Source organism: Corylus avellana, chromosome 9, assembly GCF_965113065.1.
Source record: "Corylus avellana chromosome 9, dhCorAvel1.hap1.2, whole genome shotgun sequence".
Taxonomy (NCBI): domain Eukaryota; kingdom Viridiplantae; phylum Streptophyta; class Magnoliopsida; order Fagales; family Betulaceae; genus Corylus; species Corylus avellana.
In genome coordinates, this window is record NC_142498.1 from 6,692,574 (window position 1) to 6,835,227 (window position 142,654).

At 36.7% G+C, this 142,654-nt stretch overlaps 11 protein-coding genes and 1 pseudogene across 15 annotated transcripts in view; 6 read left to right on the top strand and 6 right to left on the bottom strand.

Moving 5' to 3' along the window:
- Window positions 1-1,228: 1,228 nt before the first annotated feature.
- On the top strand, window positions 1,229-24,038 carry LOC132190087 (DNA topoisomerase, type IA, core). Of its 2 annotated transcripts, none has more exons than XM_059604967.2 (22): window positions 1,229-1,485; window positions 1,900-2,619; window positions 2,704-3,125; window positions 3,388-4,042; window positions 4,827-4,913; window positions 7,541-7,587; window positions 8,114-8,223; window positions 8,374-8,474; window positions 8,666-8,758; window positions 10,045-10,128; window positions 10,378-10,461; window positions 13,433-13,501; window positions 14,357-14,416; window positions 18,984-19,055; window positions 19,325-19,432; window positions 19,545-19,621; window positions 20,073-20,156; window positions 20,322-20,430; window positions 20,546-20,635; window positions 21,532-21,597; window positions 21,678-21,773; window positions 23,542-24,038. In XM_059604967.2, exons 1-22 carry the CDS (start codon window positions 1,351-1,353, stop codon window positions 23,662-23,664), a joined length of 3,492 nt encoding a protein of 1,163 aa, XP_059460950.2. In that variant the 5' UTR covers window positions 1,229-1,350; the 3' UTR covers window positions 23,665-24,038. The 2 variants fall into 2 exon arrangements, with proteins under 2 accessions (XP_059460950.2, XP_059460951.2); XM_059604968.2 differs by having other exon boundaries at window positions 2,707-3,125.
- Window positions 24,039-24,876: 838 nt separating this feature from the next.
- Window positions 24,877-41,006, top strand: LOC132189138 (oligouridylate-binding protein 1). Of its 2 annotated transcripts, XM_088510403.1 has the most exons (14): window positions 24,877-25,047; window positions 25,250-25,386; window positions 26,172-26,233; window positions 26,508-26,610; window positions 27,818-27,894; window positions 34,373-34,434; window positions 34,541-34,628; window positions 34,903-34,978; window positions 35,368-35,398; window positions 35,498-35,617; window positions 35,743-35,811; window positions 36,594-36,682; window positions 39,522-39,695; window positions 40,442-41,006. In XM_088510403.1, exons 2-14 carry the CDS (start codon window positions 25,270-25,272, stop codon window positions 40,754-40,756), a joined length of 1,383 nt encoding a protein of 460 aa, XP_088366529.1. In that variant the 5' UTR covers window positions 24,877-25,047; window positions 25,250-25,269; the 3' UTR covers window positions 40,757-41,006. The 2 variants fall into 2 exon arrangements, with proteins under 2 accessions (XP_088366529.1, XP_059459666.1); XM_059603683.2 differs by lacking the exon at window positions 35,743-35,811.
- A 2,212-nt stretch (window positions 41,007-43,218) lies between these two features.
- Window positions 43,219-48,368, bottom strand: LOC132190140 (U-box domain-containing protein 35). Its single transcript, XM_059605038.2, has 10 exons — window positions 48,170-48,368; window positions 47,967-48,079; window positions 47,767-47,888; window positions 46,816-47,018; window positions 46,671-46,728; window positions 46,148-46,451; window positions 45,457-45,558; window positions 44,589-45,017; window positions 43,410-44,168; window positions 43,219-43,293 (listed from the first exon to the last, which is right to left on the bottom strand). Exons 1-10 carry the CDS (start codon window positions 48,366-48,368, stop codon window positions 43,228-43,230), a joined length of 2,355 nt encoding a protein of 784 aa, XP_059461021.2. The 3' UTR covers window positions 43,219-43,227.
- Window positions 48,369-50,525: 2,157 nt separating this feature from the next.
- On the bottom strand, window positions 50,526-56,122 carry LOC132188995 (ribonuclease H2 subunit B). Of its 3 annotated transcripts, none has more exons than XM_059603458.2 (11): window positions 56,016-56,122; window positions 55,563-55,646; window positions 54,496-54,555; window positions 54,051-54,152; window positions 53,283-53,359; window positions 52,590-52,713; window positions 52,053-52,117; window positions 51,737-51,806; window positions 51,231-51,306; window positions 50,974-51,067; window positions 50,526-50,783 (listed from the first exon to the last, which is right to left on the bottom strand). In XM_059603458.2, exons 2-11 carry the CDS (start codon window positions 55,609-55,611, stop codon window positions 50,664-50,666), a joined length of 837 nt encoding a protein of 278 aa, XP_059459441.2. In that variant the 5' UTR covers window positions 55,612-55,646; window positions 56,016-56,122; the 3' UTR covers window positions 50,526-50,663. The 3 variants fall into 3 exon arrangements, with proteins under 3 accessions (XP_059459441.2, XP_059459442.2, XP_059459443.2); XM_059603459.2 differs by lacking the exon at window positions 56,016-56,122 and adding an exon at window positions 55,916-56,005; XM_059603460.2 differs by lacking the exon at window positions 54,051-54,152.
- Window positions 56,123-57,307: 1,185 nt separating this feature from the next.
- LOC148583646 (small ribosomal subunit protein eS28) lies at window positions 57,308-57,828 on the top strand. Its single transcript, XM_088510566.1, has one exon. The coding sequence runs from the start codon at window positions 57,394-57,396 to the stop codon at window positions 57,589-57,591; it is 198 nt and encodes a 65-aa protein (XP_088366692.1). The 5' UTR covers window positions 57,308-57,393; the 3' UTR covers window positions 57,592-57,828.
- Window positions 57,829-62,683: 4,855 nt separating this feature from the next.
- On the bottom strand, window positions 62,684-65,916 carry LOC148583647 (small ribosomal subunit protein eS28). The gene is made up of 2 exons (XM_088510555.1): window positions 65,810-65,916; window positions 62,684-63,088 (listed from the first exon to the last, which is right to left on the bottom strand). The coding sequence occupies exon 2, from the start codon at window positions 63,085-63,087 to the stop codon at window positions 62,890-62,892; it is 198 nt and encodes a 65-aa protein (XP_088366681.1). The 5' UTR covers window position 63,088; window positions 65,810-65,916; the 3' UTR covers window positions 62,684-62,889.
- Window positions 65,917-84,944: 19,028 nt separating this feature from the next.
- On the bottom strand, window positions 84,945-91,128 carry LOC132189294 (eukaryotic translation initiation factor 3 subunit C). Its single transcript, XM_059603964.2, has 4 exons — window positions 91,024-91,128; window positions 89,421-89,490; window positions 87,410-89,203; window positions 84,945-86,595 (listed from the first exon to the last, which is right to left on the bottom strand). Exons 2-4 carry the CDS (start codon window positions 89,445-89,447, stop codon window positions 85,591-85,593), a joined length of 2,826 nt encoding a protein of 941 aa, XP_059459947.1. The 5' UTR covers window positions 89,448-89,490; window positions 91,024-91,128; the 3' UTR covers window positions 84,945-85,590.
- A 1,536-nt stretch (window positions 91,129-92,664) lies between these two features.
- On the bottom strand, window positions 92,665-95,354 carry YLMG1-2 (YGGT family protein). The gene is made up of 2 exons (XM_059604240.2): window positions 94,496-95,354; window positions 92,665-93,021 (listed from the first exon to the last, which is right to left on the bottom strand). The coding sequence occupies exon 1, from the start codon at window positions 95,230-95,232 to the stop codon at window positions 94,537-94,539; it is 696 nt and encodes a 231-aa protein (XP_059460223.2). The 5' UTR covers window positions 95,233-95,354; the 3' UTR covers window positions 92,665-93,021; window positions 94,496-94,536.
- Window positions 95,355-99,569: 4,215 nt separating this feature from the next.
- Window positions 99,570-101,240, top strand: LOC132165083 (protein FAR1-RELATED SEQUENCE 5-like; annotated as a pseudogene).
- An 11,557-nt stretch (window positions 101,241-112,797) lies between these two features.
- Window positions 112,798-113,943, top strand: LOC148583648 (uncharacterized). The gene has a single exon (XM_088510728.1). The coding sequence runs from the start codon at window positions 112,798-112,800 to the stop codon at window positions 113,941-113,943; it is 1,146 nt and encodes a 381-aa protein (XP_088366854.1).
- Window positions 113,944-125,489: 11,546 nt separating this feature from the next.
- On the bottom strand, window positions 125,490-129,952 carry LOC132190845 (Leucine-rich repeat protein kinase family protein). Its single transcript, XM_059605879.2, has 3 exons — window positions 129,295-129,952; window positions 127,110-127,688; window positions 125,490-126,167 (listed from the first exon to the last, which is right to left on the bottom strand). The coding sequence occupies exons 1-3, from the start codon at window positions 129,950-129,952 to the stop codon at window positions 125,497-125,499; spliced, it is 1,908 nt and encodes a 635-aa protein (XP_059461862.2). The 3' UTR covers window positions 125,490-125,496.
- Window positions 129,953-139,807: 9,855 nt separating this feature from the next.
- Window positions 139,808-142,654, top strand: part of LOC132190846 (Ras guanine nucleotide exchange factor K) — a 4,789-nt gene continuing 1,942 nt past the window's right edge. Inside the window, exons 1-2 of the mRNA XM_059605880.2 lie at window positions 139,808-140,217; window positions 141,231-141,768. Of these exons, the coding sequence (XP_059461863.2) occupies window positions 139,808-140,217; window positions 141,231-141,768 (948 nt within the window). The remainder of the gene's footprint in view (window positions 140,218-141,230; window positions 141,769-142,654) is intronic.

Below are 142,654 nucleotides of genomic sequence, written 5' to 3' on the forward strand. Positions count from 1 at the left end.
ACATCTTCCCCAACCTGCCCCATCACCTGCAATATCCACGTCTTCTAGTACTCCCAAAGATTCTCCAATCTTGACTCCCACAGCCTTGGTCATGCACAGCAGTGGCATATCATGCACCTGTATCCTGATGGGAGACTGATCAAACTTCATCTGGGATGGCAGAGTTTTCCCATCAAACTCATTGAGAACCATCATGTGATGGTCAAAGGACCAAGGTCGTCCCTCCATAACTCTTTTTTTGTCCTCCCCGTCCGAAAATTCAAACAGCCATAGGTTTTCTTGTAACTCCTTGAAAACCACCCTTCCCACCGTATGTCAAATCCTAAAGAGGATAGATTTGAACGCCTCCTTATTGACTGATTTCTCCATCCAGATCTTGCCTATCAAACACTTTGCTCCTTTTTCCTTGGCATCTTCAACCTCTCCATCAAATATGTTGATCCTAGTTTTTCCCTCGTTTGTAAGGGATATTTTGCTACAAAGTCTTTCTAGCTCCTTCGCCATCTCCCATTGTAGAGTTGCTGGAAGACCTCTCCCACGCCTCCTTACCCACCAAGCATTAAGAGATTAAGAGCCTGTTTGAGATTGCGTTTGAGAAATAGAACTTTTAAGTCAAAAAGAGCTTTTGGGCAAAAGCTTCATTTTTAAGTTTTTGCCAAAAGTGCGTTTTGGCTATTTTTAGGCTTTTTAGACACTTAGAAGCGCTTTTAATTTTTTTACCAAATGAGTATTTTTTCTTCAAACGGGCTTTTTGAGTGTTAAAAGTACTTTTAGGACTTTCAAACGCAATCCCAAACAGACTCTAAACCCTCACCACAAAGTTTTCCGTAGAGCGTAAAACCATAGAGAGGACTGGTTTTGCTAAAACCATTAGTTAAATGCGTTTATTCCCAAAATTAGGAATGTAAAACCATAATAAATGGGTGAAATTGAAGAAAATTAAAAGATTGATATAATAAATTGAGAGTTTTTTTTTTAGGTGTAATTGCAAAACCGATGATAATTAAGGAGGCTTCACTTTTATTTTATTTATTGATGGTTGTTAATTACTCGATGATAATAGAAAATTACGAATCTTGGATTTAAGTGCCAATTAATTAATTAATTAATATTTTTTTATCCAATTAATTGGAAAAATATACAAGTAAAATTGATTAAAAAATCTGATATTGCATTAAGCATAGGAAATTACTATCTGCCCAACATTAGCACAAGCCCAAAACCCTCGCCCATAAACCCTCATCCAAAATCCCTCGCCCTATACCAGTCTTTCTGTTTCTCTTTCGTTCTCTCTCACACACACAATCGAAGCAAAAGCAACGCGGATAGAAGAGCGAACATGGTAAGCGAATGAAAGCGTTATTGGCGATGATTCAACTACGAAGAAGCTCGCTATTGCTCAGCAGTGCGAATACTGTCTCTTGCTCCATTTTCTCAAAACCTTCAACTTCTTCATCTCTTCGGCTCAACTCCTTCATGTCCAAGGTCGCCCTCTCTCTCCCTTCGCTCTTTGTATTACCATTTCCATTTGGTTTCTGAGAAACTGAAAGAAAAAAGAAAATTGAAAAAGAACAGCCTGGATAGTAAAAGATTATGTTTCTTGTTTGATTGTATGTAACGAATATGTGTTCTATTAGAAGGATATGGAATTCAATATTTATTCTGTTTAATTTTTTAGAAAAAAAATGGTTCATTTCATTTCTGGGAAATTTCTGGGAAATGAAGGAAAAGAACAAGTTTTGCAAATTTTCTCGAGTTTTGTCGAGTTTCTAGTATTGCTTATCGGAAACCAAAGGCTGCTTGAATTTATGTACGGATTTTCCCTGATTTTTATGTGTAAATGCAATGCCGTTATGTCTGATGCTGCAAATAGTTATTGCTGCGTGGTTTGTTTTACAGTTGCAGTACAGGGGGCTTCAGGAGAACCCAAGTGTGCATTTGCCATGTTCTCCATTTGGCATTGGTAATGGGAATAGATACAGAAAATGTTATCAGCTTAAGTTTGATAACCATGGGAAGGCTGGAAAAGATTCTCATATTTTGAGAAGCCCTCTTGGTTCTCGGCGTGCTTTCCACTTAAGACTTGGGTGCCTTAACGATATGGCACCTGCGAATACTGTAATTTATGGATCTCTAAACAGTGGTATTAGAAGGAGTTCAGCTAATAGGAGGTTTTTTTCTCAAGACTTGAGTTTAACAAATAGACATGAAAATGTTGGTCTTAGAGGCAAAGAAGGTGGTGGACGTGCCTTGGGCTTCCAAGCGTTTAATAAGGCAAAAACATTGGCTGCTCACAGCAAAAACAGAGCTGCAAATTCTGATTTTTCAGCCTCTAAAGATGTTGACACGCTGACGACCAGGGAACAACTTGCTGGAGATGGGAAGGAGGATGTGAAGCTGGGATCATCAATTTCAACTTCTCCTGTTAAAAATGATAATCAAAACTCTAAAATTCATAGACAACAGAAGCAGCAGTCAGGAAGCAAGAAAAGCAAGATACGGCAATCTGCTGGTAGTGCTTCAGAAGAAGCGGTTGTAGCAAAAGGGCCTGAAAGCTCTTCTCAGGCAAAGAGGTCCAGTTCTAGCAAAAAGGGCACGGAGTTCTCACAGGCTTCAGAGGTTAGCAACTACTAATTTGTAGAACCATCAAGGTTAAGTCCTTTATTTTATTGCAATATTTTAAGTAACTCTTCCATTTTCCAGAAGAATTCAGTTGGGAACACAAGTGTGGAAGTGCTTGATAGTTCTGCTTCAACAAAACCCCAGTCCAATAAGAAAAGTGGGAACCCTGGTAGAAAGGGGAAATCTTCCAAAGCGGCTAATGAGTCACCAACGCAACAGAATCCACAAAATATAGGCAAAATGATGCGTCAGGGGCAAAGGATGCTGAAACAGCTATATCCGCCCAGTGGGAAGTCTGTTGTGGTGGTGGAGTCAGTTACAAAAGCTAAGGTTATTCAGGGCTACCTTGGTGATATGTATGAAGTCTTGCCTAGCTATGGTCATGTAAGAGACTTGGCTGCAAGATCAGGATCTGTGCGACCTGATGATGATTTTAGCATGGTGTGGGAGGTTCCATCTGCTGCATGGACTCATCTGCAGAGCATCAAAGTTGCTCTAAGTGGGTATGGTTTCACTATCCCCTTCAATCACTTCAAACTAACCTAGAGCAGCAAGTGTTTATGAGACTATAGAAATACACTGGAATATTTATCTATTGTTATACATCATCTTAAGGTTTAATTCTTAAATTTGTGGAGAAGTGTTTTTTGGTGGTCATTTTCATAATAGGTGCCTTTTATTTTGGCTCTTTCTGTTATATATATATATATATAGTCTCATTTTTCTGTTTCTGAATTTTCTTAAACTTGCTGTCTTGTTCCTCAGAGCAGAAAATCTTATCCTTGCATCAGATCCCGATCGTGAAGGAGAGGCTATTGCCTGGCACATCATTGAGATGTTGCAGCAACAGGATTCTTTACGTGAAGATATTGGCATAGCAAGGGTGGTCTTTCATGAAATAACCGAAGCATCCATTAAAAGTGCTCTTCAATCTCCAAGAGAAATTGATGCAAACTTGGTTCATGCTTATCTTGCACGGCGTGCTCTTGATTATTTGATTGGATTTAACATTTCACCGTTATTATGGAGGAAGCTGCCAGGTTGCCAGTCAGCTGGGCGGGTTCAGTCTGCTGCACTCTCTCTTATATGTGACAGGGAAATGGAAATTGATGAATTTAAACCTCAAGAGTATTGGAGTATTGAGCTGCAGATGAACAAAAATGGACCTGGTTCTTTAGTGAATGACTTTTCTTTCCCAGCACACTTGAGCCATTATGATTACAAAAAGTTAAGTCAGTTATCAATCAGTTCTTTTAAAGAGGCAAAGGATATTGAAGAGAGGATTAATTCTGCAAAATTTCAAGTGGTCTCCTCTAAAAGATACAAAATGCGGAAAAACCCTCCTACACCATATATAACATCCACACTTCAGCAGGATGCTGCAAATAAATTACATTTTACTGCAGCATATATAATGAAGGTTTGGGAAAATTCAGTATATCTTTTCCATTTCCATATTACATATTTGTATATAAAATGTTCACTATTATATTTTTCAAATTATTATACTTGGATTACTAATTATTTGTGTTTTAATTCTTTTAATTTTTATAATGGAATATAATCTAATTTCCATATGATAAGGTTATAGAGGAGAGAATATGTTAAGAAAATATTGCATTCATGCATTAAAGTAATGGGTTAAAGTGGACTACCTTAGATTTCTTCATAAACTCCCATCCATAGAAGTATAGATCTAGTATGTGCCAACTAAACTACTGGTTATTTTGTACTTCCATAATCGAATCAGTTACATACTGGTTAAAGCAACTCAGAGGAATCCTGGGGTAAACGCCTTCGTTTAAAATGCTACTTCAAAAGCATTGAGCTAATTGGAGGACATGATTAGCTGTGGATTCTTACTTCGAACATTTTATATCAATTATATAGGAATGAAGATGCTCTGGTTTCAAGGCTTCTAACATAGTTTGTTTTGTGCCACTAGAACCCTTATTTTATGCCAAAATGATATGGTAAAATATTAGTAGAACAAAAAGCTAAAACAAGCAGTTTAAAGCTTATAGTTGCAAGTTAATAAGTTACTATAAGGTAGTAAGGTTAAGCTAGTAGCTAAATTAGAAGAATAGTAGTGAACATATGAGGACAATATTGCTCGAGTGTTCACATCTGTTGGTGATAAGTAACAATATTTCATGAGAAGGCGTATTACTGATCCTCTGACTTACTTTATCATATGAATGCAGCTTGCACAGAAACTTTATGAGGGGGTTCAATTATCTGATGGTAAGGCAGCAGGTCTAATAACATACACCAGAACAGATGGACTACACGTAGGTATCACTTTGGCTGCATGGATGTTTGTGTATTGTCTGGTTACTTAGTTTAGTGTTTCATTACTTGCCAATGCCCATTGGTGGCTGAATTCGCAAATCTTTATTAATTTTGATTTTGATTTTGTTTTGTTTTGGGTTTTGTTTTGTTTTGTTTTTTTTTTTTTGTTTTGTTTTTTTGTTTTATTTTATTTGAAGCTTCTGTAACTGCAGCCCTATATATGTATATATGTAAATATATATTTTGTAGGGTTGCGCCTCTCTGCGCTCTTTGATATGCATTACATTACTTATCAAATTTTTTTTTTTTTTGTGATGGTCAATGGTTTTTTTTTTTTCAATGCAAGTTAACATGTACTGCCATAGTGTGAGTAAGAAAGAGGTTTTAATTTAAAACTAGTATTATTAGCAACTTTCTTAAGGATTTGTGGAATGTGGCTTTGGTTTTGGCTTAATTTAATGGATTGGAGTCGTGAGGCAAATTTTCCGGCGAAAAAAGCAGGAAAGACAGCAAAACTTTGTGGAGGCCATCTCTATCCACCTTGATTTTTCCTTAGAGGGTGCTTGTTGTGCCTTCTCTTTTTCCTTGGAATATCTCTGTTAGTTCTTTTAAGAACTGCTTGCCTCCCTGTTTATATATACTCTCTTTCTTTTTGTAGAGCCCTTTCTTTTATTTTCTACAAAACAAAGGTACTTTGAAAATCACAAATCTATTGATGGTAGTGGGTGTTGTAAATTTAGATGGTTGAGGAGGGGGGTCTATGCGAACCTACTTTAGAAAATGTATGTGAGACAATTGATTCTTTATCTTTTTCCCCTATGAAAGTAATGAGGACTTAAATGTTTTTAAGTGATTGACTAATTGTTCTAAAACGAAATTGCAAAATCATTTACTTCTGTTCTGATAGTAGAAGAAAGTTACCACTTTGACTAGTGATGTAGATATGAGAATTGGCTTTACATCTATTTCCTCATTAATTATGACTGCTTTATTATTCTATATAATATTTGAATTGATATTAGTTTCTTAATATGGTCGTGTCGACTTGATGCGCTACACTATTTATTTTTTAAGGAAAAGTACACATAACTTCTTCAAACTATCCCATTGCCATGTTCTCCTCAAACTACTAATTGTGTCAATGTTCTCTCGTTAAACTACCAAAACAATGTCAATGTTCCCCAAGGCCAACAAAAGACAAAAATGACTATATCAAAATTTTAATAAGACAAAAATATTCTTATAAATTCGAAAAAAACGAAAGATTATGAAGAAGATTTTTTTTTTTGAAAAACCAAAATTAATTGTTTAAAAAAAATCAAAGGGCAAACTTCACTCGCCCCTTTTGCAATGTTCCCCCCTAAAGTTTAAAACCTCTTAATTTAGTGTGTTGAACTTTTAATTTTTTTCAATGTCCTCCCTCCATTAGGATTTTCCGTTAAATCCCAATAAATTTCAAGATACCCCTTTTTTTTTAGAAAAAATATTTAATTTTTTTTGCAAAGATTGAGGCATGGGTATTTTTGCAAATACTTAATCTTTGCAAAATTTTATTTTTTTTCTCGGAGAGTGAAGAAGAATATAGGTAAGCAGCTGAATAAGAATAAGAAGATGCTGGCCAAGGTTGTGGCGGACACTCTGGTGGTGGGGTTGGAGGGATATTCTGAGGGGGTGCTCGACGCGATGGAATGCACTCCCACTTTGGGATTGACTTTTGAGGGTGACGAGAAAAGACTTTTGAATCTTTTTTCAGTCATTGAAGAGGATCGGTATCGTGTAGAGGGGGTTTATGTTTCAAATTCTAAGGGGAAGAGGGAGCTCAAAAATTTGGAATGCTCCATTAATTTTGAGGCTAATAGATGTGGCTCTAGTAGGGTCAAAGGTAGGGTGGTTTAGGCTTGCCTTGGGAGATTAGGGCTGTTATGGGTGTTGGGTTTCAGGGCTTTTTTAGGTTTCTTTTGGGGTCTAGGGTTCTTTTTTGGCTTTGGTTTTTTGTGGGTTAATGCGGGTTTTCCTTTGTATACTCTTTGTGTACCTAGAGGCACATTGTGCTTTTTTGATATATATATAACATTACTTATCAAAAAAGAATTTTTTTTTCCCCTAAAACAAATGGGAGTATTTTGGGAAAAGTTAACGGAGGGGTAATGTTGCATACAATTGAAAGATAGATATACTAAATTGAGAGAAATTGAATTTTATGGGGGACATTGCAAAGTGATGACAATTCAGGAGAGCTAAGTGAAGTTCAAAAAAAAAAAAAAAAATTGAAATGATCCCCTTGGTTTTTCATTTTTTGTTTTTGTTTTTTAATTTTAGTTTTTTGTTATAATTTTTTTTTTTTTTTTTTTTTTTTTTACGAATGGTATTTTTGTCATTGTGGGGACATTGACATTGTTTTGATAGTTTAAAGGGGATATTGACATAATTAGTAGTTTGGGGGGGGGGGGGGGGGGGACATTGACAATAAAGTGGTAGTTTGAGGGGGGTATGTATACTTTTCCCTATTTTTTATATGGCTGCATGTGCTCAATAGAGCTCCATGTTTGGCTAATATTGTCAAATTCTGTTGTGAAGATGATCCTTTTGTGATATCTAACAAGATGCCTTTTATTTTCTCTATCAGTTGTCTAATGAAGCTGTTAGGGACATACGCTCAATGGTCGCTGAAAGGTGACTTATATAGTTCCCCCCATTTACATCTTTTTTTTTTTTTGGGATATTTTTCATTTTAGTTTATATGCTGCATAGGCTTGTTGATGCACATGTGCAACTGAAAATATTTACTTGTTCTATAATGGTACAATTATACTATGCTATGGATGTCGTTAATCTGGATGTTTTACACGTTTATGGCTTACAAAATTACATTGTCATGGTCTGGAACTGGTGGGAAATGTTTACTATTATTGAAAGGCCATGCTGGTTTACAATCATTGAAAAGCCAAGCTTGCTAATGATGGTACGTGATGGCAGTGCAGTTAAATGTTGCTTATTGTTGGGAAGAAATAAACTTTGTGGAAAGAATGGCAATTTCATTTTTATCAAGGCACAAAAATGTCATCTTATTAATATTGGCTTGACCTACTCCCCTTCCCTTTTCCTCTTATGCTGCTATTTTATGCTGAAATTGTTTTTCCTTATGCAGTGAAATCTCTTGTTTTTCCTTCATTTAATATGAAAAACATACTTTATGTAGGTACGGAGAACAGTATGCATCAGGAAATGTACGCAAATATTTTAAGAAGGTGAAGAATGCTCAAGAGGCCCATGAAGCAATTAGACCTACTGATATTCGGAGGTTACCATGTAAATAAATAGATATTCAGGCTTTATGTTAAGTTTATCTTATTGGTTTTTAATCTGAATCATATAATGAAAATTTAATGTTTTTAATGTTACTTTCTGATGGACTTCTACAGCCACTTAACTGTAGAATTTTCTCTCATTGGCTTTCAGCAATGCTTGTTGGAGTACTTGATGAAGATTCCTTGAAGTTATACACTCTTATTTGGTCTCGGACAGTGGCATGCCAAATGGAACCTCTTACCATAGAGCAGGTTAGAATGTAGATTTCTTTTTGAAGTATACACATTCTTTCCCTCATTAAAGTGAGTTAAGCTAGATTTTCTTGAATTGCATTATCTCTGACTGGCCTTGTTTGTTTTCAATTATGTCTTGTTTATCCTTTTCTAATTATTATGCAGTTACAATCATCTGCTGCCTAACATTTCTCTTTTAATCAAACCAGATGCAACTAGATGCTGCAAATGCTGATGAGTCCATTGTTTTGCGATCTGCATCCTCAAGAGTTGATTTTCTTGGATATCAAGCAGTTTTTGAGGTATGGGCTATAGTACCATCTTGAGGATGGTCTGCATGGTAATATTCCTACAATGGTGTAAATGTGTATTGGTATAATCTATCATATTATGTCCTACTAGTTGATTCCATTAAAGTGATTTGCCCTTTCTGGTTACTTTTTGACAGTTGCACATTAGTGGGTCATAGTACCTGTGTAGAAACATTTTATTCTTTTTTCTCTTTGTTTTATGAATGGACCTTGTAAGATTTGTCCATTTTGTATTGCTGTCTATATTATGAAATTAATATTTCTTTTTATAATTAAGAAATGACAAATAACGTTAAGAAGATTAAGAAACAGAAGGAAGGACAAGGAAAATGACCGGCTACACTTTATATTCTGAAGTTTATCAATTAAGGTTATAACTCTTGTTTGTGCAGATAATTCATATGATGCATCTAGCATTGAATGTTGCATTAATTATCTGCAGTAATCGCTTTTTATATTTTCATGTTTTCCCAGTAGGTGAAATTAGGATGATGAAATCCTAGAATTGAGATTTATTTCTGCATGACTTGGGCTAGTGGACACAAATGAATACTACATATATATTTGCGCACAAGTGTCTGTGAGTGCTAATTGACAAAAAAATGTACAACTGAAGCGATATTTCATGTTGATTATAACTCAAAGGAGCTCATCCTGAAACGGAAAAGGAAAGGATCTGTTTGAAGATTATGAGGGACTTCCTAACAGATAATGTCCTGCAATATCCCTGTTCCTACTCAGATCCAGTTGGCCTAGGTTTGAAGACTAGTCTTCAGCTGCCACTGTGTTTCTCTATTGGTCCTAACAATGGATTGTTTACTTTTGAGTCTTTTGTTGGAGTCCACCTGCGCTGCCATGCCACTCTTCCATTTGATATAATTATGTGTAATTCATACAATTGGAAATTCTTGGCAATTCAAGACTGATTGTGCTCATTGTTCTTAAGTTGTAATTTTAAATTCTGTTATTGTGAGAATTGTTTCTTTCCCCATCTTTTCCAGTGGTGTATGCCTTTGATTGGGACTTTGACACGTCTGAGGGTATGTATGTATGCATGAGTTTTTATTGGCTAATCCTGATTAATCTGTATAATAAGAGGCTGATATTAACTTTTTATTGCTATCTTGTCTCTTTTAGCTGTCATTTCTTCTTCTTATGTTTTCTTCTTCTTGATCTGAAAGTTGCATCACCTTTCTGTCTTATTTGGTTCACTTGCATGTGATTTAGTAATGCTTCATTTTTAAATTGGCACTTTGTCTATTCTTTTATTTTTGTAGGATGTGGAAACTGAAGCAATCCGGAGTAAAGAAAATAAACAGGATGATCGCAAAGAGGCTTTTGGGATTCTTGAATTATTGAAGGTAGTTATTCTCATATAATATTTCTTGTTTACTTGAAAGAAAACATCTTTCTCTATAGGAAAGAATCTTCTTGTAATTAAACATTTTATAGCTTTTGATGAGGCACGCCACAAATTTTGTTGGATCACCTGGCCATTGTTTGACTTTTCTATGGTTTTGTATCAAAGTCTGTCTTGAATTTATTCAGATGTTAATAGTTATATATACATGTTCTCTGGGGTGTGCTTTATTAACTTATTTATTTTGTAGCGAGGAGATCCATTGTATCTTGGTAAAGTGGAACTCAAGCAGCATTATACCCAGCCTTCAGCGCGCTACTCTGAGGGAGCATTGGTACATTATCAGTACCATTATTTATAGCAACAACATTTTATTACAATATTTTTTTTTACCCTATGAATGTAACATTCCCTTCCCATAGCAAGGCGATATTATGCATGCTTAAATAAGAAACACGAGGATATAAGAATTCTATAAACTGAAAAATCAAAGCGAAGCAAACATCTCATAACAAATAAAAGCTTGAACCATTTTACTACTGATGTTAAAACTCATTCCATAAAACTTAACCTCTAAACCGTTGATCAACATGGAAATCATGTTGGAACAAAGACAAACTAATGTGTTACATGCACTTATTCAAATCCTCTTCTAGAGGAAGGCTTCTGACTTTAATTTTCCTTGGCCTGTAGAACGATCCATGACATCATCTGGGTTGTTTTAAAATATAAAAACAAAGGCCGAGTTGAATACTTAGTAAAACGATACATCATACAGTAAAGGGAGTTGGAAACAATTTTCTTTTTCAAAACATCCAAAAAGTTATTGAAGAGGAGCAGACTCTGGCTATTTTGACAACTATTGAAGAGGAACATTGTCTCAAGGAATTGGCTTCTCTCTCTAATCTTGGTTTTAGAGGCAATAGGGAGCTAAGAAATTTGGAGTGCTCCATCAATTATGATGTCAGAGGCGAGTGTTCAGGTCGTGGTAAAGGCAAGGGTCATATCTTTTAGTATTGTGTGCAGTTTTTTGGGGGTGTCTTCTTGTGGGGCTTCAATGTTTATGTGGGACGTTAGGGTGGTGGAGCAGTGAGCCGTTTGTGCGGGTGAATTGTTCTTGCCTTGGTGTTTTGGGGGGGGGGGGGTTTGCTCTTTCTAGTTAGGTGTTTCCTTCTATATACTTCTTGTGTAGTTAGGGGCGCCTTATGCTTTTAATAAAATTGTTTGATTACTTATAAAACAAAAATCCAAAAAGTTTTTTGATAAGTATTTTTCAAAACATCCAAAAAGTACAAGTAAACACATTCACACATATCATAAATATTATTTTTCCCTTAGTTTCTTGAATGGCCAACACACAATTACGCCATGTGTGTAAGGGATGGCGATTACAAGGATCCCGACTCAGCTCCCATGGCCATAGGTGGAGCCGCGTTTAGGATATGAACATTATATGATAAATGATGGTGCACTCAAGTGAGCCATTCCCGGCAGACCATACAAGATGGCTGCCCTGCTCATTAGCTCCAGTACCATTGCACATCATTTGACATGGCCAAGGAAACAATTTAAACCTTTTCTTGCAGCATTGTTTTCCCCTTATTTTTTATTTTTTATTATTATTATTTTTTTTTCATTTAGTTTCATCAAGCATCACAACATAATTGTAACATCTTTGCATGGCAGAAGCACGCACATAAAATCATTTACATTTAAAACCCTTATCAAACACATTAGATACATAAAAGGGGCTACCAAATAAAGACTAACATTATAGCCTATACCTTGAAAACAATTGTAAGAAAAGGTATGATTATATCTACTTACCTCGTTCCTTAGCTTCAAGAATTCAACACACTTCACTTAGCAACCTAAGCAAACTATGTTTTACTTTGATCTAGTTTGTAGTTTGTAGATCTAGTTTGTAGGGGCAAACTAGATCTATTTTGTACTTTGATCTGTAGCCTACACAGAAGATATAATTTTTATTTAGGTTTTACTTTGGTGTTATGTTTTTATTTAATTTTTATGAATTGATTCATATTATAATTCAATAAAAGGAATGTGTCTTAAGTTATGTTAGGTAAGTTAATACAGTTATGTTTTTTTTTCTTGATAAGTAATGAAACAATCTCATAAAAGGCGTAAGGTACACTGGGAGTATACAAAAGGAGCCACCTAGCTAGAAGGGGCAAAACGAACAAGGAAATCACTAAAACTAATTGATAGAGGAGACACAAACGGTGTCTTTTGATTAAATGGGCGTTGCTTTTTCTTCAATGTTTACAAAAGTTCTGTATCATGTCTTTGCTTTTTTATTATCTTTTTGTTTTTTTTTTAACCCATCTACCCTGGTGATTACAGTTTTATGGGCGTCTCTATCTTGTTGAATCTTGATCCTGTCCGACTTCCAATGTATTTGAGCTGCTCACAATATGACATGTCATTTCATTCACGTTTTCATTGCAATTTTTGGCTGCTCAAAACTGGGGCTGCAGGGGCTCCTTTAAACTTGTTCATAACTGTGATGAGGGTAGCTTGAGCACAGTTTTAGTGCCGTTTTCTTAAATGAGCTGAGCATGAGCAATACTAAGCTTCTTGAAAACTTTCACTTTGATTGGTTTTTGACGATTAACTGGTTTGTGTCTTCAGAAAGGACACGGTTTTAAAAAAAAAAACAATTTTACTAACATGCATCAATGGTTACCCATTTTGTACACGATGATGTCAATTTCGTGATTTTCTGCAATAGGCCTTTCTGTACTTGTTACAGTTGGTTTTAACTTTAAAATCTATTCCATGGAATCATCTAAACCGTAAGTGGCTTGTATCATATTGGGTCTGCGATAGAACTGAAGCCAGATGGATAATCTCAAGTTCAAGCCAGGCTTGAATGAAGATACATTCTTACTGAGCCAGCCTCAAAACAACTTTTAACTTTCATGGCTTTGAGTCATTTGCAGCCTTATGCAAACTCACCCTTGGAAACAGTGATGGTCTTGTCTATGTAATAGATCTATTTGTATTTTTTGAAATATTTGAAAGACATTTCATGTATAATTAAGTTTCACAACAGACTTATTGTTGGTTTTGCTGATTTACGCTGCCAAAAGGTGTACTTATGAAATGTGATGATTTATTAGCTTGAATGCAAACTGGCCCACTGATACACACAGCTTTTTCTGTGTGTTGAAGTAACAAGGTGGGTGGGTGGGTGGGTGGGTGTTTGGGGTGGGGGGGGGGGGGAGTGGGTAGGGTTGGCTTTCATCTTTGCTCTCTAACCTTTGCTATCTTGAAATTTGTAGGTTAAGAAGCTAGAGGAGCTTGGCATTGGAAGACCTTCGACATATGCAAGCATCCTGAAAGTATTAAAGGTAAGTAGTTTCGTGCAAATGGTCAGATTTTTAAATTTATTCTTCTTACAAGTGTATAATGTAGTTGAAGTGTCAAATCGGTATGTATTTGCATATGTTCTTGGGTTGTGTACCGTTATTGTGCCCTTCTATATTGGGCTCTAGTGGGTGACACTCCTTTCCAAGGGGATAGAAATTTGCTACAAACTGGTTTGTAGTTAATTCATACAAACCCATCTAATAAAGTGACATATGTCCCATAACTATTAAAAAAATATGTGAGAAGTACATGTTATTAAAAAAACATGTACTTCTCACATGTTAAGGGACACATGTCACTTTATTAGATGAGTTTGTATGAATTAGCTACAAATTAGTTTGTAGCAAATTTTTGTCATTTCCAAGGGGCTCCTGACCTTTTTATTTTCCTTTTCATTTTTCACGAAGTTTTTTTTTTTTTTTTTTTTTTGTTAATATTTTTTCTATTAACTAGAAATGCATCATTTGAATTTATACTTTACAAAATATGCTTATGAAATACTGCGTACGATTATTTCAATATTCAGGGAGGAATCTTTATTTGCTCCACTTTTCACTTCTTCACCATTTTGTGAGTGAAAGGGTCATTTGCAAGTACAAGATAGTAGTCATTCTTTCAAAATGTGCGCAAAGCTATTGCGTAATGAATATATTTCTAGTATTTATCGTATTATGCTTTCATTAACTGTTGACATTTTTGTAAGGCTGCAAATTTATGAACATGTGCTTGTTGTCTGCAATTTGTGGAAAACTTACCAGTCTCATTTGTAATTTTTCTCATTTTTTTGTTGTCTTTTGACTTACAATATCTCTATTTCTAATTTATCTGTGTCACAGGATAGAAACTACGTGACTATGAAAAGTCGTGTATTGCATCCAGAATTTCGTGGTCGCATGGTATGGTCTGGACTTGTCACTGAATGCCTTTATTATGTTATTCTTTCAACCATCTGATGGAGATTAAAATGCTAAACCTTAGCTTTTATCACTAGAACAGTTTAATACTAGTGTCATTTGTCTAAAAAGACTAATTTTACCTGGGATGCATCGAATTGAGAAATACTATATCTAAATGATTTGAGTTTGTCAGTGGTGTCATAGATGCAGGTCTGATGTCAGTTCATATCTACCTATCCAAAAAAGTTCTATTGAGGCTGTTCTTATCATTATACTTTGATAGTCATGGTAATCTCAGGATTCTAAATATTCAAATTTCGAGATTCCTTGATTTTATATTTTCCTTTTCTTTAGTGAATTGGAATAGTTGTAAACCTTAGTTTATGAGATTGCTAAAAAGAAGTTGACAAAGTAACTTATATGGGATGAAAGTGATCTTCCGGTTTTTTCAGACTTAAACTCTCCACTTCGGGTACAAATTCAAAAGAGAGGAAAGAAGTTGTTGGGTTTGGTGTTTCAGAAAGTTAATAACAACATTCTTCTAGAAGCAGTTTCCCCTAAAAAGACGAGGTGCTGCCTAAAGTATGGAAGCTGTCCTTATCAGCAAACAGGACAATCTGATTCCTCTTATGAAAAACTTGAAGCTTTGTTGGTCTGGTCCAATTGAACTGTTGAGATAAATTATATGGATCATTCACACTTTAGAGAGGACAACTGGTTGGGTGAGGGATAGGTCTCTGTTTGGTTTAGGGCTGCTCTTTGCGTCAATATTGCCAAACAGGGAGATCTTAGCAATAGCATAACAAAAAATAGCTTTGATCTACTACTTCTTGGTATTGCTCAACACGACTTGTTACTTCTTATAAGTGTGTATATGGAGATTTGTAGGCGCGTGTAGTTAAACACCAACTTCTTCAAATCGGGCAAGCCATTGTCATGGTTGTCAAAACTTCGAGCATTCCGCTATTGCCAAATACACCACATCACACACAATGGAACCATCTGCCATATGTGCAATGCAAGACGGTTGCCCAATTGTCACTTATCAAAAAAAAGACGGTTGCCCAATTGTCTCCACCAACATCCCAAACACTCACTCACCCTTTGAGGCATAACCCAATCAACACCAAAAGGTTGTAGAAGTGGACTCCATATCTCTGTTGCAACCTCACAATGTAGGAATAAATAGTCGATCGATTCTCCACAATGCTTACACATACAGCACCACTCAAACTGGCTATTACTTATCAAAAAAAAAATATTTTCCCTAGAGCCGCTGCCCACACAAAGAAAGCCACTCTCGGGGTAGCCTTAACTTTCCAAATACTCTTCCATGGGCAAGTAGACAATACTTGATAGTAAGACTTCACTGCAAATGTCTTCCTTTTTCGATGGAACCCAATAAATTGTATCCTCACATCCATACCTAACTTTTTGGGCGTATAATAACTCAAAGAATTGAGAGACCACGCCCACTTCCCAATCATGCACAGGGCGAATAAACGACACATTCGAATGAAATAATACCATTTTGAAACTGCATATTCTCTGCCACCCACTCATCCTTACCACCAGCAATAGTGAACAACACTGGAAAAAGGATCTTCAATGGTAGTTCCTCACACCACACATCATGCCAAAACAAAACTTTAGAACCATCACCTACCTCATAATGACATGATGCGCAAAATCATCCCACCCCTTCCTAATACATTTCCGCACTCCCACTCCATAGGGTCCCCCTACCTCCTTGGAACACCTTGTGAGTCTTGTGAGTGGGGTTTATAAGATTATTGCCTAAATTCTTGCCAATAGGTTGGGAAGGGTTGTGGAGAAGATTATTTCGAAATATTAGGATGCTTTGTTTGAGGAAGGCAAATCCTTGATTCCTTTCTCATTGCAAACGAATGTTTGGATAGTATAATCATATATGGTGAGCTAGGGGTACTTTGCAAACTAGACATTCAGAAGGGATATGATCATGTCAATTGAGATTTCCTACTTGTTGAGGAGGTGCAGTTTTGGGGAGAAATGACACTCTTGGATAGCACATTATATTTCTTCAGTGCGTTTTTCCATTTTGGTGGACTCAATTTCTTTAGTAGCTCCCATGGTTTGAGACAATGTGATCCTTTATCGCTATTTCTCTTTGTTATTGTAATGGAGGCTTTAAATAGAATGCTTTCTGCCAATCTTAATGGGGGCCTTCTCTTAGGATTTTTCGTGGGGTCTAGGCACTCTGGTGTGGTTAACATCTCACATCTTTTGTTTGTGGATGACCCTTTTGTTTTTTGTGGGGCTAAGCTTGATCATCTTTGCTTTCTGCGTGCTTTATTTTTATGCTTTGAAGATAAATCTTGCTAAGTCGGAATTGGTTCTAGGGGTAATGTGAAGAATGTGGATGGGTTGGGGGGAATTTTGGGCAGTGATGTTTCTTCTTTTCATTTGAAGTAGCTTGGTCTTATGTTGGAGGCCTCCTATAATGCCAAGTATATTTGGGATGGGATTATTGAAAAGATAGAGTATCGGTTGACTAGTTGGAAAAAAATGTACTTGCCTTAGGTGGTAGGATTTCCCTCATTAAGAGCACACTTTTCAATTTACCAACGTATTTCTTGTCCCTCTTTCCTCTCCTTGTGGGTGTTGCTAATGACGTAGAAAAGCTTTGTCGAGATTTCTTATGGAGCGAGATCGGAGAAAAGTTCAAATTTCACTTAGTAAGTTGGTCCAAGGTTTGTTCGGGTTTGGAACTTGCTGATGTTTAATTGTACCCTTTTAGGGAAATGGTTTTGGTGTTGTGCATGAGAGAGAGGCATGGTGGAGAGTTGTAGTTAGCTCTAAATTTGGCAGTTTGTATGGTGGGTGGTGTTCTAATGAACCACTTGGGTCGTATGGGGTGGGGTTATAGAAAAATATCAGGCAAAGTTGGGGTCGTTTGCAAGTCACACCAGATTTGAGGTAGGAGATGGTGCCAAGATTAGTTTTTGGCATGATTTGTGTTGTGGGAACAAGGCCCTTGGGGAGGCTTTACCATATTTATTTGGTATTACTTGCGTTAAGATGCTTCCGTAGAGGCTCACTTGGAGCTTTCTAGCGGTTCCAATTTGTAGAATATAGGCTTTGCTAGAGCGGCTCATCATTGGGAGGTGGATGTCTTTGCCTCTTTTTTTAATTTTTTATGCTCGGTTAGACTAAGATGGGGAAGGTGAAGACAAGTTATGGTGGACCCCCTCTTTTTATTGTTGTTCATTGTTAGGTCCTTCTACAATGTCCTTCAGTGACATTCCTTTTCCTTGGAAGAGTATTTGGCAAACCTAGGTTTCATTGAGAATGCCTTTTTTTGCTTGGTAGGTGGCCATAGGAAAGATTTTTACCATGGACAATCTTAGGAAGATGCATGTCATTGTGGTTGATTGGTGTTGTATTTGAAACTTTTATTCTCTTTTTACTTAGTCAGTTGCGTTTTAGCTCTCTTGGTGATTAATTTTAATGATTTTGTATACTTCTTTCTACTCTCATTTAGGCGTTTCTCTTATATACTTCCTGTATACCTGGGTTGCACTTTTAATGATATTTTGAATACCTGTATATAGAAAAAGTAGTGGGGAGCATGTGGACCATCTTTTTCTCCATTGTGAGGTACCTTGTGCATTATTGAGCGTGTTTTTCAGTCATTTTGGGCTTTCTTGGTTTATGCCTAAAAGAGTAGCTGATTTGTATGTTTGTTGGTGGACTGGTGGTAGCATTCAGAGTGTTGCTGTGTGGAAAATAATGTCTTGTGGTATTTTTGGAGGGAACGCAATGATAGATATTTTTAGGACTGCGAGAGGACGTTGGCGGAGCTTATGTCCTTATTTTTTAATACTTTGTATACTTGTTCTCTTTTCTTCTTATGACCGAGGGCTTTGTATACTTGTTTTTAGGACCGAGAGCTTACGTTTTTATGGTTTCCTTATTCTCTTTTCTTCTTCTAGTTATGTGTTTTTCTTGTATACTTTCTGAGTACCTGGGTTGCGCCTTTCACTTTTAATAATATTTTGATTACTTATTAAAAAAAATGTTGTTACTTCTTTTCAACTACTCCTGGCCTAATCCCTAAGTGTTTAGGCTTTTTTCCAATGACTGGCATCTACTCATGATCTGTTCAATAACTTCCCACACCTGTCTCTTGGGGGAGGTCTGGTTTGTGCCCACAAAATCCCAAACCATATCAATCCCTAGTTAGTTTAATGGGGCTTGAAGCACATGATGTAGATTCCCAAGTGCTTCCGGCTATCTTGCTGCCGTGAAAACTTTATGTAGTCCCTTTCATACTTCCATACTTGCATCTCATTTGTCATTATTGAAAGACAATCATTAGTCTACATATCCACAAGAAATTAAGAAGTGTATCTTGCTTTTTATTCTTTTGGAGCACCTGTTCTGGATTTGTTTCTTTTGTTGCCATCTTGATCAACAGTTCCTATTTATAGTAACCCTTACTAATTACTGTCTTCTTGAATTACTATTGGAAGATTTTTGATTTCCTCTCCTTGTCAATAATCTGTTTTCGTTTGATTATATCTAGGTGTCGGCATTTCTTTGTCACCATTTTTCTGAGGTCACAGATTACAGTTTTACTGCTGATATGGAGACTGAGGTAGTTCAATTTAACTTTTTGGTTGCATATATTGTTTTTGGTCATTACCTTCTTTAGTTTGGTTATTTAGCTGATGTTGCTACGTGAATTTTCCAACATACTAGTCTCCTTTGCAAAGTGATATTATGTATGTGCAATCATTAGTTATTTGATGCACTTGCCTTATACCTTATCCTGTATCACATAAACTTATTCAGAATTGAATAACTTGTCAACCATGATCCACTTTTCTGTTCTTTTGGTATTGATTTCTTTAACAATTGCTTCAGCTTGATAATGTTTCTGCTGGATTAACCGAATGGAAAGGCCTTCTCAAAGATTATTGGACACGATTCAGCTCATACTGTGAGCGTGCTACTAGTGTCCATATTCATCAGGTACAAATTGCTTTCTTTAGTGTAAGGATATGAGTGCTTTGTCCTCATGATAGTTATAAGTTTGCCTAAAGTTCCGGAGCTTTCAATGACTAAAGTTCTATGATATTTGCAGGTGGAGAAAATGTTAGAGAAAAAATTTGGGGATTTCTTATTTGATTCTCTTCCTGACAAAAGCAGGACATGTCCAAGGTATGTATCTGGCTGCATGCTTCCTTTTCTATGTTGTAATTGCAAATTGAAATGTACAGTAATTGAATGGAGAAGTGACTTCTATCTGAAGTGAGTAATCCTTTATTGTCTTTTTTAGGCAAATACAACTCACAAACTCATGTCAGATTGAATCTCTGACCTCACTCTCCACCCTTTGTTTATGGGGGGAGGAGATGTCATTTGTCCAAAGACAACAAAGGATTATACAACTTGATACATGGATGCAACAGTTGGAATTTTTTTCCATGCTGATGTTATAGTTCACTAATACGATTTCATAAACTTTTTGCTGTTATGGTTGTTATTGCAGTTCATCTTGAATCTAATATGATGCTTTAATAGTTTGTTTTATAATCTGCTTACAGATATTTGTTTTTAATATCTTCAACCGTTATTGCCTTACTGTAATCTTCATCTGGACATGTTTCAGTTGTATGGAGGGCACTTTGATTTTCAAAGTAAGTAGGTTTGGTTCTGGCTATTTTATAGGATGTGATCAACACCCAAAGTGCAAGTGAGTATGAAACAGCATGGTGAAAGTTCTTTGTGTTTTATGCATAAAGGTTCTGCTTGATATATATTCTTCGCTGAAATCCATGCTGGTGTTAAAGGGTGTCTTAGTAGTGACTGCCAAGTTTCCTTATTGATTAACTATCTTTCATTTGGTTGCTATGAGCAGGTATATTGCCAAGACATTATATGGTGACGATGATGAAGAAGTCAACTCTCAAAGCAACAGTGTAGAGGAGCCAAAACTGCTGGGCATTAATCCAGGTTCCACTGAAAAGGTTTGCATTAAATATTGGTCTTGGACTTGTTGAATGTGATCAGTGGACGTTTAATTTTGTTTTGGTGAATTGTTTCGGTTCTCCTTTAAATTGACTATAAGTTCTCTTCTTTCAGGTTCTTTTAAAGAATGGTCCTTATGGAATCTATGTACAGCTTGGTGAAGACAGGAAGGGATACTTGCCTAAAAGAGCCTCTGCTTCCCATGTATGTAACATCATCTTTTGTCAACATGTCAGGACCAAAATTCCTCTTTTTTTTTTTATTATTTATTTATTTTTTACAATATTTTGCGTTGATATTGATCCTAGAGATGTTATCATTGCATCTTTCATGTTTAAAGCAATTATCATTATCCCCTTCAGTTATGGGTACCACGTGTTCCTCTTGTCATGTCGTGTGACAAATATCATATATCTTGTTAATAAATGCTTATTGTATTTATTATGGCTGCTCTTTGTTTGCTATTGTAATCTGAATAATTACTAGGGGGAATACAATTACTGCAACTTGTCATTCCCTCCTGGGATGATTTGCATGCTGTTTAATAGGCATTGCCTTCCTGGTCCATCCACATCGAATTTTTGGTGGTCCATTGCCCTTGTTCAACTAATTTTCCCTCTTAAAGCCACATTTTTCCTTTTATTCATCTTCGTCTCCCCTTTCTTTCCACTTCTACCCATATTCATATGGTCGTTACTTTTTTTTTTTTTTTTTTTTCAGAATCCTTTACATTCTGGAGAATTCCATTAGGCATAAATATATATACACACAGCACACACACGTAAGGATTCAATGTCAGCTTCACCGTAGTTGTATACATTCAATGCCCGCTTCAGTGACCTTGCTGTCTTTGCCTGATTTTGTCAGTAGGTTCTTTTCTATGAATCTGTTGTTCAGCTCCCAACTTTAATTAAATGGTCTCAACCATGGTAAAACTGAGTGTTAATGGTCCTCTTAATTAGCTGTTTTTGGTATCCAATACCACTGCTTTTGTCCTTTTTGTTTCCCCAGTTTTCCCTGTGCAGTACACGTAATCCAAACTTTTAAATGGATTTTATAAACTTTAAAGCTCGAAAAAGGCTAAAAGTTGTTCTTTTCAGATAAAGGATGTGGACTCTATTACCCTTGAAGATGCTCTTGAGTTACTGCGCTACCCTTTGCCGTTGGTATACTTTTCATTCTCTAAGTTGAGTTTTGTTTCATTTATTTCTTATTGCCGGTCTAATTCGTTTCAACTTCTTCTCAGGGAAACCATCCTAAGGATGGCCAACCGGTGATATTAAAGCTTGCAAAGCTTGGATTTTCGATTAAACATCGCCGTACAAATGCTCCAGTTCCCAAGGTATACTTATATTTGTTTAGCATTTTGCTGTTATGTCTTAGGGATTAGGCAAAACTGTTTAATAAGTTTAGTATCTCCTTCTCAATTTCTGTCTCCATGTAGTTAAAAGGATTGTTACTAGTTTATGTTATGGTTATTGGAGATGACATGATCTAAGGTTCCAATGTATATATCTGAATTGTGAAAGGTGGATCTAGCATTGAAAAAATCATACCCTGCATAAAATTATGTCAAGGCATTTGGCAAATTTGGTAAAGATGAGAAACAAAAGTTTACATCTTGGATCTGGATAATTTAGAAATCAGATAAAAGCTTGACAAAGTGAGCAAAATTTTGTTAACTTACAAGTGAGACATTATCTATTGAATCTATTTTTGTTTAGCTTACAATTGCATCACTTTATTCAAAAACTTGTTACTTACGATATGGTTGGTCTATTTGTGTTTGAATGTCATGGTTATACTTAGTAACGTAGTAAACTTTACATGGCTGTTTATATGCATTAGAGTCCAGTCATATCGGTGGATGGAACTCTTTAGTTGACCAGATACATGGAAAATTACCTAGAACGAAAGAAAAAAGTTCTAGAACTTGTTGCAGAAAGGAGTCCATCATATGGCTTACTATGAGCCTTCCCGTTGATATACATGTCTATGGTGTGGATTCAATAAATTTCTTAGTTAATTTATGAGAGGACATATGAGCCTTAATAACAAAATGTACGGTCCGTACTCTTTAGAAGTGGTTAGACATGCTTTTCAAAATACTCTCTCTCGAGAATGTTGATCTATTATCTTTTTGGTGCATTTTCTACTTCAACCTTGATATTCTGGTGACAGGCCCGCATTTGGTGCCTTGGAATAATGCTTAAAAAATATTAGGACAACTTCTAGCATTGCTCCTTGCTGTAACTAATTCGACAGATTGGTACGAGTTATGCTCAAATGATTATGAAACAACAGGGGCGCCCCATTCTCCCTTTATCCTCCTTTGTGCCCACATTTGTGGGCATAGATCCTTTTAATGTAGGCCAAGTTATGTGGATAACGAGAGGAGCAGCAGCAACAGGATAGATAGATGGCATCTATATAGAAAAACATTTTGTTATAGCAGGTACATGTATAACATATACAAATAAAACAATTATAGAGATGACTTTTTGGTAGAAAGACCCTACTTTGTAATATGCACTGGACTAGATATTAGGTGTATCGGGGCCAATGTAGCCACCAACAGGGTCAGATGACAATGTGTACTGGGAGAAGGAACTGATGCACCCAAGCTGGGGAATAATTTGCTGAATCTTTCATGTATATGAACACCGTTTGCACAATTTGCTTGGCAGCAAAATGTTATAGTGTTGTAACAGACGTAGTGAAATTGCAAGCTATGTTTAATAGTAAGTGAATTTTACTGCTATTTAATTTGTCGATTCTGCTCAAGTTAGGTTGATATTGCATTGTAGCTTGTTAGATGGGTTGTTTCTATTTATAAGCTCAATTAATGTTCATCTGCTCTGCTCTCTCTCTCTCTCTCTCTCTCTCTCTTCCTAATTGCACCGAGTAAAATGAGTTAATTACATATTTAGCTTGCTGACAGAAACAGGGGTACCATGTACTGAGGGTGTTTTTTTTCCTCATGTACAGAGTGTCTTTTTGTTTGTTTATATCTTCTTATTATGAGCTTAAAACTGAAAACTTTAGGTCAAGGCTTACACAACTTGATTTCCATTTTCAATATAATGGATTGTGTTCGAAAATGTTTGCAGAATCTGAAGCCAAATGACATCACCCTTGAGAAAGCATTGGAGCTCTTGTCAGGTAAAGATGTAAAAAGATGTGGCCGACCTAAGAACAAACCGAAGCTTGAAGAAGCTATTGAAGCCATGTAGCCTTGGTAAATAGTAGTAGAGAGTGCAAGTTCTTTGATGGCTAACTACTTTATATGAATGCTAAATGGTGGCAACTTATCCCTTTCATCACAAGACTTGATCAAAGGAAGAGCATCAATTTCCGGCATCTGGAGATTCTTTCGCGCATCAAGAGCGGCATACGCATACGCATATGCATACGCGACAGTAGTCAATTTTGTTGTAGATTATGTCATTTATTGTACATCTTTTTGGTGCCATTTCTCAGTTATGCAAGGCCAATTTTTGATAAGTCATATAATGCTTATTATATAATGGCTATATAAAAGTTATATGAGGCCTGCGATTGTTAAATTTTATGAACAATTGACTTTAATAGAATTCTTCTCATGATATTTGTGTGTGTGTGTCTTTTTTAACTAGTTAGAATTGGTCTGTGTTTATTGATATACGTACAACTTGTGAAATTATAGAGATGATTGAGAATATGCAACTGTCATTTATTTGGAATATGGGAAAATCATCAGATCCAGATCCAGGAGCCATGATGTGCTTCATCTATTTGTTTTTCTCTTTAATAGCATCTTTTCTCTGATCCTGAAATTTTGTATGGAACACATTTATCATAGGTCTTTGTCTTTAACATGTTCCTATGCAATAATACAAACAAGAATTGAGGGGTTTTTTCGACTTTTAGACGTAATCCGAAATTGATTTTAAAAACCATTTTAAGCAAAAAAGCAATTAAATAGGTCTAAAAACATTTAGGAAACCCAAACATTAACATGATGAAATTATCTTATGCTTTGAAAAAGTATTAATTAGACAAATATATAATCTTTTTCTTCTTGCATTAGTTTTACATGGGAAAGGCTTTGAGCAATACATCTTTTACTACAATATGATAAAATAATTATTTTATATCTTGAAAAAAAAATTAATTTGAAAAATATAATATTTTTCTTCTTAAATAATTTATATGTAGAAAATGCTTATAATAAAAGTTGTAGTAAACTCCTTGAAACAGTTACACTAGGAAATATATAAATTCTGAAATCAATACTGTAATTAAGCAATCGTTTCTTTAGAAAATTGGCTCCCAATTTTTTATTTTTTTGGAAGGTTTAACCCAATAAAAAAGAAACCGATGAAGTTTAATTTTAATTTTATAATTACAAACAAAATGATAAAAGCAACTCAAAACATGAAGTAAAAGAACAAAGGGAAAAAAGAACCTTAAACTATCCGAAGAGAAATCAGCATCATTTTCCACTCTTAAGTTGCTCCGAGACACGATATCAGAAATCCGGAGCCCCGGCTAGAACCGAACAACGATAAAGTCCGACACAGAGACAGAGAGAGACAGAGAGAGAGACGCAGAATTCTCGTCGATCAGCTTCCCAGGTTCTCTTCCTGTCTTAGACTCGCACTGAATTATGTAATTTGTATTTTCCGAATAGGACTGGTTGTTGAGATTGTGAAATTCCGAGCATCGTAATTCTTGGTCGAACACTTTCTTGCGTTTTCTTGGGAACCAAACAGAGGGAGTGATTATTGTCTTAAAGTTGTTATCGATCTAACCGTTTGTTGGGACCAAAATATTCAGGGAGAGAGCGAGAGAGGAATATGCAACAGAGGCTGAAGCTTCAGCAACAACAACAACAGCAAGCCCTGATGCAACAAGCCCTTCTTCAGCAGCCCCACATGTACCACCCCGGTGTCCTCGCGGCTGCCATGTCTCAGGTATGTATATACGCATACGTCTATTCTTGTATATATGAATCATTGGTGTGTATGTATTTTATCTCATTTTGGTTCTATATCTGTGGCGTTTTATTGTATTTTTTGGGTGCGTGTCATTTTGTTCTTTTGCGTAGGTTGCTATTGATGTCGAATTCAATGTTACTTTCAGTTCCTTTTAGAATTTGGAACCCTGCGTAATTAATCGCCCATTTTCTTATGGACAATTACAGTGCATTCTTGTTTGTAATGCGACTTAGAATATCAAGAAAACCTGGCATTTCGCGTCTGAAATTGAATGAATCTGAGGGCAAAACTGGCTAGCATAATCCATTTTCTTCTGTTTATTTTGCATACTCATAAGGTTGGCATAATTATTAGGGTATCAACAATTTAAATAATGTGGTTGCTTCTTGAACCTGTTGTGATGTCTAATCTTCTTTGTGTCTGTTTTTTTCCCTTTATGCTTAAAGTAGCAGAATTGTAGTCCTTGATTACTCTCCCTTTTTCCTTCTTAGGCGATTTCCTGATGGTTATATGTGCCACCCTCTGCGTCTATAAATAAAATGGTTTATTTCATTTTAGTTTCTTCAGTTTTATTTACGAAAGTAGGAATTTACATGTATTAGATTTGTTTTTATTGTTAAGTTTATAGTCTGGGCTATTAGAGTTCTGTTAGCTGCTTATTCTGTTTTCGTGGGGATATTTTTTGGTTTTGTTGAGGAAGTGAACTTGGAGTTGCTAGGATATATTTTTTTTTTCATTTCTTTTACTTTTATATTTTGCAGATGGAGCCTATCCCAAGTGGGAATCTGCCTCCTGGCTTTGACTCAGCTTCATGCCGCAGTGTGTGAGTGCTATGTAACAGTTTTTTTTTGTTACCCACCCCCCTTCTTTCTCGCATTCGTTCTTTTAGCTATATAATTGAATTGCTAAAAACTTGTAAATGCAACGGGCAGGATTTGCTTGTTAGATGGTATTCCTTTTTATTGTGTTGCTTTTTAAGAAATCAAATTTGTTGTGGCATAAGTGTGAGTTGGTATTATGTATATTGGCTTACCTAAGATGTTATTTTTCTGTTTTTATCTTTCATGATTACCAATCTGATTTCTTGATGATTTCAGCTATGTAGGAAATATTCATGTAAATGTCACTGAGAAGCTTCTTGCTGAAGTTTTTCAGACTGCTGGTCCTCTTGCAGGATGCAAGCTCATCAGGAAAGATAAGGTTGAATTTAGTACTCAAGTTTTTTTGGCATCATCACGTAGTCATTATCTTGTCATTCTACTTGCTTTATTGTAACATCCACCAACGCTAGTTAATTTCTTTAGTTCCTTTTAATCATTTAAATGTGTTGTCAATGATTGTTCATGTAAATGTCTTATCCATGATACTCTATAATTAAGATTATCAATTTAGTAAAGACATCAATACTTGCTAGCATGACATGCACTGAGCAATTAGTCAAAGATTAAGTTGATGATGCAATCTTTTGGCAACTGTATGCATTGGCCATTGAAAACTTCATTTTATTTAATATAAAACTATTTGTTCTCTTAAAAATTTCTCAAAATGTGAAGGGTAAGCTAAATTCTCTCTCAGTTTCTGATCCTCTTTTTGCTGTGGTGATTGATAAGCTTTTAAGCTAAAGATGAGGACATATTTAACCTGGACCATTTCTGTTGAAAACTGAGAGTGAGGGTGTGGTGGCAGGCAACTCCAGGTCCTGCTTTTTGTATGATACCTGAAGCTGATGCTGTTCATTTCTGGAGTTGAAATAATCAACGCATTAAAAATTTGATCAACTGTATATTCCTAATAAATGAGCAACCTGAATAGACTATGGTGCTATAAACCAACTTGAGTTGGATGGAATAGGAAATAAAATTGGTTGCCCTTAAGTAAAACTTTTCTTCCTCCCCTAACCCCGCCCCCCCAACCCCACCCCCCCCCCCCCCCCCCCCTAAAGACCCACATGAGAACCAACTATCAAAACCTAGGGGATCAACAAAATGTGACCATTTTCATGTACGTTTTGTTCTTCACCATCATGTGTGCTGTTGCCATAATCACGGTGTGTGTTCAGTCTTGTTATAATTAGCAAGTAAATGGCTCTAATATTATATCATTGTGGTGACTATGGTTTATTCTTGTTGTGACTAGCATGTAACTGGGCCTGACTTTTTATTAGAAATATAACAAGTAACTTACCTGTTTAAAATGATCTGCACCTGAATAAAAACATTGTAGGTTTTTTTTATTTTTTGGTGGGGGGGTGTGTTGGGCATGTTGTGGCACCTTGCAATTGTGTTCAGTGGGTATCACATTAACACAATCAGTTGATGGAATTCATTTGCTGATATTATTCATTGTGTGTGCACTGTGCATTCCATTCTTGTTTTTGCGCTGATGTTTCGGTTCTCTATCATTGCAGTCATCATATGGTTTTGTGGACTTCCATGACCGGACATCTGCAGCCCTTGCAATAATGAATTTGCATGGGCGCCAACTGTAAGCATTCTCTTCTTTTATATCAACTGTGGTCATTTTGATGCCTTCTTTGGCGAATTTGATCTGGGTATCATGTTAGGCATTAACTATGAGGGGGAGGGTTTACTTTTATTTTTGAAACCTTTTTCAAGAATCTATTTAAATTAGTAGATTTCTCATCAGTTGGCAATTTAAACATTATTGTATTAAGCGTCCATGCAAGTATAAGTGGACTTTTCCATTTAATACTTCTCTTGCCAATTTACTAGTTTTAGTTTTCAATTGAGCATATTTCCTCAAGTTTGATAGTTTGAGAACCCTAGTAGTTTTATGATTAAAAATCTTAATGCCTTTTAGGTAGGATTGTGTATCCTCTTAGGATTAGGAGTCCTATTCTTCCTCTATTATGAATCCTAGTTTCCTTGGGGGAGGATTATTTTTGCCAATAAATAAAGCCCACGTCAATAGGCTTATACACACATTATAGCACAGGGGGAGTTTGGTGCTCTAAGGAGGTAGTGGGGCCCTATGGAGTGGGAGTGTGGAAATATATGAGGGGGTGGGGAGTGTTTTCGAGTTTTATTAGATACGAGGTGGGAGATGGGCCTAAGATCAGGTTTTGGTATGATTTGTGGTATAGGGACCATCCCTTGAAGGTAGCTTTTCTGGAATTGTTTAGTATTGCACATTGTAATGAGGCATGGGTGGCAGATTATATGTAGTTCTTTAATGAAAATCTTCAGTGGAATATATCTTTTACTAGACCCATTCATGATTGGGAGGTGGACTTGGTCACTTCTTTCTTTGATCTTTTATACTCTATCAGATTGAGACAGGGCGCTGGGGATTAAATATGTTAGGATCCCCTCCAAAAGGCGGAAGTTTGAAGTAAGGTCCTTTTATCATGTGTTGTCCATTCCTGCTGGTTCCCAATTTCCTTGGAAGAGTATTTGGGGAGTTACGGCTCCTTCGAAAGTGCCGTTTTTTGTATGGACGGTGACACTAGGGAAGATGTTGACTTTGGATAACTTGAGGAAGTGAACGTCATAGTGGTGGATTGACATTGTTGTGAAGAGGAGTGTTATAGATCATCTTCTTCTTCACAGTGAAGTGGCAAGATAGTTAGGAGTTTCAATTTTTTGTCTTTTTGGTGTAGAATGGGTCATGCCTAGAAGCGTTATAGAGTTGTTGGCAAGTTGGAGAGGTCAGTTGGGAAGTTGTCACATTTTAGAAGTTTGGAGGATATCTATGTGCTTAATGTGGTGCATTTGGAGAGAGCAAAACGCAAGGAGCTTTGAAGATTGTGAGATTTCGGTGGTAGAGCTAAAGAACGTTATGTTCATGTCCCTTTTAACGTGGGTAGCGGCGTACAATAGTTTGCCTTTTTCTAGTTTTTCTAAATTTTTGGACTTCTGCTCTTTTTCTCCCTAATAGGGGGTCTTTCTTGTGCTTACTATGTATTATGGTTGCACCCCGCAACGCTTTCTAATGATATTGAATTACATATCAAAAAAAGAGATTTCATAAGAAGAGAGACGGAAAGAGGTTCATTGTATTTCTCCTTGATATTAGTGAAGAGGAAACACAGTTGTTGCTGCTTGTGGATATAGGTATTCTTGTTGAACCACATTAAATTCTTGTGTCTTGATTCTTGCCCTTTTTTTTTTTTTTTCTTTTTCTTGATGAAAACAAGTGTGAAATAATTGGAATTGGTGATGTCAAACAAAATTACTTTGTTTGGTGTTAATTGTATCATTATGAGTGTTTAGTGCTTCTTTGTGAAAAAGCTTTTTGTCGTTTGGAAAATTTGATGAGGATGGTTACAAATTTTCTGGAGAAAACAACAAATTAAAATTTGTTAAAAGAGCATTGATTGTAGTAAGAGGAGAATTGCTTGGTGGTCAGTACCGGTTGATTGGAGACTCCGTAGTTGGTGATGCTATTGTGGCTAATGCTGTGACAGAGTCCGTTATGAAATGACACATGCGTTTTGGACATATGAGCAAGCAAAACTAAAGGTATTTCTGAATCTTAATTTACTTCTAGGCTTAAAATCCGTTTATTTGGATTTTTGTAAAGACTACATGTTTGGTAAGCACCATAAAGCTTTCTTTTGTTTGATTACAATCAAAAGTAAGAATGTTTTAGATTTAGTTCATTCTGATACTTGGGAGTCTAATGTTGAATTATGCAATTCCCGATACACCCAACAAAATGCTGTGGAGGAACATATGAATTGTACTTTGTTGGATCGTTCTAGTAGTATGTTAAGTGTTGAAGGTTAAAGCATAAATTTTGGGCCTTGCTTCATTGTCAATAACTCATCCACTACTGCATTTAATGGTAAAATTCCTGAAGAAGTATGGTCTGGGAAGCCTTTGAATCAGTCTGTTTTTCGAATATTTGATTGTCAGAACATTAAATCAGATGCGAGATCTAAAAAGTGAATTTTTCTTGGCTACTAGATGGAAGAAAGGGATACAAATTATAGGATCCTACTGACCACAAAATTATTATTAGCTGAGATGTTGTGTTTAAAGAATATTCATTGCAGAAAGAGAAGCACAACCAAATCTAATTAACAAAAGTTTTGAAGTTGAGTCTATTAAGAAGGTTCAAAATGTGCTAACGAGTGGAGATAGTGAGTCAATTGAAGCTGCTGGGTGATGCCAAGCCTGGAGACATTTTTGAAGCTGAAACTCAGAGTGATCAAAGTCGTTTAAGGGAGCATATAGGCCATATGCTTGGCTTCAGGATTATGAAATGTCTTATGCTTGTATCACAAAACGAGGTGAGTCGTCTTCATATCAAGAAGCTTGTCAATCCATGCATTCTAGTCATTGGATAGTTGCTATGGAAGGGGAGATGGAAGCTCTGCATAAAACCAAAGCTTGGGAGTTAGTTGAACTTTCTTAAGGAATGAAGGCTACTAGTTGTAGAAGAGATGCAAATGACAATATTAAGCTTGTTTTTTAGTGAAAAGTTACGCTAAAAAATTAGACATTGACTTATCAAAAAAAAAATTAGACATTGACTATCAAAAGAAATTAGACATTGGCTTCAATGAAATATTTTATCCTGTTGTTCGCTTGAGTACTATCCATACCGTGTTGGGGTTGGCAGCAGTACTTGATTTAGAGTTAGAGTAGTTAGATGTCAAAATTGTGTTTCTGCATGGGAATCTTGAAGAAGAAATTTGTATTCTCAACCTGAAGAAGGCCCTTATTGATGAAAAGAAGAAGCATCTTGTTTGTCGGCTAGCCAAATTTCTTTATGGTTTAACATAGGCACCTAGACGGTGGGTATAAGTGATTTGATTCCTTCATTGTGAGCTTGGGTTTCAACTTATGTGAAACGGATCATTGGGCCTATTTTCAAAATCTGGGTAATGGTGGTTTCATTATTTTACTATCACATGTGGATGGCATGATTGTTGCGGGTACTAGCAAACAAAGTGTTGCAACATTAAAAGCTCAGTTAGCATGAGAGTTTGATATGAAAGATCTGGGGGGCAATTAATTAGATATGTGGGATGACAATATATAGAGGCGGAATGAACATGAGCATCTGAATAACTCAAAAAAGTTATGTGGAAAGAGTTTTATGCCACTTCAATATGCAAAACTCAAAGCTAGTTAGTTGCCTTCTTGTTGTTGGTAGTGAATTGTCTTATGGTCAATCTCCAACAACTGAAACAGAGAAGGCAAATATGTCTCATGTACAGCCCTATGTTTTCTATGGTGTGCAGTAAGCCAAACATTGCACAAACAGTTGGAGCACTTAGTACATGGTGAATTTGGGTAGAGATTATTGGGTTTCTGTGAAGTGGATTTTTTGCTACTTGAAGGGTGCCACTAATACTGCTATTTGTTATTGTGGTCAGAATATGAACTTGGGTGGTTATGTGGATGCAAATTTTGCAGGAGATCATGATAAGAGGTATGTTTTCAACTTGGCTGGCAGTGCAATTAGTTGGAGGTCAAATTGCAATTTGTGGTGCCTTTGTCAACTACAAAGGTGGAGTACATGTCAGCTACACATGCTTGTAAGGAAAATATTTGGTTGAAAAGATTATTTGGTGGATTGGGTGTCAAACAAAATAGAGTGATTGTTCATTGTGACATTCAGAGTGCATTGCATTTGGTGAAGAGCCCTAGGTTTCATGCACGAACTAAATACATTGATGTTCAATGTCACTTCGTTCGCGAGACAGTAAAGAATGGGTTGATCGTGCTGTAGAAGATCCACACTACCAAGAATATTGTAGATATTTTGAGAAACTTGTAGCAAGAGAGAAGTTTCTTTGGACTAGAGCTACTCTCGCGCTTTTTGTCAGTTGATAAATGGTGATAGAGGCAGCATGTACGTTGTGGTTGTTAGAAGAGTTATTAGGGTTGTGGGTATTTTGGTCATTGTTATGTTGCTTAAAACCTATAAATAGATGTGTTAGGTAGGCTATGTGACAAATGAGCCTCCACCTTATCTCTAAACCTTTCATGCAAACTACAACATGGTATCAAAGTGTTTTTAGGATTTTAGTCTAAACCCCTCGTTTGTAATCTTGGTTTTTCTTCTTTGTGGTTGACGTTTGATATCTTGGTGTTGGTGTTTATAGACCTAGTTTTAGCACCGCCCGTTTGGGTTAGTCCACACGAGCAGTGCCTTGATAGAGCTCTAAAAGAGTTGTTCATGGTGATCGTGTCGTCTCCAATGGAAAAGGAAAAAAATCTCATTTATCGTGTAGTTTCACGATGGTTGGTTGATGTGCAATAGTCTCGACGTTGTTTGTGGCGTTGGTGGTTTTTGATTGGCTCTCTGGTGGTCGTAGTTGGTGTCACCGGCGAGTTCTGATCGTTTCTGAAGAGGTTAGCCTGTATCTAGCGAGTTTGCAGCGGCTTTTGTGGTGTTTCCCGGTGGTTTTGTGTTCTCCGCTGACGTATGTGGTTTTCTATGGCTTTTGTAGTGTTTATCGGTGATCTCCATTCTCCAGTGATGTTGTTGTGGCTGCTGTCACTGTTGCCGCCAGAAGCGGTGATCGGCGGCATCTCCATAAGGAAGATGATCATTGTTTGGTTGTGGTAGTTGGCTTTTCCTTATCCAGAATATGGATAATTTTACTCGGCCCAAGTTGTTTGGATTTCCAGCTGGTTTAGTGGGTTTTTGTCCGGTTCAATACCTTTTTTGATCGGTTCAGTGATGTTTTATCGAGTTCACTTTGTTTCTAGGTCGGTTCACTGGTGTTTTGTCCAATCCTATGCGGTTCTAGCCCAGTTTGTGTTGGTTAGGTGGTTTATCACTCGATTGAGCTACATGGAGCTACTATCGGTTTTGTTGCTCAGGGGGAGTGCTAGAGTCATTGTTGTGGTTGACCGTTGGTGGTATTGATCGCTGAAATTGTGATCATCATAGTTGATTGTCAAGATCCGACCAGCCTTGGTGTTTTGTGCTGCGTTCCGGCCGGTTGTTGGTTCTTTTCAATGAGATCCGACCGGCCTTGGTATTTTACGGCTAGATCCAATCGACTCTTAGTGTTTTGCGGCGAGATCCGACTGGCCTTGGTGTGTTGTGGTGGGTTTCGACCGATTATTATTGTTTTCCAGTGAGATTTGACCACCCGTTGTAGTCTTCTAGCGAGTTTTCGACCGGTGTTGAAGTTTTGGCGATTTTTGTTTGGTGTTGGCTTTTTGTGGACTTTCAGCTTCTTTATGTTTGGTTTAGCAGATTTTCTTGGTCATGTTTTTTTTATGTTTGTCTTTGTATTGTGTGCTCCAAGCCGATCCAGCTTGAGGGGGAGTATTAGACTATTTTTTTAATTTGTTTTTCGTTTGCTTGTTTCTTCCAAGCTGGGCTTATATGATATGATATGTATACTTCAGCTTGAGAGGGAGTGTTAGAAGAGTTATTAGGGTTGTGGGTATTTTGGTCATTGTTATATTTCACAAAACCTATATAATAAGATGTGTGAGGTGGGCTATGCAATAGAAACGAGCCTTTACCTTTTCTCTAAACCGTTGATGCAAACTGCAATAGTGATAATGTTGAAACTAGTCTTCAGAATCATAATACCTTTTTGGTAGGATTGTCTCTCTTAGAATTATGAGTCCTATTCCTTCTCTATTGTGAATACTAGTTTCCTTACGAGAGGATTATTTTTGCTTATAAATAAAGCTCATATCAATAGGCTTTATATACACATTATTTCCTAGAGGTAGTTTGAGGTTTCATAGGAAGAGAGAGGTTCATTGTATTTTTATACTAGTGAAGAAGAAACATCGTTGTTACTGCTTGTGGACGTAGGAAATCTTGCTGAACCACTTTAAATTCTTGTGACTTGATTCTAGCTTCTTCTTTTTCTTTGTTAATATTTTTCTGGTGCATGTGCTGCGAATTCTGACAGACATTTATCTTGATGTGTTACAATTTCAGTTATTTTATTCAATGGTCTTTTGTTTATCTAATGGACTTTTTTTTTTTTTTTTGTGCTTTATTACAATTTCAGTTATGGTCAGGCACTTAAGGTGAATTGGGCATATACCAGTAACCAGCGGGAGGATACTTCAGGTACTTTAGTTTTCCATTCTTTAGTTGTTAGTTTTATTTTGTTCCTTGTTGAGTGCCGTATATAAACATTTCATGTCTCTCTTTAATGTGCTTTTAAAATCATCAGGACACTTCAATGTATTTGTTGGTGATTTGAGTCCAGAGGTTACTGATGCAACTTTATTTGCGTGCTTCTCCGTCTATCCTAGTTGTTCGTGAGTTCCTCGTTGCTTTTAATATATATTTGTAATATCATATTTGTCACAAGTATGTAGCAGACAAGGGTGGCATGTTCTATATTTATTGATGACTGTAATCAATATTCATGTTTGAGCAACACCCTGACCAATTGTTGATGGGGAAATTAAAAGCATTATCATTAAGCTGCTTGAATTTTGTATTCCCCTTTGAGCATGGTGTGAACCACTCGAATTTATGTTGTGTTGAGAATATTTGGCTTATGATTTATCTTTTCTTTGTCATTTGCAGTGATGCAAGGGTCATGTGGGATCACAAAACTGGCCGCTCAAAAGGATATGGATTTGTTTCTTTCCGTAATCAGCTGGTATTGCTTATTAAGTAACAGATTTTACACCTCCCCCCACCCCCCGCGCCCCCAAAAAAAAAGAAGTTAAAAAGAATCATTTTGAAGCATATAGTACAAAAAAAAGGCTGTCTAAATTCTTTATCTGCTTTGGTTGACTACAGAACATGAAGAAATATATTCTTTCATCAAAAACTGTTGGATATCTTATTCCAAATCAAAATTGAGCCAAATTTAGCCTCTACTTATACTAAGAAAAAAAAAAAGAAGGCCCAATCACTCCACCTAGAGTTGTGGGAACTAACATTACAACTTACAAGAATTCTTTGAGTTGAGAGCATGGAAAACATTATTTTAACAATATTCAGAGTCAATGAACTGATAAAATGCCTTACGGAATTGTTTTGCAGGAGGCACAAAGTGCTATAAATGAATTGACTGGTTAGGCATCTTGTGGGCCTCTTTTGCTTAGTTTTATCTTCAATTGTCTGGTTTTGAATCCTTTAATGTGTGATCTCTTTTTGCCTCCATCTTTTGCAGGTAAATGGCTTGGAAATAGGCAAATAAGATGCAACTGGGCAACCAAAGGTGCTGGTGCTAATGAAGATAAGCAGATCAATGACAACCAAAATGCAGTTGTACTTACTAATGGATCTTCAGGTAGCATGAAACCTTCTACTTGATTCAGTCCACTATGTAGAGTCCCGGCGAATTAGGACAGAGGGTGCCTCCTTAGGGCCTATGTTGACCAAGGTTCTGGTCACCACGTTCACTGGAATATGCAGATGCATGCAATGTGGAATCACAGCATACAGCACAACATATTGTCCGACACTCGATAGCCAAAAGCTGGGGTATATCAGTAATTTAATTATGATTAGCTTTTACGGAAAAATGACAAGTGCACCCATACAATTGAAAGATAACCATTGACCAAGAGTTAACTGACTTGGATGATGTGAACTGTTCCAGCTGGTTGCCAATCTGGTCACTCTGTTAGTTGGGTGACAAGCTGATTTCGTGAGGTGTATTTTACTAGTACATGTTTAAATCACAAATAGTTGATAGTCCCTGATAGACTGGAAAGTGATGCACATAGCAAACTCCAAACTTTTGCATTAGGATTTGTTTGGGCTTGTTCATTCACATTGACAACTTAAAACGCTTTAAGACGTAATGAAGTGCAACACATCAAGCCTTGGATATTTATACTGAACCACTGAAGAACAGTCATACACTTAATCGTAAATATACAACTCATGCACGTGCATGGGAATGAATACCTCTACCTGTGGGGGAGGAGCCATTTGGCCAAGGACCTTTGGCATCAGCATGCAATGAATGGTAAAACAAAGTACTGTGAATGGAGAAAGAGGTCTCCTTTTTATCGTCTTGTTGATATATCTCAGGAAATTTCTCAGCTCAATAGTTTCATGGGCACTTTAGGAGTGTAAGAACTGATGTTAACTTGTGTCAGAAGAGCTTAAAGCTCATATATTAAGTGGCCTCTTTATACTCAACTTACTTCCTGCTGTATTCCAAATTATGTGCACTAATTAAAACATAGGCAATGCTAAAATTGGCTTGGAAGATCTGGATGCTGACAGCTATTTCTTCTGTTTTCTTTGTTTTGTAGATGGAGGTCAGGAGAATACCATTGAGGGGGAGGCTCCTGAAAACAATCCAGCATATACTACTGTCTATGTTGGAAACCTCTCTCATGAGGTAATTTAGAAATGCACGGAACTTTGGTATTTTCTTGCACATAGCTCATTAACCCTGGACAGAATTGTTTTCTTGGTACTCTGTTCCCTAACTAATTTATAATTTCTTGTAGTGACAATATAGCATTTCTTTTAAAGATTATCTTTTTCCAAATACAGATGCGTGCTTGTCTGTACACATATACACTTATGTATGAAGTTTCAGCAGGCAAATGATCCTCTAGGAAATAGTTGTGAATTTTGAGAAATTTCTATATTATTTTGGTAAGATGAGATTAAATGCTACTTATCAAAAAAAAAAGAAAAGAAAAAAAAGGTGAGATTAAATGCTATGGTTAATAGGGATTGGGGCAGCCTGGGCCGGTTCCTCCTTTCCTGTTCCTGCCCTGCTCTACCTAAGTGATATTTGATAGCCCCCATCCTTGCTTTGTCCATCCCATTTTTCTAAATTTTCTCATCAAATAACTGATTCATACCTCTGTGTGTCTGCATTCACTGTTCAAGCCCAAAGTCAAAAGGTGTGTTTGGCGTATGGAAAGGTGAAAAGAAGCGTATATCACAAGGAAGTTTAGAAATTTTAAGGGAAAGAAAAATTAGAAGAGTGCCAATGGGCACTAAATAATTTTTGGGAGATCTCCCCCAAATCACTAGTATGGCTATCGAAACCGCGAGCATCAGCATGTAGGTTCTAGATCCAAGTAATAGTATCAAGTCTTTTAGCTATTGTTCTTGAGAAATGACCGTGTCTGGCCCATTGCTTGAAAGAAGTTTTTATGGAATCTCTATCTACCCCAAAATTTTTACTTTTGGTTTTGGTAAATGAATAATTATTGAGTCCTCTTTCCGGACAACACGTGCAAAAAGATTCACCAATAGTTAAGTAATTAGTGAACCTATTAGAGATGTTTATACTTCTATCTATTTTCTTTAGTTATTCACTAGAACAATTATGATTTGGAAGTTAATCCGGGTCAAGTGTTGAGATCTATTATGACATGTTAACTTTCTCATGGATATTGCAATTTAATCTTTTGGTTAAAGATCCTAAGAAATACATACAGACAAAATAAAAAGAAACCTAGAATACGAGGGAGGGTATTGTAGAGGGAAAGGACCAGGTGTCCCAATTTATGGAATATTGTATCAGCTGTTGTTTCTTCTAGAATGATGTATTTTGCTTCTTCAAATAGTACCATATGGTGAGGACCAAATATCTACTACGCTTCTCTTCTGTGAATCCCTATCCTTGATATGGTATCAGATCCATCTCATGGGGCTTGAATTTTTATTTTCTCGTGTTGTTTGCCGCCTTCTTTATTATCTTTTGTCCTCTTGTTTTGTCTTTTTCTTTGTTTTCTTTCTCCCTGTTTGCTTCAGTCCTGGTGAGTTTCTTCCTATTCCGACCGGTACTGATGGTGTTTCATTCGGATATGTCGTAGTTCAGTTGGTTAGGCATCGTTTCAGCTGGGTCTATCATATTTTGGTTGGTTCATGCATCGTTCCGCTTCATTTTGTCGTGTTTCAGCCGGTTCCGTGTGTTTTTCTGTCTATTTCAATGTATTTTGCCTGGTTCAGGTTTTTTTTTTTTGGCCCATTCAAGGATTTGTTTTGGTCGGTTTTGTAGTGTTGCGGTTGGTTGCAGTGCTTTTTTGGCCAGTTTCATGGAGTTTCAGCCAGTTTATTTCCTTTTTTGGTCAGTTTAGTGTTGTTGCAGCCAGTTTTGATTGTTTTTTGGCCAGTTCAGTGTGTTTTTGGTCAGATCAAAAGAGTTTTTGTTGGTTCAGTATTGTTGCAGCTGGTGCAAACTGTTTTTTGGTTGGTTTAGTGCAGTTTCAGATGTTTAACGTTTTTCTTTGGCTGGTTTAGTGCAGTTTCGGTTTGATTCTTGCAGTTTTTGGATTCGCTCCCTTGAGTGGAAATATATCCACGACATTCGTGAAATTTGAAGGCTAACTTCTTGTTGTGTTTACAAAGTCTGTCGTAATTAGTTAAGAGTATTTAGTCCAAGTTTAGTCTATATGATATACAAGCTCCAGCTTGATTGGAAATGTTAGGTAGTCCTAGAAAAGATAATATTGTAAAAGGTAAGGGGCAGGTGTCCCTATTTCTAGAATCTTGTACTGGCTGTCCTTTCTTCTAGAATGATGTATTTTACTTCTATAAATAGTAACATATGGTGAGGGCTAGATATATACCGAGCCTCTCTTATGTGAATCCCTATCCTTGACACAGTGCAAGGGAGTTATTATATGTAATCAATGCTGAGAAGAACCAATTCCATACGTGCTCTAATCCATGTTGGGTTCTTACATCTTTCCCCCTTCCCAACCCGGCTCATGTTCCAGTTTGCTCCAAACCTACCCCATTGGTTAGGGAGCCCTTCAAAAGCATTTTCCTGGTGGATAGTGTACCTATCATACTTTTCCAAGAAAAGCTAGATTTTGGCCATATCTTTTCTTTTTATTTTTTTTAATGTGTATTTTTTTTCGGATAGTGCTAAACAAGTCTAGATGAACCTGTTACACAGTCAAGTATAAGATCTTCATTAACAGTTTAGTCCATGCACTATCCATATCACGAGGTCCCTCATACTCTTTCTTGACATTTCAATTCATCGCAACAACTGTCTATTTGCTTCTCTTTAGTTTTCTTTGTTGTCTTGAAATATATTTTTGGTATTATACTTCCATATATCCTTTTTGTCAGTTTTGAAGGTTAGTTTCCCATTCTCTAATTTCTAAATTGGAAATATGGTTCCATGGAATAATCTTCATAGTTCAGTGCAAGAAATTTGTGTTTAAGTGTATACTTCCTCCCTGAAAATTTGGTTGTGTGCTTAGGTAACTCAACCTGAACTCCACTGTCAGTTTCATGCTCTTGGGGCTGGGGTTATAGAGGAAGTGCGTGTCCAGAGAGATAAAGGATTTGGATTTATTAGATACAACACTCATGAAGAAGCAGCCTCGGCCATTCAGATGGCTAATGGTAGGATAATTCGTGGCAAACCCATGAAGGTAAGAAAACATTTACCATGTCTTTTTATTTTGACAATCACTTAGCTTCATTCTCATAGATATAATAATATTATCATGGCTGGGATACTCACCCTATTCTCTCGTAATGGAATGGACTAACAAGTCCTTTGCAAGGGCATGGTGACGGGATGGAACTACATAAAGACCAAGGGGGCCGCCCCCCTTGGTTTTCAAATTCTCAAGTTTTTTTATTAAGTTATATATATATACTCCTATCAAAATTAAACTTGACCCATCATTCATACTTTAGCCCCCTCAAATAAGAAATATTAGTTCCGCCCATGGGCATGGATGCATTACTACCTTTCTAGCCAATATCAAGCCTGTTTTCTACATGCATGAACACCTGCAGACACACAATCCACACGCACACGCACACGCACACGCACACCCACACGCATGGCTATTTCCAGATCATGCATGTTATGAACCGCACCATTGTCTGATTTCCATGCTCCTCAATGAATGCAATACAATACTGATCTTGAGTGACACCAAAAAAATCCTTCTTTTGTCTTATGGGTAGTCAATAAAACAGCCAAAATATGGTAAGCAATAAAAAGGAGTTGATATTAGAAATATTATTTTTTGAACTTGGTGACCAATGTATTTGGAAGTAAACATCCTAGGAGGGCATTGGTGAGATAAAGAAGAAGTAGCGTGCTGTCGTGCGTTACATGGTAGGGTTGTAGAAAATATGTATTGATTTTTGAATGCGTGTGCAGTGCTCATGGGGCAGCAAGCCAACTCCTGCCGGGACCATTTCAAATCCGTTACCGCCTCCAACCCAACCATATCAAATCCTTCCAAATGCAAGCATAAACCAAGGCTATTCTTCAGCTGAGTTGTTGGCTTATCAGCGCCAACTTGCCTTAAGTCAGGCTGCTGCATCTGGCCTCTCAGGTCAAGCTCTTATGCAGATGACTGGACAGCATGGCATGGTTGCTGCTTCCATGGGATCCAGCTCTGGGGGATCCCAGGCCATGTATGATGGATATCCAAACAATTCATCCGCCCAACAGCTCATGTATTATCGTTGATGGGTGTCTCAGTTCTTTTGGGTAGCACTAATACCACATCATTTTCCTCTTGGTCATTGTCAGTAATGTATCCTTTTCTTAACTTTGGGCTTTCTGCTTGAGATATGTGAGTCATTCTTCAATCACTTGAAATTTCTTCTCTCTTGAATTATGTAAGATATAGATTATACGTTTGGCTTTGTAACGGGATCTTCTTTTGGATTTTGTATCCTTATGCATCTCATTACATATGGATGGATGGTGCTTTTAATGTTGACAACATTTGGTTATGAGTTAACAATCATGGGTAAAAGCACATAAATCTGGGAAATGTGGACTATCTTATGTTCATAAACACCATGTTTTTTCATCCGAGAAAACCTGATTGTGAGTCAAATGTATTTACATTCTTAGAAGGGAAGTAAATGCATTATAGAAAAATGGTATGAAGTGAATTGAGATTCATTACATTGTTTTGTGCCCAGTACCGGCCGGCGAGGACATGATCAAATTTAATGTCGGATTGGACCAATGAATCAAATGGGGATTTACTGATTTGATTCGTTTTTGGCATTTTAAAGGCCACTATGGATTTGGAACGTCCAAAAAAACTCTTGACCTCTATGATCGCATGCTGAATGGCAAGCATGCATGAAGAAAACAAGAGAATTTTACCGAAGCTCTTCCCTCTCCATGTGTGTGAGAGCTTTTTCTCTTCCCTAGTGAGTGGCCTCTCTTCTCCTTGTGAGTGCTCGTGGTTTTACCTCCTTAATTACTCTCCCCTCTCACCCAAACCCCACCCCTTACTCCCCTCCTCCCCTTCTCTCTCTCTCTCTCTCTTTCTCTCTCTCTTTATGCTTCGTCGAACTCCACATCACCTACCGCCGCTGTCCTCAAGCACGTGTGTATCCCATGCGCCGCCTTGGCGTGTATGGGCTATAAATGCTGTAGTTCACTTTGGTTTTCCGCAATAGTTTCTTCTTAACTTTGCTATACATCATCTCCCACTTCTCCTTCTCCTTTTCCTTTCCATACCCAGTGTGTTTTTTAGCTTATAAAGATTGCCATATCCACATTTAGTGTCCCCAAAGTATCAACCGCAGGGCACCTCCCTCCCTGGACATTGAAGTGGAGTTCCTCTTTAATGCTTTCCGTTCAATCAATCTCAATGCAATCTTATTGTGATTATCAAGTTTTCTTACCTCAGCAAAAAGAGTTTTTCCAAGCAACTTATTCTTAAGATTGCCTGAAAAACTGTTGTTACTTTCTTGGCTTACGTGCTAAAAAGTCATTGGCTGGGCCAAAATATTGGGCTCATTCTTAGTTGTTTATATAGTGGGGTGATTGTTGGGATCTCTCGCCCCCTTTTTTAATGTACATGTTTTTTTTATATTTATTATTTAATCCAATCTAATTTAGAAAATAAAAATTGAGAAGTGTTTGGAGTCATTCTCCTACACATCTCTTGTACATCTTTTTTTTAAAAAAAAAACAAAAGAAAAAAAAAAAAAATCCACTATTGAATTTGTTTCCATAGATTCAATAGTAGATTTACACATCTCTTATATGGAAATAGACAAAAGATGCTTAGGAGAATGAAATCAAACATTTAAAAAAAAAAAACACAAAAACACAAAAATTCGACACTTCAAACTTAAACGCTTAATTAGATATTTAAAAAATGAATAATGTAACGTACCAATTTTTCATCCGGATGGAAGTCTTTCCTTTACAAAAAGTGGACGGGAGATCACTCCCGTAGCGTAACTCCACTTTTTGTAAAGATAAATCCTTTTCATCCCAATGAAATCCGGATGAAAAAGTTGGTACCTATCATTTCCTTTCAAAACAAAAAAAAAAAACATAAAACGTCACTCGGATCTTTGCATGGTCTCTCTCTCAAGTGCTGGAGAAAGAGACGAAATTTTCTCTTGCACTATCCCCAGTCTATTGTAATGATCCGAAATTTAGAATAGAAAAACTTTACAGCAAAATTTACAGGAAAGTATCTCAGTGTAACATATTGTTAAAATTTTTTGGCACAAAAATCGCAGAAGTTTTACATTTGGTGACAGAGAAGAGCACCTGCACCTGCCTTTAGGGGATGCTGGTGCCTGTTGGCTACCTATATATGCATGTGTTGTGGAAGCAGGTGAAAGTTACATGTATTTTTTTTTTCTTTTGGTGGTATATATATATATACTATGTGCACAAAACTTATCTAATTTTTTCAGTGGGGACAAGAAGAAAATGATAATTTAAAGAGGGTGGTTACCAATTACCATATATAGTATACAAGCTAGTATATATGCTGAGGAAAATTGTGACACCATCTTGATTCGCTGTACAGTAAGGATGATGAAGTCTGCCAACACAGCTTTGAGAATCAAAGATGATCAATTTACCTACAAAATGTACAATTCACCCCTGTGGTTACAATCCCTTTGGACACAGCTTTGAGATGAATCAAAGATGCTAAGAGAAGATGGTCATCAAAGAGTAGTGGTTGATGGCGTTCTGGAGCTCTCTCCAGAATGTGCATGTGGAAGATCCCCATCCTACAACAAGTCAATATTATGTTGCAAATGCTACGAGGGAAATCTTTCATTATAGAATTTGAAGTATATGAACACAAAAAAGGTTGAGCTTAATTATGATCAAGTGTCAAACTTACTAGCTGCAGGGAAACTTGGCTGTGGCGTGGTGAGGAGCCTGCACTGCCATTCAACAAACTGTGATGCATAGTTTCTTCAGCAAATGCTCTCAATCTTTCAAGCTCTGGCAACACATCCTTCCCAAGATCGGGCCTGTCTTTTCGTCTCAACTCCGCGCACTGGAGCGACAGTTTGGCGAAGCACAAAGCCTCTTCAACCGGCCAATCCGGCACAGCTTGATCCAGCATTTCGGCAAAAGTCCCCTTTTCAATAGACCTTTCAACATGGTGAGTCAATCCCATTGGTGGCTTGGCTGTTATCATTTGCAGAAACATGATTCCAAGGGAGTATATATCAGATTTCACTCCAAGCATGCCTGTTTGCTGATACTCTGGATCTATATAGCAGAATGTGCCGGCCGTCGATGTCATTCGATACTGCGTCACGTTGTCTGCCACCGTCGGCGGCACTAGCCTCGCCAAGCCAACGTCGCTAATCTTGCTGACATAGTTGCGGTCAAGCAAGATGTTGCCTGGTTTTAAGTCACGGTGCACCAGTGGCTCTGGTTTTGTCTGGTGGAGGAACAGCAAGCCAGTGCCTATTTCGGCTGCAATTTTAAACCTGTGCTGCCAAGAAAGAGGTGGAGTGTTGCCTCTGCAGAAGAGACGATCCTCTAAGCTCCCCTTGGACATAAACTCGTATACCAAGCACCCATATTCCGGGCAGGCTCCTAGGAGGAGAACCATGTTGGGATGTCGAATGCAGCTCAATATCTCAATCTGTTAATGCTCATGACCAAGTCATATATATAGTTAGAATCGTCGCTTATTTCAAAAGTTTAAGTCGATAGGAAAATAGTAGATTTAATAATTTAAATTAGTCTAACACGTAAATTCTTTAACTAAAATTGGGTGAATGATAGACACAAGATTCGAATTCATGACATTTGTTCTGATACCATATTGAATCATTACCACTTATACAAAAAGTTTAAGCTGATAGAAAAATGGTGGATTCATAGCCTATTTGAGATTACACTGGGAAATAAGAAAAAGCCATGAAGAGTTTTTTAGGAAAAAAAAGCCTCATTTTCAAGTTTCTCCCAAAAGTTTTAGGCTTTCTTAGAGCAAATAAGAATAATTTTTCTCCTACTCTTGGTTGAATATATTATCCAAAATTGAGTTATGTTTTGGAGATACCTCTTGCTGAAACTGTGACCTTCCTTGAGCTGCATCTGGACGAAGAACCTTGATTGCAACAGGTGTATGGTCCAGATGACCCTTATATACAGGTCCATAACCCCCTTCTCCAATCTTGCGGGAAATGGCAAAAAATTCAGTAGCTGCTTCAATCTCTGTAATTGAGTACCTCCTATACCTAACATCTGAATGTGCTAGAGCATCAAGTGCCTTCCTCTTCTCTTCTCCTTCTCTCAGTGCTTTCATTTCTGCACTAATTCTTTTTTGTGCTTCCAGTTCTGCTATCCTCTTGGCTGCTTCAGCAGCCTCCATGGCTGCCCTGGACTTGGCCTTCTCCTTTTCTGCAATGGCCAATGCTGCTTCCTCAGCCATATGTGCCTCGTCCAACCTCCGCTCTTCTTCCCATTTCCACCGCTGCAGCTCTACTGTCTGTTATATATGCCATATTCATTATTATCCAGAGCTTACAAAATACATGATAGGAATATGAAAGAGAGAAAAAAGCGAAAGCTGAAAGAGACACAATGAAGCGTTAGAGCTACATCTTGTACATTAAAGTACATATTAATATGAATTACGATGGCCTTTATTGAGTAATGCTATATACCAAATAAGTATCCCCTTTCATCCCTAAAACTAATATGGCGTGATCCCCATAGAAAATACCATGCTACATCAGTTTTGAGGATGAAATGAGGATACTTGTTTGGTATATAACATTACACGTCTTTATTTATAAAAATGATAGATGCGGTGAACCATTAAACTTTGAAAGGAATAAACCCTAAAAAAAGAAAAAGAATAAAGTAGAATGTTTTGTATTCTAACACTGTAAAATTATGACAGGCATAAATCAGATTTAATTTACCTTTTGTTTTGCTGTGAGTGCTTCTTTGCAGGCAGTACTGTACATTTCTATTGTTTGCTTGAGTTCTAGCCTTAGCCTCCTCATTTCAGCCTCCACGTCTTCCTGTATTTTTCATTACAAGATTACTCATCTCAAGTTCTTTGAAAAAATTGTTTCTTCAGCCAACACATATGAGATTGGGACAAGAAAGTTGTAGCCATGCTTCCTAAGAGGGTGGTTGGCCTTCTTAAAACTAGCTAAGAGGAAAATCCAATAATGTGCTCGTATGAAAAGTGTTGTATTTATTTCTTTTGGGTGAATTGACATAGTCATTTTATTATCGGGTCTATAATGGGTTGGGCAATTCTACAAACACTTGAGGAAGTATATACTCACACCCTAAATATAAATGGAGTTGGCCTATTAGACTTCATTAAGTCATCAGTAAAATTTTAAAGTTGAGGTACTAGTCTCCTCCACACGCACAAACAGGACACAGCGATAAAGCATAGATGGAAAACTCGTCGTCTAACAATAAAGGTATATACGTTTATCTCTTCCACTTGTTCTTCACATGCTATAGAGAGAGACTGACTTATCTAGTTTAATTCTAACAAAAAGGACATCATCTATATATATATATATATATATATAGAGAGAGAGAGAGAGAGAGAGAGAGAGAGAGAGTTCTACAGAAAAGATGGGTACTTACCATTGAGTGCGGTGAGTTGGATAAGCTATCAGTGTCGTGTGAGTTTCGTGATGAAAATTCAGTTGGAGAGGTGACATCCAGTGACCTCCATCGATGCGGTGATTCAAAGCCCTGGTTAAGGTCAATATCTGATGAGTGTGACATCCGTGGGGGAATCCTGCCACCAGGATCTAGACTCTCGTAACCTGAAGTGAGTATCCGGTCAACGCTATGCCTCCCCGAGCTGATATAGGATATGTCACTCTCCGGCATAACTAGTTCCCCATACGACTTCCCATTCAACCCTCTCCCAACAAATGGTGACCTGCTTCCAATCACAATTTTACACAGTAGTTGATAGTTAAAACCCACTATATGACAAGAAATATATCAAGAGAAATACTATTTAGTAGATTATTATATGACTGTTACATAACTGAGATAATGTATAACAGTAAAACTTGATTGTCATACAATTGAGATGACATGTCATCTCAGTTGCATGACACTCGTATGGTATAACAATCTACTAAACAACACTCACCTAATGACGTCCGTCTCTTCTTGTGCAGGCTCAGATGGCGGTGGCGGCTTATCGGCTCCTGAAAGAGGATCCACAAGATAGTTTAAACGGGAAGAAACTTAGAGAAATGAAGAAAGGGTTAAAAAGAAAGAAAAAGAGTTGAAACCTTTGACATTTGAATCCCTGTCGGATGTATCTGATTTGATGCTGTCTTGATTAACAAGTTGGTAACGTAAGGGAGAGAAGGATGGTGCAGGGCGTGAGGCAGATCGCATGGATTGAATCTTTCCCTTGGATATCACATAAACATTCGTAAAATCTGGTGCTCCTTTTAATATACAGCTTGGAATGTCCGATGTCTTGAATCTTCTGAGAATAAAGGTTTGTGAGGGTTAATTAAGTTAAGTTTTCAGATTAAAAAAAAAAAAAAAAAAAAAAAAAAAGAATACTTAGCCAGCCATTTAATATTGTGCATACTTAATTAGTATATATATCCCACACAGTCGGCAAACATGGACTCTTGAGAAATGCTATTTTTCATTCTCCTGTCTATCTTTGTCCAACTTCATCTATATTTTATTTTTTTCAAATTTACCATTGAATTTGTAGGATCAACTTGTATGTCATACAGATCCAGTGGTGGATTCAAAAAAGACTTTGAGAAAATAGCATGTCTCGAGATTATTTATCTCAAGCCTTAAACAGTAATCAATATGTATTTCTACAAGATGAATGATATTTAGTAGACTGTTATACAAATGTCATACGTACAAATCAGTTAAAATTAGCTATTGATTTTCTTTTTTACAAACCCTTGTTCATCTAAATACTGATTTTCATCGTCACATCATTCCAGTTGTATAACATTCATATAACAGTCTACTAAATAACATTACTCTTTGTGCAATAATGTACATCACTTTCACAAAAACCCTAATTCTACTCAATCACTAAATCCTAACCTCAATTTGTCAGATTTTGGGCCAAACCCATTATTGAAATATTACAAAATTAATAACACTAAACTTTAAAAATTAAAAATCAATAACTTAATTAATTAATAAAACCTAAATAACCTAAAAGAGCAATTTCATAAATATTGAAGGATCGTACGTACCTAAGAAAGCCAGTTTTTGATGAGGCGCCAACAACCAGATTCTCAATAGAAGATTGACTAACATATTCAGTTAATGCCTTTGCTACGTCTGTGTCTTCTAGTACGATATCTTTTGCATGGATCTGTTCATCATCTCATAATTATGTATATATATATGCATGAATTTTACTATATATATATATATAACAATAATCACTTACGTCTTTACGTGTACAAAAACAACGAAAAGGAAGGAACAATTCCTTGGTTTGTTGATCAGGATCTCCGCATACCAGTGTGTTCTCACCCCCAAAACCACCAATATTGTTTACTCCTGCGCCCAAAAATAAATGCAAACAATGAGAATGCTTTGGAAATGGTTCATTACATACCAAAGGAAAAGATGATGATCATTCTCACTCACTTGGGGAATGAAGAGAAGGTGAGGAATGCAAGGGTGATTTGAGGTTGACATGGATGAGAAAGACGGTGTTGCCCTTCTGGAGGAGATGTTCAATGCTCCATTTCATTGCAATTTGGCTGCCTTTGTCTCTGTCTATTGCCACCGCCACCAACCCATTCCCTGCTCTTCTTTCCCCAGCTTGATTTCTTGCCAACCACATGATCTTCTCCCTCCAAAAACCCTCTCTCTTTCTAGCTCTACCTTTATATATTTATATTTATATTTATATATATATTATTATAATATGTACGTACGTTATTTATTAACAAACCACAACCTTAATCAATCAAATTTTGCACAAATTTGTTCATTCTGTTTTCAATATGGATCCCCTTTATCTCCCTCCAAAACCCTAATAAGAGAGACAAAGAAGGTTCCTTTTTTGAGCTTTCTCTCGTTTCCTTGACGTTAATTTTATTTTCTTGGTAGCCACGGAATCAATCACCTGACCTCCTTTCCTTTCTGTTCATCTGTTTGTTTCCCTCTTCCTAAATTAGAAGGTGGGTTCTTTACTTCTTTTAGCTAATTTGACATCTTCAACCCAATCTTCCCACGAATATCTCTGTTTCAGATGAATGCATGATCACTGGCGTTAGAGAGCGCCCGCCATTAGCGGGCTGCGCCGTACGTGTTTCTCTGTTTGACCAACTCTAAAACGAATGTTCTTTATTATCCATTGCAGATGTCCGTTTTTCAGGTGTATGTCGTCGTCCAATTTTGGTAGTCCGTACAGTCTACAGTCAATATTTTCTAAGCTTGGGGTCAAGCTTCGAATTTTATCAAAGAAGATAACTTCTATAAGGAGTTGGGGTTGGTTCACCAGCTTCTTATAGAAGTTATTCTCTTAATAAAATAATGATTTTGAAAGTTACATCATTTTTTGAGCAACTTCTAAAATTACTCTGGATAGTTTTTACATTAAAAATAAATAAATAAAAATCATCACATGCAGGCGAAAATCATATGGCCCTCATGCAGCTTTTTGGTATTTTCAATTTTTTTAATTATTATTATTTTTTCAAATGGTTTTTTTTAATAACTTCTAAAGGAATATTGCAGAGAAAAAAATTAAAAAATATATATAGAGAGTTAATTTAGGGGGCTAAAGTATAGTTTTTCGGTATAAATTTTTTTGGTTATGTGATGTAACACCCAGGTCTCATATTAGGAAAGAAGCGTAGCTTGCATAAAGTGAGTGATTTATAAAGATAATAGGATATTCACTCCGTTAAGGGTTTGTTTAGGTGAAATAATGATAGCCCATTTCGGGTAGAATATACTACGAAATTCCACTTATTTGATACTTTTATTAATCACAAGCTAGTCTTTAAATAGAATACAATTAGATACACCTAAATGATAATGATTATAGTATTCAAATAAAATCTAATCTTAGTTTTAAATAATATAATCCTGATTAATTAATTAATTAATTAAAATCCTATTCTATCTCAGCTACTAATTCAATCTAATCCTAACTTCATCCCTAAAAGAAGGTGCTGCTGACTGCTGTCTTGTTTGTCTCTGCGGAAATTTGTTTACAGTAACTGGGTTGGTTGTATTATTGTTGAATTGTAGTAGAGTTGTTGCTGGTTTGTGTATTTGCAGGATTCCAAGTGTAGTTTGTTTAGTTGCTGGTTCATTTGGTGTTAAAAAAATTAAAAAAAAAAAAGTAAATACATGGTTCACGTGTTCACTTTTTACCTAGTTTGTCAAATACCTAAAAATACTATGTTTGTTAAATTTTATATTCCATCTTTTGTTTAGAAAACTTTGTTTTTTGTTTCTAAAATAAAAACATTAACAAATAACCTAAAAACACATTTTTATCTTTATGTCACATAAAAAACACATTTTCAAACTAAAAATAAAAAACACCCGACACACATTAACAAACAAAGCTCGTCTCCAAGTTGTTGGTTGTATAAAATCACGTTTATTATGCGACATTTTACTAGGCTGTTAAATAGAGGAGTAACGCTAAAAGAATGACAAGTTGTTCTTTCTTGTATCCTCCAAAATATAGCGTGGCTTTTAAAATTACCAGTAAATCAAAATTCAATAATGATTTTAAAAGCCACCTCACATTAAAAAAGATACAAGGACTACTTTGTACAAACTTCTCCATTTTCCACTTCGCTTTATAACAAATTATAATAAAGTGCTTGTGTTACATAAATCAGGTCTTGGAAGACTCTTCTTTTGATGGGAAAAAGGACTCTAATCCAACACCTTATTACCCTTTTTTTTTTTTTTCAGTGACGTAATTATTTTTCTTACCAAGTTTGGAAGAAGAAGATTGTAAGAAACACCATAATTACGCTAACTTAGAAATTTCTTATATTTTAGGTATGCCAAAACTAGAGCATGGGAGTCAATGCCAATGCATGAAGATGTGCTCAGAGGCAGTTTGACTGTAATGGGAATGGCTAATATCTGTCTTTGTTACAGTGGTTCATTTTCCCCTTCTTGACGCCCTAGAAAACATGTCTTTGATGTTCCTTGATTCTGTCTCCACTTTCACCTTTTTAGCTTGCTTTCCAGTTTTTGCACTCTTTTTGTCACTTCCTTTTCCCTGATAAAAATAGTGCAGCATAAAGAGCATTCAGAATGAATTGAACAAAATCCCTCATGCATCTCTCTCTCTCTCTCTCTCACTTAGCAGATCATAAGTTGAGGTTCTCCCTTAGACAAATAAAATATGTGCAGCCAATAAGTTCTCATAAATTTACGGCAAAGCGACCTTTAACTCCGACAATTCATACCTGTAAGGTACTCTGAGATCCTAGGTTACTTCCTGAAGCAGCTGAAAGGGTCTCAAATTCTGGTGCTTCTCTAGTTGCCTCTGTTAAATTTATCCTGCAAACGTATTCGGTAGCCTAGACTGGGTTAAAGAATCTTAAAAAAATCACTTTAACCATAAACATGTCATTGAAATACTTGAGATATTTCTAAAAAAACACACAGTAAGATATAATAGAGTATCAATGTGTTGAATAGGAAAAGGTAAATATGGGAATACTTCAGATGATCACACAGAAGCTTCAACCAAGGCTCATCTTTTACGTACTCCCTCAATATTGAAACTGCATCAGCTACTGCACTAGTAACAGAGGAGAATTAATGAAGAGAAAATGTGATTTCATGCGAAACCAGACTATGCACTTGACAAGTTGACATGCAAACTAAAATTACTGATGGCATCACAAGAACAACACAATCCGATTGGCTTTATAGTTTCCAACCACACCCACCACCTCCCCACCCATTTTCTTGTAAGGACAAATTATTGAATAACTAGTAATAATAATCATAAGGTATCAGATTATTTGCTATGGAAAGTAAATTAACTGACATGAACCCTTAATCTTGCTACAAAGTCCATTCTATCAAGAAGAAAATAGGTTCACCACACTTTTCTCATTTCTACATAAAATATAGTGAGGAAAAATCTATTAAGAGAAACATGATTTAGCTAGCAAATTCATGATATGAGAAGATTATAAACTTTTTCAATTATAATTATACATGTATCCTTCTCTTGTTGTGCAGCATAGTTTTTGTCGAGTGCACAAAGCGTCTGTTTTAGCTCACATATCTGCAATTACAAAAATACCTGTAACATTATTAAAGGAACAAAAAAAATCTAAAATGAATACAAGATATTTAATTTCTTTCAGACATGGTCTATAAGCCTCAAAGAAAGGTCAGTTCTATTCATCAGATGTCTTAAAAGTGTTTAGGTCTTACCAAAACACTTACTAAACATAAACAGGAGGATTGGCTCTTCCAATTTGATACATCCGCATATATCAAAATTAAGTTTAAGCAGATGAAGACATACCTTGTGGTATAACCAAGCTAGAACCTTTGAGTCATCAAGTCTAAAAAACTTTGATGATCCAACTTCTGAAAATATGGAGAGGGAGAGAGAAAGAGAGAGAGTGAGAGAGAGAATAATCATTATTAAAACAATGTCCATTTGATAAAATCCAAAACACTATTTGAGTATTATATCAAGAAAAAAAATCATACACAAATATAGGTATAAAAGAGTTCACCACGCGTTACATGCTATCAACATGGTTTGAGACCGATCCTTAGATCCTCAAGGTCCCTAAGGGCTAAGAATATTCAAATCACATACTAAGGACATGTATCTCCTCATTCCAAGAACGGATAGCATGGTCAGATTTCAATTTGTCAATTGATGGCATGTCAGAAACAGTGAAGTACCAAATGAAGAGCGATAATAAAAATGTGGACCCAAAAAAAAAAAAAAAAAACAGTCTAAGCTGATATATTCTAGCAGGCTCTAACTACAAGTTGCATTGGGAAAGTAACTTACGAAATAAATAAAATAGTGCAAGTAGACAGCTACCTTTGACGTCACAAACGATTTGCATTGAATTCTCTGCAATAGACAATAAATGTTGATATCCAGGATAGCCATTAATGAACATAATCTCATCTAATTGCCTGAATTTCCCAGAATCGTCCCCCTTCTGCATTCATTTCAAAGGAATATTACTGCAAGTAAGGTTAATAGAAAAACTGAATAATCAAAACAAAGAGTTGGCATTGATAGCTGATGCCAAGCCTAGAAGATATTATACTGTAACAAATCAGAATTGAAAAAGAGAAAATTGCATCTAGAAGGACACTCCACTGTGAAACGGGGTTAATATATAGTTACAACAGGGAGATATCGAAGACAGAATCTAAACTGTTTGCTCAACCTATCCAACGCAAATGGTTTATCACAATTGAATGAATATTCAAATGGTATATGATGATTCAATGAATAATTAAAATGGGAAAAATTAGCAGAACAGGATTTGCATTGCTAATCCAAATAGTGCGATTAAACCCGATAAATTATAATGAGAAATATTATACATACTCCTACTCCCACTCCCACACTACCGAATATACATTCATTGACGTGGCACTAAAAATCACCATTGGATACAAATTCAATAGTGATCCATCCAAAATATAATGGTGATTTTAGTGCTACAATAGGGAGTGGGAGAGTGGGAGTGTGTTTAGCACTACTCAATTATAATGATACCTTCATTCTAGCTTCCTCAAAAATGGGAAGCATAATGAAAACAGGATCAACTGGAGTTGCAGAATATAGGCGGCCATCTGTATGGGAAAATAAAGAGTTATGTTTAGTTAGCATTGCATTACTGGAAATGCAAACAAGTAGGAACCAAATCAAACAGTCATCAGATATTTCAAGGAGATCCAGGACAAAACAGAAAAAGTCACTATATTCATGAACTGCATTAGAGAACTAGAGTATGATGGCTGAACTAGTAGATAATATAGTCTTAATCCAAGTCATCTCCCCTCTGCCCTCTCTTTATGGGATTTTTTTTTTCTCCCTCCTGAATATTGTACTTTCAATTATCAAATGATTTAGCTGTGTGCCTTTTGGTCATCTAGGATTCAAGAAAAGATCAAGCATGGTAGTATGCCTATCTATCAGACCTGAAGTACAAAAAAATTGGCTCGACATGTGTATAAAAAGGTGTGCTTTTCTTCAATCAGGCGCACACTTGCACTTTGCACTTCATGCATAGGGCCATGAGACCTTTGCAATTAAGTGCATCTGGCACTTTCAACAACACCGAGAAAGAGGAAAAAACAAAAGGCAAAAGAAATGATTTAATGTAAAGATTGAGCATAATAGTAGATGCCCAAAAGAAATATACTGGTAGCAATTGTTTCTTGTGCCGCAAAATGTACTTGATAAAGCCAATGCACTTGCTCTAAAGATTAACATTTCTTAAAACCAAACTTTGAACTCTAACCATGCAAAACTAGCATCTACCTTCACAAACATAATCCCCCACAAACCAAGATCCATAAGATTGCTTAAACCAATGAAGTTCTTGAAGCAGCCCATTAACTAAGAGATAGCAAGTCTTGTTTCCTGCCAAATTAGTGAAAAGATTAAAAGTTGGAAGACGTTAGTATATACATGATGATAACCACTTCTGACTTCAATTAATAAATTTCATGTACAAATAAATACAAAGATATCCCAAACTTGACAGCAAGTGATGTCAGAAGGAACATGTAACCAAAGGGAGTGTTTGGCTTTCTATCTATCTTGTCTTTTCAACAGCAAACAAACCCCAACTCATTAAGGAGGAATTTTGCATAACTAGATCTTCAAATTCAAGAAGAGGAAAAAAACAGCTAACAAGATAAAGTAAACTAAAAGGGGGTGGGGGGGGAGAAAACAACACGAAATGAATAATCTTGTACATCACCTGATTTTGGATGGCGAAGTGATAGCAACTGTCCAACACCATTTCCTGTTGCCCCAGGATCTAAACAGGTACGGCCAAAAACATCAGAATACTCAAATTGATGCATCAATGATAGCAAGTAATAACAACATAAATTGACAAAGAAGTTAAACTGCTTAGCAAAAGAATATAATGGTCAACAAAATCCTTACCAAAAAGCTAGAAACTACAAAATCACCCTTCGGTCTATGACTGCCTTACCTATGATATTCAAGTACTCAACTAAAGTGCTTAGAAATATACATACAAGAAGGACCTCTCTTCCAATTTGTACGCTAAAAAGTTCTCTATAAGCCAAGCAAATCAGTAAACACAAATGCGAATCAATCAGAAGCTACTAGCCCCCACCCCACACCCCAGACCAGAGAGAGAGAGCGAGAGAGAGAGAGAATCAGCAGCTCTGAGTAAGTCAGTAGCAGTTCATTGTTAGCTAAAGCAAAGAAAATATTCAACACAACACAAATGCTTCTATCTTCTATCCTTCATCTATATACCATTCCAGGCTTCCACATTTTTCTACATCATCCAAAATTACTGTATTGTACTTGGAATTGGCTCACATCAATATATCAGATATACTACCCATTATCTATTGAAGTGTCTAAACAGATCAATAAACAAATGTAATGGGTCATATTGTCATTTCAAGCGGATGGTCAATGATTGCAAGTTCTAGTCTTATTGATCATCGAGTTAATGCTACTCTTCACATCCATTTAACACCGACTGACGTGAAGTGTTTTAAGTGACTTCTATGTCAGCCACTTAAAGAAAAATGAAAGCTAACTAAAACATGGCACATCAACCGATGTGAAATGGGTATGATAAATGAGTGTAAAGAGTAACATTACTCTTGGACATCATATCTCAATATATTGAGAGCTCTTATTGACACCTTTTCCATAAACGTTATCTTGAACCATACCCTGTATTTATAATCGAGAAAAGTATATGTTCTTCAAAGGAAAGATAGCAGAATTAAAGAGAATACTAGGGCCATGGAATCCAATGGTCAGGGAGTTCATTACCCGATGCAATCAGAAGACGGGTTTCATCAACACCTTCCCACCAAGCCATGGAAATTATAACAAGCCCCAGAAAGCTTTTCAATCCTAGCAGTCACCCAACAATACTTATTAAACTGCAGCGACAGTTCCAAACACATACACAAACATACATGGAACACATGGAATAATGGGAACATTCAAATAAAACAACATCGTATTTCCCATATTATGAAAGCTATTTCTAACGCAACCCTCACCAAGGGAAACAAAAAATCGAAAATCCAACATGTTAAAAGTATAATCGTGATGAACTATAGACAGTCTAAATGGAGATGCGTGAAAGAGTTTGCAATTTTCTTGACAGTTAAACATACCAGTGGATAAAGTTGTAACCGTTAAGCTTCAAAAAAATCGCTGGGAAAATAAAACAGATAAATGAAAAACCGTAGGAATTAAATAGAAAAATGTGCTCACAGATTCTCCGGACAGAGAGAAGAAGAAGAAATTTTTGGAGCTATGGGAAAGTAAAATAACGAGCTCCCTCAGAGTATGAGAGTTTGGGCGGGTTGACCCAAATCAGCTTCAAGTCATCAACCCCGCTCCATCATAGCTTTTTTTATTATTATTTGGGAAAACTCCATAAAACTCCCATGAACTTCCAGTCAATTTGAAAAACTCTCCTTATATTTTCAAAACTCTCATTTAGGCCTTCTGAACTTTGATTTTCTCTCATTTTTGACCATTTTAACATTAAACTATTTCGTTTTGGATGTTTTATACCCATTTTACCCTTCCCCAAAACTACGTCGTTTTGTGTCATAAAATTACAACACCTACTCAGCCCAAAACGACGTCGTTTTAGGCATTAATTTTTATTTATTTTTATTTTTTTCAAAAAAAAAAAAAAAAAAAAACCGGAGTGGCCCTTGGCCAAAATGGGGTGCCGAAACACCCCATGTTTGGCCAGCCACCCCCTGGCTGGTCTGGGGGTGCCCGGACCACCCCCTTGGCCATGGGGGTGGTCCGGCAGAACCCAAAAGGCCAAAAAAAAAATTGGGAGGGGGGGGGGGGGGGGATGGGGTGCATTTGGGGTGGCCGGACCACCCCCAAAAACACCCCATCCCCTTTTTTTTTGGCCAAGAGGGTGGCCGGACTACCCCCTTTGCCATGGGGGTGGTTCGACCACCCCCAGATCGGCCAGGGGGTGGCTTCCTGATTTTCCCCCTTTTTTTTTCTTTTTTTTTTTTAAATTTTTAATTTTTTAATTTTGCTTTTAAAAAAAATAAATAAATAAATTAAAGCCTAAAACGACGTCGTTTTGGGCTGGGTAGGTGTTGTAGTTTTATGACACAAAACGACGTAGTTTTAGGGAAGGGCAAAATGGGTATAAAAAGTCAAATTGTTTGACTTTAACGTTAAAATGGTCCAAAGTAAAAGAAAACCAAAGTTTAGGGGGTCTAAGTGAGAGTTTTAAAAATTCAGGAGAGTTTTTTAAAACGGCTGAAAGTTCAGGGAGGCTTTCTGAAGTTTCCCCTTATTATTTTTATTTTTATTACACTATAACATTTCTCTAAAAATTATATATATTTAAAAAAATTATATATCAGGGGATTATTATTCTATTTATGATAAATTATTGTCTCTAAAAAAAATGATAAATTATTAATTTTAGAATTAATTTTTACTAAAAAAAGAATTAATTTTTAATTTAAACGCCATTGAAAAAATTAAAAGGCAGTGCTATATATATATCGATGTATCTTTCTCATAAAACCCTAACCTAAGACTTCCCGCTTTCGTATTAGCTGCTGCCGCCTGCCGCTTGCCGCTCCTTTGCGCCGATCTGTCTGCCATGGAATCTCAGGTGAAGCATGCCGTGGTTGTGAAGGTGATGGGAAGAACGGGATCCAGAGGGCAAGTGACTCAGGTGCGAGTCAAGTTTCTTGATGATCAAAACAGGTTCATCATGCGTAACGTGAAGGGCCCGGTGAGGGAAGGCGATATCCTTACCCTGCTCGAGTCCGAAAGAGAGGCCAGGAGGCTTCGTTGAGGCTTCGTTGATGTCCCTAATCCATGGTTCTTCGTATTTGTTCCATTTTCATGGATTTTTATGTTTCTCTTGTTTTTCACTACTTAATTTTATGCTTGCTTAATATTCATATATGGATAGGATGGGGTTTATGTTTTTGTTGGATTTAATGTTTGGATCTGAAAATCCCTTGTATGAACTATGCCTATCGAGCAATATATTTTGATGAAATACATGGGTAAGCAGATTTTGAGTTTTCACAGAGTTTCAATCTCTCTCTCTTTCCTAAAAATTCTTTTTTGTTACAGTTTTCATCTGGGAAGAATTACTACATATCAAAAGTGATCTTAAAATAGGTACTGAGATTAAGGGATATAAAATTAATAATATAGATTTATTACCTGTTATATTTGATCGCATTGTCAAAACAAAATGTTTGTTGTTTATTTTTGGTTGAGTGAGAATTTTATAACCAAAAGAGACCAGTATGGTGATGGTTGAATCTTCCAGTATAGTAAATCAGTGATGGTTCCTCTCCATTATTCTTATGGTCAGAATTTGAAGTTGGTGCACCGTTATTATATTTGTGCTAAAATACAAGAAACTAAATTTTCTCTTAGCAATACAAAAAGCTGAAATGAATGACCATTGCCATTGGGCAAAAGCTTTATTTTTAAGCTTTTGTCAAAAATGTGTTTTGGCCATTTTTAGACTTTTTGGATCTTTAATAGCGCTTTTGCTTTTTGAGTCTTAAAAGCATTTTTAAGATCTTCAAACACAATCTCAAACATGCTCTTAATGTTTCGTTAAACCACACCGTTTCACAAATTGCAAACCTTTGGCCATTGGAGTTTGTTAGAGGAAATTAATTAGAAGCTTTGTCCAAAAATTTTGGGTAAACTACTACAGCAGAAGGAATTCCAAAAAAGAGTGCTGGTGGTTGCTGCAAAAATTAGAGCTCTACAACAGGGCAGAGCTTAGACAAACAAGCTCATGTTGGCCTACTTTGATAGTTTCTGAAGAAGAGCATGAGATAACAATTTCGTGATCCTACTTAGATAAATGAGCAAAGTTGGTCTTGTTTTTCTTGCATTGAATTTGTAAAAGTAGTGTTAGTAGGCACAGGAATGACAGATTTTATTAGGACAAGTAGAGAAATTTTAGGCCTATTTACTTTTAGGGTAGATTGAGGAATCCGTATGCCTCGTTTGATTTGCGGAATGAGTATTTCATTAGAAAAAAGAATAGTTATTATTGAGAGTAGAGGAGTGTAGAATGGAATAGTTATTCATATTTTTTAGTTTGTGATGATATATATGTTTCTTAGCGGAGGCAGTTAGTAGATTTTACTAACCGCTACTAACCGCCTTTTCACCCCACTAAAATCTCATTCATGGATTTTGTACTTTAAATATGTTTGTTACTCACTATTTATGCTTGTGAGGAAAACTTTATCTCTACGCTCGTTGGGTTCATGAGCAAACCTTTACATCTCCATGAGCATGTCACATCTGTGGAGAGTATGCTAAAAAATGCAAAATCATATATATATACTCATTACAAAATAAAGAAATAAAGACTCAATAAACAAAAAACAGTTTTTTGCTTTAATCCAAGGCAACAATGTTTTGTTAATATATATGTATATACACTAACAACTACTAAAGAATTTTCACATGCTCTTAAAACTCAATGCGAGTGAAAATTTTCAGCCAAACAAACACACTCTCAGTTTCAGATATACATGACCTTGAATTTCTATAAGAAAATATGTTTTGATTCCAGCCTTACTATTGTTGACACTCAACAATTGAAACCACTATGAAATAGGCGTAACACCGGCAAGTATATGTGAGTGCAATAATGTAAGCAAAATCAAACATCTCACATATAGATCATATTTAATCCGCTTAATCGAGAAAGAACAAGTAGTCTCATGAAAGGATGCCGAAAATAATTTACACCACACTAATTGGTTAGTCATGAAAGTCTTTGAACCATCCATTTATCAAGATCAAATAGGGGCTTTTATTGGGATGTAATGTATGGTTAAGAAAATAGAAATAATGAACAAATAGGCGATGGTTAAAATGGCAAGTATTACAAGAATAATTGAAAATTAAGCTTCTTTTGGTATCATCAATCAATTTCTTTTTCAAATCTTCCTTCAACAAAGCACTATTTCTTTTCCATTGTATACTTCGAGCCTTGAACAATAACCTTCTTTTTTTATTTTTTCAATCTTTTCTTTTGAGATAATTTACTTGACTTCATTCTTGAAACACTTTTTATATCATGAAATAATTTGATGGTAACCACACGCACGCAAACACACATACACAAAGACATAAACAACTTGTGTGATTTGTTTGGAATTTGGCATCAGGTAGGATATAACTACCTATATTGGTCATGGGCAGAGTCAGATGCCATATGTTAATTCAAATTGCATGTATTCATGAAATGGAATTTTCAAGCCATGTAAGACAGTGCGAAACTTGGGTATTAAGCTAAAACTTGTCCAATCAAGACCAAAACATCAAGCTCCTGCCCCATGTCCTGTTGTTTAAAACTTGTCACATTAAAGGAATTGGCTTAGGACCAAATCTTAAATCACAAAATGATTTTTCATCTTTGATATGTTAGAAATGGTTGCTTGTCAAATAGAGGAGTACGCCATTTCACTTGTTTCCATTAATCAATCAAGTATATAGGAATAATAGTCGAGTAATGATATAAGTTCTCATAGAGTCATTCTAAATGTGATGTCTTTTTATATCACCAATAAATTAAAAATCAATAATGATCATGCCAAATTCAACGGCGATTTTAAAAGTCACATTATATTTAGAAGGACTCATATCATTACTCATAATTGTAATAATTTGAAGAGTTAAATCAAATCTTTAGGATGTGTTATTCATTTTATTCCACTTGGGGAAAGTACAATGCTTTGTGAATCAAGTTTTTTTTTTTTTTCCTTAGAAAAAAAGGTTCACAACTATTGCTTTGTAATTCAATGTGAAATTTGTTGTTGCATCTGTAGGTGATTGATGAAGGCTTCTGCAACCGAATCTTCGTTTGGAGGGTGGCACACACAATGGGCAAGTTTGCACTGGCATGGGTTAGGGCATCCTAGCTCAGGTGTGCAATGAATTACTACAACATTCCTTGCATCTGCTCTTAACTGAAAACCTGTAACCACCACATTGGGGATTAATTAAGAAACAGACAATTTAAGTTATACTTCAACAACTAGTCTATTTCTTCTAACATATTTATGCTGTGAAATATATGGATCCAATTATGGTGAACAATAAAACAATTGAAAGAAGAGAATTTCTTACTAAAGGCAATGACCAAGAGGGTAACCAAGAAAGCCAGTTTGAATGAAGACTTCTCCATATCTTTTGGCTTGGTGTGTACAAATTTGATTTGTGATAGATATAGTGTTCTAATTCTGCACCTTAAGTAGCTTTTCTCTGCTACCTTACAATTATATAGTAGGTGAAACCATGTGATCAAAAAATGTTCGGGCATTCTAAATTTGGATTTTGATTTTAGTACCCCCATATCCAAAAGTTATTGCCAACAAAAGGAAAAAGATATTAAAATTTTATGTTGAAATTTAAATCGTTTGATGGAATTTTAAGTTTAGGAAAATTTCCTTTCAACCTAGTCTTAATTCCTTTGTTGGGTTATTACAGCTTGAAGTACTAACCTTTTGTGGTCTTATTTGCCAACTGAAAACTATTGAGAAAATCTTTGACAATGATGGTGCAAATTGGGTCCTTGTAATATAATACCGAAAATGCATGTTTTCGAGTGTGTCCCATTTAGAAAATGCCATTATTGTGCGATCAACCATTCCAAAATATCCATAGATGAAACCATTGCCTATTGTTTGATCCTTTCGGATCATTCCCTGTATTTGGTCCTTTCGAACTTTTCCATATATCCCTGCTGCTTTAACTGCTTGGGCTTTGTTGTTAGGATGCCCACCCTTTTGTTGTTGTTCGATCACATGTAACCCTTTTTTCTTTATTTGATTAAAAAAAAAAAAAAAAAAAAAAACCATTCCAAAATAATGGTTTTTTCTTAGTAGGTAGACTTGATTTGGTATTGATGTACATTTCGGTATTGTGTTCAAAGCTTAACATGCTAAGGTTGTGTTTGGCAAACCATTTCCTCCTCTCAACACTATTTACACAGATTTTTTTTTTTTAAAAAAAAAAAAAAAAAAAAAAAAATCAATATCAAAATATTCTCTTTTTTTTTCCCCACTTTTTATTACTATTCAAATACAAAAATTACTACTAAACAAAATCTTTTCAATTTTTAATACAAAAGATTAAAAACTTTATACTACATCAATACATCAAATCCTTATTAAAATTATTAGATTTAGAATGATGCACTCTTAAGAAAGAAAGGCTAATCAAAAGGCTCAACAAGGTAAATAGCGACAATATATCATGAAAAAGAATTACAGGCTCAAGGTATAGCAAAATGGCCTAATCTCATTTCTCAAGGATTTGCATAATTATTCAACATTCATGACTTTTCAAATTCTAGTGTGTCATAAAAAAGCCCTTATTTGATCCTGAGGAATGTATGGTTAAGAGATTTTCATGACTAATCAATGAGTGTGGTGTAAATTATTTTCGGCATCCTTTCATGAGACTAATTGTTCTTTCTTGATTAAGCGGTTTTCATACGATCTATATGTGATATGTTTGATTTTGCTTACATTATTCCACTCACATATACTTGCGGGTGTTACACCTATTTCAAAGTGATTTCAATTGTTGAGTATTAACACCGGTAATGCTTGAATCAAAACATATTTTCTCATAGAAATTCAAGGTCATGTATATCTAGAGTTGATGGTGTGTTTGTGTTGGCTGAAAATTCACTCACATTGAGGTTTGAGAGCATGGGAAAATTCTTTAGTAGTTGTTAGTATTTTTTTTTTTAACCTTCAACAAAATCTTGTTCCCTCGATTCAAAAAAAAAAAATTGTTTCTTGAGTCTTTATTTCTGTATTTTGTTTTGAGATGTAAATGTTATGCCATGAACCCAACATAGAGCTAAAGGTTTACTCACAAGCATAAATAGTGAATAGTGAGTACCAAACATATTTAAGGTGCAAAAATAAAGAGCAACATAAAAATCCATGAATAAGATTTTAGTCAAGATCCATGAATAAGATTTTAGTCAACATCTCACATATAGATCATATGACAACCGCTTAATCAAGAAAGAACAATTAGTATCATGAAAGGACCATAGGGAATGGAACCAGGGGGAACAAGCCAATCATCGAAGCCTTCTAGCTTCTCTTTCGGACTCGAGCAGGGTAAGAATATCGCCTTCCCTCACTGGGCCCTTCACATTTCTCATGATGAACCTGTTTTGATCATCAAGAAACTTGACTCGCACCTGGGTCACTTGCCCTCTGGATCCGGTTCTTCCCATTACCTTCACAACCACGGCATGCTTCACCTGAGATTCCATCCTGTACAAGTACCAAGTATAATCAGGAAAATATGAACATTTATGCAAATTATTGAAAGAAAAAAAAAATTCTTAACTACATTGAAGCCAAACCAGAAAAAGAACATGGAAAAGACACATTACAGAAAGAGAAGGGGAAAAAAAGATTTGTTTTGATTCTTCATTAGCATTATAAATTTGTTTGCCTTTACCAACCAATATAACCAAAATATATTAAAATATGAAGGAGATGTGAACCAACACTATTTGTCACTTGCTAAAACAGGATCAAACATGATAACCAAAACAATAAAACAGCAGCAAGTAGCAAGAAAACAGTAATTGTTTTCATTTGGATTAGAAAAATGATGACAGAAAAGTAATGAACTTTTTAAATTGATCTTAACAATAAAAGATTTTCAAATTAAGTTTTCTATATGCACTCCAAACTCTAAATTTTTGGTGACAAAAACAGTATGAGCAGCATAGATACATCTATAAATCATATTCTGTTTCAGTCAAACATCCTAAATCAGAGAAAAACGATTACCACTTTTATTCTAACTCCAACCACCCTGCTACTATAACATTCACCACTTTCACAATGATATTGAAGAAATTCTTCACATAAACACGAAATCATCTTCTTCTAATGGGCAGAAGCAGAAGTGTATTGTTGAAATTTGCAAATCCATGAATTGAAGGCTTACTAAATGCTAAGTTTCGTGTTTCAAATAACATGTGGGTGTCATGTAAGATAATTTGTAAACAAAAATATGACGATCTCATTTGCTACCAAAAGTAGATGGAGGTTTATTTGTAAAAGCTAGTCAGATAATTCCTCGTAATTAGCCCACTTACACTGAGGCATTTTGTAAATCACCTATAAAAAAGAAAACAAAAAATAAAGGTTTGTGGGCTCTGCTTCTAATACAAAACCATGTTCATAGCACTTTATGCATGCATATGCAGATATCACTCAAAGCAGTAACTAACTCAACACACAAGCGCATATATATATATATATATATATATCACTTTTGAGAAAAGGACATCAATGCAGTGCTGCAATTTAGGATCATCAACTGAGCTCCATGAAATCAGGAAAATTTAGGAAGAAAAGGCAATATAGGGAAGAAAAAAGGGCAATGGAATCTTCATTTGCAAAAGGAGACTGGTTGAAAGGATTAGGAAGCAATTTAACACTGAATACTACTTGAAAAGCCACAATAATATGAGCCCTGTCAGAGTTGTTTGTAGTTTTGACTACTTTAATTTCCAAAATTTTGGGGAGCTCAGTTGCAAGAAGAGGAGACCTTGCTCTTATTAGCTAAGGTCGTAAGCAGAGTGGTAGAGACTTAAGCCAACAGTAGGTTCCTGAAGTAGAAGAAGAGAATTCAATAGTTTGAACGATTTGGGGATTATTGCAATTGGAACTGGGGTGCACCTTACGACTGTTGTCATTGTAAAAGAAATGTTAGAAGTACTAAATCTTGTGTTGAAAGATGGCACGACCGTTGGATATTTGTATCTACCATGTGCATATGACATTTTTGTTATTTGTCTCTGCGTTCACAGCATGCAAGGCACATCCTTCTTCCTACTCTTCTCCCTTGCTTATAAAAACTCCCTTCCTCCTCCCCTACTTCCTTCAAGAGAAAATCTTGAGTTTTATTTTAAAAATTAAAGCGTAATAGGTTAAAAAACTTGACCGAACAACAATAATGATCAAACGTTGAATTCGTAAACTTGATCTTTATTGTCGGTTAGTTGAATTTTTAACTTATTCATGGTGAAGAATGAAGGTGTTGATAATAACCCCTCTTTCAACACAACCCTCCAATCCACCATCATACATAACTCGTCTCAACGAGACATCCTCAATTGATTCAGTTTTGATGTTTACTTGTAGATTAATGCTTTATCTATATATACCACTTTTTTTTTTATGGTATATGGGGTAGTAGTGTGAGGGAATTAAGTGTCCTTCTTTTTCTGCCTCCCTCTCCATCTCTTTCATACAAAGTTTGCTTGATTACTCTTTTTCAGTTTCCTTTCAAGTGAGAGAGAATCCTAGCTCATGTTTTTTTAGGAGAACCAAATATTTTACCAAAGAGATGGATGCCGAAATGATGTGGAGCTATTCATTGGAAATAATCAAAATAGTGAATAAAAAAAATGCTACGGATACCAATAAATAAGCTCCAAATTATCTTAGTATGGATATTTTATAAAAGATTTGGTAGTCCTTTTTAGAAAGGAACACTATAAGATTATATTTCTATCAGTGCCTTGGTGATTTGCTTTTTAATGCACATAAACTCATACAGAGAAATCAAGAATGAACCTTTAAATTACACCCAGAAATTGCCAAACAACTCTGAAATATTACACAGAAATACACCCACCCGTTCTCTCGATTAGTCAAATAAAGAAAAAAAAAATCACAATAGCATATCAACCTCGTTGAAGATAATATGGGTACTAAAAATTAAAGATATGTCGATCCCAAGCCTGCGAAAACTGTATCACAAGTGGAAAAGAAAAGGAGAAAGAAAATTATGGTGAGAGAGAAACTACTCGCTGAAGCTCAGCATATGAATTAGAGCGTCACAAGACAGACAGACAGATAGACAGACAAGATAAGAAACATCATTGCCCATTGCTGTTACTAATGAACATGTTATGATAACTTTGGCCGTAAGTTGTTGTTGTTGATGAATACAAAGAGTAGAAGTCAAACCTTGCTGAGCAGTTTGCAGGGAGATCGACGCAAAGGGAGCGACAGGCGGCGTCACCGGTAGTAGGGAGCGGCAGCAGCAAATATGAAAGCGGAAAGGCTTAGGTAAGGGCTTTTATGAGACGAAGAAAAACAAAACGTATTTATATCACTGCTTTTTAATATATCTTTGAAAAAAATATAAAAAAGCCCCAAACTAACCTCCGTTAGCGATGGAGTAGAGTTCACCACGTTCAAAAAGTACTAAAATAGTCCTTCAAATTACCAAAATATATTAAAAATGCCATTTATTTTTTTCTATTCCTATAATACGCATATTCTTTTAAAATATTAAATAATTAAAAAAAAAAAAACAAATCTTTATAAAGAAAAAAAAAAAAAAAAACCAATGGGCGAATAAATACAAAAAAACAAAAAAAGGATTTTTGGAATAAATAAATAATTAGTCACTATAATTTGCCTAAATTACAACTGGTTTCATGTCGTATGAAAGTAAAATCAAAGGTTCTTGAAATATTTAAAAAACAAAAGTTTAGTCCCTTGAGTCAAATTGCGTTAGGGGTGGGCAGATTAACCGATTACCGACTTTAACCAAACCAATATTAACCGTAACTGATAGTTATCAGTCGGTAATCGGTTAAAAATTTTATACTGATAAGCTTATCGGTCGGTTAAAAAATTTTTCTTAAAAAACCGATATGACCGATAAGCTATTTTAATTTTTAATTTTTTAGAATTTTATATTTATTATTGTAGTGGATCAATATATATATATATATTAAAAAAAAAATTAAAAAAAGAGCTTCAATAAGGTATTTTAGCCACAAATATACTCTAAAATAACTAATTTTTAATAAGCTATTTTAGGCTTTAGTGTAACAAAACGTATTTGAACCTCCAAAACAATTAATTTTTGGCCAAATTAGCAACCAGTAAAAACCCAATAAAAAGCCCACAAAAGCTCAAACCGATTTAACCGACCGGTTAACCGATTATCGATATAACCAATAATTTTCGGTTAACACTTCTTATCGGTCGGTAATCGGTTAGGATTTGGTTAACCGATAGCTTATTGGTTAACCGACGGATAAGCCCATTAATCAGTCCTAACTGACAGATACCCAGCCCTAAATTGTGTTAAAAAAGTGACAAATTCTTTTAAATATAATTAAAACGCAAATAAAAATGGCGACATGTGTCATTCTTAATATATATATATATTAAACCAAAAAATAAATAAAAAAGCAACCCCTTTCCTTTTTTCTTTTTTTTTTTAAAAAAAATTAAATTTTTAGTTTTTTTTTTTTAATTTTAGTTTTTAAAGAATAAGGGTATTATTGGAATATAAAAAAATATGTGGCATTTTTGACATACTTTGGTAGTTTGATGAGCTACTTTAACACATTTTGAATATCATGAGACTCTTTAAAAACAGTTATTAGTTTGGGGAGCTTTTTTATATTTTTCCTATATGTTTTTTAGGAAAAATTTCATGAAACTTTCCTCTCTTTTGAAATTAGCCCGAAAGTTCAAAAACTTTCAATTGCTTTCAAGGATAGAAATTTCCTTATGCATAGTCTAATAACCAAATATCATCTCTCACATGTTTTCTTTAATATTTTTAATAGTCATCTATTGCTATTCTATTAACTTAGAAACTCCAACATTGATTTGTGACAAGCTTAAAATGTTAAATGACACTTATCACTTATTAGAATAGATAGAAAGAATTTGTTTTTTGCTTTTTGGTTTTTTTTTTTAGAATTTCTTATGTATAAAAGGTTGGGCGTTCTCGAGAAGAGGAAGAGTATATAATGATCTCCAGATGTTCCGCTTTTCTCGAAAAGGGTTGCATAAGCAAGGATTTTTTTATCCACTTTGACGTGAGGAAGAAGTAGCGTTGTGTGTTGTGCGTTTTTTTTTTTTTGGGAGGAAAATGAGTTTATATGCTTCCTTAATAAGACAAAAAAGCATGACCTTTTTTTTTTTTTAACCCTTAGATGTAATTGGCGAACATATTTCGAAATTTGAGAAACTCAAATTCTCTTAAAATTCGAGGGCATCCCGATCCGAATTCAACATACACACCCCTCCCTTAGCTTGAAATAATATGTTGCATGGGTTTCTAATAAACTCTATAAAACTCATATATGAGAAATGAATAGAGCAGGATAATTATATTGTTAACGAAAAAAAGAAGGAAAATACCTTTTACAACCTGCCATCCCCCCTTGCAAGAAAAGTATGACCGCTTTTACATTTTAGCATCCAAAGTTTAATTAGTGGCATTCAACCCCTTGTTTTCTGTCTAGGTTTGAAAACCCTAGAGGAGAAGGAACTTTTCAAGTCAGCATCAAACTGTGAAGGAAAATTGGTAGCACCTTTTTGTTACACAAGGAGGAGCAAATGGTGGAAGATCTAGCTAACTTATGGGAAAAGTTCACACTCTCCGAAGAAGAAAGTTTAAAGGTGGAAGTTCAAGAACATGCACAGGAAGAAATTGTGACTTGGGGGCAATCATGTCTTGTAAATTTCCCAAAATTAACCTTGGCTAATTTGGCAGAGTTACTGGCAATTACCCTAGTTAAACCAACTTGTGGCTAAATAGGAAATCGTCCATCTAAGCATTATCAGAGTTGATACATAGGAATGTAAAATAAATCTGAGAAACTATTATATCATCAAATGGACAAGCATATTCCTCGAAGTTAAGATATGGAGCAATTAATAACAATAATAAACAAACTTGATAATAGCATGAAGATTCTAAGTAAGGTCCGTAGTGGCAACCGAGCCACTCCTAGGTGCTAGTGACAACTTCCTAAAAGGATAATAACAGCATAAGTCTAACGACTTAGTAAGTAAACCTCATAATTGGGTCTGATTGAGCCCAGTTAATTATAAATAAATGTACAGTTTAAGTAAACATTCAAAATGAGGTATTGTCTCCGTTAGTACACCATAAAATAGTATTTTGGTTTTCAAGTGTAATGTACTACCGACGGCAGTCGCCTAAATATTTTAATGCAGAAAGAATAATTCTTTTATAGGTCGTAACTCTTAAGTATGGTCTACCCGAGATATTTCTCCTTCTCAGCAGGGTTAGCACTGTCCCGAGAGACCTGTAATACAATGCTGGTGCCCTAACCATTATACGCTATTGTATATCCCATTAGTGGCATGGCTGAGTCCGACCTCGGGTGGCCCACGCCACTAATGATGTCCGTTTTGTAGTGACCAACCATTAAGGAATGGCTGGGCCTGGTTACGAAACCATTGGATCCAAATCCCACATAACGATTTACACATTTGACCATAAAATGAAGTCTATATAGTAAGCTCATGGCCATTACATCGCATGTACCGGTGTGCCATGTCATACGATGCATCTTATTAATCAGTTGATAAAGCAGTTACCAAGTTATTATGAAAAGTAGTGTAACATCCCCAGCCCGTTAAGACTGAGTTTGCCACTTTTCTTCTTTTACAACAAAAGTTCTTGCAAAGATCTATAAGGTCTATCAGAGTACTTGATTTTAAAGGATACAAAAAATGTATAAAACATTATTCAAGAGATTTTATTACAAGCGAAATTAGAAAACATTAAACTTTAGTTGCGGAATATCATATCATTACAATAACTTATATGAAAAGACTTTGAAAATTAATAATTATTCCCACCCCATTCCGGCCTCCTATTCCAGCATCCTTTCTACCTGAAAACAAGAAATAAAACTGAATGAGCCCAAAGGGGGCCCAGCAAGTAAAATCCACAACCATAAATAGTTTTACTCCTTGTTCTCAGTTTTGAAAATCGTTTTCGCAAATAAATATAATTCTAGCCATAATAATATCTGTATGTACGGTTGCATCTCCCGTAACATATACATACTATTACATCTAGTAATAGATCATCGTTGTAAATCATCTTTATAAATCATCATCATAATGCATCATTATAAATAATCTTTGTAAATCATCATAGCATATCATCGTTGAAAATATAGTATCATTTTCTCATAATAGGGCCCATGTACACTATTACCCCTGTGCACGAGGGTTGCGGGTCCTTGTGACCATGGCACTGAACTGTGGCCACAGCCATGCCCGACCGTCAATTAACTCTTTCTTGGTGCACTCAACGGTCTAGTTGATGGAATACCACCTTCTGGCATAGCCTCCTTCAGTGGGTTCGCCTCCATCCGAGTATCGGTACCGAACTCTCATCTTATCTTATCTTGGGGCCAAAAATACTCTCCTCCATACATGTGCCCTCATTTCATAAACATTTATCTCATCTCTTGTACTTTTCTTTGTACTTCTTTTGATGCATCTTAGGGCAACATGTAGGAGGGTTTATCATCTTTTTTCTTTCTTATAATCATCATCATTTCTCAACTTTCTTTTCTTAAAATGGAAACTTTTCCAAATATAAACTTGTTGTGCTTAAAAAGCATTTAAAGAAATATAAACTTTCTAAATAATTCTTTTAGAAATCCTTCATGCATGCAACATATCTCCATGACAGGTAAATAAAATAATCATTTACAGTTTGATACAAGAATATATAAATAGCATGACATGAAGTAATTTTAGAAGGGGTAGTAAATTTACTTACCTCGAGACTGAAGCTAAAAGTGGTATGAAGGAATCTAGTTGCTCCAATATGACTAACACCACTAGTATATCTTTTGAAACTAATTTCTAAAGTCCGCTATCTCTTGTATTCTTTCTTTCTTGTAGCGCTTGGTCTCGCCCTTTCTCTCTCTGTTCTGAGTAAACACTCTTAGAAAGAAGAAAGACCGAGTAAAAAGCGGAAGAAGGAAGAATATATGCAAGAGATGGGAGAGGAGATGAGTGGTGAAAATTCTGAAGGAGAAGAGCTCTATTTATTGGAGAAAATCAAACACTATTCTACCGTCAATTTACAATTATACCCTCATTTTACTATTTCACCAACCCTATACTATTTCACCAACCCTATACTATTTCACCAACCCTATACTATTCTACCTTCAATTTACAATTATACCCTCATTCTATCTTCAATTTACAATTATACCCTCATTTTACTATTTCACCAACCCTATACTATTTCACCAACCCTATACTATTTCACCAACCCTATACTATTCTACCTTCAATTTACAATTATACCCTCATTCTATCTTCAATTTACAATTATACCCTCATTTTACTATTTCACCAACCCTATACTATTCCACCAACCCTATACTATTTCACCAACCCTATACTATTCTACCTTCTTATTCTACCATCCTTATACCTACCATTTACTATCCTATTATTTCACCAATTACCATTCTCTAATTACCACTCTCATAAATTTCCCAAGAATTAAAATCCTTAGCTACAATGGATATTAAAATAACATCATTATCAAAATAATCTATTTAAATAGCTTTGAAAATTCTGGGACACTACAATCTTCCCTCCTTATTAGAATTTCGTCCTCGAAATTAAAGCCCATAAATTACCACCTATCTCCAAATTGAGCAACCTAAATTAAAAACAAATCATACTTGAACCATAACTTACTCAAGTTACTATAAATTTTTTTTTTTTTTTTTTTTTTTTTTTTTTTTTTTTTTTTTTTTCAATCTGTTCATAAATAAATATCATAACATATTCCATACCCAGGCGATGTGAGACTCTACAAGCACTCTTCTTGGGCACCAGTGTCACCGTTGGCAATCCTCAGGGAATTTCTTCATTCTCGGCCCTTAACTTTTGGCCCTTATACATTTCATTGTGTCTTAACTGACACCATTATAATATAACCCACTTTTGGCATCACCAACGTATGTCCACTAGCGACCCTCATAGGCTTGTGCACACTCCCACCATCTCAGGCTGGGTAATGTTTTGATACCCTTTGTAACATCCCAGGGAAAAGCGCTAGCCACATCTGCGCTATTACCCCAAAAGGACTAGTCAATTTGGAGCTTCCCTATAATTCATTATAAAGCCCAATTTCACCTAGTAACTAGGCAATGTGGGACTTAGCACCCATGACTATCTCTATAAACTACCCACTCAATGTGGGCTTCTTCTCATCTTCCCAATATGGGACCGGGTCACGTCATGCAGTGCTTCAATACCACATGACCTGGCGTTACTAGGTGGCTCTGATACCATTATTGTAACGATCTGATCTCATATAGCGGAAAACTGTAATTATCAATACAAAAAAATACTGTTAAAATACTTTTCTTTATACAAAAATACCCAAAGCTATGTCGTACAAGGCATTTATACAAATCTATCCGACAGTCTAAACTCTAGACAAAACTTAACCAACTTGGAATCTCTGTACATCTCAATATGAATCTCTTAATCACAACTGCATAATTACCTTGATTTTCCATTCCTGCAAGCACTACAAAAACTGTGAAGTAGTGAGTCAATTGATTTCCGATAATATAAATCATTGTTGAATCATTTATAGCAAAATGCTAGACAAGTTATAAAACCACAAAAATCCGTATTATTGGATATCAATATCATACTCAGTAAGTAAGAATACTTACAGTGGATTACATGAATGGATCATCAAAGGTAATTACTTGAAACCCGTTCTGCTGCAGTTGGTCCATACCCATAACAATCCCTTCACTGACTCTCTCTCTCTCTCTCTCTCGCCTAAACTCTCTTTCTTCCTCTTCAGCTCTCTGTCTTAAATTTCCCATCTCACTCTCGGTTTCTCTTGTGTTCTTTCTTTCTTGTAGCGCTTGGTCTCGCCCTTTCTCTCTCTGTTCTGAGTAAACACTCTTAGAAAGAAGAAAGACCTAGTAAAAAGCGGAAGAAGGAAGAATATATGCAAGAGATGGGAGAGGAGATGAGTGGTGAAAATTCTGAAGGAGAAGAGCTCTATTTATTGGAGAAAATCAAACACTATTCTACCGTCAATTTACAATTATACCCTCATTTTACTATTTCACCAACCCTATACTATTTCACCAACCCTATACTATTTCACCAACCCTATACTATTCTACCTTCAATTTACAATTATACCCTCATTCTATCTTCAATTTACAATTATACCCTCATTTTACTATTTCACCAACCCTATACTATTTCACCAACCCTATACTATTTCACCAACCCTATACTATTCTACCTTCAATTTACAATTATACCCTCATTCTATCTTCAATTTACAATTATACCCTCATTTTACTATTTCACCAACCCTATACTATTCCACCAACCCTATACTATTCTACCAACCCTATACTATTTCACCAACCCTATACTATTCTACCTTCTTATTCTACCATCCTTATACCTACCATTTACTATCCTATTATTTCACCAATTACCATTCTCTAATTACCACTCTCATAAATTTCCCAAGAATTAAAATCCTTAGCTACAATGGATATTAAAATAACATCATTATCAAAATAATCTATTTAAATAGCTTTGAAAATTCTGGGACACTACAAGTAGACACGCTCATACCATACTCGTAGTAAGTCAAACGACATATCCCACGTTTTTAAGGAAAAAGTTCGTAAGTGTTTACTTACCTCGTACGCTCGCTTGAATCCTCCAACATTGCTAAATCCTGCTATAATGCAACATGACAGGTCGTTATGCTCAGTTCTAGAGGACCCTTACGAGTAAAATACTAAGCCTTATCTAACAAAAGGATTGCTAGACTCTAAAATACACATGAGTGGGGCTTAAGGGCCAGTGCCTGGCTTTCTGATTGTACGTCCGGTCAATGAGTTAGGTCATCCATCTAAAGCTCCAAACTATGTTTTAAAGCTTCTATAAAATCTATAGGCTACTATATCCCCTTCTAGCCTAAGAGATAAACACATGAAACACAAGAAAACTCAACATCATGCAATACAAGGAATCAAAGAAGCTTTCCGAAACTATTTTGAAAACATTTCTTACTTTGTAAGGAAAAGAGTAAAGAGCTTAACATAACACTTTTGAAAACTCACAACATTTAAGAAAGCAATAAAAACAGTAGTGAAAGCATATAACGGGAAAGGGATTACCTTGGGTAGAAGGGCAAGAACACAAGCTTCCTTCCTTCTCCCTCAAAACTCACAAAGATATTCACTCAAGGGGTTTCAGAGGGTCTGAGGTCGGAATGGTGGCTTCAAAGGGGGTGGTGGGGGTTAGTATTTATAGACCAGAAAAGCTGAGGGCGCTACCATCTCCTTTGAAAAGTAGCGGACGTTTGGTACTATTAGGGCGTACATCTGATACTATTTACTCAACGGTCCAAAGGGTGTATCATATGTACGTACAAGTTTTATTTTTAGTTTTATTTTAATTATGTGTAACTAACTCTTAAGGAGGGCTAGATTGAAGCCCTAATTATGTTTATTTAATATTTCAATATTAGCGCATTTGTGATAATCATACTGTGTTGCTTAACTTGATTAATTCCTATTTTCTTGAATTCCTCATATGTATGTGACTGGCCATTATATGCATGTGGTATGGATTAGTTAATTAAATCAATTTCGATGACCGAGTCCTGGGTTTAATAAGAGTAACAAAATATATCCACACCGGATTCTTGGGTTAATCAACATGGAAAACCGGGAGTAGACACCCATGCCCTAGACCTCATGTGTTTGTTAATTTTCATAGATTTATGCTTTCTTAAAGAACAACTTAGTAGACACCCATGCTAAATCCTTTAAGAAAGAAAAGAATTAGAGTAGACACACATGCCTAATTCGCTTAGGTTGACAAACATTAAGTATTCACAATATGATTAGATCATTGGCATATTGTTATATTATCTAAGTATGATTAGTGGTGGATATCAAAGCCCTACCTTTAGCTTTTCATTTATCTTTATATCTTTTTATATTTCTTTTTCACAATATTAATTTCGTGACAAGTTAATATTTTTATCAATTATAAAACAAAATCAACAATCCTCGTGGGATCGATCTCGTACTTGTTGCACTATACTATCGTTTGATCTTGTGTACTTGCGAGTAAAACATACTAAATATCATCTATTAATTTAGGTAGTATTTTACACAACAAGTTTTTGGCGCCGTTGCCGGGGATTGTTTGACTTTGTTTTAATTTTTTTTTCCTTTAATTTATCTTTGTTTTAAATTTTTTTTGTTTTTCTAGTTTTTTCCGCAGTTCCTGTTCTGCCTCTGGAGGTGCATTCGAGTGCCCAACTAGGGCGATTGAGCGCACCAGTGCGATCGATCGCACATCCAGACTTCAGCACAATTACTGCACTAATTATAGATCTGATTTTTTCTTTTATTTCATGCAGGGCCAGTTGAGTTTGCATCTTAGTAAGTTTTATTTTTAATTTTGTTTCTTTTTAATTTTTTTTTTCTTTTAACTTTTTGTTATTTTATTCTTTATTTCACACATGTGGGGAGGCATTCCGACGCCCTATGAACCATGTTCATTATGCCATGACCCTTATCACAATGTTAGAGAATGTCCTTCAATAAGACAAATTTCTAACAAAATTTTTGGGCATAAGAATACATCGTTCTCTAGACCGGGACCCGACCGCTATTTTGATTCCTATAACCCGTCATGGAGCCAACAGTATAATCTTTCATGGCAAGCTCAAGCTCCTGGAATTCAAGCACCACAACTTCATGAAGAGGAGTCATCTCCCCAGTTCTATGGTCAATCATATTCATGTCTTAGTCCCAATCTGAGGCAATCCATTTTCAAGATAATAGCTCATGCAGAGGAACCATCTTCCATATATGACTATTCATATTCCTCTCCACCTCAACAATAACAAGAAGAGATACCTCCTCCAAAGAATTCTGTGTTAGAAGAAGTGCATGCTAGTTTAGAAGAAACTGTTAAGGAGAGTTTTTGTGAGCCAAGTCTTGAGGATCCGATGGGAGAGTGTTTTGATCAAATTGGAGGTGACCTAGACCTGGACAAGCTCTGAAACTTCTAATGAGCCAAGTCTTAAGGATCCTTTGGGAGAGTGCTTTGATGAATTTGGAGGTGACCTTGACCTCGACAAGCTACTTGAGTATGTTGAGACTTCTAATGAGCCAAGTCTTGAGGATCCATTGAAAGAGCGTTTTGATCAATTTGAGTTTGACTTGGATCTTGACAAGTTCTTCAAGCAAGCTGAGATGTTTAGTGAGCCAAGTCTGGAGGATCCATTGGAAGAGCACTTTGCTCAGTATGAATTTGATCTGGACCTTGACATGATACATGTGCAAGCTGATGCCTTATTGAATTCCACTTCTAAGAACAACAAGGTGGAAGAAGAAGATGAGCAAACTGAGGTTTTAGAGGAGCTACATCGGGAAAAGGAAGAGAGCACTGAGACTTCTTCAACATCAGCTCCTATTCCCGAATTACTAAGAATCCAAGAGAGAAGTTTGTTGGGGCTATGTGATTGATAAGCGCTAAAATATTCATATTTTCAGCCCTTATCTTACATGTTTTAATCCTTTGGTTGCAATTAATTAGGTCATTTTAATTCCTTTTTGTGTTTTTTGATGTTTTTACAGGCTTTTGGAAGAAAGTGAAGTAAAACTGGGTGATTTAGGCTCAAAAAAAGAATATGGGAAAATTGGAGCTCCCTAGTACTGCGATCGAGCGCAATACCAGAGAAAATGCTGCACGAGCCAGGCTAGGAGCGATCGAGCCCAGGCAAAAAAATGATCGATCGCAGACATGTGATCGAGCGCACACGGGCTGTGATCGAGTGCACCCGTGCACAGGAGGCATTCCAAGTGGCGGCTACAATGTCCCTATTTCCATATTAGGGTTTTTCAAACTCTAAATTGTAATAGGACTGAAACCCTGCGAAAACCCTAGGGTTTACTACTTTTCCAAGGACTTCTAAAGCCTTTAAATAGACTCCTAAGCCTTTAGAATAGGTAGGCTTGGAGAAGGGAGAAGAATAGGAGCTCTCAAGTCAAGTCTCGGGTTTATTCTTTCTTTTCTTTTCTTTTCTTTTATTTTATGAAGATGTTTAACATCAACTCTATGTGTAACTAATTTATTTAGTAGGGCTAGATTGAAGCCCTAGTCATGTTAAATTAATATTTCAAGATTGGCGCCTTGTGATAATCTTGTTGTGCTATTTAATTTGATTAATACCTGCTTGCATGAATTCCTCATATGTGTATGCCTGATCAACATGTGCATGTGGTATGGACTTATTAGTTAGATCAATTTGGATGGCCGAGTCCTGGGTTTAACTTAAGTAACAGAAGAATCTACACCGCGATTCTTGGGTTAATCAACATGGGGAACCGAGAGTATACACCCATGCCTAGGCCCAGTGTGTTTGTTGATTTCCATAGAACATATGCTTTTCTAAAGAACAACTTAGCATATACCATGCTAAATCCTTTAGGAAATAAAAGAGTTAGAGTATACACTCATGCCTAACTCGTTGCTTAGGGAAATCAATAGCTTAAGGAATTAGAGTTTAACCCTTAGGCTGGCAAACATTAAATATGCATAACTTGATCAAAGCATTGACATATTGATATACTAGTTTGACATAATGAGTGGTGGATATCAAAGCCCTACCATTTGTTATCATCACATCAACAATCAATCTTTAACTTGCTTTTGCTTAAGGAATCTATTTTTAAACATAAATTCAGCAATCCTCGTGGGAATGATCATGTACTTGCACCCTATAGTACCATGTTGACCTTGTGCACTTGCAAGTAAAACGTACAATTATTTACCTATTAATTTATGTATATTTTTGGACAACAGTGATGAGCAAATTGAGGACATCAAGATATATGAATTCTCTGAGTATTATCCAGTTCATGATTCCCTCCCAGATAAGAAACTGTTGGAGAAAACTCAAAGTGGTCATCCTCGATCTATAAACACTCGAAAGCATCTTGCAACAGAAAAGATTCATTCCCTTTGGTGCAAGAGAAGGAAAGAATGGTGCTTCAAGTTTAAAGTACCAAAGTCTGGTTGAAGACGTTAAACTTAGCACTCATGGGAGGCACCCCACAGCATATTCTTTTTATTTCCTTGTTTATTTGTTTTTATTTTATTTTATTTTTATTTTTTTTTTGTTTTCCGTTGTTATTTTAGTATTTTGTTTTGCAGGGACAAGTGTGCTTCAGTTCAAGTTTGGGGGTGTGCTATGAGCCATGCTATTCCAAACAAGTTCATCCATGTCCAGGGTAAATTCTTTCCATGTTATAGACACATTAGGGACAATGTGTAATTTAAGTTTGGGAGTATGGGAGACACTTTACACACACTTTGTCCCAGTTCTATTTTATTTTTATTTTTATTGTTTATGAAAAAAAAAAATTCCCTGTTTTATTTTATTTTTGTTGTTTGTGAAAAGAATATATATATATATATATACATGTTCATGTTTGTCTTAAAATTTTGATTGAGCTTAAAAATTGTGATTTGATTTCATTGGTGAGCTTAAGGTGAAGAATTTTGATTTGGTTAAAGTCATAGTTAGTTTTGTTTCGTAGCCTTTTTAACTCGAGTTAGTAAGTCCTAGGGGTGTCTCTACACCTAATACCCTAAAACCATCTGATTTGGGAGTCATTGACTTCACACTCGTTATATGTGTCAATTAGAAAGCTTAAGGGAACCAAGCATTGCACAACCTGATGAAAAAAAAAAGAAAAAAAAAAAAATGTCATTGTTGTACATTCTAATAGGGATATCAGTGAACTTTGAGATATTGAGGCATTGAACAATGGAAATAATTCGAAGCTTCATATTTATGTGCTAATTCACTTTACACTATTTCGAACTTGTGATGCTTTAGCATGTCTTTTGTAAGTGATTAAATTTTAAAATTCCAATTGATTATGAAGATGGAGTTTATCTTTTTAAGCTTGCTAATGAATGAGAATTATGGTTTTGAGTGATACCTTAATTTTTGGATAACATGGACTCCTGTATAATGTTTGTGGGTAACATTCTTGGAAAACCCTCACTGGACTTCACTCGTCCTCTAGGAAATTCGTAAGGGTTTAAAAGGCTTGTTGCATATGCTAAATGCAATCGTACATCCCACGAAAGATGGATTTATCTTTTTGTTTTTAGTTTCGTATTGCTAAGGGACTAGCAATATGTAAGTTTGGGGGTGTGTTAAGTGCCAAAATATTCATATTTTATCCCTTAAACTTATATGTGTTAATTCCTTAGTGTTGTTAGTTTGTGCTATTTTACTTCATTTTTGTGTTTTCTTTGTTCTATAGGTTTTTGGAAGAAAAGAAAGCATTTCCAAAAAAGTTCCAAGCTTAAAGGGCAAATTGGGAAGACCTAGAAGATATGGTTAAGCTTAGCCAATCATGGTTAAGTTTAATCAAATAAAGGAAATGATTAAATCAGGATTTCTCAAATTAGAGTCAAAATCGAATTGGATTCAAAATTAGATTATGCATATGTCTTGGTATTTTAACCATAACTTTCAGATCAAATATTTGATTGATGTGATTCAAGCGGCATTGGAAAGCTAACTCAAAATTATATAAATCATTTTGAAATAGTATTTTCCTAATTCGGAGCGCCGCAATGCCAAAATCACCCTGCAAGATAAGAACACAATTCTAGACGAATCGTATTCCGATTTGGACTTAGGTTTTCTTTATCCTAGTTGGACTATGACTTAAATCTCTGAATTTTCTAGGATTACTAGGGCTTATATGACTCTCTTAAGCCCTATAAATAGACCTCTAAGCCTTACAATTCAATATACAATTTGAAGGAGACAACTTTGGGGAAAGGAATTGGAGGCTACTTCTAGAAGCGATTTTCGGTTCTTTCTTTACCTTTTATTTTTAATTTTATTTTAATTATGTGTAACTAACTCTTAAGGAGGGCTAGATTGAAGTCCTAATTATGATTATTTAATATTTTAATATTGGTGTCTTTGTGATAATCATATTATGTTGCTTAACTTGATTAATTTTTGTTTTCTTGAATTCCTCATATGTATGTGAGTGGCCATTATAAGCATGTGGTACGGATTAGTTAATTAAATCAATTTGGATGATCGAGTCTTGGGTTTAATAAGAGTAACAAAAGATATCCACACCAGATTCTTGGATTAATCAACATGGGGAACCGAGAGTAGACACCCATGCCTTAGGCCACATGTGTCTGTTGATTTCCATAAATTTATGCTTTCTTAAAGAACAACTTAGTAGACACTCATGCTAAATCTTTTAAAAAAGAAAAGAATTAGAGTAAACACACATGCCTAATTCATTGCCTAGGAAAATCAATAGCTTAAGAAATAACTCATACCCTTAGGTTGGCAAACATTAAGTATTCACAATATGATTGAATCATTGTCATATTGTTATATTATCTAAGTATGATTAGTGGTAGATATCAAAGCCCTACCTTTAGCTTTTCATTTATCTTTATATCTTTTTATATTTCTTTTTCACAATATTAATTTAGTGACAAGTTAATATTTTTATCAATTCTAAAACAAAATCAACATTCCTCGTGGGATCGATTTCGTACTTGTTGCACTATACTATCGTTTAATCTTGTGCACTTGCGAGTAAAACATACTAAATATTATCTATTAATTTAGGTAGTATTTAGAATAACAAGCAGCCATTAGCTGCCCCTTATACATACCTGTTAAAAAACATGTATCAACACCCACAACAAGCCTACACCCTTCCTTGAAACCAATCTTCATGGCTGCCAATGAAATGTAAAGAGCTTTTAAAATTTGCATGGTACCTCAGACATTGGTCTCTCAACTATCAAAATCAAACAACTACCCACATTAGTACTCCTAACCATGGAGCAATAATCCTATAAACGATGGTAGTGCTTATCTAATTTCTCATAGATTGTTTCTCTTACTTTTTTCCTTGCCCTATATAGAGAACTCAAATGGACATCCTTATTCCATTTGGCATTCACCTTTTTCTGCAACACCTCATGTTTGGGTGCTCCCTAAAAGAATCCATGCACTACTCAATAATTCAACTCGAGTTGACCTTATGATTTTGGTATCTTCTAGTGCAAGTGTGTTTTGGCCTTAGGAATACTAAAATGAATGTCAACTCATTCTTCAACTACCTCCCATTTATCCTATATTTGCATCTTGGGTCTTTGCAAACAATCACAATCCTTTTATTTTCATTTCTCTTGAATTTCAAGTCATTTCCTCTCATAATATTGTATTGTCTCACAGCTTTTCTAAATTCAACTACATTGTGAAATGTATTCCCTACAATCAATGTTGGATTACTCAAGTTAGTAGAATTAAACTATACCCTTTTGGTTACATCACTATGAGTTGAGTGCACTACACCATCATCACCACTAGAATGTGGTGACCTTAGCTAATTACTATCGTCCATGTCTGAACTACCATCACTCTCTTCCCTCTCTTCCCCACCTTTATGTTCTCCATCATTTTCATTTGCATCACCCTCCCCAGCATTTCCAACGACATCCTCATCATTTTTCCCAATCTCACCAACAGTGCCATCCCCTTCTACCTCTGCCTCTTCATTTTCAACCCCCTCATCAATGTCCCCATAACCATGTGTAGTTTCCTCACCCGAATCAAGACAATATGTATCATCACTAAGAACTTCATCCCTGAAAGAATCCTTCTTAAACACAACTCTCCTCTCATACTTTGAATCTTCTTCATTATCTCCTTAACTACAACATCTACTACACCATACATTACTACATACAATATTACAAGATCATGACCTACATGGTTTGCCACCATTTTAGTTACATTGTGGTCCGTGGACATAAGTCTTAACCCTTGGTCTAAAGTCAATCCTGGTAAATTGTAATAAACAAGGTACCCATACCTATACCCATATATCTTACCTATGTCGTCTATATCAGAAAAATTCAATTTATTCCCATCATATGGGTCTGGGTAATTACTAACATCGCCCCCAACATAATTAATCCTATGTTGCCTATTAAAAATACCTCCATGGTGCACCTTAAACATCATAGACAATGTACCTATCATGTGTCCCGCCACATTCATTACATTGAAAGATTGAAATGTGCAATAGAATACCCCAAACAATTCCAAACACTAAAAACTAATACAATGAGAAAGTTGTAAATGTGCAATACAATACCCCTATTTAAGTGTAAAAGCAAATGACATAAACATTTATAAAAAACCGACACTTTTAACTTATTTAATTGTTGAAACATAATGCAAACTGGTCTCATACATACACAAGCAGCAAAAAACTACATTACCCTTATACTCAGACTAGCCACGAACCAACCAACAACAACTTCACAAAAAAGGTTTATGTCCTGCCAATATGCATTTACATTTGTCCATTTTAAAGTCAGCAACCAAACAATGAAAATTACAATGAAAGAGACCACTTTATTTAATGTATAATATTCATAGTGCTAATCACGTGTCCAACACAAGCACCATCTAGGGAACCACACTTAAATCAGAGAAACATACCCTTCAAAATTAGGGGGCTTCACTTTAGTAATAAACAATGACTATCAACGACAAGATGACCAAAAAATAAGAACTTTTAACAACATTATCAAAAAAACAACTTTTAATGCAGAAAAAGACAAGAATATGACTCATTGCAAATAAATAATAGCCAAACTAAAACTCCACAAAATCCCTTCTAGAAACATTACATGCAAAACCCCTAAATATCCAATACAAATTTAAGATCAAACACAACTTTCAGAAAATGTAAACTACAAACCCTAAAATATAAAATTTGGGATAACGTTAAACTTACTTGATAATCGTAGTCACGAACTAATTTAGATACAATTATAGAGTAAATTGCTGCAAATCGACACCCTAACTTCAGCTATTACGGTTCACCAACAACGAAGAGTAGGGTTCGTGACCACTTTTTGAAATGTTTGGCAAACGGTGCTCACTTGAGTTTTCACATTTAGGTTAAAAAATTTGGGTTTTTTCAAAGAAGGGTGGTTTGGACATTTCAGTTAGTAAGTATGAGGGTATAACGGGTATGGATGGGGTTAAAAACCATGTGCAGGTCATGTGATGACAATTTTGTTTGAGGTTAACGATTCAATTTGATGGAGTGGTTCAAATTGATTGTAATTGAAAGTTCAAGGGTCCAAATTGAGAGGTTTTAAAGTTTGGGGGCTTGTCAAATCAGGTGGTAATTCAGGGGTCTATAGTGAAGTTACCCCTTTCTATTTTCTTAACCCTACATTATGTCCCAATAAAAGCCCTTATTTGATCTTGACGAATGTATGGTTCAAAGATTTTCATGACTAATCAATTAGTGTGGTGTAAATTTTTTTCGACATCCTTTCATAAGACTAATTGTTTCTTGATTAAGTGGTTTTCATATGATCTATGATGTTTGATTTTGCTTTCATTATTCAATTCACATATACTTGTGTTACACCTATTTCAAAGTGATTTCAATTTTTGAGTGTTAACACCGGTAAGACTTGAATCAAAACATATTTTCTGATAGAAATTCAAGGTCATGTATATTTGAAATTTCAAGTGTGTTTATGTTGGCTGAAAATTTTCACTTGCATTGAGTTTTGAGAGCATGTGAAAATTCTTTAGTAGTTGATAGTATTTTTTTTTTTCTAACCTATAACAAAATCTTATTGCCCTAGATTAAAAAAAAAAAAAAGTTTTTTGTTTCTTGAGTCTTTATTTCTGTATTTTGTTGAGTAGATATATGATTTTACATTTTTTAGCATACACTCAGTTGATGTGACATGCTCACTGAGACGTAAAGGTTTTGCCCATGAACCCAACATAGAGCTAAGGGTTTCCTCACAAGCATAAACAAACATATTTAAGGTGCAAAGTCCATGAAAAAGATTTTAGTCATGAATTTCACTGTTGTCATGCTCAATTTATTGCACATAAACATGTTTCTTTGTTAAAGATAGAGATGACTTAGAAAATTTTGAAGATAACAATGTGGAGATTTTTAACCCTTGTGAGCTTTGAGCCAAACATTCTTTGGAAAGCGAAAATTTTTGTGATATCATATTTCATTTGGAAGCACAGAAATTATTCCGCTGCTAGTCTCATTATTCATTCTTTTGGCCAAATGCTAAAAATTCATTAATTTTTATGCCACGCTTGAATATGAGAAGTCATGAATGTTGAAGAATTATGCAAATCCTTGATAAATGAGATTTGGCCATTTTGCTATACCTTGAGCTTGTAATTTGTTTTCATGATATATTGTTGCTAGTTACCTCGTTGAGCCTTTTCATTAGCATTTCTTTCTTAAGAGTGCATCATTTCTAAATCTAATAATTTTAATAAGGATTTGATGTATTGATGTGGTACAAAGTTTTGAATTTTTTTGTATTAAAAAGTGAAAAGATTTTGTTTAGCAGTAATTTTTATATTTGAATAATAATAAAAAGTGAATAACGTGATATAAAAAATTAAAAAAAAAAAAGGAAAAATATTTTGATGTTAATTTTTTTGAAAAAAAAAAAAATTGTAGGTAAATGTGTTTGAGGGGATAAAATGATTTGCCAAACACAACCCCAATTCTTACAAAAGTAGTCAGCTCCCGTACTGTTTGCATACTTTTCTTTCCTTATAAGTTCAGTAATTCTTTTTGGTTGGAAATTAATGGAACGTCCACACAGGTTACTAGAGTTAGAATCCAAGGTAGTTATAAGATATCAGGTTAGTGGGCCCTTGGGCCTTTAGGTCAAGAGTTGAATAGTTGGGCTGAAAAGCCCATTTTGTCTGAGAAGTTGGGCCCCTAGTAAGGCCCAAGTAGTTAGGGGCTGAGTCTATATTAGACTCATGAGAGGATTGTATGAGGCATTGAAGATGAATATGAAAACCCATTTTCTTTCTTTGTACATTTGGAGAACGAACTTCTCCAAATGCTCAAACCATTATTATCAATTGATTATTAGACAAGGAACATAATCCTTTACAGTTTATTTGAATTAGATAATATCCGGTTAATTATATTGAAGAGATATTTTTGCCTTTTTACCTTTTTAAGAGACAAAAATATCCCTCCAATATAACTAACAAAATATTATCGATTCAAATGAAATGAGAAGATGCTAATTCAAATGATTTCCATGGGAGCTTTTTGGAGCTGATTGAGAAGAAAAACACAACAAAACTCACTAGTTTTCAAGTCTGTCAAACAAAATCATTCCACCAACTCATACAAGTAAACTAACATTACAGGCAACTGATGAAACAAAACACGATGAAAGAGTACGCTTGCTGTCATGGCAGCAACAAGCATAAGCATAAATATCCACTTTCAAAGTCCCAAGTTCAGGTTGGAACTTTAGATAAACTGAAGGTAAAATTCAAAAATTGCAAGAAAATGAAACAAATTTGGATTGGGCCCCTATCAGCATCATTGGGACTCTCTTTGTGAGCTCCACTCGTCTCACACCCTTCTTGAAGACATTCCAGGACAAAGCTAGCAGTGAGTTGAGCACCAAAGGAGCTAAGGTGGCGTGGGACCAAGTGTGTGCTTTGGGTGTAATCACAAGGAAGAGTGGAACAAGCCAGCTATGTTTAAGCACTTGTGGGACTTATGCTCAGACACGAATAGCCTTAGTGCGTTAGTGAACAAGCAACAGATTGAGCGGCTAGAAAGCCGTTGAGCGTTAGAGCATCCATTTTCTTGCTTGGGAGAGATGGCCATCTTTTGCTCCTACTGCTCCTATTCATAGGCTATATGCATCTGATGTAAGGGCTTCTGTAACGCAAGAACTCTAATCAGTAGGTTTTTCTCAGCCACTAGTCTCACTATATGTTTCTAAGAACGAAATCCCCTGTTGAGACTGACCATGCGGTTCGAAGAATCCATCTGCGATCCCCTCACGGCTGAACCACTTTGATAAGCAGTCCTCCCTGACCCACCTCCATACGCAGCATCTTGATATCGTGTACCTGGATAGCCAGCACCGGTGCCTCGGGACTGACCTGTCCGGTCCCTTGAGTACCCACCTCCAGCAGCTTGGCCTAGTGCCAAAGGCCTCCCTCCACCAGCACCATATCCTGTACGCCCAGATCCACCACCTTGCCTTCCCTGAGTGAAAGAAAAGCTCTCTTGCCACCTACCTCCCCCAGCATTATAATCCTGGTTATCTCTCCGCCTTGGAGGTAGATCCAAACCACCACCACCTATCCTTGCTTCTGTTGCCCTCTCATTACTTTCTGCAAGGACAGAAAGCTTTTCTGTTAACTGGAACGCCAGAGCCTGTAACCTAGTGTGTTCAACATCATGGAAAACAATGCACTGGGTTGGTTGGTCCCAACTTGCATAAAGCTCCTCACTGATCATCATCTTGCTAACAATGCTGTGAATCTGGGCATCTGAGAGGTCAAACATTTTAATGAGCTGGTCCAAGCTCAGGGAATCATAGGATGAGGAGTACGTAAATAGGTAGGTCCTCAGTGCCTCTTCCTTGATCTTAGCCTTGAGCATCTCAAGGACATTATCTCGATTCCTGAAGAGCTTCCATGCATCCAGGGACGTGATAACATCAAAAGCCTTCTCAAAGTCTCCCTTGCTAAGGGCCCTGGTGGCTGCCATTATGTGGTCTCTGACATTTTCTGGGGGACCTGTGAATGTTTGCCTCTCACTCACCTCAAGCAATCGCCGGAAAGTCTTACTTATGACCTTGCGTTTTGGATCATGAGTGTTTGCTGCCATGTTGGGCACTTCCAGCAGCATAGCACATATCAGATGGACAGCCTCCAGCAGCTCAAGATTTATGTGCATATGGTACGGCATCTGACGTCTCCTTTCGATCCTTTCCTGTTTTACATTTAAGGGGAAGCATTTACAAAAGTGAGCCCTTGGACATATACATAAATAATATGAATATTATTTATATCACATAGGAGATGCACTGAAGCTAACCCAACAACAATATTTACCAGAAGAGATGCAAACATAAAGGTGTTTCTATTTCTTGATTCTAGATGAAAACACAAAAGCAATCCTTCTTAGGACGTTTTTCACTTGCTCCCATTCAAAAGAAAAATTCAAAAGCAACTGATTATAATCATTTATTAATCCTGTCAAAAGTATAAAAAAGAAAAAAGAAAAAGTCATCGTCACCAAGGACAGAGATTTCCTCCAAACTGGGTTATAAAATTGCCAAGTGCCCTCTTGAGCTTGTGAGAAGCTTTTTTTTTTTTTAATAGTTCTATGAAAAACCATATGATTTTCACATGCTAATTAAAAAGAGAAATGCTAGACACATTTCCACTGGCCACTCTAACATTCCCTAACGTGGCAGTGACAATCACCATTAGATTTTAGATAAATCACTATTGAATTTTGAATCCAATGGTAATTTGCATTATTACGTTAAGGAGCATGCACTTGGGAGTGTGTAACATTTTTCAATTAAAAAAGCATGTTTCTCACATGCTAAAGGACACATGGCAAATTTATAGACGGGTTAGAGAAAAATTGTCCCTCCAAGAATGAAATGAATACAAGGACCTTGAATTGGGATATAATTTCAAAAGCACCAACATGTTACTGTGTCATTAAAAAAATACAGCATCAACAACACATCATCATTAATCTACATATGAAACAAGAACACAGGCATCAGTACCTGTTCTGGAGTCTTCTCATGGTATCGGCTTTGTGAAACACCTTGTGCAAGCAACTCCTTTACCCTTCCACCTGAATATAGTTCAGAAAGGCATCCATGGCCTTCGGTGATTAATCCAACCCGGAACGCGCATAGACCAAGTTGTGCCATTGCCCTGTTGAAAAGGATCTGTGTTGATATGTCCATATGTTGGATGCTATCTTGCAGGTGACTCATAAGCAGCAAGTCACGTGAAGTTGAAAACTCATCCAAGATAGCATGGTGGTAAATGTCACAGAGCATGGCACGGGCCTTAGTCCGCTCATCTCCATACTTATAGATGAGGGACACCAGACAATCCATCAAGGTCCGGCTACTCTCTGGAAATGTGGGTTTCCGAGGAACAAGCTCTGGAGTAACAATAAATGGAGATGGACCCCTACTTTCCTCAACTACTTTATGCTCCTCACCTGCTTCTCCATTATCTCTATCTCCAGTCAGCTCAGCCAGTTTTCTCATGGCATCATAAACCTCTTGTGGCTTATAATAGATGAGTTCAATCCGCTTTAAGGCAACCTTTGCAGCAGCTTTGAAGTCCCTAACCCGTTCTAAATAATCCTGGACATTTTGAGCAAGAACCGAAAACATAGGCTCATCCCTGAGTCTCTCAACATACTCACGAGTGTGGGGATCAATGCATTGCAAGCTCTTGAAAAACTCAGCATCTATCCTTTCAACAAATGCAACCAAGTTTCCCCAAACCTGGATTGTCCCATTATAGTCTGGCCCCTTCTGGGTTTCATTCTCATCAGGCTCTACCATATCATCCACCACTATGTTGGGATACTGGATGAGAATGTCCAGTATCACAAGCATATTCTGTACACATTTCTTCCATACATTTATGGGCATGTGGCCATTGAGACCCGGGTTGACATCAAATTGTGCAGAGACAACACTGAATAGAATTTCAATCTTCTGTGCAGGGGTTTTGGCAACCTTTGTCAAAAAGGTAAGCTGTTCAACCTGCTCAAACCTTCCCGTTCCTCTCCTACCCCGAGCAGCCACAACCTCCTTGAATTTCTTGTTAACTGTATCCCATGTGACCTCACTAGGGTTCTTGAATTGCTTATCCATGAGCTTCTCTCTCTTGCTCATCTTCTTCTCCCACTCTCCATCATCTTCGTCTTGGCTATCCCCGCCCTTTTCATCATCTTCATCTTCAGAATCTTTGAATTCAATCTTTGTAGGATCCTCCTCAATCTCCGAATCAGTTTCTTCATCCTCATCCTCATCCTCATCCCTTTCCTCATCACTCTCAGGATTTTCCCTATACTTACTTATCAAATCCTCGTACTGTTTGTTGTTTTTCTTCAGCTTCTGTTTCATTGAGTTCAAGGCCTTAGCATTGCTGCTGCTCATCTTCTTCTTTGCATCCTTGTTGGCCAAAGCCTGACTGAGAAAGTCCTCCAACATCACAAGTGCTTTAATGTAAAGGTTAGGGGCCTTTTCAGACTCCGTAAGGCGCATGACTTTCTCCAGTTGTTTATTCATCTTGTCAAAGCTTTCCTGTAAGCTCACCCAGTCATTTATCTTCATGGCATTCTTCATTTGGTCAACTGTGGCTGACATTTCCTCAAAGCGTTTATCTTTTGCAGACCTAACGACCCGCTTTTGGTCACCAGAGTCATCACTATCACTTGGATTTTCTTTAAGGTATCTGCTTCCAGCAGCTTGGGTGGCAGGGTCTACAGGGGCCCCATTCTCAATCTCTTCATCATAATCACTCTCCTCCTCCTCGGAGTCACTGCCACCCTGTTAATAACACAAAAAGATCTTACAAAATCCTTAAACAAAGGCAGTTCTTAAAGTTCAACAATAATACAAAATCCAATAATTTATATTAATAAGGTATTGAAATAAAGGTAAGAACCTGGGATGTCCAGAAACGTGAAGGTATTGAAATAAAGTTCAACAATAATACAAAATCCAATAATTTATATTAATAAGGTATTGAAATAAAGGTAAGAACCTGGGATGTCCAGAAACGTGAAGCCATTCTCACAAGCGAGTTAAATGCAACAGATCAGAAACCGCAGGAACTGCATTTAAACAAGCAAAATTTATGACATCTTCAGTGAATTGACATCTACAATTTAAGTGTCCCAATGAAAATAAACCTTGGCTCCGTCATGACCAATTTGTATAATACAATAACATGGATAAGATAATCACTTACTCCACAAAACAAAAAAAAAAAAACAAAAACAAAAAACAAAAAAACAAAACAAAACAAAAACACACAAGAAGGAGTTTATAACCCAAAAAACACCAAATGGTTATCAGGAAAAAATTGTAAATTTGAATAAGGTAATACTTTTAAACCTAGTACTCTTACTTACAAGTTACAAAACAACCCATAAACACAAACCAACATGCTCAACTAGGCCTTAAGAAGCCACTTCGCTTCGCTAAGTTGAATTTTCAATTCCTGTGTTTCTACAGAACAAAAGAGCCTCAAAAGATAACAATAAATAATCCTTCATATAAAACCAATTCAATAATCCAAAATCGCAGATTCTTCATATATCCACTAATTTAAACCCTGTGTTTTGCTGCAATTTGAAAATCCAAGAATTGAAGGCTTACTGGATGCTAAATTTCGTGTCTCAAATAAAGCGGGAGTGCCATGTAAGAGAATTTGTGAAAAAAAAAATTATGAAGATCTCATTTGCTACCAAAAGTAGGAGGTTTATTTGTAAAAGCTACTCAGATAATTCCTCCTAATTAGCCCACTAACAGTAAGGTATTTTGTAAATCACCTAAAAAAAGAACACCAAAAATAAAGCATTGTGGGCTCGGCCTCTGATATAAAACCATGCTCATCGCACTTTATGCAACACAAGCCTAGATAAGAATTTTTTAATTGCTATATATACTCAGATGCTTTCTAGAAATAACCAAAGCTTGGTTTTGTCCTTAGAAGGGATGAAAGAGGAACAAAATCTCATTTCTATAACATCCAAAGTTGCTTAGATATAACAAAATCCTTGTTAAAAAAAGAAGTCTTCACCAGCCATACAGCCAACTAGAATCATATGTGCATAGAAGTAAAAGAAAACTTACTTCAAGAAAACATCAAGTCATGAATGTTAAATAATAAGGCAGCCATATAACTTCAAAAAGGACAATAGGGTACATGAAATTTAACGCACACAAATGAGAAATCAAGAACAAACCTTTAAATTACAAACAGAAATTCCCAGAGACTGCCAAACAACTCTGAAATATTACACAGAAACACACCCACCCCTTTATCCAGATTAGACAACTGAGGAAAAAATCCAATCACAATGGCATGTCAACCTCGTTGAGGATAATATGGGTACTAAAAACTAAAGATATATATACACAGCCGAAGCCCGCGAAAATTGTATCACAAGTGGAAATGAAAAGGAGAAAGAAGATTATGGTGAGAGAGAAACTACTCGCTGAAGCTCAGTATATGAATTAGTGCGTCAGAACACAGACAGACAAAGAAAGAAAAATATCAACCAGAACATATAAAAGATCATTGCCCATTGGAGTTACCAGTGAAAGCTGTTGTTGGTGGACACAAAGGGTAGAATTCAAACCTTACTAAGCAGCTCGCAGATAGATCGGCGCAAAGGGAGCGGGAGCGGCGGGAGTGGCAGCAGCAAATATGACGGAGCGAAGTCTTAGGTTACGGTTGTCTGAGTTAAAAATAATAATAATAATAATAATAGTAATAAAAAGTATCTATAATCTATATCACTACACTTTTACTTTTTTATTTAAACCCGGATCGGGTCGGCATTGGGCAAGTTTTGCGCCGTATCTTGGGCCCATTATTGGAGGCAAAGAGAAACAGGGCTGAGAGACCTTCGTGAACTAGTAATGTGGCAAGATTGTGGACCAAACCAAGCCACATTCTCAAGGACATTGACATTCTTGCAAGGCCTCCAATGAATTCTCCACCAGAGCACCTGTCAAGATTTCTCTTCCAAGCAAATTTGCATAAGCAACTCTTTGCTTGGTTGATTTTCATTCCATTCCAGACCCTCATTTGGTCAAGAGTTTTAAGTTTAGTTCTTGATTTTTCTCCCTAATTGCGATGCCATGACAGAACATGAGAAGCCGTTAAAATATACACAACATTCAAAACTACTTTCACCTTTACTTGACATTTAACTTGATTTTTCAAAAAACCCATGAAACTATTTCATTTTCTAAAACATTTCATCTCATATCATGTACATAAATGTTATGGACTTTGTTGTGATGTTGGAAGTTAAATTTTCAAAGCTTTTTCAGGAAATGAAGTCATCAGTATATGTTTACAAACACTTTTTTCAATCATAAAAGCCTGGCATCTAAAATCTCAGCAACAAAAGTAGCTTCATCAAAGGCTTACCCATGCTCAAGTTGAAAAGTAGTTAACATAGACTACACAGTACACACTTTTTATTTAACTTATTAGTCGTGCTATACATTCACCTTCGGTCCTTCTCCTTTCCTTTCAATAATCACGCCCTTCTCTTTTCTCCCTTCTCTCTATGCCCACATCCGTTCTATTCCAAATCCTAGAAAGCGGCCCCTATTCCAAATCACCTCCCCACCTCCCACCCCACATATGTTCTATTTCAAATCCTAGAAAGGCCTCTGTAACTCTCCAGAGGGCCCCCTTTTTCAGTAAGTATCTTTTTATGGTTTAATTTATGAAATTTATATAATTATTATAACGATAAACTAGAAGAAATAGCAAGGAACACTAGATGGCAACCTGATGAAAGTTTAAATAATGCACGTAAATCTTATGCTTGTAGGCCTTTTTGCTCCCCAAGTAAACGCACCGCACCATTTTAATTTTCACATTTGAATTTGTAAACCCTTGAAGTTATTTGCAAATTTACGTGTCCCCTAACATCGGGATTCGAACTAGTGAACTCCACTTCAATAAGTATAGTCCCAGCCGATTGAGCTACCTTTTTGTGATTGCCTTCCTGATTACCATGCCCATATGGCCCATTTAAATATTATAGTGAGATCTTAAAAATTATACAAACAATGATCAAAAAATTGTATCTGTGGTTAAAAAAAATTGACCACTGTCCATTACCCGTATTGAAATTTTATACTACGGCTTTTTGGTATGTAGATTATTTTAAGCTGTGTGGATCAAATTCATGGCCTCTAACCTAACATGTTACTTCATTTCCTGGTTGGGTGAAATTTCTTAAAAAAGGATTAAAAAGAGAAACAAGGAAGAAGAAATGAATAGATGTAAACAACAAACAAGTATACAGAGGCCATGCCCACAAGACAAGCAAGGAACAGCTTTACAACAAGGAGAGAGTTCTATATAGTAACTACTTGTAATAAAAAGCCAAAACCAGATACATGTAAACCTCCGGCAAAAAGTGTTTCTTTTTTTCAGCAACACTAGCCAACTCTCAGAACAGAGAGAGTACTCTGAAGAATCAACTTAAGATGTTGCTGGTATAGGTAGACACTGGTAGATATTTTCCAGCAACCCATGAGCATTTGAAAGCGATTCTGATTCATATAGTTATCTGCAGTCCCAAAAGTCAATCCTTAACATTCACTTTTCCCTGAAAACCAAGTATAAAGATGATTACTTCTAAAGGAAGCCAAACATATCATCAAACATATCATCACCATCCTGGAAATCTGAAGATCTTAATTCTTAGGACTCTTTCAAGGGAACTGGCAAAACATTAACCTCAAATTGTGTCATTCTTTGGTTTTGCCTTTAAAGGAATTGTTTCAACTTCAAAAAAACACAACATAAGTCTTGCCTTCAACTAGCACTTTCTAGTAAGAAACTTCTCATCCTAAATAAAGCAAGTTATTTCTTCAAAATGGTAAATGTTCACAATCCCATCTAGTTCAATAACTCATTTAGTCATCAACAGCCATAAATTTCTTCAAGAATGTGGCCTGGATTGCCAGTAATAAAGCAATTCAGTCACTATCCAACTTCAACAGAAAAACCAACTTTGAGCCATATTTGTAGATTGGAAAGTAGCAAGTGAATGCAAAAAATATCATTCTAAATCATGGAAGTTGCATTGCCTGTGCATGGATGTGGATAATCAATTGCACAAGCAAACAATAGAACAGTCATTCAATGAATCAATATACATTTCTAGAAACAAATCTTGGACATGATGAGAGCTTATATTGAATTTTTGAATATGCAAACTCTCTCTCTCCCCACTCTTATCCAAAGAAAACTTTCACCAAATGAAATGATAACATAGTTCACACTCAAATCCACTCGTCCATCAAGTTTCTGGTTTTTGTTAGGAGGGAAATTAAGGCTCGTTTGGTAAGTTTTTTGAAGAGTCTTTATCTTTTCAAACACAAAAACACACTTAACCAAATAAAACACTTTTCAGAAAACAAAATACAAAATACTTCTCAAAAAACAAAACAAAACACATTTTTTTAGAAAACTTCCCACTAGGAATATTTTGAGAAAACACATACTTATTTTTTAGGTGTAAAGGTTGACTTGTTACTTACAAAACAAAAAATTGTGGCCACCTTTCGACACACACGATCTTGAATTCGTTGACTTGTACAGAATTACCAGAAAAAAAAAAAAAAAAAAATCCCCTTCTTTACACCTATTGATTCACTCAGAATAACTTAGATGGGATTTCGGGGGTGATTCAAAAAGAAAATCCAAAAACTTGGAAGAACAAGAGAAACCTCTCTTTAGAAATTTTATTCTTCAAAACACAATTCTCTAACAAAGCCAAAACTTGCTTCTAAACAAGCAACAAGCCCTAATAATAATATTACTAGGAAACTTAATTGGAAGTAAATAAGGACTAAATGGACAAGAATTCCTTATTATTACAAATAAAGACTCTTACTCCTTAATGGACAGGAATTCCTATTACAAAAATAATTAAAGATCAAAATATCCAGATTTTTGTGAGACATTCTGCATCATTCTCCCCTTCCTAAAGAAAACTCGTCCTCGAGTTTTAAGAATCATTTCTTTATATTATATAACTGGAAGAAAAAAAACTAGTAAAATGTATTATTCCTTACCCAATCATGATCCAAGATAACCCAGCAATCCTCTCTTCTTCTCAATACATTCCCCTACTGCTATTAAGAATGGACCCAAGAGTGCCCAACACCGCGAAAGCCAGAAGTGGGCTCACGTCCAGTGTATCGAATATTGGTGGGATTATATTCCGGAAGAGATTCAAATAGGGATCGCACAAGTCCCGAATCGCCGACAAGGGCTGGCGCTCCCAGGGAATGTTGGGGAACCAGCTGAGCAAAACTCTAACCATCAAAACGCCACTGTAGATGTCAAGCCACTTGGCCAAGCCCGCCGCCACCACCGTCAGAGGCGTGTTCAGGTACCCGCTGGGCCGATCCTTTAGCGCCGCAAAGAACAGCGGACCAACCATGCCAGCTTGTTCGGTGATTTTGGGAGAGAGTTTTCCGATTAGTTTGTGGGTGAGGGTTGCGACGAATAAGGCTACGCCTGCGACGGTAGTGAGGATTTGGGTGATTGCGGACTGAGACGGGATTTCTGGGATTTGTGGGGCTAAAGTGGGGAGACAAGGGATTTCTGGGGTTTGTGGGGCTAAAGTGGGGAGACAAGAGGAAGCGGAAGTGGAAGCGGAAGCGAGCACAAGGGTAGGGTTACGTTTAGTGGGGAGGCGGAAAGAGATGGGATTTCGGGGGTTATGGAAGATGGGTTTCAGGTTTGGCGGTGGGAGGAGAAGTGGGCTTCGGACTAGGATAGCTTGAGAGGTCATCAGAGGAGCCATTGATTGTTTCGGGTAGGTGAAATCTTTTTGGTTTCAGGTAGATCGGCGCCACAGGGAACGGCAGGCTGCGGCAGCGGCAAATATGAAAGAGATAAGTCCTAGGTTACGGTTTTCTGAGAACCATAAAAAAATAAAAAATAAAAGATATATATATATATATATATATATATATATAATATTTTTTATTTGAACCACGGGTCGGGACCCATCGGGCAAGTTTTGCCCGAATCTAGGCCATTATTTAGAAAATGTGCAAGGCTACTTGATATGCATCGGCTCCACACTCACGTTGGTTTATTTAAATTTTGGGGTAACTTTATTTTAAATTCTTGAATTACCACATGATTTGATAAGTCTCTTTCAAATTTTAAAACTTCTTAATTTGAACCCTTGAACTTTCAATTATAGTCAATTTAAAACTCTCCGTCAGATTTAGCCGTTAACTTTTAACGGAAACACCTAAAAAGACTAAAATATCCATGATTTTTTTTAAAAAAAATTGGAATTAAGGGTAAATTTGAAATTTTATAAAAAAAATAGGGGTATAAACGTCATTATCTCATTTTAACGTTTAAAATCTGACGGGTGGTTTAAATTAATTGCAATTAAAAGTTTATGGGTTCAAATTGAGAGGTTTTGAAGTTTGGGGGACTTGTCAAATCGCATAGTAATTCAGGAGTTTAAAGCAAAATTACCCCTTAAATTTTTATGCAAAATAAATAATCAAGGGAAAAATATAAAAAGGCCTCTCAAAGTAACAATCATTTGTGAGTTGGCCCTCCAATATTCAAAAGGTACTAAAGTAGCCCCACAAAGTTCCAAAATGTTTCAAAGTGGCCACTCCATTAGTCAACCTCGTCAATTTGGATGAAAAATGCGTCACGTGCTGTCCACGTGCTTTTTTTTTACTTGAAGGTACTAAAATGCCCATTTGTAAAAGGAGAAAATTCCTCTCCCTCAAGCAACGTCGTTTGGCTTAGCTTATAATAGGTTATTATACAATAGCCAAAACAACGTCGTTTTAGCTATTGTATAATAACCTAAGTCAAACACCTCACTCACTCATCTTCTCCATGCCTCACCTTAATTATGTACACCTCAAGCAATGATGATTCGCTTCTTGGGACAATGTTTGGTTGTGCCACTCTCGTCAGATATGCATGCCATAATATATCAATTCACAAGGTTCTCATGACCTCAAAGTACAATCTCTTTTGGCAGCTCAATCTTGACGATAATAATTATGCCAATTCTGCCTAAAAATCTCTTCAAGTGATCAAGCGGGCCCCTTTTTTAGTAGATGAGATTAGGATGAAAGTATATTATCTCAACGCTTTCTTTGGCTTGCTCTTCAAAATCAAATTTTGGCCTGCGGTAATGTTTTCAAGATTTCATGTCCTAAATTCTATTTTTCTATGAAAGCAAGAGATTGAAAGAAGTGTTCTAAATTCTACCTTATTCCATTCCATGAAATCTAGAAGCACTTCTGCAACGTTATCTCTCTCCGCAAAGTGGTATGGAAGATTGGTCTGCTCCGCAAAGCTAAGCTTTTCGGTTTGCTGATGTGGTCAGCCTTTTTACCAGTTTGCCTCCATTCTCTTGATGGAATATAACACTACCCGAGCTCCAGCTTTGCTTGCATTCTTCACCGCTAGGGTGAGGCATGGAGAAGATGAGTGAGTGAGGTGTTTGACAGAGGTTATTATATGTAAAGTCAGAGAATTTGAATATTTTCCATTTTACTTTAATCTAGCATAGGCTGATGATATTTATAATCTGAAGCGTTACACTTCAAATATATAAACTCTCTTTGAGATAAGAGATAATGTAATCTATCTATACAGTTTCAAATATGTAATTTATTTTAATCTAAAATACAGCTTGTTATCTTGAGTCTGTTGGGATAAGACTGGAGATTATTTTGTAAGAGTATTTATCCTTTACACTCCCCCTTAAGCTTAGTGGAGGTGTAACAACTATGAGCTTGTCTTGTAGATTTGAAAACCGGATTGAGGATAAAGGCTTGGTAGAGATATCTGTAACTTGGTCTTTGGATGAGATAAACCGAACGTCTAGAGATTTTGAAGCTACCATATCCCTAACAAAATGAAAGTCGATCTCCACATGTTTGGTTCGAGCATGAAAAACCGGATTGGATGAGAGATACTTGGCGCCTATGTTATCACACCACAAGACTGGAGGATGGGAGACAGGGATCGTCAATTCGCATAAAGGAGATTTTAACCATGATAATTCCACTGCTGTATTTGCTAGTGCCTTGTATTCAGCTTCTGTACTTGACTGAGCCACTGTTGCTTGCTTTTTACAACTCCATGAAACAAGATTTTTTTCTAGAAAAATGTAGTACCCTCTATAGACCGACGATCATCTTGACACCCAGCCCAGTCAGCATTAGTGAATGCTTGCAGTTTATTGGATGTGAATTGCTGGATTTTTAAACCAAGATGAATAGTTTCCTTTAAATATCTCAGTAACCTTTTTGTAGCCTGCCAGTGAGGTAATAAAGGTTTGTGCATGAACTGTGACAATCTGTTCACTGTAAAAGCTATGTCAGGTCGAGTGATAGACAGATGTTGTAGAGCACCAATCGTACTTCAGTAGGGGTGGGATCCGAAAATACCTCACCCTCAAATGCAGATAAAATAATTGAAGTAGACATCGAAGTGCAAACAGGTTTTGCATCAGCCATTTTTGTTCTTTGTAAAATGTCTAGCAAATAATGATGCTGAGAGAGATGAACACCATCTGGTAGCTGTGGGACCTCAATGCCAAGAAAAAAAATTTAACTCACCCAAATCTTTTACTGCAAACTCAGATGCCATGCTACAGAATAACTTTTTAATTTCTGATGTAACTGAGCTTGTGATAATTGCGTTGTCAACATATATAAGAATATATATGGTACAAGCAGTAGATTTATATATGAACAAAGAGGTATATGATTTTGAAGCCCTAAAACCAAATTCTAGCAATTTATTGCTTAACCTAGAAAACCAAGCCTGTGGTGCCTATTTAAGGCCATAGAGCGCCTTCTTCAGTCAATAAATATGGTTAGGGAATTGAGGATGAGCATACCCAGGGGGTTGGAACATGTAAACTTCCTCAGATAAGTGATCGTGCAGAAATGCATTTTGAATGTCAATTTGCTTAAGTGACCAACCAGATGAAATTGCAATAGACAAAATCAAACGTACTGTTGGTTTGATTATCAGGCTGTAGGTCTCTGAGTAGTCAATTCCAGCTTGTTGATGGAAGCCTTTTGCCACTAAACGAGCTTTGTAGCGATCAATTGATCCATCTGCCTTCCCTTTTATGCGGAATACCATTTACATCCAACTATATTATTGGCTGTGAAAGCAAGGACTAAGCACCAGGTGTGATTTTGTAATGGGATTTGCTAGAATGCAATCAGAAGTCCACATTTTCCCCATATAAGTCCACCTAGCAAGTGACACATCATTTTTTTTTGTTTGTCTTTTTCACTCCAGCACACTATTTTCAAGACGCCTTCTCTCTCCTCTGTTGGCCCACGTTGTTCCCCACCCCCTCTCTTTCTCCATTTCTCCCTCTCACCTCCTTTGGGTCCGGCGGAACTCACACTTTCAGCTCTGGAGGTTTGGCTCCGATGTGACAATTTAGTCTGGAGGTTTGGCTTCAGCTCTGGTGGTTTGGCTCCGATCTGGTAAGATTTTGATTTGATTTTATTATTTTTATTTTTTTGCTACGATTTGGATTTTTTTATTATTTTTATTTTTTGCTACAATATAATTCTTTGAACATTCCAATATGATTTTTTGCTGCAATGTGATGTTGCTATAATAATATGCTTGTGCTGGGTGGTGGAAAATGAGATTTACTGCAATGTGATGTTGCTTCTTTTTTGGTGTGTTTCTTCTGTGCATATATGGGATTATCTTACCCATAATATATATATATGCACTTGATTGGATAGGTTCTTGGACTTTACATGAATGGATTTCATTTATAAGATATGGAATGATGTTAGGCATGATTATGTGCATTGGACATTTCATGAGAAGTATTTATATTTTCTTGTTGTCAAATAATTGTACTAATTAAACATTTGTAGGATTGATTGGGACGACCTTCTCTTCTCTTAAATGGACATTTCAAGCTCACGTTTGGACAATGAGGGCGAAGTTAAATCTTTGTATACACATATTCCAAATGATGACGCGGATAAAGAAGACATGTTGGTGCTTTGTTCAGAGGAAGAGCTTGATGATAACGATGACAATGTTGTATTACTCGAGATGATTGATGGGGATGACAAAGTTTAAGAACCACAAAATTCGATGAAATTAAGTTCACATGAAGAAGTTATCTCATATTATAAGAAGTATGTCAGGCAAGTTGGTTTTGGTGTGTTAAGAAGGATGATTAGAAAGATACCAGATGGTCACCCAAATTACATGATCCTTACATGCCTTCGTGATGGCTCAGGAACACAGAGCAAAAGTAATGCTTCCAAAGCAACACCAACAACTAATAGAACTAGGTGTAAGGCAAGGATTTGTGCAAAGTTATGGGATGATGGGACATGGTATTTGAGTAAAGTGGTGTTTGAGCATAATCATCATGTAAGCCCAAGAAAAGCAAGGTTTTTAAGGTGTTTTAAGAATATTAATGATGTTGCGAAAAGAATGCTCGATCTTAATGATACATCTGGAATATGTTTAAATAAGAATTTTAACTCATTGGTTGTTGAAATGGGGGGGTTTGAGAATGTTCCCTTTGGGGAGAAAGATTGTCGAAATTTTATTGCCAAGGCAAGAGAGCTTCGGCTTGGCAAAGAAGGTGGTCAAGTACTTTGTGATTATTTCAGAAGAATGCAAGACATGAATGATGACTTCTATTATGTGATGGACATGGATGATAATGCTAGGTTGCGAAATGTGTTTTAGGCTGATGTACAAAGTAGGGCTGCGTATGAATTCTTTGAGGATGTCATTACATTTGACACAACCTACTTGACAAATAGGTATGACATGCCATTTGCTCCTTTTGTGGGAGTGAATCATCATGGCCAGTCAATAATTTTTGGGGCAGGACTACTATCAAACGAAAATACAGACACATTTATTTAGTTGTTTGAGTCGTGGTTGAAGTGCATGAATTACCGAGCTCCAAATACAATTTTAATAGATCAGGTTAGGGCAATGAAGAATGCTATTGCGAGAGTTTTTTCCAAGAACTCTACATAGATATTGTCTATGGCACATTATGAGAAAATTTCCTGAAAAGTTTGGTGCACATGATTACTGCGATGGCATTAAGAGTGCCTTAAATACTTGTGTGTATGATTCTTTAACCGTGGATGCATTTGAGGAAAATTGAAAAATTTTATTGAGAGCTATCAGTTTCATAATAACTCGTGGTTGAATGGATTATATGGTGAACGGACATTTTGGGTGCCAGCATATATGAAAGATACATTTTGGGCGGGAATGACTACAACACAGCGGAGTGAAAGCATGAATGCTTTTTTTTATGATTACGTGCAGTCACAAACCACACTAAAGGAATTTGTTGATCAGTTTGATGCTTTGAAGAAAATGGTTGAGAATGAGGCGCATGCTGATTTTGATTGTTTCAATCGCACAATTCCATGTGCAACCAATCTGTCTTTAGAGAAGCAATTTCAAGATGTTTACACAAATGCGAAGTTCAAAGAAGTTCACCAACAATTTGTGACATATGTGCATTGTAACAATTCTCTTCTTAAAAGTGAAGGCGCAATTTCTACCTATCAAGTGGTTGAAAGGTGTCAACATGAAAACCAAATGATCGACAAAACATTTATTGTTTTTTTCAATGAAGATGAATTTGAAGTGAAGTGCACTTGTGCAATGTTTGAATTCAGAGGCATCGTATACAAACATTCTATTTTAGTTCTAGTGACAAAGAAAGTTACAATGTTGCCACCAAGATATATTCTTGACAGATGGAGGAAAGATATAAATTGAAAATATACTTTGATTAAAGAGTAGTTGTGATGCGTTTGTGAGTAGCTCTAACGCCCAAAGATATGACAAAATGTTCAAAAAATTTGAAGAATTAGCATCGCTTGCATTAGAAAGTGTGGAATATTCCATGGAAGTGATGAAAAATCTTGATATGTTAAATGAGAAATATTGTGCCTTAAAGTCTAGAAAGGTGTTTTCTCCTGTTAAGGTTAAATGTCTCGGGAGACCACGAAATTTAAGAAGGGTACCTGCTATAAAAAAAATGTCCAAAAAATTACAAGGAAAGATGGTGCCTACTGTAAAGAAAGCGGCCAACAAATCCCATTTAGAGAATAAGATATCAAGGAACAACAATGTAAAAAAGAAAGGAGAGAAAAAGAAGGTTCATAATTTTTTTTTCCTTTTATTTGAAAATCAATCATTTCTTTACTTGTGTTTAATTATGATTTTGCATTTATTTAAATTTGTTCATATGTGTGTTAGGTGGATCCAATGAATGAGCTCTTAAAATTACTCAGCCAACACAAATATGACGAAGCTTTTACTTCAGCCTTACAAATAAGTGATGTGTTTATTGTATACTCATTATGCTCTCAGGTTTACAAATTTATCATTATGTTACGTTGCTTATTGAAGTATACTCGCTGCAACCATTTCTTATTGACGTTTTCTTTTTAGGTTGATCTATAGTGTATCTTATCTATAGATCCTCTTCCTTTGAGCCAAATAGTATTGCTTTACCTTTTGAGGCATCTAACATACGGTGTCAATAACAACAAACCGCAAAAAATTGGTTGGATGATAGATGTTGCTAATGCCATAATCCCAACAGATCCAATGATTGCAATGCATGTGCGGCCAATCCTCAATGAAGCCTTTCATGTTCTCAACCATCAACAATATTTGTCTACAATTACTGATTATGAGCACTCAAGTATCCGTCGTTTGCTGCATGTAATTTGTTCTAAGATCTCTTAATATGCCATAACTTTTTGTGTTTCCATGTAATTGTGAATGTTTAATTTAGATATTTCGATGATGCCCATTAATTTTGGCTTATTTAGTAATTGTTGGTTCATTTGTTCTATCAGAAGGTGTAAATTTTTTTTTAGGCAGTTTTGATTTTCCCAAATGTTTGAGATTTCAATGTTTTTTTTTATTTTTTGACAAGTCCCTAGCCTTTGTTTATAGAGCAAGTCCTTAGCCTTTGTTAAAGAATTTCCTAAAATCATTTGCCAATATAAAAGAATGCAATAAAAACATTTCATTAATTATTTACGTCCATTCACAAAGGTTTTGCTATAAAATCTTCACATAAACAATGGAGAATTGAAATAAACTTGTGTTCCAAAACAATGGAGAATTCCATGAAACATTTGCCAAATATAGTATCCATCTCAAGCTGTAACTGACTAATTAAAATAAACTTGTGTTCCAAAACTGATGTCTATGAGTTGAAGCCTCTGCCATATCTGATGGTGGAAATCAATTCTTGAAATCAACAATAACCATCACAATATCCAGCATTTGCAACTTTTTGCAACCTTTTGAATCTTGTGGACATTCAAACCAGTGATCCGAAAATGGATTTATTGGGCCATTTGTTCTGCCAAACCAGAAGAACTTATGGAAATTATGATACAATATGATTCTGAAAAAAATTTTAAAGCAATCAAAGCAAGTGGTTTGCAAAAAATTATTACTTTGGAATTTCTCAAACTCATCCAAAAACCCCAGAGAACATTCCCAACAAAAGTATCTAGCAAACGAAACAGAACAAAAATTCACTAGCATTTCTATTCAAAAAATTACCTTCCGGCCATAACAAAAACAGAAATTTCAATAGAAAAAAATGCTCAACAACCATTTCGTTCCTTCCATAACTGAAATCCCCAAAAGCAATAACACCCCAAAATATTGTTCCCATCCCCTCCATTCAATTCAGTCCTAGCCAAGCAAAACTTCCAACTACCAACAAACAACCAAAACGGAAAACAACCAAAAGACAAAGAAAAAGAAAAAGGCATTAATATTACCTCAGATCGACTCTGGATGAGCACAAAGATAGGACCCAAATCAAACCGCCGAATGTAAGACCTGAGAAAATAATTAAACTTGATACTAGTAACCTCATAGTAATCTGAATTAATTAATGGGATAAATTGTACATGTGATAATTTAGAATAATAGATATAATAATAATAATGACTTTATCATAATTGAGATATATATGAGATTAATAATAATAATAATAATATTTATGTGATAATAATATAATAACAATATTATTTAATAATGATATACTTATGTAATATAAGCTTTTGTGATAAAAAAAATTAACTAATAATAATTTTAGTGTGACAATCGATTAATAAATAAATGTAGTGTGGGGAATTAAAGAGAACAAACCAGATAGAATTAATATGATGTGAGGTAATATAGCAATTTATAAAAGATAGAGCTTTAAAATAAAAGGGAGATCTAACTAGTGCCACATGTCGGGCCGTGGTTTGATGGAAGAAGATAACATTATCTTCTCCCTTCTCCCAAAACACACATATGTTTCTCCCCCCATTTCCCCTTCTTCCTCTTATCTCCTTCTCCCTTTCTTCTCTCCTTTCTCTTCACGCACACACACATGGCCGAGAGAGAGAGAGAGAGAGATTATGAGATTGAGAGAGGAAGAGATGCAGACCGTGATGAGAGAGAACAAGGAAGAGAGAGAGAGCTGCTGCCGAGAAGAAGAAGAAGGTGATAAAACACAAGGGGATTCCGGCCATGGAGTTAGTGAGGTAAACATTAAAGCTTTCTCTTATGATTTTCGTGTTACCCATGGGATTAGAAGCTAGAAATTGTGTGGATTTGTGGGGCTTTGATTTGGGTTTGAAAGTTACGATTCTTGAAAGGGATTTTTGAGGATTTTGTTAAATGGTTGAATCTCTAGTTTCTCTTTTAAGGTTTTGTCCTACCAATTGCATTCCAAGCTTGAAATCATAATGATTTGGGGAATTTTTAATTAGGTCCGAAAATTGGGGAATTTTAATAAGAAACCTAATTCCTAAAATTAATGTGGGGCTTTTATGTGTAGTAGATTGCTATGCATGATTCAAGCTCCGGGTTATTAAAATTAATGGGTTGAAACTCTAATTTTACTTATTGGTAAAGCATGGACATAAACCCTAATTTTATATGGTTTGAATTAATTTGAGGCTTTAGGTATGTGAACACTAGGGATGTTGTTTGAATGGGTTAATTACATTTAAAGTGTTAATTAATCCTAGGTTTTCATGGGTTCCTAGGAAATTGATAACTATAGGGTTTAGGTTCTAATATGTCATAATAGAATCATAATGATTGTTGTAAGTGTTATGAGAATTATAAAGTTTGGGGTAAATTGCTAGATTAAATAGCTTAGAAGAAAATAACAATTATAGGGTTAAGTGTAATGCTTAACCTAGAGTCTATGTATATGCCTCAAGATTTAGTGATTCAATATATTATAATGTAGAATCATAGTTCAATGTAACTAAGTTATTAGATAATTAATGTATTAGCTAATGGAGCGTGATACTTGTAGTGCTCAAGTATCTTTATAGAGTGAGTTGTTAAGCTAAGAATAGAGCTTAATTATGTGTTTATTATGTAAATGCTTAGGTGCATTACGTTTGAGTCAAGAATCCACCGAAGGGTACTCAAGCAAACAAGGTAGGTATTTTACTTACAGGGCAAAAAGATAGTATGTTTTAAAGTATAAAAGATGTTTTGGATGAATGATTAATACAAGGTGTTTTGTGATTATATGACTATTTAATGATATCTATGAGATGTGTTGGATGAATGTTTGATGTAATGTTTCTATGATCTTTTATGGGTTTACAAGATAATGTGATGATTATGTTATGAGCATTTTGATGGTTCACATAGTTTATGACATGATTCTAGATTTTATGATATGAGTTATGATAGCATATGAGTTTAAGGATTTATTGACATGAGCATGAACATAGCATGAGCAATGAAACGGAAACGGGGTTCAACTCCAATAGTGATTGAGTATGGTCTCACTACCGTAAAGCTGGCCCATGCATAACGGAAACGGGGTTCAACTCCGGTGGTGATTGAGTAGCGTCTCACTACCGTAGAGCTGGCCTCATGTATAATAGAAACAACATGACGGCCCCTGGTAGCGATGACAAGTCTCCTACCGCAGGATTGGCCTCATGATGGAAATTGCACAAGGTGATGAGCATAAGCATGCATAGCATATGATTGCATGAAAATGATGATAAAGGCATGGGGAACCCAGCCTTACTTTGTAGATGGCACAAGTAGCGGCAAACAAAGGTTAGAGATAAATGATGATAAATGAAAGGTAACTGGTCTGACTTTGTAGATGGCCTAAGTAGAGGCAAACAAAGTAAGAACAATCCTTGTTTTGTAGATGGCACAAGTAGGGGCAATCAAAACAAGGATTAGCCTTATTCTGTAGATGGCACAAGTAGGGGCATGCAGAGTAAGGACAGAGACAAATGATGTTAAAGGAAAGGCAACTGGTCTTACTTTATAGGTGGCACAAGTAGCAGCAAGCAAAGTAAGAATGGTCCTTGTTTTATAGATGGCACAAGTAGGGGCAAGCAAAACAAGGATTGGCTTTACTCTGTAGATTGCACAAGTAGAGGCAAGCAAAGTAAGGACATGGACAAATGGTACATAGAGAAACAAGAATGACAATGATAAGCATGAGCTTGCATGGCACATGAATGTTATGATGATGATGATATATGATGCTTGCATTGTTGCATATGATGATTTTTATGCTAGACGTATTGATATGCATACGAGACGGGAGATGGAACTGTGTGTATGTATATCGTTATGGATAGATGATGCATGGTGACTTTCCATATGTATTATTGCTAAGCTATATAATTTGTAAATATGTATAAAGTTAGATGAGTTAGTATACGCATGTTCCGAGAGTGGACGATTGGGCTTACGTATACTCTCACAGCTGATTTAATATGTTTCAAATGATGTTTATTTTGGAAAGCCTAGTAAGTTCTATACTACTGAGAGTCTCTATTTCATGGAGCCGGAGATGGCGAGCTCATAAATCAGCTTGCATCATGGGTGGTGGTGATTCCCGTTGTGCAGACAATGTTGTGGATGCAGGTACAGAGATGGTAGATGAGGATCTTGTTGCCATGTATTTAGGCCACGATGTTCGAGGTCTAGATGCGTTGGAGGTCTACTTTGTTTTGTTGGACTAGTTGTTAGTCCTCTTTGTTAGAGCATTTATATATATGCTTAGATGTTGGTATTTTGTCTATGGCTCGTGTCACATGTGACACTTTGTTTAGCCATTCTTTTGTATGTAAAGCTCTACTCACATAGATGTATTTGTTAGCTCTAATGTATTATGTATGTCTTATGTTATTTATGTTCCGCTATAAAGAAATGAACTCTGATTAATCATGGACGATGCATATAACTCTGTGAGACTTATGATATTGTCAATCAGGTTAATGTATGGGTTCGTGGTATACTACGATATCGTCATGCTACTGTGACAATCCGCTTTGTTGTGGGTTATTGGTTTTTAAAAGAAAAAATTTGAATCATGTTTTTATCAAGCTGGTCGTCACACCGGACCCAACCCACTGCTGAACCCAACCCACAATCGTTTCTGAACCCAGTCAACTGACGCCAATGAGTTTCATCATCACCGTCACTGAGAGAGAGCTCAAAGAGGGAGAGCATCTGAGAGGGACCCAAATCAAACAGCCGGACCCAACCCACATTCGTTTTCGAACCTAGTCAACCGATGCCAGTGAGTTTCATTGTCACCATCACCGTCTGAGAGAGAGCATCTGAGAGGGAGAGGGAGAGCGTCTGACATGGAGGGAGGGAGGGAGAGAGAGCGTATAGCAGAGGGGTTTTCGATTTGGAATTTGAGATGCTTGAATTTGAGAGAGAGTGGGTCGAAAATTTTGAATGTGAGCCGATAGAGGAGAGAGAAAAGACATGCTTTCTCTTGTTCATTTTGAAATTAGTGTGCGAAAAAGACAAAAATATATATGAAGATGCTTGCCACGTTGACATATATGGGGAAAATGTGGAGATTTGCTTGCATTGAAGCATTTCTCTTCTATAATAGGGCATCAAACTCAGAATTCACGGCTGTTCTCCAGTGAGGGTCCGTAGATGCCTGAGTGTAACATGTAGGTTATGTAACATTGAAAGTACTGTCAGCCATGAGAGCATGTGGAGAGGTGTATTTTGTGGATCCATTAGGAAAGAGCTTTGGTTTGGTGATATTATTTTTTCCAAACTTCACTCACACCCTGTCTAGATGAACTCCCAGATGTAGCCCTCTCATCAAGCTCCTTTTGCAAGTGGTATGCACTCTTGACATAAAAGATGCCATTCGCAGTGACTCTCCATATCAAAACATCAGGCTGATTTGTGCAGCTTAATGGAAGAGATTGAATTAGTTGGGCCTCCTCATTAGAAAAAATTCTTTCTAATAGTTGGACATTCCACCCCTTCAAATCCTCATCAATCAATTCCTTCACGGTGGCTTCCGGATTGAGGACTGTGGAAGAAGAACATACCCGATATGTACTCAGATTGGGAAGCCATCTATCCTTCCATATTTTAATCGATGGTCCATTCCCAATGCGCCATATTAGTTACTTCTTAAGTAATCCACATGAACTATAGATACTCCGCCATGCAAAAGACGGCCTTCCACCCACCTTAGCCTACAAAAACGAACCATCCAGATAATACTTTGCTTGCATAATCTTCGCCACCAAACTCTCCGGATGGTTCCACAGTCTCCACCCTTGTTTAGCCAACAAGGCCTTATTAAAACATGTGAAATCACGAAAACCCATCCCACCCAAGGATTTTGCCATGCCCAACTTTCCCTAAGTCATTCAATTAATCCGTGTTTCATTGTCTTGATGACCCCACCAGAATTTGCGCATATGAGAATTTATATTCGAGCAAAGTCCTTTGGGAAACAAGAAAATACTCAAGCAGTAAGCCGGTATAGGCCGTATTACCACCTTAAGTAAAATTTCCTTGCCCGCTTGAGGTAGAAATTTCAGCTTTCAATCCTGCAATCTGGTCCACACCCGATCAATGATACCTTTAAATGCAGCTATTCGTGATTTCCCCACCAAAGCTAGAAGACCCAAATAACTGAATAAGTATCATAGCGTTGGGTGACTGGTAACCCTGCAGTCGCCAAAATAGCTCTCTGCTCCGCCACAGTTGTATTCTTACTAAAAAACAAAGATGTTTTGTTATTGTTGAGTCGTTGGCCCGACGCTGCTTCATATTGTCAAAGAATATGAGTCATAGAATCCCGCTGTGCAATATTACACTACAAAAAATGAATTTTTTACTGACATGGGTTTTTTGACGTGTCAGGTGGTCTAACACGTCAGAAAATTTTCCTGACGGGGCATTTTTGACGTGTTTTGGGCGTTAAAATTTTAGGTGTCAGAAACGAAAAATTTCTGACGTGTTAGATGTAACACGTCAAAATTTTCTGACGTGTCACTTTCTGACGCGTCAAAAATTTTTCTGACATGTCAAATTTTTACACGTCAGAAAATTTTCTGTCGTGTCAAAATTGACATGTCAGTAATTTATAAATTATTAAAAAATAATAATTTTTCTTTTTTAAAATTTTTTCTGGATTTTTTTTTTCAATTAAAAAATTTATTAATTTAAATTATTTTTCAATTACAATATATATATGTTTTTTAATTCTTGTCACCGGCCACCGTACGTTTCTCCCTGATCTCTTCTTTCCTCCATTTTCACTCTCTCTCTTCTTTTCTCCATTTTCAAAAACCCAAACCCAAAAAATCAAAACCCAAATAAAAAAATCAACATGAAAAATCAAAAACCCAAACGTCAAACCCAACAAATCTTCAAAAACCCAAAAAATCTTCTTATCTTCTCTTCTTCGATCTTCTTCTCTTCTCCTTTTTTTTTTTTTTTTTTTTTCTTCTGCTCTTCTTCTCTTCTCCTTTTCTTTTTCTTCTACTTGATATGCTTTTCTTCTAGCTCTGCTACCGTGTAGAGAGATTGAGAGAGAAGAGCGAGATTCAAAGAGATTGAGAGAGAAGTGGCCAGGGAGCTTTTGCTGCGTGCAGAAAGAAGAGGGAGATTGAGAGAGGGATAGAAGATCTGAAATTAAATAAGAAAAGAAGATCTAGTGGAAAGAATAAATAATAAAAGAGGGAAAGAAGAGGAAAAATTAAAGTTGAATGTCCCGCTATTTTTTTCTGATGTGCTAGCTTAACACGTCAGAAATTTCTGACGTGCTAAAACTAGCACGTCAGAAATTTCTGACGTGCTAAAACTAGCACGTCAGAAAAAAAAAAAAAAATAGTGTTTTAATACATGCAGCTAAATAGTGTTTTTGCATGAAAAAAAAAAAAAAAAAGAGAGAGAGAGAAATAGAGAGAAGAAAATAGATTTTATTTTTTTTAATTTCTATATTATTGCATGGAGAATAATAAATCAATGAAATCTGGAACGAAAGGCTAAGAGCAGTTATTTAATAAAGATTTGGAAAGATTTTGAGTCTCATTTTCATTTAAAATCCTTCCTAATAAAAAACAAAAATTAGATGAAATATATATAATATAAATAAACCTGATAAAAAAAAAAAATTATTGACTTGTCAAAATAACGTGTCAATAAATTTTGACCTGTCAAAGTGACACGTCAATAAATATTGACATGCCAAAATGACACGTCAATATTTCTTGATATGTCTAATTTTAGCACATCAATAAGGTGGCGTTTGGCAACCGCAATGGAGCCCGCCTAGATACTGTTTAACATTTGGTTCTGTGCCTTCCAACACGTGACCCTTGTAAAATTACTTTTTTAGCCATTTATTTTCTTAGGTGCGTGTTGGGTCATGAACTAGCCTACTATTTATTGAGCAGTCCTTAGGCCCAGCCAGAAGGGGCCCAAATCTGAGATCTGTTTATGGAAGGCCCAAATCCGAGACCTACTGATGTGATCCGAGACGAGACCTACTCACACAGTCCGAGACGAGACCTACTCACGCAGTCCGAGACGAGACCTACTCATGTGATCCGAGACCACGAATTTGAAGCAACCTCTAGCCGAGACCATAAAGTCCGAGAATAACTCAGGATTTGTAAGTCTCGGTAAAAGGAGTAACTTCGATATCCTGAAAGATGTTATTTTTAGTATTTGAGTAATCTTATTATCAAATTTCTTACAACCAGAATATATCTTGCACATATCCACGAAGATATGATAATTGATCACAAAGGCGATCAAGTCCTATTCAAACGCTTTAAGTTGATATGGCCTAAACAGATTACAAATCGCTGAAATAGTGGAACAACTAACAAACATGATCTTTCATTCAAATGTTTGTTCAGCTGATATTAAAGGATAAGATTCCTGAATACATGGAAAATCAAATCCTCTCCCTGCCTATAAATACAAGTCATGTGGTCAAAGCAAAGGTAATCACAACTCTCATTCTCTGAGTTCTATAGTTGTTGACAGTATCCTTTTTCTTTCTCATTCTGACTTAGGCATCGGAGTGCTCACGCCGGCTCACCCCCGGTCACTTCGATCCTTCTTTCTTTCTTGTTGTGCAATCAAATACCTTGTGTGTCGGTAAACTTAAGCTCGGCAGGCGTGTCACGTCATCACTTGGAAAACTGTGCATCAACAGTTTGGCGCCGTCTGTGGGAATTCTTGATTTTCATCAGTTCTCTACTAATCCAAAATGGTGACTACCCGTTCCACTGCTGCAGCCTCCAACGCACCACCACCACCCGATCTAGCCGAATTCATGAAGCAGATGTCTGAATCCATGAAGGCTCTGAAGAAGCAAAATGAAGACCTGGCTGTGAGGCTCACAGCTGCTGAGGGCCGTAATAGCCAGAGGGACCAAGAGCGAGCAAGAAGACGTGAAGAACGGCGTGAGAAGGAAAGGCGAAGGGAAATTCGTGATGGGAAGCGGACGGCTGGTTCACACCGTGACGAAGAAGCGAGTTCAGTTCAAGCTAGTCATCATACTACTGTCCAGAATGAGGAGCACCAAGAGCAGGAGAGGTCCCAGCATACGAGGCCTCGACGGGAACAACCTCATGGGCAAAATGAAGGCCAGATGAGTGCTGACATGGAGGATCTGAAGAAGAAGTACGAAGAACTGACCCATAAGTTGGCTGCAAGGGATGAGAAAACCCCTGCTTCAGGGTTCATGGATAACACCGACCTGCCTTTCACTGATCAAGTGCTAAATTTCCCTTTGCCTGAAAACTTCAAGATGCCTCGCATCAAGGAGTTTAATGGTAGTGGCGACCCTTCGGAGCATATGGAAAGCGTCCGTGTTCACTTTTCCCTTCACAGGTTTCCGGATGAAATAGCATGCAGAACCTTTCCTCTCACTTTGGAAGGAGTTGCTCAAGACTGGTTTGCCAGATTGCCTGCCAAGTCAATAGACAGTTTCAAAGAACTTGGAAGTCTCTTTTTAAGCCAATTTCTGGCTACCAAGAAGAGGAGAAAGCACTCGGCTTGCTTACTGTCTTTACGTCAAAGGAAGGAGGAAAGCCTGAAAGATTTCATGCATAGGTTCAATAAAGAAAAATTGTTAGTGGATAACCCGGGGGATCAAACGGTGTTATCCGCATTATGGCATGGGGTCAGGCCAAATGGGCCTCTAATGGCCGAAGTATCAAAAAGTTCGACAGAAATAACTCTTCCCGAGTTTATAGCCAAGACAAAGGAGTATATTAATCAGGAGGAAATGATTAAAGCTCTCACGAAAGGTCAGGAGGAAGAAGACCGGGAGAAGGAGGACGCCAAAAAGGAGGAGGGCGCCAAAAAAGAGCCACCTATAGCATCTGTCCCGAAGGAAGAAAGGTTTCAGAAGAGAATAGTGAAGAAGACTGTACCATCAGTCCCGAAGACCGAACCCCGGCGACGTGAAGATCGGAGGTTCACACCTTTGAATACCAGGGTCAATGAAGTGTTTATGGAAATTAGAAGAGACCCAGCTTTCAGGTGACCAAGTAAGTTACGGGGTGATCCAAGGAAGCGAGATCGGACGAAGTTCTGCGAATACCACAATGATCACGGACATTTGACGGAAGACTGCATAACCTTGCGGCAGGAAATCGAAACTTTCATTAGAAATGGAAGGCTGGTAAGATTCCTAGCAGGGGAAAGGAACCAAGGCGCGGTGCATCAACAGCCTTTCCTATTAGAAGGGAACCGAGCTGAAAGGGCACGGGAGCCGAGACGTGATCGGGATGATGGTCCCAGAGAAGACCCGAGACCCCCTCGGGATCAAGGAGTAGTAGGAGAAATCCATACTATTGCAGGAGGAATAGCTGGTGGATGACAGTCTAATTCGGCCAGGAAAACCCATGCTAGGAAGACACATGCCGAGGAAGTTTTTACAGTGCAAAGACCGTCCAAAGTTGCAAAAAAGGATTCAGTGATCCTTTCTTTTTTTGAAGAAGACGCTAGGGGAGTAATGCAGCCACATGATGATCCCCTAGTCATAACAGTAACAGTGGCCAACCATATGATTCACAGAATTTTGGTGGACAATGGAAGCTCGGCTGATGTACTGTACTGGCCAGTTTTTAAACAAATGGGTATTGATCGTGATAGGATCACACCATTTAGCTCTCCCTTGGTTGGATTTGCAGGAGAACAGGTCCAGCCGATTGGTCTTATTTCACTGCCTGTAATGGCAGGGATGGCACCTAAGCAGAAAACCGTGATGGTAGATTTCCTGGTTATTGATCGACCAGGGGCCTACAATGCCATTATCGGTAGACCCGCTTTAAATAAGTTAAAGGCCGTAACTTCAACATACCATTTGATGATGAAGTTCCCGACGGAAGAAGGGGTCGGAGAAGTGAAAGGGGATCAGACCCTGGCGAGAAGATGTTACAATACGTCTCTCAAGAGGGTCTCGGATCCGACTCCTATTGTGATTGGTACAGTAGGTGGTAATAACAGGAATGACCCAAAGGGAGAGCCAGCTGAACCTTTGGAGGATGTGGTAGTGAGTGGAGACAAGACTTTGAAGATTGGAACACAACTCAGTCCCAGAATCCGAGACGACCTCATTATCTTCCTCAGAAAGAATTTAGAAGTTTTTGCATGGACTCATGAAGATATGCCAGGAATTGATCCTGAAGACATCATCCACCAGCTAAATGTGGATCCAAGTGTAAAACCAGTAAAGCAAAAAAGAAGAAAGTTCGCCCCTGAACGGAATGTGGCCATAGCAGAAGAAGTGAAGAAGCTTCTTAAAGCTCGTTTCATCGAAGAAGTATATTATCCCGATTGGTTGGCTAATGTAGTATTGGTCAAAAAGTCCAATGGGAAGTGGAGGATGTGCGTGGATTTCACTGACCTCAATAAAGCCTGTCCAAAAGACAGTTTTCCATTACCCCGCATTGATGCATTGGTGGACTCAACAGCTGGGTATGGATTACTTAGCTTCATGGATGCCTTCTCTGGTTACAACCAGATATATATGCATCCAGAAGACCGTGAGAAAACTGCGTTCATAACTGACCGAGGCTTGTACTGTTATAAGGTCATGCCCTTCGGCTTGAAAAACGCAGGGGCAACATACCAGAGGCTGGTAAACAAGATGTTCTGAGACCAGATCGGACGCAATATAGAAGTATACGTTGATGACATGCTAGTCAAGAGTGTGCTGCCACAGGACCACACACTCGACTTACAAGAGACGTTCGCAACCTTGAAGAAGTATGGGATGAAGTTGAATCCCTCAAAGTGTGCATTCGGAGTTTCATCAGGAAAGTTCCTCTGTTACATGGTATCCAGCCGAGGAATAGAGGCCAATCCTGAAAAAATACAAGCTGTCTTGGATATGCAATCTCCGAGAAACTTAAAGCAGCTCCAGCAATTGACAGGAAGGGTAGCGGCACTAAATCGGTTCATTTCACGGTCGACCGATAAGTGTCTTCCGTTTTTCAAAGTCTTGCGAAAGGCCTTTGAATGGACAGACGAATGTGAAGAAGCCTTCGGACAGCTGAAAAAATATCTTGTGAGCCCTCCTTTGCTGAGCCAGATAAAGCCTGGGGAGGTACTATATTTGTATTTAGCTGTGTCTAGAACGGCTGTAAGTGCTGCATTAATCCGAGAGGAAGAAGGAATTCAAAAGCCTGTATACTTCACAAGCAGAGCTTTGAGGGGCGCTGAAGAAAGGTATCCCCAGATGGAAAAATTGGCTTTTGCCTTGATTATAGCATCCAGGAAGCTCCGACCTTACTTTCAAGCCCATACTATCCGGGTGTTGACCGAATACCCTTTAAAAAAAATACTAAGAAAGCTAGATCTATCGGGAAGATTAGCTAACTGGGCCATGGACCTGGGAGAATTCGATATTGAATTTCTTCCTCGGAATTCTCTCAAGGGTCAGGCACTGGCTGATTTTCTGGCAGAATTCACTAATTTGCCAGACATCACTAGTTGGCCCAGTGATGAGACCTGGGTAATCTACGTAGATGGGTCGTCTACAAAGAAACATGGTGGAGCTGGGATAGTAATGATTACTCCCGATGGGGAAGAGTTATGTAGTGCAGTAAAGTTGAAATTCAGAACAACGAATAACGAGGCCGAGTACGAGGCAGTCTTGGCAGGACTCGGTTTAGCTCTTGAAATGGGAGCCAAATTTGTTGAAATACGGAGTGACTCTCAGGTCGTTGTAGGGCACATCCGTGGGGAATTCGAAGCCAAGGGAAACAAGATGAAGTTATACTTATCTAAAGTGCAGGATTTGCAAGCTTTATTTGAAAAGTTTAGCATTGTGAAGATTCCGAGACCAGAGAATGAAAGGGCAGACCAGTTGGCTCGGATTGCCTCAACGGCCAGTAAAGAAATTGAAGTCGAGACTCCTATCCAAATTCTTCAACAGTCATCAGTTATCGAGACGGTGTCGGTCTCGACAGCCGAGACCATGCCTGATTGGCAGCTAGAAATTGTGGAATATCTGGAAAGAGGAATAAACCCTTCAGATAAAAAACTGGCTATCAGATTGAAGGTAAGAGCGGAAAGATTTACAATGATAAATGGAGTCCTTTACAAAAGGGGTTTCACGTTGCCACTCTTAAAATGTGTTTCGAAGGATGAAGGAAACTATATCCTTAGAGAGATCCATGAGGGAGTCTGTGGAAGCCATTCTGGAGCCAGAATATTGGCACATAAAGCAGTCCGAACAGGTTTCTATTGGCCCAACATGAATCAGGACTCGGCAAATATAGTCAGAAATTGTGACAAATGCCAGCGATTCGCTAACGTCACTCATCAACCGCCTGAAGACTTGAGTGCAATCTCTTCACCTTGGCCCTTCTCCCAATGGGGGGTAGATATAGTAGGACCATTGCCTCGGAGCAGGGGAAATGCACAGTTCGCGGTTGTTGCTGTAGATTATTTCACCAAGTGGGCAGAGGTTGAAGCCTTGGTTAATATCACAGCCAAAACAATTGAACGATTCTTATGGAAGAACATCATATGTCGGTATGGCATTCCCCATGCTTTTATCACGGATAATGGCAAGCAATTTGACTGCGACTCATTTCGATCTTGGTGTGCCCAGCTGCGAATAAAGAACTATTACTCGTCTCCAGGGCACCCCCAGGCAAATGGGCAGGTAGAGGCCACCAACAAAACAATTTTCAAGATCTTGAAGAAAAAGCTGGATGATCGAAAAGGCAACTGGGCAGAAGATCTGCCAGAAGTATTGTGGGCATACCGAACAACCAAGAGGATTCCAACCGAAGAAACACCATATGCCTTAGCATTCGGAACTGAGGCAGTCATTCCAGCCGAGGTAGGCTCAGGCAGCTATCGCGTAGAGACCTTCCAATCCGAGACTAATAACGAAGGGTTACAGCTACATTTGGATTTGCTACAAGAGAAGCGGGATCAAGCCCAAGTGGCTATGGCAGCATATCAAGCGAGAGTGACTCGTTATTACAACAAAAAGGTCAAGCCTCGGAGCTTCAAAGTTGGAGATATGGTTCTACGTAAAGCTACTTTGGCAACTAAGGACCCGGCTGAGGGAAAGCTGGCTCCTAGTTGGGAAGGACCTTATAAGGTGATTGAGTGCAAAAGAGCAGGAGCATACCACTTGGAAGATTCCAAAGGTAAGGCTCTTCCGAGGCCTTGGAATGCTGAGCACCTTAAAAAGTACTATGTCTAAAACGCTGCGATATGTAATTTGTTCGTCATTTCATTACTTTATTTTGATGAATAAAAGTATTTCGGAGTTATGCAGCATATAAGGTTCATATGTACAAAATTAAATGATCTCAAAGAAGACGGCTGAAAAGGTGCTTCCAAGCAGGATGCAACCAAAAGAAGCAATCTCTAAAAGAACTCTCCGAGACCTAACTCGGAGCAGCATAAAAGAACTCTCCGAGACCTAACTCGGAGCAGCATAAAAGAACTCTCCGAGATCTAACTCGGAGTAGCATCAAAGAACTTTCCGAGACCTAACTCGGAGTAGTATATATAAAAAAAACTCTCCAAGAACTAACTTGGAGCAGTATAAAAACTCTTTGAGACCTGACTCGGAGTAAGAATCCGACCCTACGAGACAAAAACTCGTTATAGTGTAACTAAGGTTAAAGTAAAATCTCCAAGTCATAATCCGGAGAAATATAGTTATAAGCTTCTTTAACTACCTTAGGCAACAAACAAAAATCAGAAAGTTGTTACTTCGAGATTCATAAAAAACTCCTTTCATTAAGAAACTTAAGGTATGTACAAAAAGCTATCATATGGTATTACACTATTTTGCCTTAGGGGCAGAAGCAAGATTAGCATCGGGGGCCTCGGCAGAGCCGGACTCGGCAGAAACGGCCTCGGACCGGGTGTCATCTGGATCAGACTCGGCACCTTGGCGATGTTGAGCCGAGAAGGGGTCGAAGAAAAATTCTTTTATTCCTGCGGCGTCAGGCATTTGTTCTTGGCCTAGGTTTACCAGCTGAGCCATAGCCGCGTCCGAGCAAGGGATGTCCTCGATCTTTACCCTGTCGAGATCTATTTTTCGGGTCGAGTCCTTAGCCCATGCTCGAAAGATTTCAAAGCCAAGAATGAGTCCGTCAGCCCAGGCAGAGTTTTGGACCCATGAAGCAAAGGATAGCTGGCGCAAATAACTGGCAACTTGGCTCTTAGCCTCCTTCAATTGAGCTCTCACCTGAGCGTATTTGCCCTTGAAGAAATTCAGTTTCTCCTCAGCAATCACTTTGGCGTCATTTGTTTTTGCCACCAAAGTTTTCTGCTCCAGAATTTCAGCCCGAGCCAATTCCAGTTGATCCGAGACGCTCGAGTGCCTTTCCTCCAGTTGGTTCCGATCTTCTCTTATAATAGAGTTGTCCTCCTGGAGTCGGCTTATTTCAGCTCGAAGACCCTTAATCTCGGCCGCCAACTCCGCAGCCTCAGACTCAGCCCTCGTCCGAGCCGCAGCCATCTCGGATGTTTCGGCCTGCATTATTGACTGCTGTTGGCCCGAGAGCAATAGTTCCTCATCTTGCTTAGCTACTGCCTCCTTTAGCCTGGTATTTTCGGCTTCCAGGTCAGTGATTAAGCCTTGGAGGATGTCGGTCTTGTTGGTCGATTCCTGGGTTACCTTCCGGAAGTAGCAGTACCAAACCAACGACCTCATAATAGCCTGTGGCAAAGATTCTGTCAGTATGTTTATGCATAAAGTAAAAAGAAAAAAGAGGTAGTATACTTACAGTAAGTTGAAAATAAATCATCTGCTCTGTCATGCCTTGAGCAGAGATGTCGCGTTCCATGGTAAGGCTCTCATGCGGAATTAAATTTACCAGTGCCAAGAAGGGATTACCCTTCAAATCACCGCTAAAATCTGCCAGACGTCCGCCGACAGTCCAGTCTACTCCTTGAGGCCTAATAGCCGAGGCGGAAGAAGATGAGGTCTCGGCAGTAGGCTCCGTCTCTTTAGCTGATGCCTTCTCGGTAACCTTCTCGACAGGAGTCGGCTTCCGAGCCCTAGTAGATGGAGGTGCGTGGACCTCTGGTTCAGCCTCGCCAACGGGGGAAAGTGGTTTAGCTCATTCGACAGCTGCAGTTGGCCCCTTGGTCCTCTCACACACCATCTCTACGGAGCTATCCGAATGCTCCACCAACTCTATATCATCCAAAATGTGTTGGATGTTGGAGCCCAGGGGTTGGAGCGAGAGAGATTGGATGGGAATTGCATTCTTAGCCTCGAGGCCATCCGAGGCCAAAATGAGTGGCATTTAATGGACGTGCTGGAATAGGCTCGTTGGCCAGAAAGGCCTCAACCTCTGCAACTGACTTCACCACAGGCCCAGGAGCAGCTAGCAAGCTAGCAAACTGATCCTGTACCTTCACTTCTGCTGCTTTCACCAGCTTCCTCTTTTTAGGGTGAGGAGCTTCGGGTTCTCCTAATCCCTCAGGCTCGTCAACCAAGTGCAGAGCCCTAGCAGCCCGGGTTGGAGGGTTAGGTTTTGTGGCCACTTTCAAGGGCCCTGTAGTTCGAAATTGTGAAGCACCAGGAGGGTCCACTCTCCCACTAATTCTTAGAGCTCCCCCAGTTTGAAGTGGAGGATTCTTCTGCTTGGGTGACTCGACCAGTTTTCCTTTACCTTTATCAAGCCTGGTCTTCCGCGGGGTAGCTCCTCGGGTGTTGGCCGCTGGAGGGTCTAAGGTAGGGACCTTTGGGTCTCGGACAACCGCGGAAACAGGTCCCTTCTTGCCTCCGCCATTGCCTTTTTCCAATCTGACGAGGCCTCCTCCTTGCGAGGCCGTATTCATTAGCAATGAATAGCTTAGTAAACTCTCGTGTCTTTGAGTCCACCTTAAAACTTTATTTACCCGCTGTTGTTCGTCATCGGTAAGGGCTGGCTCTTTAGAAGCGTTCGCTGCAGGAACACTGGTTTCCCGAGGCACTCTCGGACCCTGGGCAACTTCAGTAGGATGGAATTCCCACCTCCCTGTTGCAAAAAAGTATTTTCCCTTCCACGAGTGGTTGCTGGAATATTTACCATCTACGTGAACGAATTTCCCCCTTCGTGACTGGAAATTGTATAAACCATCACACTTTGGGTTCTTTTGAAGGCGATATACCCACAGAAATTCCCGGGCTGTGAGATGGTGCCCCGGTCCGAGTGCCAGAGGCCAAAGCAACATGCAAGCATGGATAAGTCTCCATGCGTTGGGCACAATCTGATGGGGAGCTAGATTCAGGTAGCTCAGCAACTCTCGAATGATCGGCGGAAAGGGTAAGCGAAAACCAGCACGGAACATCGTCTCGTACAGGCAAACTTCGTGAGCATCAGAACGCACTATAGCACCTACCCGCTCATCGTCGAATCGCAACTTCACGGATTTGGGGATAAAACACTCCTCCCGAATTCTGGCTTCATCAGCCTTAGTTAACAACGGCCGCCAACAGGCTGGGTAGGTGTTGTCGCCGAGGCCATCAGACCCTGATCCCTCATCTCCAGACATGGTTTATAAAAACAAAAAGAGCTCTCGAAGAATAAAGAAGAAAACAGAAAAAGCTAGAAGCTGCTGCGGAAGATAGAAAGAATGGAAAAAGAGATGATTATTGTCCTTTAAATAAGACCGCCTCGGACACGTGTGCATTAAATGCGCCGTGTGAAACAGGCCTCGGAAGCTCAACCGACGCCGCCTGCAGATGACACGTGTAAGGTACTCGAAAGCCAGCATTAATGAAGCGACAGGGTCTCGGAATCTCAACCGACACCTGGAAAGTCAAAAGTCAAAATTTCCCTCAAATATTTGAGATTTGAAATTTAAATTTTAAATTTTGCCGCCTTATTAATCCGATACGGGGTCGGAAAAAACATTGTCTGACTCGGATTTCTCTTAAGAAAAGCTGGCCTCGGTTCATTCCATCAAGACATGAAATTTCTTTAGTTTTGCAAAACTTCGAAATTGGGGGGTAACTGTTGGGTCATGAACTGGCCTACTATTTATTGAGCAGTCCTTAGGCCCAGCCAGAAGGGGCCCAAATCTGAGATCTGTTTATGGAAGGCCCAAATCCGAGACCTACTGATGTGATCCGAGACGAGACCTACTCACACAGTCCGAGACGAGACCTACTCATGCAGTCCGAGACGAGACCTACTCACACAGTCCGAGACGAGACCTACTCATGTGATCCGAGACCACGAATTTGAAGCAACCTCTAGCCGAGACCATAAAGTCCGAGAATAACTCAGGATTTGTAAGTCTCGGTAAAAGGAGTAACTTCGATATCCTGAAAGATGTTATTTTTAGTATTTGAGTAATCTTATTATCAAATTTCTTACAACCAGAATATATCTTGCACATATCCACGAAGATATGATAATTGATCACAAAGGCGATCAAGTCCTATTCAAACGCTTTAAGTTGATATGGCCTAAACAGATTACAAATCGCTGAAATAGTGGAACAACTAACAAACATGATCTTTCATTCAAATGTTTGTTCAGCTGATATTAAAGGATAAGATTCCTGAATACATGGAAAATCAAATCCTCTCCCTGCCTATAAATACAAGTCATGTGGTCAAAGCAAAGGTAATCACAACTCTCATTCTCTGAGTTCTATAGTTGTTGACAGTATCCTTTTTCTTTCTCATTCTGACTTAGGCATCGGAGTGCTCACGCCGGCTCACCCCCGGTCACTTCGATCCTTCTTTCTTTCTTGTTGTGCAGTCAAATACCTTGTGTGTCGGTAAACTTAAGCTCGGCAGGCGTGTCACGTCATCACTTGGAAAACTGTGCATCAACAGTGCGGTAGTTTTGCTGTTAAATCTCCCAACGGCTGAGATTATACAGAAAACAAAGAAAAAGAAAACAAAGGCTGTGATTTCATGGAACGGTTCCTTCTCTCACGCTTCCTCTCCTTCTTCCTTTCTCTCTCTAAACCCATTCTTCTTCTTCTTCCTTTCTCTTCTTGTTTTTGTTTAATCTGAGAAGTAATCAAGACAATTTCTAACCAAACTGAGTATTTTCACGGAATTTCTCTAACCTTCTTCTCCCTCTTCTCCTCAAAACCCATCTTTCTCTCTTAAACCTCTTCCTTTCTCTATCTCTACCCACCTGGATTGGTGTTCTTGCAATTCATGACGAAGAACATGTTGAATGTGGAGAAAAAAACTGGACCTCAAAACTGGGTTCAATTTAAGAACAACCCAAATCTTCAAGAACACCAACCCAGGCGGTCAGTAGAGAAAAAACCCAAGAAAATTCAAACCATAAAAAAAAAAAAAAAAAAGAAATCAAGCCACAAACTTCTCAAGAAAACCAACACCTTCCTTCCTCCCAAACCAAAAGAAAATAACCAATTAAACTCCCCTATTGATCGGCCAAGGCATAAAAAATAACCAAAATAAAAACAAGAAAGAGAAAGGAAGAAGAAGAAGAATGGGTTTAGAGAGAGAAAGGAAGAAGGAGAAGTTGATGCAGTCGGAGAATGGGTTTAGAGAGAGAAAGGAAGAAGGAGAAGCTGATGCAATCGGAGAAGAATGGGTTTAGAGAGAGAAAGGAAGAAGGAGAAGCTGATGCAATCGGAGAAGAATGGGTTTAGAGAGAGAAAGGAAGAATGAGAAGCTGATGCAATCGGAGAAGAATGGGTTTAGAGAGAGAAAGGAAGAAGGAGAAGCTGATGCAGTTGGAGAAGAATGGGTTTAGAGAGAGAAAGGAAGAAGGAAAAGCTGAGCAAACAAAAAGCGTGGGATTTAATTTCTGTGGAAAAATTGCAGAGAGAGGGGCAATATGGTGAAAAAATGACAAATGTTGAGGGAGAAAACCGGTCAATGGGTCAGACACTAAACAGTGTCTGGGCCAAGGCTTTTACCAAACGAAGCCTAAATATTTAAATATTAAGTTATTTAAATAAAATTTTAAAAAATTAAATTGAATTTAAATTTCTGACGTGTTGAATATGCCACGTCAATATTTATTGACGTGGCATATTCAACACGTCAGAAAAAAAAAAAATATTGTTGACGTGCCACTTTTAGCATGTCAATAATTACTGACGTGGCAAAATTTTGTTACTGTTTGCTACGTCAGAAACTATCAGGTTTTTTGTAGTGTCAGCTCTACAAAAAAGTAAGCATCTTTTGCGAAGAAAAGATGGCTTATCCGAGGACCCCTCGAAGAGGTTGGGACCCCCATCAAAACCCCCCCTCCATTAGCTTTGTCAATCATAGAACTCAAAGACTTTGCACATAGTAAGAATAAATATGGGGAAATAGGATCTCCCTGCCTCAAGCCCCTCTCCGATTTAATCTTTCACATGCTTTCCCATTCACCACAACCGCATATTTGACCGTAGAAACAAACATCATGATCAGTTGGATCCATCGTGGAGCGAAGCCCAACTTACGCATAATGGCCTCTAAAAATCTCCATTTTACCCGATCGTATACCTTGCTCATATCCAACTTCACCCCCATATAACTCTTTTTGCCCTGCAGCCTAGTGTGCATATATAGTATGTAGTGTCTCATATGCCACCAAAACATTATTTGTAATCAACTGCTCAGGGATAAAAGCACTTTGAACTGGATATGTAATGGTGAGCAATATTTGTTTGAGCCGAATAGCAAGAACTTTAGAAATTATCTTGTAAATCACGTTACACAAGCCTATTTGGTCAAAAATCGGTAACACAAGTAGGAGTCTTCACTTTCGGAATAAGGACAATATTTGTCAAATTCAGGAATGAAGGCAAAATACCCGAATTAAGAATACCGATAATTGCTTGACAGAGGTCGTCCCCCATTGCATTCCAGTTGGCTTGATAGAACCCAGCAGAAAAGCCATTAGGACCTGGGGCTTTAAGCGGAGCCATATGAAAAAGAGCCGCCCGAATTTCCTCCACAGTGAATGCCTTTAACAGAGCACTGTTCATTTCCTCCGAGACCTTCCTCTCCAAATTTTGTAAACAAGGTTCCACATCTCCTGCAGTGTCAGAGGTAAAAAGTCCAGAAAAATAGTCAATAAACGCCTTTTGTACCTCTTCCGTCAATGTATATTGCACACCATCTGCATCGGTGATTCTAAGTATTCGGTTGGACTGTCTTCGGGCATTGGCACACGCATGGTAGTAACGTGTATTACGGTCTCCACACCGCAACCAATCAGACTTAGCTCTCTGGCACCACTGAAGATTCTCTTTGTCAAGCAACTTTTGTAACTCACACCTCACGGCTCGCATCTCCGTACCATTCTCCTCATCTTTGTTTCCCTGGGAGAGTTGCAAGTTTCTTCTTTAAAAATTCAATGGAATGCTGTGTGGTCCCACGTTGAGCCTTCTGCCACCTCAGTAGATTCTGTCGGCAGCATGTGAGTTAAGAATTAATCTTTGCCCAATCATCACCCTCTCCAACATACGTCCCCCAAGTATCCTGCATGCCTGCATGAAAGCCTTCATCCAGCCTCCATTTTTCATTCCTATGCGGGCGCAAACGCAAGTACTATTTATTTCACAAGCTTTTATGTATATACAGTCTATCCCAGCACAATCGTCATCGTTACAACAATGAACTCCATCTCTTGCCTCAGCTCTTGGTAGCGTTGAGAATGATACACATGTCATTACTATTTCATTAATCACTATTATCATATTAAAAAAAAATTAAAAAAAAAAAAAACAATGGTTAAGGGAGATAAAAGTCTATCATATAAAACAAAACCCAAAAAAAAAAAAAAAAAAAAAAAAGGGAGGGTTATCAGAAGGAAAAACTGACAAGTTGCAACAAATAAGATGATAAAAAATGCCACTTTGTAAGAAGTTTTCTCCTTTGTATTTTGATTATTGATGTAAGAAAGGCTGTGATGACTTGAGAATTTTATCTGCTTGCTGATAATATTTCAATTTATAGTGTGTCAGCTTTTAATTTCAAAGGCAAGAAAAAACCAAAAATAGAAGATCCAATTAATTTAGAATCTAAATAGATTTATAATCTAATTAAATGGAATTCATACGTACAATATTGAATCACTCTCTTTTATTTAAGCAAAGAAAATTACTTTCATTTGAAAAGTAATTAATTCTTTACAGAGAAAGAACATTGATCATCAAATCAAAATGGGATTTTATTTCTATCCATTTGTAAAGAAGGGAAATTATTTCATGGTTAAGTAATTAATGACCCTTCTTTTCGTATGAAAGAATTTTTTTGTTTTGTAGTAACTATTTTTTCTTCTTTATTTATTTTTTATTTTATTTTTGAAGGGAACTATTTCTTCTCTTTGTAAAGAAAGAAAATCCAAATGGTCAAAATGACGCTTGGGTATAAATGCAAAATCAGTCTCTATGGTTAGTCAAAATTACAAAAAATTATAAGTCGCTTCATACGATATAAAAAAATAATTTAAATGTTTTTGGGGTAGGCCAAAATAACAGTTTAATCTCTGCACACAAATTTTATCAAACACTTGATGAATTCTATTAATGTGCCATGGAAGTACGAATAAAACAATGACATGTGTCACTTTTAACAAATAAAAATTAAAAATTAAAAAATTAATTAAAAAAAGAAGAAGAAAGGGGCTGGCTGTCTAAAAAATAAATAAATAAATGAATCCATGTGATTTGGAAAACAGAGAAAAGAATTGGATCGATCGGGACGTGGAGTTCCACTCAAACTCTCTCAAATATATTACATATATCTTTATTTATAAAGAAACTAGGAATAATGATAAGTAAACCTAATCTAAATAAGGAGAAATAATGATCTTTCCTTGTTTTATTTCTAACCAATGCAAATAGCAATATCTCCTTTTTTTTTTTTTTTTTGTATTTCTCTTTTTCTACAAGTGATTGAAAGAGCAAATTTAAAAATTACAGGAGATATTTCGGCTCATCAAAATTATTGCTGCAGACAAAAGATATAACATATACGGGGAAAAATGAAAATGAAAGGCATATATAATAATTAATAGTGAAAAATAATAAAACTTAGAGTTTTCTACCTTAAACCGGCCACCTCCCACCTCACCCAACCACCTCACCCAACTTCACAATCCAATGCATATGCACATATTCTCATACGTTCATTCTTTGACATGACGGTGAAAATCACCATCAAACGAAAATCCTAATACTAATTAGAAAGTGAACATTTGAAAATATATGTAGTGTTTCTCTTAATATTAACTCGTCAGCAAAATTAGCTGAGAAAGGAGAAGTCTTCCTCAGTGATTGCCCTAGAAGAGTAGATATCTCCTTCACTAGCACATGAAGAATAGTAGCCTGCTTCCTCAGGGTCCCTCTCCTTCAACTCTTCTATCTTCTCCAGAGCCTCCCTCAACTCCCACCTCCTCTCCACATTACACTCACAGCAACACATTCCAATCTTCAAAAGCTTCAACATTTCTTCCTCGCTGTTGTTTATTCCCTTCATGTCAATGTCAAACAACTCACCCGTCCACTCTTCCCTCACGACAGAATTCACCCACGTTGCCAAATCCTCGTTTTCTCCCCTCCCATGTCTCAGATAGTTTGCAGGGAATCTTCCCGTCAGCAGCTCAAGAATGAGTATCCCCAGGCACCACACGTCGGTCTTTTTCGTCGTACGATCGAGTTGCGTGAACTCCGGCGACTTGTATGCCGCCATGTACTGCTGAGCATGCTCTTTGTTCACCGCCGGGACAAGAGCATACTCCGACAAGAGTGGCCGGAAGTTTTGGTCTAGAAGCACATTGGAGGACTTTAGGTGTCCGTGTGGTAGGGTTAGGCCAGGGAACTCTCTGTAGAGGCAAGCTAATCCCCTGGCTACTCCTTTTATGATCTTTAGGCGAGTTGGCCAGTCAAGCCCTGGCTGCCCAGGAGCACGATTTGCTGAAAAAGATCAAAGCAAAAATTAATGAGGTTTTAGTATGACTTATTTTAAAAGTTTAAGCGGATAGAATTGATTAAAGTTATTTAATAGACTATTATACTATTATCATACAACTGAGATAATGTGGCAGTTTGTTGATTTAAAGGCTGATTTTTAGTGCCACATCATCCAGTTGTTTGGTAGTTATATACCAGTCTACTAAATAGTATTACTCTTAATTTAATCATTTAATGAGTGATGAATATTAGTAATTTGATTGCCAAAATTTAATATTGTTATATCTAACCGTGTAAATAATGTCACGCGATAAATAAGTTAGCATGACATTCAAAAAATTTAAATGATGTGGCATAATGTACAATATTGTACTGCAACAAACATTAAATCTGACCATTAAATGAATATTCTTTATTTCAAGTGAAATGGAGAGGGTCTTCACTCTTCATCTTTGAGTTCAAACCTTATATTTGTCATTCACCTTATATTTTAATTAAATATTTCATGTGTTGATCCACACTTATTAATCTTTAAAGATCCTCTTTAATATCCAATTAGTTATATTTAAGGGGTATTTTTGTCCAATCAAAAAGTGAAAAGACAACAATACCTTCAAATATAACTAACTGGATATTATCCAGTTCAAATGAAATGAAGAGAATCCTAATTCCTTATTAACAAAGAGTTTGAATTCATATATGAATGAAAGTGTTAGAATAGTAATTAAATGATTAACATGTACTATTTTCTATCAACTTAAGCTTGCCGAAATATTGATGAGTCCAAGAGAAAACAGTTGGTCATTAGTAATAGTGTTACATTTTTTTTTTTTTTGAGTAGGGTTTTTTTTTTTTTTTTTTTTGGGAGTAGAGTAATAGTGTTACATTGAAATTACAAAGTTTGCAGTAAAATATGAAACATTATAAAATGAAAAGAGAACATACCATGAAGATGACTAGCAAGACTGCCATTTTCGACAAAGTCAGAAACCAAAAGCTTTTCTTCTTTGGTAAAATAGAAGGCCACAAAAGGAAGCAAATTGGGATGAGACAACCTTCCAAGCTTTCTCATATGATCATAAAACTGTTCCTTCCCCATGTTGTTCATTTGCCTAAACCTCTTCACAACAACAGCTGGCCCACTCAGAAGAATAGCCTTGTAAGAAGACCCAAAACTCCCACTCCCCAACACTTCAGCCCCTGCTCTGAGAAGGTCATGTAAGTCAAAAGTGTCCCTGTCGTTTCTCACAAAGAAGAGCTTCCCATTTTCACCCTTTCTGTAATCGCCACCGGGGAGCTCGGTTGATTGGGCCTTCTTTCGGCCAACATAAAAGTCCTTGTTGGCTTCTTTCTCTTGGCCCATTTCATATTCGTATGCTTGGGTTCGGCGGCCACGTGTGAAAAAAAATGCACCTATTGCAGCTAATGCAGCAACGGCAACAGCTAAGATGGCGATTATGACAATGTAGCCCTTCTTTGATCTCTTGCATGGGCCCAGAGGCTTTCCACATAGGCCTTTATTGCCTGCTCAATTTCAAATAAATAAATGGTGGGGATTTATTTATTAATTAATTAAGAGATTTATTAATTTTTTTAGCTAAGCATTGGTATCAACGTGCATGCCATTTACAAGTATTCAGATATGGTAACAGAATTAAGCATATCATAATTCGGCAATTTAATATTATGAAATGGATTCTATAGATATATTTTAAATATACGTACTAAGAATATTATCTAGTTGTTTACAATTTTATTCCTCCACTTAATCATTCTAAGTTGACTAGGTAGAAAATAACTTCTATAAGGAACTGGTGTAAATCAATTCCTTTGTGCCCACCAATAGAAATCTACCGCATAGGATTATTGCATCAAATCAAATAAGCACCAAAACACTAGATTATATAGGATTTTTCAATTTTTTTTTTTTTTTTTTAAAGATTGTGTAGGGGGCTAGGGTGGCTCGCCGGCCACCCCAGATGGGCTGGGGGTGGCGGCGTGGCCACCTCCGCCGATCTTGGGTGGCTGGCGGGCTGGGGGTGGCGGCGCCTGGCCACGCTGCACAATCTTAAAAAAAAAAAAAAAAAAAAAAAAAAAAAAATGAAGAAAGAAAAAACTTATATAATCTAGTATTTTTGTGCTTATTTAATTTGGTGCAATAATCATACGTGGCAAATTCCTATTGGTGGGCTACACCAGCTCCTTATAGAAGTTATCCTCGACTAAATTACCCCTTTTATTGATTCAAACATATAAAAACTAAAGAGATTATCATTCAAAAAAATCTTGTGTTACAGAGAGAGGGTCATAATTAAAGGTTACTTTGTTTTTTTCTCCTTTTTTATTTTTTTTATTTTTTTTTTCCAAGAGATAACTTCTTATTTTAGAGGGAAGATTATGAAAAGATTAAGAGAAAATAATTCTATATCTGGTGGATTCTCAAAAAAAAAAAAAAAAATTCTATATCTGGTGGAAAAAAATATATATCTATATCAGAAATGATTTAAAATGCTCTCAGCTCACCAAATTGTTAAAATAATTGGTGAACGGGTGCTCACACACATTCTGTTTATTCACTAAATTGTGTTTTTCTTGTCATTTGTAGAAATGAATAAATAAAGAATATAAAAATTCTTAAAATAATAATATTTAAATAAGATAGTAAAAGTGTCGATAAATTTTTTATAAAAGTGTGTAATTAAAATAGAGAAAAATTAAGTTTATAACTAACTATACAGTAAATTTGTTCAGATAAATCTAAATGCTGAATAATACAGCAGAAAAAAAAAATGATAAAATAACTAGAAATGTAGCGTTTGAAGCTTAAAAAATAATTTTAGCATCTAAATAGTGGTGCCAAACAAAAAGTTTGTTTGTTTGGTAAAAAATTTTATAAGTATTTCTTTCACGTTTTTATTTATTTTAAAAAAAATAAAAAATAAAAAATTTAATATATATTTTTTAAAAACTTTAAAAAATCTATTTTTCAACACAATCACAATAGTGGGTACATGAAATCAACAAATAAAAGATGGGCATTGCGAATAAAGTTGAGGAAGAAAATGAAACAAGTGAAATTAATTACCCAAACCAAAACAAATAAAATAAAATAAAATTAAAAAATAATTACCCAAAAAAGAGCTTGAATTCATGTTGCTTAGACTCGCCGGAATCCGACCCTCCAAGCGGTTGTCTGCAACATTGAATACCTTCAACCCCTTTTGTGGAAAATCCGGAATCTCTCCGTCAAACTGGTTACCCTGCAGGCTCAACTCCATAAGCTTATTCAACCCAACAAGGGAGCCCGGAATAGTACCGGTAAATTGGTTCCTTGCCAAATGAACTTTCAGCAAAGAATTCATGCCTTTAAAAGCATCGCCGGGAATGTCGCCGGAGAATCGGTTGAAAGACAAATACAACATCCTTAGTTTACCAAGCTTGTTTACGTCCGGCATCGCACCTTGGAAGCTGTTGTTCATGAAGCTTAAACTCCGCAGAGCATTTAACCCCACCAGCGCGTCTATGTCAATCGTCCCGGCGAGACTCATGTTCTCCAGCCGCAGAAAGTACACATTTCCGCCGTTGTCGCATTTTAAACCCACCCAATTGCTAACGTTGCCGGTGCAAGGGGGGCGGATCGACGAGTTCCAATTGCTTAGCGCGGCGTCGGCATTGGACAAGGAACTCTTCAACTTGAGGAGGGCGGTGGCGTCGGCGGCGGCGGACGGGGAGCCGACAAGTAGTAAGGTGAAGAAGATGAAAGGGGAAAGTAGTTTGCGAGGCGCCATTGGAAAGCGATGAAGAGTGAGAAAGTTGAGAGATTGAGAAGAAAGATGGAAGGGGACAAATATTATTAGGGAGTGGGTGAAATTGACGAAGTCCGGGTGAGCTGGTGATGGAAAAGGGCCGGCCTTGGGGAGGATTTTTGGATTTCATTGCCGTTGATGTTTTTGTTTTTGTTTTTGTTTATTATTTTCTAGCTAGCTTGGTATGTGCTGGTAAGTTGGTTTCTTGTTGATCATATGCCTCCATGCCCTTTTTTTTTTTTTTTTTTTTTTTTTAATGATTATTAATTTATTAGTGACTCTGATGATTGTTGTTGCCTTACAACAAAAACCTTTTTTTTAAAAAAAAAATTATATATATATATATATATATATATATATATAACCCATTATCTCGCAATCATCCCAACGTTTATAAGTAATTCTAGAAGTTCCTTTTGTGTTTATCTTAAATTCTTTAAAAAATGATTTGGTTATTAAAATTACTATTTAGTCAAAATTTAATAATAATCAATCACAAGTTTAGTGGTAATTTTAATAGCCACATCATTTTTTAAAGAATTTAAGATAAGCACAAAATGAACTTGTAGCATTACTCATAGTTTATATAGCCTATTTTTTCTAACAAAAAATAATTATTTTTATGCATCAAATAGTTGGAGGGATCACATTGCATAAATTTTGAGGTTATGTAAAGACAATGAGAGTAATATATAGCATTACTCCTCATAAAATCCCATTTTTAACTTTCCTTTAGTAAACCAAATGGCGCACTCTTCCTATTTTCTCTTTTCCTCTCTTTCCTTTTATTTTATTTTTTGATTATTTGATTATTATTATTATTTTGTCTTCATTTGCAAGAGTTTGGGAGCTAGATTTATTGCTGCTTGGGCTGCAAAATTCCAGTTGCTCTCGCCATCCCTTTTGCTTATGATGCACTCCCTTTGTTCACCCTTCACCGTGCTGTGTCGTTCTTCGCCTCCTTGGAATCGGTTGGACTTTAAATCTAATTTTTCAAATTTAGATCTAGTCTCTTCAATTGGTTTCGCTTAGCCACGCACTGGCCCACTGTGCTCCCCCGCTCTTCAGCTGCCCATTGGCGCAAAACGGTTCCATCTCGTCTACCATGTGCTGGCCTGTGCACTTCGCTTCCCTCGCCTTGGTTGTTGTAGCTATTTGTAAGTTTTTTATTATGTTATTGCTGGTTTTTTGAATAAGGGTTTGACTTCTCATTAGATATGCTTTCGTGAGCAATTTTTAAGGTGGAGATTTTTATCTTCGCCTTTGGGTCGATGATGTTTAGTTTCAGTGTGAAGGTTTTACTCCCACGATTGAAAAAGTAAAAGTTGAAAGCATGGGCTACCTATGTATTAGATTGAGTCTGCCTTGAGTAGATCTGTTCTATAACTGAAGTTTGAACATTTGTTAGCGAATGTTGAAGTCATAGAGAAAACTTGATTGTAAGATTTTTATATTTGTCTCTATGACGTTGTAACCTCGTAACTTTAACTATGATTTATCAGAACTTTATGCTCTCTGATATAAGAGCTTTATGCCCTTGATCTATTTTCAAGAAATATATATGAAAAATTCCCCTAAAAAAATAAAAAGATTTATTGCTACTTGTTCACCTCCAACATGCACGCGCCACTCCATCGGCTTCCCCGTGCCCAGAGCTACCACAAGTCGCCATCCTCTTCACTGCCGTGTATAGTCCACGATCTGCCCTCTCCAACAGTATCTAGTTCCAAATCTTTCAATAAAGAAGGAATGGTTCTATAATTTTTCCTGTATTGTTATTGGGCATGCTCTTTTGTCAAAGAATATAGAAAAAGGTGATTTTCATAAGCTATCTGATGCAGCGTGACTTAGTGGATTGTAGCGAAGAAAATCAATAAATAGCATATATATATATATATATATATATATATATATATATATATATATATATATATATTTCTATATATATATTTCTAGACCTTGAGACTATCAAGTAATCAAATAAATCTTCTTAAAACAATAGATGCTATCTAAGGCTTAAAGAAAAAACACAAAAGAAACTTAACTCTGAGTATTCTTATTCAACAAACTCAATAATAATCCAAATATACATTTCTGGAGGCTATAATCATGTATTTATAGCCCCTAAAACCCTAAATCTAACAAAATACGAAATAAAGACTCCTAAAATCCTAAATCTAATAATAACATGAAATAAAGGTGATTTAAATAAAATAAAGCTACGTCCGGACGAGACTTATGGCCGTTCGGACAGCCACGACACTTAAACGTAAAAAACATGAAATAACATATGGCCATTTGAACGAAGCCTTCTGCTAGCTTCATCCGATCTGCATCATTCTTTCCAGGTTGGAGAGAATTCATCCTCGAATTCGGCCGATTCTTCCCACGGTTATTCGGATATCCAGTCAACTCATTCCACTCGTCATTCCTCAAAATCAAGACAAGACAATACCCCACAATAAATGTAATGCTCTTCATCATCGACATACCTCGATGTTTGTCGTGAAAGCCTAACACAACACTTTGCCGTTTAAACTTGTTAGGCTTTTCTCCTGCTTCGCCCTTCCCACAAGCCTTGAGAATTCCCAAAGAACTCACAAAGACCCCTTCACTCTTTGATAGAAAAGTCGTCTCCACCCCATAGATCTCATCACAACTTTGGTTAAAAGTTTTTGACAAGATAGCATCTACTCCAAGGAAATTAACTTCCAAATCAAAGACTTCTCTTTTAGGACTTTTATCTAGCACTTGATGTAAAGAACTCACCATGTCGTCGGGATAGGTGTCATAGATTGGTGGAGAGGTCCAATCTACCGAGCAATCTTCTTCAATAAATCCATCTTCCTCCACCATAACCGATTGACTCCTAATCTCTACCGCCTCTCTATCCATGCCCTCCGTTTCAATCCACACCCTCTGTCGTTGGGATTGCACCCTACGAACGACAACCACAATAGCTTTATCCACAAAGCATGGAGTTTTTTGATGGTGATGAACTTTAAGGCCACCCATGTTGCCAAACCGGGTCGTGATGGCCTCTGCTTGTTTCCACAATATCTCCATGTGTTGCCGATGAATCGCCCATTGATTCGTCATCTCGGCCGCCTTTTGAGGCACATTCTTTTTGTTCGATTTTTCTCTTTTTTCTCTTTTTTCTTTAACTGGGGTTTCTTTGGGTTCTAAGTACCCTTGGAAGCCCAGGGTGTCGAGCTTGACACCTGCGTCCCATGATATAGCATGGGCTTGTGCCATCGAAAATTCCTTCCGCACTCTACACCTCGTATAAAGATTGACAAGTTCACTCTCAATGATAAACTTGTCGCCCGCCCCCACGTACTGCGGTCTTGGTTGACGACGACGAATGCTCGGACCATCTATGTCAGCCAATTGATTTGTAGGGTCCCCGTGTTGGGTGCACACACGCCCCTTCTTCCGCACAGTTAGACCGCCAAACCTCTCCTCCATGTGTTGCAAACGAATCGCCAATTGCTCCTTATGTGTTGCCTCCGTGCGCGTGTGCATTTCGTTCATGCCTGTTAGACAGTTGCCCCTTCCCATTCATGGAAAGTAACTTGGGCTCTAATACCAACTGATGCAGTGTGACATAATGAGTTACAGTGAATAACATCAATAAGTTGCAGATATATATATTTCTTGAGACTATCAAGTAATCAAAGAAATCTTTTTAAAACAATCGATGCTATCTAAGGCTTAAGGAAAAAATACAAAAGAAACTCAACTCTAAGTATTCTTATTCAACAAACTCAATAATAATCCAAATCTGCGTTTCTGGAGGCTATAAGCATGTATTTATAGCCCCTAAAATCCTTAACATAATAAAATACAAAATAAAGATTCCCAAAACCCTAAACATAATAAAACATGAAATAAAGGCGGTTTAAATAAAATAAAGCTACGGCGGCCCATCCAAACGAGACTTATGGCCATCCGGATGGCCACGACACTTAAACGTTAAAAACATGAAATAACATATGGCCGTTCGAACGGAGCCTTTTGCTAGCTTCATTCGATTTGCATCACCACCTAATTGTAGTTATCATCAATTCATCCTCTTTTCAGCGATTTATTCATTGAATTGCATCACATAGCCCCGTCATGGCGGCCCTCTCCTCGACCTTTTGGTCAAGAAACTCTATTTGGATCAAGTTTTCGTTTTATTTCTACTTTTTATTTTCTGCACTGTAGCGATTGTATTTGGGGTCCCCAACTCCACCTTTTGTAGTTCTTTTTCTATTATAATGAAATTGCTCAAAAAAATGCGTTGTATAGACTTAGCTACCTAAAAAATAAAATTATTAAAAACAAATATTAAAGAAACTAATGGGTGGCTTTGGCCACACCCTAATATGGATGGCCATCCCCTCGTCTTCAAAGGGGTGGTTGAACACTCAAGACTGAGGTTGAGGTAAGCCAACAACCTCAAGAGGTTGGCCAATTGGCTTTAATGCATTAAACTCAATGACAAATCAAATGAGTGAAAAAAAATCCGTAGGGAATCGCCAAAGTTCTGTTAATATAGATATAATGCATTAAACTCAATGACAAATCAAATGAGTGAAAAAAAATCTGTAGGGAATTGCCAAAGTTCTGTTAATATAGATATAGCTTTTGGTCAAAATTTGTTCCCTATATTGACTTGAACAAGGTTTTCTCCAAATCCTTAAATTAATAAGGTTTAACACAACCCACAAACCGAATAAGAAGTCGCCATGCAATTAAAGGGTTAAGGTTTAGTGTAATAAGGTGCATGCTAAAACGGGTTAATCTAATTAGCTACAATTAATAAACGGGTCAAATGTGGGTCAACCTATGTAACCTGCAATTAACCCACATATATAATAATATTTTTTTCCTTATTCAGAGTCTTCCACCCGACCCCTCAACTCTATCTACTTACAATGTTGCTAATAACTAATATTGATGCTTAGTGAGAACTCTTTATCATATTATTTGTTGAGTGTAATCTTTTTTTTTTTTTTTGGGTTGGGAAAATTATACTTTACACCCCTCCTAAAGTTTGAGCCAATTTTTAATTTGATCTCTAATGTTTTAATTTTTACAATACACCCCATCAAAATTTCAAAATTTTTCAATATAGCTCATCCATTAACCATTTCCGTTTTCTTTAACGGAAATAATGAAAAATATTAAGTCTTTGTTTATTTAGGTGAACTTTACGAGACTGATCTTATTTTGATAGATAAAGGTTTACTTTTCTTTTTCTTTTCTTTTTTGGTCAGATTCTTCAAACCCAATATGTTAAACTTGTTAAAAACAAAAAAAAAAAAAGTATATAATTTTTACATGTATTTTGAATGAACATGTGATTCTCCTGTGCATTTTAGACTTAATAAAAAATAGAAAAGATTAGAAAAAAAACTTAAATTTAGAGAAAACTTTGTCATACTCACAAGAATGTAAACATCAGACAATGCTATCACTACAAAAACGAGACGTCGTTTGAACAATACTTCACTGTTCCAACAATGCCTCGTTTTGAGAGACGTCATTTTACTAAAACAACACTATCAAGCATTGCTGAAGCAGTAAAATGACGTCTCTCAAAACGAGGCATTGTTGGAACAGTGAAGTATTGTTCAAACGACGTCTCGTTTTAAGAAGCGACCTCGTTTCATCAGTGCCTCGCGTCACGTTTTTTAAAGCGAGGTCAACGATGACATTTTTCTGTGTTTTTTGTTTGCAAATGTTTCCCATTTAGATGATTGGGAGATGTGAGGCCCACGAGGCCTTAAGACTTCGCTTCCTATGAAGAAGAATCTGGATGGGGCTTTGCTATTCCTATGAAGGGTTCCAAACTTTTATGGACTACGCTATTCCTATGAAGAATCTGGATGGGGCTTCGCTTCCCAGCTTCCTTGAGAATGGTTAATTTTTGCTTATGGGTCATGGGCCGGGTCCCCTACTTAACTTGTCAGATTAAGCAATAAATAAAAGAATGGTTAAATATCTTATTTTCCTGTGATTTAACAACTTTATCTGTTGCTCCCTTAGAGTTTAATTTTTGGAAAATGTTAAGATTACAACATAAATTCAACTTATCGCTAACTTCTCTTCTACGTGTCATTTAAAAAAAAAAAAAATTGATAGAGAGGATTTTAAGATTCTGAAAATTTGAAAAAAAATACAATTTGTTTGGTTTAAAATTCAATATTTTTTTTACACGTAAGAGAGAAGTTGGCCATGAGTTGGATTTGTGTTGTGTCTATATCAAACCTCTTAATTTTTATCACAAGAGATATCTATAGTTTACATAAAATGGGGATGGTACCTTCGTCCAAAATTTGACAAAACACCACGTCAGTACTAATAACAAATTGACATGCCTATATAATTAATTAAAAAATTATATATAATTATTTTATTATTATTAATTTTTTTAAAAAAAGTTTGGGGATAGCCATAGCCATGCACCCCCTTGGCCATTTGGGGGGTGGCCAGCCACCCTTAAGTGGCCAAATGGGGGTGGCCGAAACCACTCCCAAACCCAATGTGGGTGGCTCAGCCACCCCTATATATATAGCCAAGGGATTGGCTCGGCCACCCCCCAATGGCCAAGGGATTGGAGATGGCTTCGGTCACCCCAAGGGCCCAAATAGGGTTGGCCAAAATCCATTGGAGGTGGTTTTAGCCACCCCATTGGGGTATTTAACCCTAATAAAAGCATGAGGCCTGTATGTCAAGGGTGTTTAAAAATGGAAAGGATCACTTCTCAAAAGTTCAAAGAAAAGCACCGATGAACACTTGTATTTAATTTACTATATTATTTTATTTTTTTTTAATTTTTTAGATTTGAATTTGAATTTTTGGAATCTGGTTTCTTTTTGAAAATGGAATCATAATTTTACTGGGGTAAAAATTCATATTGGGTTTGGATCGTGTAATGGTATAAATATAAAATTGTATAAAGTCAACAATAACCCGATACATTTAATTAAACGGGTTAAATCCCTTAACTGTAACTCTTTAATTTTATATTTGGTTCGTGCCAGGTTTGTGGGTTATGTCAAAAATTGTTAACCATTATATCGTATGTCTGGTTCAGATTGTATTGAGACATGAGTATAAAATTATATATGTCAACTATAACCTGACTCATTTAATTAAATAGATCAAACTTTTCAACTCTAATTGTTTAATTTCATATTTAGTTCGTATCGAATTTGCGAGTCGTATAAAAAATTGACAAAATTTTAAACATGGACTTTCAACCCTTAAGTTTCATCAAATTGATAATAAAATTTTTGTGTAATTTCAATCACACGTATTCTTAAAAAAATAAAAGAAAAATAGGGGGTTGGAACTAGGAAGCAAGCATTGGAATTTGGTTGAACAAAATAGCACACGTCCACCCGTCCATGTAAACCATAATACCATATTGCCTACACACTATTCATTGTGGCCAGTAACAAAATTTACGTGTTTAACTCCTTTTTAACAATTGGCCCGTGACATGCATAGCCTCCTCCAACCATCCATTAATCCACGTGTCTTTGCTATACCCTATTTCAGTTCCTTTTACAATTTTTAAGACATTTTTATCATTGTATCAGCAATTATTAAAAAAAAAATGGAGGAGTGATACTATAAACCACATGAGTAATGACATATTAATTCAGTAGTATGAGAGTGAGATGAGATATGAATATTTAGAATTACTTGAAATGGCATTTTTTATTTTACAACTATCACACGATGATGACAAGCCAATCCCAAGTTCCAACTAATCTTTCAATCAATTTTTGTTAAAAGATTTTGTTAGGATTATCATATGAACATTATAGGATGCTTATTTAATAAAAATATGATATATTGATATAACGTTACTTAAAAAAAAATAAATAAATAAATAAAAAAAAAAAATTGATTTGCAATACTATATCAGCAAAATAAGAAAAAATTTTATTACGAGTATGGTATATATATATTTTCTCATTTCAACAACATCAAAATGTCAATGTACTTATGGACTTGAAATCCATCCCTTACAAAACTGAAGTTTACAAGTTTATAACAATTATACTATCAATTTTATTCCCAAATCCATCTATACATTATAGATATCATCATCTACACCGAGAAAGCTGTATGTTTTGGAAAAAACTTGTATAGTTTATAAAAAGGTTTTGGATTGATAAAAAAAAAAGAAAAGAATCTACTTCAATCTATATGCCCATGGGCACGACTATACATAACATAAAAATTACACTTGAAAATGGTGGACCATTAGCTAGAGCAACAGGTGCCGATTGCAGAAAAAGAGGAAATCATTAAAATTACCTTTTGGGTAGATTCGTTTGATATCCAAAAACTACTCCGCAATAGTCGAACACAAATGGAAAATGTTGAGGTGAACCAGAAAAGTTTGGGTATATATATATAGCAATTTTCTTTTTATTATCATTATTTGTTTATTTCCTTAATTTTCGGATCCTTTTTTCCCCAATAATATTTTGGGTGCCCAAAAGCACGTCCGGCAACGCTTTATTCTTCCCTTCTTTGAAACCCCTTCCAAAAAGTCAAAGAGAACTCTCACAAGACAAAGCAAGGTTGTTGCCTTTTCTTTTCTGCTTTATAATATATGCTTTCGGCACCTCGCTCACTATTATCATTTTTCTGTTAGCTTATTAACTTATTATTAAGAGTGAAATTGAGATGAAAAAAAAAAAAAAAAGTGGTCAATATTAAGGTGCTTAATTGACAAGGCAACATCATAGGAGGGGTCATCTTTTTATTAGGGGTACTGACAATTCATATTCGCGTGTTGAGTTTGGATCGTACCGAAGTATGGATATAAAGACTATAAAAGTTAATTTTAACCCTACCCATTTAATTAAACAAGCTAAATTCCTCAATCCTAATCAGTTAATTTTGTGTTGGGTTTGTGTCGGGTTCGCGAGTCGTGTAAGAAATTAACAGTCCTAAGTGTCGAGTGTTGTGTTCGGATTGTGTCGAAATGTGGGTATAAGACTATATGCCATTATAAATGAAATTGTCACTGCAACATCAATTCACACACACACAAAAAAAAAAAAAAGGCTTAAGTGATATAGCTTTTATTTTCTGTGTTCACTAGAGCATATTTATATTTTTTTAGTGGCTAGCTAGGAGTTTAAGAATTTTTTTGACATGTCCACGGAAGGAAAGGGCCGGGGGAGGAGCAATTCGAACTAGTAACCTCCGTTAATTTTATGAGGTGTGGTCTCAGTTGATTGATCTACTCCTTAGGGGCAAGAATCTAAGAATTAAATTGACTAAGAAAGATTTATTTATGTATTTTTGATGATTATAGAAACTCAACTTCTTAGATATAAATATAATTGATTTAATTAATCCATGATAACTTTCTAAAAAGTGAGCTTTGCAATGATAGTCTGCTTAAGGGCTTCAATTACGGATCTTGATCCATTTCATGGTGAAAATAAAATTTAATTTATAGATCTAATAAATTACATAGTTAGATGCAACAAATAAAATCCTAAACCATAAATTATAAATGAAATTGAGCTTATAACAAGAACGTGATGAACAGTAAACTCAGAAAAAGGAAAATTTTATTTGTACACCTATTACTCAATTACTAACTTTCTCAAAAAAGGTTTGCTCTCCCAAAGAAGCATATAACTCTAGTCCCATTTCCAAGCAATACTTTCTCACTCTTCAAAAGCCTTACCCAATCTTCACAACCAGAAAAGCTTCTCCTCCCTCATATATATATATATATATATATATACACACACTTGACACTCCCACACTGATCATCTCTTCCAATCTCCTTCCCTGAAATCCAACCTCATGAACACATCCACCACCACCTCCCCAGACACCCACATAGACATCAACTTCACCTCCGGCCACCAAATCGTCTTACACGACGATGAACCAAACCAGTCCAACGCTACTGTCCCCTTGCTCCTCCAGCCCTCCTATGCCAGATCGAAATCCATAATGTCCGACGAGCTACACAAATTCCGCATAAGCCTCCGATGGTGCGCCCTCGACCACTCCTCTTGTGTCGGAAAATTCATCTCCTACTTCACATTCATATTCTTCGCCATCCTCGTCCCCTTCGTAGCCTGCTTCTCTGCTCGAGTCCCGGCCTCCGCCGCCATCAACGACCCCGTCTCTTTCAACAAGCTCGTCCAGTTTCCCGAGTCAGGCCTCGCCGCCATAGCCTTCTTCGCACTCTCCGGGTTCTTCCGTAGGTACGGTTTAATATATATATGTAACTACTATTTCATCCGAAAGGATGTGATTCTGGCTTGATAGTTTGCTAATGTAATTTTATCATTTCTCAATTATTTTCCATATAGTTGTGTAGTTACTGTTGATAAAAGATGTCGATGTTAGTTGATGTTCTTTTCAACTTGTTTTTCCAGGCTATGTTTTTGCGGAATTTCTGTAGGTTGAATAGTATAAACGTTGTTTTTTTTGGCTTGTGCTGCTTTTCTTTTCTTGTTTTTCACATGTTTAGCTGGTTTGTGTGTAAATGTTTATAAGTTGTTTAATGGAAAAGTTTATTCATTAAAAAAAAAAAAAAAAATCAGCTTTACTTAGGGTCCGTTTGGATTTGCGATTTCAAGATATCAATTTTAAAATGTGTAATTTGAAATATGATTCTTAAAAACGCAATTAACCGTTTGGTAAAATCGCGGTTTTTAGCCCTTAAAATTGTGTTTTGTCAAATAAGCAGCTCCTTACCAGCGATTTGAAAATGTAGATTTTTTGCGTGTTCAAATCGCAATTTTTAAAAAACGCAATCTTAAACAATTCATTTTATGAGATTTGATTTAAAATAACACTTTTTGTCTAAAAAAGGCAATGCCAAACGCACTCTTAATCTCTTGAATTTTTAGCATTTTTGCAATTTTCTCCTTAAACTTAAAAAACTCTCAATTTAGTATATCAAACTTCTTGTTTAATCTCATAACAACTTTTTATTCAATTTATTTAATCTCATGTGGTTAAACTTAAAAAGTTTTCAATGTCACCCTTATCATTAGAATTTGGGGTTAAATCAAACGGAATATAAGTAAAATGTCCTTATAAGTTATACCCTTTTATTTAAAAATTATTCAACTTTTAAATAATTTTTTTTTTTTTAAAAAATGGAACCTATGACCTGGCCTTGGGTCAGCCCGGCAGCAAATTTATTATTAATTTTTTTAATTATATATATATATTTTAAAAAACACTAATTATATATCTATCAATTCAGGTTTGGGCTCCGCCAACTTCTATTCCTGGAGGGGTTACAGGAAGATTCTTTATACGTACAGCGCAGTTACACGCGGGAGCTCGACAAGTCGTTTCGCTACCTTGCATGCATACTTCTACCGTCGTTTTTCGTGGAGCTCGCTCATAAAATCATATTCTTCACGACCGTGACGATATCCTTACCCTTTCTGAGCACGAGCGTGGCATTGAACTCCATTGTGTTTGTTTTTGTTCTGGCCTCGTGGGTTTACCGGACGGGGGTGTTCCTTCTGGTCTGTGTGTTGTTCCGGCTGACTTGCGAGCTTCAAATTCTGAGGTTTGAGGGGCTTCATAAGATGTTCGAGGGGTGTGTGGCCGACAGCGGTGTCATATTTAAGGAACATGTGAGGATTAGGAAGCAGCTGTTGGCGACCAGCCACCGGTATCGATTGTTTATAATAGCGTGTATGGTAACCATCACTGTCAGCCAGTTCGTTGCTTTGTTGCTGGTTTTGTCATCCAAGTATGAGAAGACTTTCTTCAATTCCGGTGACCTTGTGGTAAGTATTATATATATATATATATATATATATAGCAAAATATTATTATGACATGTTTTGGCGGAGAATATCTTTTGGCTTTCGACTAGTATAGAAAATTAGGAAATATTTTTTTTTTTTAAAAAAAAAAAAATTTAAATCAGTCCCTATTGTTTACCTAATTTGCAATTAATTTACTGTGGTATCAAAATGAACTCAAAGGTCACTACGGCATATATGTCAAAAAAATAAATTAGTTCCTATAGTCAAATTTCATTCATTGACCTAATAGATTATGATTACATGAAACGTTAGAGCCAATAAAATTGTGATACTTGTCATATTTAAGTCAATGTCAAACATAATATGTTAAATTAGTGGACAAAATTTGATTGTAGGGACTAATTTTTTTTTTTTTTTGCATACCTCGGGGACCTTTGAATTCATTTTGATACCACATGGAACTAATTATAAATCAGGTAGACCACAAGGACTAATATATATATATATAGTTTAGTTTAGTTTTCTTACTATCTAAAGTTATAAAAGGAAGAGAAAAACAACGAAAAAGAGCTCGCGAATAAAGAGAGTGTGAAAGTAAAAGACTTTTTGAGATTCAGTGTAATTGCATGCAATTTGGGCAAATAATTGTGAGATGTCGACTTTTATGGGGGCCCTACTTGTTTGGGTAAGTATTCAGGTAACCCGAGACATGTTCTGTTAGGTAGGCCTAATAAGGGACTCTCTCAAAAGAGCCGCCTGGAACTGTGAGATAGTGGCAAAAAATTATTTACACAAATGAAAAGTGTAAACCATTTTACGCCTTGTGAATGTTATTTTTTATGGTCAACTAAAAATATTTTCAAGTCGACCAATATTTTAGACACTTATAATATATAAAACATTT

What these genes read in the sequence shown, in the direction of transcription:
- LOC148583647 (XM_088510555.1), bottom strand. Translation starts at nt 63,087, where the DNA reads ATGGAATCTCAGGTGAAGCATGCCGTGGTTGTGAAGGTAATGGGAAGA.
- LOC132189294 (XM_059603964.2), bottom strand. Translation starts at nt 89,447, where the DNA reads ATGGCTTCACGTTTCTGGACATCCCAG. An exon ending in CACGTTTCTGGACATCCCAG is followed by an intron (nt 89,204 to 89,420) that starts GTTCTTACCTTT and finishes TGTTATTAACAG; the next exon opens with GGTGGCAGTGACTCCGAGGA. An exon ending in ATGAGAAGACTCCAGAACAG is followed by an intron (nt 86,596 to 87,409) that starts GTACTGATGCCT and finishes AATGTAAAACAG; the next exon opens with GAAAGGATCGAAAGGAGACG.
- LOC132189138 (XM_088510403.1), top strand. Translation starts at nt 25,270, where the DNA reads ATGCAACAGAGGCTGAAGCTTCAGCAACAACAACAACAGCAAGCCCTG. An exon ending in AATTTGCATGGGCGCCAACT is followed by an intron (nt 27,895 to 34,372) that starts GTAAGCATTCTC and finishes TTACAATTTCAG; the next exon opens with TTATGGTCAGGCACTTAAGG. An exon ending in ACTTACTAATGGATCTTCAG is followed by an intron (nt 35,618 to 35,742) that starts GTAGCATGAAAC and finishes TGGAATATGCAG; the next exon opens with ATGCATGCAATGTGGAATCA.
- YLMG1-2 (XM_059604240.2), bottom strand. Translation starts at nt 95,232, where the DNA reads ATGGCTCCTCTGATGACCTCTCAAGCTATCCTAGTCCGAAGCCCACTT.
- LOC132190140 (XM_059605038.2), bottom strand. Translation starts at nt 48,368, where the DNA reads ATGTGGTTGGCAAGAAATCAAGCTGGGGAAAGAAGAGCAGGGAATGGG. An exon ending in TCAAAAACTGGCTTTCTTAG is followed by an intron (nt 47,019 to 47,766) that starts GTACGTACGATC and finishes CTTTATTCTCAG; the next exon opens with AAGATTCAAGACATCGGACA. An exon ending in CAGGGATTCAAATGTCAAAG is followed by an intron (nt 46,729 to 46,815) that starts GTTTCAACTCTT and finishes ATCCTCTTTCAG; the next exon opens with GAGCCGATAAGCCGCCACCG.
- LOC148583648 (XM_088510728.1), top strand. Translation starts at nt 112,798, where the DNA reads ATGCAGCCACATGATGATCCCCTAGTCATAACAGTAACAGTGGCCAAC.
- LOC132190087 (XM_059604967.2), top strand. Translation starts at nt 1,351, where the DNA reads ATGAAAGCGTTATTGGCGATGATTCAACTACGAAGAAGCTCGCTATTG. An exon ending in CTAGTGTCCATATTCATCAG is followed by an intron (nt 19,433 to 19,544) that starts GTACAAATTGCT and finishes TGATATTTGCAG; the next exon opens with GTGGAGAAAATGTTAGAGAA. An exon ending in CAAATGCTCCAGTTCCCAAG is followed by an intron (nt 21,774 to 23,541) that starts GTATACTTATAT and finishes AAATGTTTGCAG; the next exon opens with AATCTGAAGCCAAATGACAT.
- LOC132188995 (XM_059603458.2), bottom strand. Translation starts at nt 55,611, where the DNA reads ATGGCTTGGTGGGAAGGTGTTGATGAAACCCGTCTTCTGATTGCATCG. An exon ending in CCGTCTTCTGATTGCATCGG is followed by an intron (nt 54,556 to 55,562) that starts GTAATGAACTCC and finishes GTACCTGTTTAG; the next exon opens with ATCCTGGGGCAACAGGAAAT. An exon ending in ACAACAAGAGAAGGATACAT is followed by an intron (nt 51,307 to 51,736) that starts GTATAATTATAA and finishes TTACTAGTGCAG; the next exon opens with TAGCTGATGCAGTTTCAATA.
- LOC148583646 (XM_088510566.1), top strand. Translation starts at nt 57,394, where the DNA reads ATGGAATCTCAGGTGAAGCATGCCGTGGTTGTGAAGGTGATGGGAAGA.
- LOC132190845 (XM_059605879.2), bottom strand. Translation starts at nt 129,952, where the DNA reads ATGGCGCCTCGCAAACTACTTTCCCCTTTCATCTTCTTCACCTTACTA. An exon ending in GAATTCAAGCTCTTTTTTGG is followed by an intron (nt 127,689 to 129,294) that starts GTAATTATTTTT and finishes GAAATTGAGCAG; the next exon opens with GCAATAAAGGCCTATGTGGA. An exon ending in TCTTGCTAGTCATCTTCATG is followed by an intron (nt 126,168 to 127,109) that starts GTATGTTCTCTT and finishes GATCTTTTTCAG; the next exon opens with CAAATCGTGCTCCTGGGCAG.